At 45.9% G+C, this 144,179-nt stretch overlaps 4 protein-coding genes, 5 non-coding genes and 2 pseudogenes across 9 annotated transcripts in view; 2 read left to right on the top strand and 9 right to left on the bottom strand.

Moving 5' to 3' along the window:
• Positions 1-10,063: 10,063 nt before the first annotated feature.
• LOC136573106 (flavin reductase (NADPH)-like) lies at positions 10,064-20,440 on the bottom strand. Its single transcript, XM_066574291.1, has 4 exons — positions 20,291-20,440; positions 18,087-18,288; positions 12,437-12,604; positions 10,064-11,707 (listed from the first exon to the last, which is right to left on the bottom strand). Exons 1-4 carry the CDS (start codon positions 20,423-20,425, stop codon positions 11,550-11,552), a joined length of 663 nt encoding a protein of 220 aa, XP_066430388.1. The 5' UTR covers positions 20,426-20,440; the 3' UTR covers positions 10,064-11,549.
• Positions 20,441-35,195: 14,755 nt separating this feature from the next.
• On the top strand, positions 35,196-50,606 carry LOC136573588 (protein kinase C delta type-like). The gene is made up of 7 exons (XM_066574859.1): positions 35,196-35,414; positions 36,842-37,012; positions 39,315-39,406; positions 40,720-40,782; positions 41,020-41,302; positions 41,392-41,520; positions 50,445-50,606. Exons 2-7 carry the CDS (start codon positions 36,935-36,937, stop codon positions 50,604-50,606), a joined length of 807 nt encoding a protein of 268 aa, XP_066430956.1. The 5' UTR covers positions 35,196-35,414; positions 36,842-36,934.
• Positions 50,607-54,592: 3,986 nt separating this feature from the next.
• Positions 54,593-54,785, bottom strand: LOC136574109 (U2 spliceosomal RNA). Its single transcript, XR_010786237.1, has one exon. It is a non-coding gene; the product is annotated as a U2 spliceosomal RNA (small nuclear RNA).
• Positions 54,786-70,389: 15,604 nt separating this feature from the next.
• On the bottom strand, positions 70,390-70,579 carry LOC136573873 (U2 spliceosomal RNA). Its single transcript, XR_010786089.1, has one exon. It is a non-coding gene; the product is annotated as a U2 spliceosomal RNA (small nuclear RNA).
• Positions 70,580-78,731: 8,152 nt separating this feature from the next.
• LOC136573907 (U2 spliceosomal RNA) lies at positions 78,732-78,906 on the bottom strand (annotated as a pseudogene).
• Positions 78,907-86,661: 7,755 nt separating this feature from the next.
• Positions 86,662-86,851, bottom strand: LOC136574091 (U2 spliceosomal RNA). Its single transcript, XR_010786225.1, has one exon. It is a non-coding gene; the product is annotated as a U2 spliceosomal RNA (small nuclear RNA).
• Positions 86,852-94,569: 7,718 nt separating this feature from the next.
• LOC136574167 (U2 spliceosomal RNA) lies at positions 94,570-94,739 on the bottom strand (annotated as a pseudogene).
• A 7,939-nt stretch (positions 94,740-102,678) lies between these two features.
• On the bottom strand, positions 102,679-102,866 carry LOC136573846 (U2 spliceosomal RNA). The gene has a single exon (XR_010786064.1). It is a non-coding gene; the product is annotated as a U2 spliceosomal RNA (small nuclear RNA).
• An 8,803-nt stretch (positions 102,867-111,669) lies between these two features.
• Positions 111,670-111,856, bottom strand: LOC136573902 (U2 spliceosomal RNA). Its single transcript, XR_010786113.1, has one exon. It is a non-coding gene; the product is annotated as a U2 spliceosomal RNA (small nuclear RNA).
• An 8,546-nt stretch (positions 111,857-120,402) lies between these two features.
• LOC136573661 (flavin reductase (NADPH)-like) lies at positions 120,403-128,897 on the bottom strand. The gene is made up of 4 exons (XM_066574920.1): positions 128,751-128,897; positions 128,221-128,422; positions 123,371-123,538; positions 120,403-121,418 (listed from the first exon to the last, which is right to left on the bottom strand). Exons 1-4 carry the CDS (start codon positions 128,883-128,885, stop codon positions 121,261-121,263), a joined length of 663 nt encoding a protein of 220 aa, XP_066431017.1. The 5' UTR covers positions 128,886-128,897; the 3' UTR covers positions 120,403-121,260.
• A 10,986-nt stretch (positions 128,898-139,883) lies between these two features.
• The window catches only part of LOC136573587 (protein kinase C delta type-like), a 15,641-nt gene continuing 11,345 nt past the window's right edge, over positions 139,884-144,179 (top strand). The window contains exon 1 of the mRNA XM_066574858.1: positions 139,884-140,043. Within this exon, the coding sequence (XP_066430955.1) occupies positions 139,884-140,043 (160 nt within the window). The remainder of the gene's footprint in view (positions 140,044-144,179) is intronic.

Here is a 144,179-nt window from a genome sequence, read left to right as displayed (position 1 = left end):
GGGCGCTTTGGGAAACACTTGGTGGATTATTCGGTCTGGCCCTGCCTCTACCCCTGGCCACCGCACTGCCTCTTGCAACCTGCCCTGCTGATGCCCTTGACTCCCCCTCTGAAGACCTGTCCTCCTGAGTAAGCATTGCACACCAGGTGGGGTCAGTCACCTCATCGTCCTGCTGCTCTTCCTCCGAATCCTCTGTGCGCTGCTCCCTCAGACTTACTGCCCTTACTACTACCTCACTGCAAGACAACTGTGTCTGATCGTCATCGTCCTCCTCACCCACAGAAAGTTGTTGAGACAGTTGGCGGAAGTCCCCAGCCTCTTCCCCCGGACCCCGGGAACTTTCGAATGGTTGGGCATCAGTGACGATAAACTCCTCTGGTGGGAGAGGAACCGCTGCTGCCCAATCTAAGCAGGGGCCCGAGAACAGTTCCTGGGAGTGTTCCCGCTCCTGAGCAGGTGTCATTGTAGTGGAGTGAGGAGGCTGGGAGGAAGGAGGAGCAGCAGACAGAGGATTCGGATTTGCAGCAGTGGACGGCGCAGAACTGCGGGTTGACGATAGGTTGCTCGAAGCACTTTCTGCCATCCAGGACAGGACCTGCTCACACTGCTCATTTTCTAATAACCGTCTCCCGCGTGGACCCATTAATTGGGCGATGAATGTGGGGACGCCAGAAACGTGCCTCTCTCCTAATCGCGCAGCAGTCGGCTGCGACACACCTGGATCAGGAGCTCTGCCTGTGCCCACACCCTGACTTGGCCCTCCGCGTCCTCGGCCGCGTCCACGTCCTCTAGGCCTACCCCTACCCCTCAACATGCTGTATTACCAGTGATTTGATTTCACAGGCATCTAATAAATTGGCGCAAGACTGCAGGCCAAATATAATTTTTTCCCTTTTTTGAAAACGAAAGGCCCCACTGCCTCTAGTGAATGTATAATCTAAGTTTAATAACTGTGCTGTTTTCCTGCTAATGTGTCACAGAACCTGAGGGTAGCAGAGTTATTAACTCTGGCAGAGCAGGTATTTTTTTTCCCAATTAAAGGGGTGGTCTCGCGAAACCAAGTGGGGGTATACACTTCCGTATGGCCATATTAATGCACTTTGTAATGTACATTGTGCATTAAATATGAGCCATACAGAAGTTATTCCACTTACCTGCTCCGTTGCTAGCGTCCTCGTCTCCATGGTTCCGTCTAAATTCGCTGGCAGCTTGCTTTTTTAGACGCGCTTGCGCAGTCCGGTCTTCTCCATTCAGCACGAGCCGCTTCAGTGTGCTCCCCGCTACAGCTCTTCTGCGCATGCGCAGACGAGCTGTCACTGCTCGGGAGCGCGCTGAAGCGGCCATTCTGCACCATCCTCTGTTAGAGGAAGGTGCAGAAACTGGAGCTGCCCAGCGGAGAAGCCCAGCCCAGCCCAGCAGCCCCGAGAAGCCTCCCAGGTAAGTGATGGGTCGGGGGGCTGCCGCTGCGCCGGGGGGGGGCTGTCGCTGCGCCGGGGGGGGCTGTCGCTGCGCCGGGGGGGCTGTCGCTGCACCGGGGGGGCTGTCGCTAGGCCGGGGGGGGGGCTGCCGCTGTGATGGGGGGGCTGTCGCTAGGCCAGGGGGGGCCGCCGCTGCGCCGGGCTGCGCCGGGGGGGCTGTCGCTAGGCCGGGGGGGGCTGCCGCTAGGCCGGGGGGGGGCTGCCGCTGCGATGGGGGGGCTGTCGCTAGGCCGGGGGGGGGCTGCCGCTGCGCCGGGCTGCGCCGGGGGGGCTGTCGCTAGGACGGGGGGGGGGCTGCCGCTAGGCCGGGGGAACTAGCGCTGGGCTCCGGAACCTAGCGCTGGGCTCCGGGGCCTTCACCTGGGCTGAGGGTCTAGCGCTGGGGAGCCGGGGGCTAGCGCCGGTTACCTGCTGTCTGGTCGGCGGCTGCGGGGCGTCTGGTCGGCGGCTGCGATGCGTCCGGTTGCCATGGAGACACAGCTGGTGGCGTCTCGGGAGCGCGCACGTCGGGCTGCAGCGAGCGACGGGGAAAGAGCCGGCGGCCATCTTGAGGAAACTTTTATAAGTTGCTGAAACGCTGGAACGGTAAGTACGAACCAGCTAGAAATGTCATTTACAGGAGGGCTTTGTAATGTATGTTTAATGGGGGGGACTGGGCAAAAAAAAAAATTAACTGCTTCCTCGAGACATCTCCTTTAAGGAAAGCAAATGGCGAAGCCAGCAGTAAACCATAGCTGGGTGCGTCTGATTTTTAAAGGTTGCACACGCAGCCGACACGTGTCCACCGCCCTTAGGACGGACAGAGGCAGAACAAATAGAAATATTTTCCATTTTTTCCACCAAAAGGCAGCACTGCGTATATTCAATGAACATGAGAAGTTTAATAACTGTGCTGTGTCCCTGCTAATGTGTCACAGAACGTGAGGGTAGCAGAGTTATTAACTCTGGCAGAGCAGGTATTTTTTTTCCCAATTAAGGAAAGCAAATGGCGAAGCCAGCAGTAAACCGTAGCTGGGTGCGTCTGATTTTTAAAGGTTGCACACGCAGCCGACACGTGTCCACCGCCCTTAGGACGGACAGAGGCAGGACAAATAGAAATATTTTCCGTTTTTTTTCCACCAAAAGGCAGCACTGCGTATATTCAATGAATAATAACTGTGTTGTGGCCCTGCCTACACAATTATTTCCCTGCAGTATCAATGGAGGGTGCAATGCTCTGCAGAGGCGATTTTGAGAAGTAAAAAAAAATGCAGCACAGCTAACAGCAGCCTGGACAGTACTGCACACGGATAAATATGGCCCTAGAAAGGACCGTTGAGGTTCTTGAAGGCTAGACTCACTCCTAACACTCTCCCTGCCTATGCAGCACTTCTGTCCCTAATGCCGGGTGCAACGCTCTGCAGAGGCGATTTTGAGAAAAAAAAAATTGCCACTGCTAACAGCAGCCAACACACAGCTATCAGTGGCCCTAATAAGGACCTTTGGGGGGTCTTGAAGCCTACACTAACTACCAATTCTTTCCCTACAGCAGCTCTGGTACAAACAGCACTGTCCCTCATCTAACTCACACGGCATCTGAGGCGAGCCGCGGGAGGGGCCGACTTTTATATTCGGCGGACACCTGATCTTCCCAGCCACTCACTGCAGGGGGGTGGTATAGGGCTTGAACGTCACAGGGGGAAGTTGTAATGCCTTCCCTGTCTTTCAATTGGCCAGAAAAGCGCGCTAACGTCTCAGGGAAGGAAGTGAAAGTAACCCGAACACCGCATGGTGTTCGTTACGAATAACGAACATCACGAACACCCTAATATTTGCACGAATATCAAGCTCGGAAGAACACGTTCGCTCATCTCTACTATTGACCCTTAAATAGAAGACTAAAACCTATGCTTTGTAGTGCCGGTAACTAGGATTTTAAGATAAGAAGTCAACAGACAAATTAAATAAGGCTAAGATATGTTAACAGAGAAGATACACAGCTATTGCAGAACTATTGTCTAATGCAACAAGCAATATCCTGACTTAGGTAATTTCTATGTCTGAGACGGGCCTTAAGAGCTTTGAGAATATAATGTCAATATAGATGTCAATAAGTCTTATGATCAATAAATATTTTCACCTTTGTAACAGTAAACTACGTAACACTAATCTTTGTACCAGGCAACATTTGGATCCGCCCTCTTCTTTCTGTAGAAGAGTTGGCAATGTTGATAATAAAGTAGAATTCATTGAGATTCTCACTGGAGAAGTGTCTTGACATAACATGGAGTGATTTCATGCTATTGATAGATAATTGCTAGCAAATCTCCTCATCACGGGCTTCCATATCTACCAATTTGGCACCTGGCAGCGAGGTCATCAGATCGGTACCGGTGTGGTCCGATAACATGTATCTTGTCATGTGATCGTGGAATGTATATGTGATTGCAAGGTATGTGAGTTGGGGTCTTCTGTTCTAAACTTTATTTTTGGATCTGCAAGTGAGCCCCCAGATACCCTCTGTTCTGTATGGTCCGGAGTGGAAGAGGCCTAGAGGTATCCACCGGCCTACCCTGGGACTGCTGCACCTGGGAGACACCAGTGTCATCCATAAAACACTGTGAAGGAGAACGAGAGGAACGGCCATGCTGGCTGCGAGCTTCATTCTTCCAAATGTGAGTGTTGACCGGTAGAGAGCTGAAGAGAAGAGAGAGAGTAACCGGGAACAGAACCCCGCAGATAACCTAGGATTGTGGGTTCTTCTGATGTCCTGTGAATTCCTCCCTGTCGCACCACTTTGTGTTCATGCATCATTCCCTGCTGGCATGTATATTTCTACTGTTGGACTGTAAATAGTTTTCAAGTAAACGAGCACTGCCGACCGGTCCCGGCTTTGCTCCTAAACGTTTCCCTGTGTGTAGACCACTTATTTTATCATCTGGATTCACTGCGAAGGAAGGAGCGATGGCGTCATGTGTGACAGGACTGTGTAAGGTAAACCACGTTTTATGTTATCCCTGTTAAGTCCCCCCAGCGGCAACTTGAACAGGGGAGGGAGATGATAGAGCTTCGTGACAAGGCCCCAACTCTACCCCCCTGTCTCTTCGGCTGTGGGCCTGCTCCTCGGACGCTGCATGTGCATTTTGTCCTCTTCAGCAGGCAAATCTACGTTCAAAATCCCTGGCATAGATGCAGCATTGAATCGTCATCAAGGAGTGACCTGCCGCTAGTTTTTGTTTTCCGCACGAAGGCTTGAAACTTGCACTGTATAGATTACGATGCAGATTCCATGGCAGAGGTCCACTATATCAGTGTTCCCCAACTCCAGTCCTCAGGGACCGCCAACAGGCCATGTTTTCTGGATTTCCTCAATGTTACACAGGTGATGTAATTATTGTCGGTCCTCCGACATTGCCACATGTGTTCTTACAATAGGATATCCTGAAAACATGACCTGTTGGCTGTCCCTGAAGACTGGAGTTGGGGACCCCTGCACTATATCACAAAGCTTTACAGCAAAATGTTGCAAAACTACATGCCCCACATTATCTATTTTTGTAGCATACATATATATTTTTTTAGATTAGTAGTGTGGCTCTTCAAAGACACCCTGATTTAAAAAAAACAAAAAAAAACTACAAAAACAGGCTAATTTCACACGAGCGAGTGTGATATCCCAATGGATGCAGTGTTTTTTTTTATATCTAAAACGTCTCGCCTCGCACCGTGGGCACCTATCACACAGTGCGATACTGGCACATCTCACACTATTTTTTTCCCCCTTATGAAAACTGCCTTATAGTCCATTTAATAACTTCCTATTGCCTCATAGAATTGAAGTTAAGAAGCCATTTTTACCACCCTGTAAATGCTCTATAAACAATCCCCAAATATTGTTTTTTCCGTTTAGCCCCACCTATTTTTCAATATATTAGATGGTACATAGAATGGTATCCGTGAAGGTGTTTCACGGGTAGATGATTTGCTTTTGATTTTAGTGCATATTTGCACCAAGATCCTCTTGAAAACCCAAAACAAAGGGTGTGAATTTCTCGGTTGTGGAAAAAGCTGTATCAAAATCTGCCCCATGTGAATGCATCCTTAAAAAAAAATCCTCTCATATGGTTGTTTTAACAGAAATAAAAAAACGTTATTGCTCTTGGAATGTGAGGATGAAAAACAAAAAAATAAATAACTTAAGGCAGGGGCGGACCTACTGCCGGTTCAGCCGCACAGGTGCCCTGAGGGGTAGACGGGCCTGCTCTGGTGGCAGGCTCTGTGATACAGCACCAGGCTTCACCACAAACCAGCTTGTAAGTAAACCTCACAGTCCAAATGCTTATCTTCTGCTTTCTGAAGGCAACAACCTACAATCGTTGTCCCATTCCTATGGTTCTCACTGTGGCCGGTTTCCTTCTGACAAGTGGGTGATAAGGAGACTTGGCGTTAGAGAAGGGTTTTTGGGGCTTCATGTATACAAATATAAGGGTTCATTGCCTTATAACTGTTTTAGAGGCTAAATGATGTGGTAATGTGGAGAAGGTGGTGAATGCGTAAAATGAGACCTACCACACTTCAGCCATCCAAAGAGTAAAATTGCTCTTCATTTCCGTCATGTTAAAATTGCTACCCATTTTACATCTCCCAAGTAGATAGATGGTGGGTATTTCTCTACATGTCCATGCTTCAGGTCTATGAATGAATGGACTTTATAGCCTTCATTGTACATAACCGGTCCATTGATGGTGCGGTATGGATGTGTAGGTGAATTTCCACTGTCTGTGTGCAATGCCCGAGCAAAGCGTGCTAAAGAGAGGGAGACAATGAGAGTTGCAGAAAGGTTGTCACAGGTGGCTCTATAGTCCCTCCAGACAGTGGCGCCAAAGGTGCTGTGTTTGGGGATTGTGCAGCGACGCAAGGAACATACCGTAGTACACTTACGAGAAGACCTGTTTTGTCACTCGTGACACCAGTACTCCAACCGGGACTCTCAGGATGGAATGCCGATGAAATAAATGAGACGAGTCCGGTAGTTTGTGGTAGTAATCTGGGAGTACGCAGATTTACTGAGCTGAAGTTTGAAACAGTTGAACAGTGCAAAATCTCCAATACAGTACTTGATAGTGGTACAGAGATATACAGCAGAATGCAGACTGAACACGATGCAAAATACAGTAATATTTAATTGTGTAGAAACTGGCTTCAACGCTCTCTCCTTTCCTCTTCTATTTCTCTGATGCTTAATTGAAACAGATTCAGAAAGACGATTCCCCGCTAGTTGCTCTAACTGAAGGGATGAGTGGACTGATGAAAGTGGAGATGAAGCAGAGTGTAAAGTGGCTGCTAGACTAATCCTGGCTTTGAGTTCAGACTCGCTGTTTTGTTGGAAGACCGACCTCTGAAAGATTCTTCTCCTCTCTGCTGCAGATCACCAAGGGAGCGGAATGAATCCTCGCTCACCCTCAGGAAGGCTGTGAATATCACTGTATAATCTCTGGCACGAGTACCTCCTCCCCGACACGACCTGACTACAACCCCTCCTCTCTCACTCCTGGATGCATCTCTCTAACTGCTCACTGACTCCTCCTTTTATCCCCTCTTTTCCTTTCCACACTTTATCAACTCCTCCCCTATGCATAGAGACTTTTTTTTTTTTTTCCCGCCCTTGGACTCTGCACCAGTGACTTTGAAGCTGACTATCAGCCAATAGGACATCAGCTGACATCAAGGCTAAGCTCTAGGCTTAGAAGAGAGGGAGAAATGTCCAAGGACGGCCCGTAGACAGGTAGGACAGGACAAGTGTTGCTTTGAATGTTCTGTGGGACCTGCTGGCACCACAACTTTAAAGGAAAATATCCCACTTATCTCCAGCTAATCCCCACAGGCTCAGATGCACCACTAGCCCTTATAAAGCTAATTGATATCATCCACCAGCTCTGAGGGACTTCCCCCGTCAGAGCCACAAAGCGCCATGCCATACCTCACTTCTGCCAATAAGGGGAAAGGTGAGTTATCCTAATTCGACTCCCCCTAAACTAATTTAGAACCGACTGCAAGGACCCGCCAACCGCTGCCATGACATATTAAAATGCCCAACACACCCATTATCTGCCAACTCCTTTTCCCTACTCTTCTCATACCATCAACCACTCTCCGTTTATTAAACAACTTAAAGGCCGGAGGCTTGGTCTTCCCAGTTTTTTTTCTAACTGCCTTTCCCCGCTCTTAACCTTCCTTTTAGCAGTTCCTATATCACCCCTTCTCATACCCGCCTGTCTCCCAGTCATGTAGGCCCTAACCCACAGCCCTTGACCTCCGTTACGGCCCTTAGTTGATTTGCAGCAACTGTTAGTCAAACAATTCTTGACATCCTTCTCTGACCCCTTTCAGTGACAAGTTGTTTGTCCACAGAATCCACTTGTGGTGGATCTTAATATGTCTGTATATTGAACTGTGCATATCTTAACCCCTTAACGCACCATAACATAAGAGTTTTGGATTGCCTTACCTGGAGGCATCAAGACCTACATTTACTGAAGTATGAATGCACAGAAGCTGTGCCCAGGCCATTAGCAGTGGGTGTTGGCTGCAATATATAGCGGACATCCTGCTGAAATGGCCTGAATCATAGATAACTCTGATCCCAGCCTCGTAATCCCTTAGATGCAGTCTATAACAACCGCAACATCTAAACAGTTAGACAGAGATAAGGTACTCTCTGTCACCCAGTCTGTGCCCCTCAAATACAACTGTGTGGAGCATATGAGCTGTTATGGCAGGCAGTCAGCTAAGGAAGGATCCCAGGCCTTTCATTGCTATATGCCTTTTTGGTCATTGATAGGAGAGGGGTGGCCAGGCACTCTTTATTTGCCCCGCCTTAAGTGGTTAATAATGAAGCTCTAGTTTCCCTTTTACATAATTTTACAGAAGGAAACAAATAAAATGGAGTGATGTCAGAGAAGAGGCGTTAACAGTCCAATAATAAGCAACAGTAGTATTGCCAGTGCTGTTACATGTATGATGGATGTGTGTGGGGCTTGGAAAATATTCTGATCCTGACAAATAACGATTTAGATGTCATTTGGATGTCACGACAGCCTGGGGACTTCTGAAGGGCTGACAGTTTTACCTATTAAACCATGACTATGACAGGGCTTAATAGAATGCCTGCAAAAAGTAAAATATACTACAGTACTAATCTATTGCAGTATATTATAAAAAAGATCAAATGATCAATTGTCAAGTTCCCTAGGGGGACCAAAAAAGATTGCAAAAAATAAAATATTAAAGGGGTTGTCTCGCGAAATCAAGTGGGGTTATACACTTCTGTATGGCCATATTAATGCACTTTGTAATGTACATCGTGCATTAATTATGAGCCATACAGAAGTTATTCACTTACCTGCTCTGTTGCTAGCGTCCTCGTCTCCATGGTTCCGTCTAAATTCGCTGGCGGCTTGCTTTTTTAGACGCGCTTGCACAGTCCGGTCTTCTGCTCTGAGCACGAGCCGCTTCAGTGTGCTCGCCGCTACAGCTCTTCTGCGCATGCGCAGACGAGCTGTATCTTCTCGGGAGCGTGCTGGAGCAGCCATTCTGCTACCATCCTCTCTTAGAGGAAGGTGCAGAGCCGCCCAGCCGTGCCGAGAAGCCGCCCAGCCGAGCCGCCCAGCCCAGCTGCCCAGGTAAGTGATGGGTGACGGACTGACGGGGGTGACGCGTGACTGACTGCCGCTGTGGCCCCGGAGCCTGCCGCTGTGGCCCCGGAGCCTGCCGCTGTGGCCCCGGAGCCTGCCTCTGTGGCCCCGGAGCCTCCGCTGGGCCCCGGGGCCTACCGCTGGGGAGCCGGGGCCTACAGCTGGGGAGCCGGGGCGTAGCGCTGGGGAGCCAGGCCGTAGCGCTGGGGAGCCGGGCCGTAGCGCTGGGGAGCCGGGCCGTAGTGCTGGGGAGCCGGGGGCTAGCGCCGGTTACCTGCTGCCTGGCGGTGGGTGACTGGTCGGCCGCGTTCAATCCCGGGGTCCGGTCGGCGGCTGCGGGGCGTCTGATTGTCAGGGAGACACAGCTGGTAGCGTCTCGGGAGCACGCACGTCGGGCTACAGCAAGCGACGGGAAAAGAGCCGGCGGCCATCTTGGGGAAACTTTTTATAAGTTGCTGAAACGCTGGAACTGTAAGTACAAACCAGCTAGAAAAGTCATTTACAGGGGGGCTTAGTAATGTATGCTTAATAGGGGGACTGGGCAAAAAAAAAATTTCACTGCTTCCTCGAGACAACCCCTTTAAGTTTAAAAACTTCCTCTTTTCTAAGCTGTCACATCACAAGATTAAAAAGTTGAATAAAAAGTGATCAAAAAGTTATATGTATGCCAAAATGGTACGCACAAACTTGTAATACTTCTCTTTTGCTAATAAAGAGTTGTCTGCTGAATATATAGCAGTGCTTCTGTTTATGCTATCGATGCAACAGAAGAAATAGATTGTCACTCTTACTAACGCCCAGGAGAGACAGGGAAATGTTTTTTTGTGAGTTCTTAGTACTCTTTATATTTTTGAAATGACCAATTATAACATTCGATAAGTAGCCGTAAAGTATATATACCATCAGATACAATTTTAAAGATGTTCAACAATTTATTTTTATTAATATTTTCAAATATTGCCATTGATTGGTTCCTGGAAACGAGTGTTGATAGCCCTTACCCAATAAAGAGAACCTGTCAAGTTCCGTAACCCTCTATACCTATGGCCAGCATGGTTTGGTGACAGACACACTGATTTGAGTGGTCTGTCACTTATACCTACAGGCCGCACTCAAAAAGCAGTATTTGATGTGTCCAAAAACATTGAACCTACAAAGAAAAGTATAAGGCCTCGTTCACACGGGTGACACGGCATCTCTGGTCCGGGTGACATTGCTGCAACTTATCGCGGTGATACTGTGACTTTGTAGCACCACATGCAAGGTTTTTCGGGGGAGGCTTGAAATATAAGCCCTTCCCCGAAAATAAGCTGCAGCTGAAGAAGAAAAAAAACAAAACACACATACATCACCTGTCCCGCGCTGTCAGCCTGACCGCACCTTCTCCCCGGGTCCCCGGCAGTGATCTTCTCCTCTTCTGGCCAGGAATTCAGAAATCCCTGCCTCCTGGAAGCGCTGGCTGTGATTGGCTAACGCTTAGCCAATCACAGCCAGCGTTTCAAGGAGGCGAGGATTTTTGAATCCCCAGCCAGAAGAGGAGAAGATGTGGCTGGGCTGACAGCGCAGGACAGGTGATGAATGTGTATTTTTTTTCTGCAGCCAGGGCTTAAATTTTAGGTTTGACAGTAGGATTTCCTACTGTCAAAGTTGCATCGCATCAAACGAAAATCGCGTTTTCATGCGATGCAACAGAGAGGAAGGCTCCATAGGGAAATATGGACTATAAAACCTCACGAGCCGCATGCATATAGTGGGACCTGTGAGGTTTTTGTGTCGTTTTGTAGTATGCTACAAAACATCGCATGTGTGAAGGTACCCATAGGAAAGCATAGGCTTCTCATACATGCGATTTGTAGCATTGCAGCAATGCTACAAAATCGCATGACTTTGTCGCCCGTGTGAACGAGGTCTAATGGAAACATTTGCATCTCTTCTCTATTTTGGACCCACTTTTGGTTTTGGCTTACAATTACTGCTGTCTGAATGGAGCTATCGGTTAAGAGGCTGTAAAAATGGGACTTTTTAAGTTTTTCAGTGGCGGATCAGAGATGAGTCTGATGAAGGTCATGCATAATTGTATATGCCATCCCCACTCCCCCAACTGCCCTGCTCCCTCCAGGCGCTGATTGACAGGTCTCTCCATGTGTGCAGTAACATTACATTAGGTAAATTAAGGTTGGAATTATATATTTGAGCATTCCCAGGGACATATAATCATATGTGAAATCGTTTGTCAGTATTCGAACTCTATGCTTGTATTCCCATTTCTATTAGCGCGCCATGTGGTTAAGAAGCACATATCACCTGTAAAAATCCAAAACGCATTAAAAAATAGTTTTACTATAAAATGTTTGGTTGTGCCAATATAAATGAATATACCACCCCATATTCTTTCCAATTATTTACAACACATTGCAACTATCTTCCTAGTCCATTGGTTGTCATTAAGAGTAGAGAGCATAAAGCGTGAAACGTCTGCTCGCGATACTGTGTTGGTTATTGGGTAACCTCTTTCATCTGGGACAAAATATCCTTCGTGGGTCAATATTTCTTTGTCTGTAAGATAGAAAAAAGTATTTAGCTCTTAAGTTCTTGTGCCAAGACCCACATAGCATGTTAGACAGTAAAAAGACTTAAAGAGCTTGCTACCATTTTCTTTTCCGTTGAATACCATAAGGGAATTGACAAAAGCAGCCTTGTATGCCTCTGTATAAAATGAGAGGCAAAAGGAGACCTAGTAATGCTACATGCATGTCTATGGGAGCTGTATTATGGCTCTGTACAACTTGGAGGTAGTATGGTCTTGTGGTATGGCCATGTGCAGGATCCCTCAGACAGATCCTCACTTTAAACCCTTTAGGGCTCCTTCATACACGTCGATGCGAGGCTTTTTCACGTGGAAACAGCGGGGATGAAGGAATTCCCCACCACGGCTGACACAGCTGCAGCAGAGGATCGCAGAGTTCTCCCATTGAAAACGATGGGTGATATCGCAGAAAGTTAGAACATGCTGCGAATTTATTCCTGCATGGCACCAAGACTTCTGCAAGGACTCAATGAGTCTGTTAGGTACAGTTTGGTTCCATTATGATATGGATCCATTCATCAAGGGGATTCCCTTTTCCTGCTTCCATAATGGAACCAGAAAACAAAACTGCTAGCTCAGATATGGATTTCGCCTAAATCTCATCAATTGGTCACAGATACACTTAAAATTTTGGGTTTGGACTTGAGATCAGTTCGGTCTAGTCATTTTACAAATATATGTATAATACGAATACCTACCTGTTACTGGTGTATTTTGAAGTCCTGGTGGTCTTACGACAGTCCAGTTAAGATCAGAACATTCGTCTTCTAGATATTTTTCCATCTCAAGCATGTTTGTGAGGACACTTTTAATTAGTGGTAGAAGAAGGTTCCTCACGAAGAAGTTGGCATTCTGTCCCGAACTAGCTGTTGGCAAGAAAATAATTTACCTTAGTACATGTTCACACATGGTGGATTTGCTGTGGGTTTTCCTCAGCAGAAAGAATCTGCACCAAAATTCATGTTAAAAATCAGATTGTTTGGTGCAGATTTTACATGAATTTTCATGCAGATTTGCAGCACATGTCACCCATTCATACACCCTTAAACTCAAATATATAAAACACAGCCCACACTTTCTACATTTCTATGTACCAATTTCTGTACCACCCACTGGATATACAGTATATATCAGTGGTGGCGAAGCTATGGCATGCAGAGCCCTCCCTGCTGCAGGCGGTTGCTCACCACGGCAGTGAATACCAGCTGGGATGACGCGGCTTCCCTGACGGTTTTCACTCAGCGGTGCTGATCCCAGGTGCACACTATGATGTCAGTGTGCATCTGGGATCCTCCTCCCCTGACATCTCCTCCTTGGTTCCACGAGAGGAAGGTGGAGGAGGCATCCAGCAGCACAAACTGACATCAGTGTGCACCTGGGATCAGCACCAGCAACAGCGCTGAGCAGAGGAGCAGCGGTGCTTCAACAAGGAGGAGTAGGTAAGTTTAAGGGTCTCAGGGGGACACTATTTACTACTGAGTCATTGTGGGGGGTCACTATTACCACTAGGGCCGCTATGGGGGGTGACTATTACCACTAGGGCTGCTGTGAGGGGTCACTATTACCACTAGGGCTGCTGTGAGGGGTCACTATTACCACTGGTGCCGCTGTAAGGGGTCGCTATTACCACTGGGGCCGCTGTGAGGGGTCACTATTACCACTGGGGCCGCTGTGGGGGGTCACTATTACCACTGGGGCCACAGTGGGGGCTTCGCTATTACCACTGGGGCCACTGTGGGATGTCACTATTATTACTGGGGCCGCTGTGGGGGTCACTATTATTACTGAGGCCGCCGTGGAGGTCACTATTATTACTGGGGCCACTGTGGGGGTCACTATTACCGCTGGGGCCACTCTAGGGGAATCACTATTACTACTGGGGTATGTTTACACGTGGTGGAAATGCTGCAGAATGTCCTCAGTGGAAATTTCTGTGGGAAATTCAGCAGCATTTCCGCATCCAAAAAGCAGTCAAAATCTGCACCCTGTCTATTTTGAAACAGACCTTTGCTTTTTATAACAATGGAGGTAAAATCATACGTCGTAATAAGCCCCGCCCCCTGATGTGTTGGGACTTTGCAATAAATAAATAGATTTTGGGTTGCAGTTTGGGCACTCGGTCTCTAAAAGGTTCACCATCACTGGTATATTATCCAAAAAACACTGTCAAGCACTAAAGGTCTCCCTTCTTACTAATTTTCTGTCCACTGCATGTTGTCATGTCTGTAGTAACAGAGGCACCAAGTTGGATTACAGGAAGTGGGGTGAGTATTGTATCATGCTGCCCATACTGTCTTTGCAACAGGGAGGCGAGAGGACAAAGTTGCTACAGAGGGAGAGGGAAAAAGAGAGACTCACACAGATGTGGCTGCATCTAATCATAAATGTTTACTTTGTCACAGCTACTGAAATCACCTCTACACTGCTCAGTACTGCTGTACATTGTCCTCCATGATGCTGTTTTTATGTGTATATACTTATGGTACAGAGAGATCAAGAATATATCCTGATCTTCTATATGTGAAGTGCATGGTAGATATCATAACAGTTAGTATCCAACTACCTGCTCAGTGAAGACTGAGAATTAGTGATACAGCCTGTAGAGTGGAAAGCTGATGAAAAATGTAAAATGCAGGTTATGTAATGACCAGAAATAGTGTTATTCATTAATTGCACACACATGGTAGCTTATTCTGAAAAGTCCTGTGAAACAACAGGTGCACTTTGAAGGGGTATTATGTAAAGTAGCTGTTCTATGTAAGCTAATCAAATGTTATTAAAGTTTAAGTTTACTCTGGATTTTGTGTTTGTAGGTCTTTAAACCATAATCTTCTCCTAGCGCTTCAGATGTGTTTATTCACAGGTTGCCTCTGGATATGTCCTATAGTCATTCCAGCGTTACCGGTCGGGCTTGCTCAGTAGGAATGACCAGCGATGGCTCTTTTTTCTCTTTATCTCTTGAGATCAGATTGCTAACCAATAGCAGGGCAGCACTAAGAGGGAAGAGACAGAAGGAAGCACAGAGCAGGAAATTGTGGTAAATGTTGTTTTACCACAATTGGAAAATAATCTTGGAAATTAGTGATGTGAGGAAATGTCAGAAATGGAGGACGGGATAAGAAGGTAATGGCTGCGTGATGCTTACACTAACTTTTAGACAGTATTAGTAAATAAGCCCAATATCTGTTTGTGAGATGATCCAGATGATCAAGACAAAAAGGCCGAAAGGACACAAGCCGTTATAGTGACAGTTTTTGAGCCAAATGCAGGAGTATTATCAGTCTTTTAATGCTGTTTTTTAATGTCAGACCTTCTAACAAGCCTTGTAACAATAACTGGGAATTATGAGCCAAAGCCAGAATTTTCTCCAGAAGGAAAAGATAACCATTCACAGACAGCTGTTTAAATGTGATTGCTCCTCATCTGTGTGCACTAGTGAGAGACCTATAGACTTGGGTCGACTTTGACTTGCAGGAATGCCGCCTTCCAATAGGTGGCACTGTAGAGGCAATGTTTTATCTTCACATTTGCATATTTCCCAGAGTATTGTTTCTCTTAGGAGAAACAATACCATTCCTGACACACATCTATAGGTCTCACCCAGCCATGCCAGAAACCTGCTGCACCCTAATGAGGGGCGATCATTCTGAAACAGCTGTATGTGCATGGTTATCTTTTCCTTCTGGAGAAGATTCTGGCTTTGGCATATATTCCGCTTAATTGTTACAAGGCTTGTTAAAAGGCCTGACGTTGATTTGCTCCTCAATGCTTCCTTCCAATAGGTGGCACTGTAGAGGTGTTGTTCCATCTTTTTATTTGCATATTCCCCAGAGGAGCATGGATGGTCTTATAAGTCTCCTTACACCTTCTAGGTGCTCTCCCTAAGGAGAAATGTTACATTTGCTGACTCAGTCTTTCCTTTAAACTTAACCTATGTGGTTTTTATCCACTGCTGGCTGTTGCTCGAAAAAGTGCCTTGAAACCTGGCATGTGTGTTACTAACCAGATCTTAACATAAACAGTATGTTATTTATAGAGGTATTAGGACCCTATTACAGTGAAGATTATTGTTCAGATTATCTCTGGATCGTGAGAATCTAAACGTTAAACTTTAACCCTTTCCAATCCACTGTCTGACGTCTAAAGGCATTCTGATTGAAGGCTGTACAGTTTCCGATGTCAGAAGACGTCCAGCAGGGTATTCTTACTGTATATTACTGGCCGCTCTGTTGTCGGAGACCTCTCCAGCATGTCCAATACCACAGTACTGGCTCTAGCCAGCAGATGGCGTCATTGTATAATGGCACAAAAAGAAAAAAAACCCTAGGAAACCCTGAATTCAAAATTGGATTGCAAAGGGTTAAGTGTAAAAGCTGCCAGAAACTGAACGATGAACAATAATTTTTTTTGTTGTTCAGTTTCTGCAGGTATAAAAATCAAACTACGATCAGGGCTGCGTAAACAGACAGTTGTTCATAGATGAATGACTACCTGTCAGGTTGTGCTCCTGGGACCTGTTGTGCTATGGGTTTCTAGGAGCACAGTTCCACAGGTGTGGCATGTTTGTGCTGGCTGGGTGTGAGATTCTCCAGCCAGCCAATTACTGCAGGTCTGTTGCATATAAATGTTAGCCACGATGGCTAGAGGGAGCTGGTTTCCTCATTCCCCCTGGTGTTTGCATTCATGCATGTAGTTCTGTTGGTGTGAACAGTGATGCGGGATGTGTGCGCCTGCGCAGGGTGCCGGACATGTATGAATAGTCCTGTTCCTTTTTTAATGCATTCCAGGATGTGTTGGTATGACTGTGTCCTATTCTGCTTTGGATCGTTTACAATCTCTGGGCTAGTTAGGTCCTTAGGTTCCAGTGTGGAGCTGTCCCTATTGGGATGATCAAGCCGCTTGCAGGCAGGATTCATGGGGTAAATTGCTTTGTTAGAGTAGGGACCCACAAAACAACAAGGACCCTTGTCAGCAGGCTTGTTGGCTTTAGTATCATAGCAAAATACAAACCAATATCTTGTACCATATCTATTTCATCTGTTTATACGTGCAGGTATGCTAGGTGAGTGTTTTGAGCATTTGTCAGTAGGTGGTTTATGTCTATCCCATGATTCCCAAGTTCACGTATGAAGGAGACGTGACATTACCTGCTTACTATGAATGGAGGTTGGCAGGCAGAGGTAATCTCCCTTCCGCCTCTATGTACTAAGCAATTATCACGCCTGTGTGAGATAGCAGGAGCGATAGTTGCTGGGATGGCTGGGGAACAATAAAGTAAATATCAGGGCTTATTCACAGGAGTGATTTTCAAGCCTGTGTACTGTCCACGTTTGTAACTGACTACTCACAAACAAGATATTGAACCATTACAGTCAATGGTGCTATACAGACATTATTTTAACATGGACTGTAAATAATTGCAGCATGTCCCATTCTGGTTCAACATCTCTGAGGACAGTCACCCATTCAATTCAATGGGTGTGCAAAAAAAAAAAAAAGGAAGTGCACAAGGAGGACATCTGTGTGTGCTCCTTTTTCACTGATTATTGCTAAGCAACTCTAGAAAAAGGGTTTTGCGCAAGAGAAAAAAAATGAATGACACATGGATCAAGACATGGATGCAAAAAACAGACACACGCAAGGTATATGGATGTCATACCCTCATGTTAAAATTGGTCAGTTTTTCACACACTTAAACCTCTCATGTAAATAAGGCCTTACTGTTTTACTGTTTTTGTTATATTATGGCATTGTAAGTCAATTGCAAGAATAGAACTAATGTCCTCCAACCCATTTAATAAATAGAAGCATTCCTTGTTCAAGGTTTCCGTTTCTGCGTTAATATATTTTAACAATAAATGAATCGAATTTTGCAAAAAATGTTGCAGGTTTTCAGCGCAGAAATCCATAGTAATTAGAGATGAGCGAGCATATTCGCTAAGGGTAATTACTCGAGCGAGCATTGCCGTTAGCGAGTACCTGCCCGCTTGGAAGAAAAGATTCGGCTGCTGGCGCGGGGAAGCGGTGAGTTGCGGAAGTGAGCAGGAGGGAGTGGGGCAGAGAGAGGGAGATCTCCCCTCCGTTCCTCCCCGCTCTCCCCCGCCGCTCCCCGCCCCCCGCCGGCACCCGAATCTTTTCTTCCGAACGGGCAGGTACTCGCTAAGGGCAATGCTCGCTTGAGTAATTGCCCTTAGCGAGTATGCTCGCTCATCTCTAATAGTAATAATCCACAACCTTCCAGCACCGTCTGTTCTTGGTTCAACATAGGCCCTAAGAAGTTTTGTCGATAATTTACCTTGTTTGTAGAGCAACAACAGAGAAAAATAGGATTATGCTGTAGATACATACTGTCTGTGTACCAAGACGTCATGGTCACCATGCGGTTCACCCCGGTCTGTCGCATAGCACTCACAATGGCTGTCATGGAGTCCGTGTAACCACTTATTGATGAGAATATTTTATATGGGAATCCCAGACAAGATATAATTGCATCATGTCCTCCGAAATGTTCGGCTAATGAGTCTGCCAAAAATATATTGGCTTCTACTACCTAGAAAAGATGCAGATGTTAGTGGACTGATATACTTCACCAGAGAACAGCATTGTAATGCTCTATGTGAGGATTGCAGATTTTTATAATCCAGCCCTGCAAATGTCGTATATCTATCTATCTATCTATCTATCTATCTATCTATCTATCTATCTATCTATCTATCTATCTATCTATCTATCTATCTATCTATCTATAGCAAAAGCCCTCACTGGCTGACTGGTTACTAATTCTCTAACTTCCCGGTGTCGTACAAACTTGAAATTTGGCATGACCATTCTATAGGTCCTCAATAGGAAAAGTAAAGGGGTCGCAACTTGATTGTTCTATTGTAAGTGCAAAAGTAAGTGTACTTAATTGATTTCTCTAATTTCCCGGTGTCATACAAACTTTAAATTTGACACAACCATTCTTTAGGTCCTAAATAAGAAAAGTAAAGGTGGTCAGAACTTGATTATTCAATTCTAAGTGCAAAAGTAAGTGACTAATAACACACATCTGTACCGCATAATGTGAAATTTGCCATGACCATTCTATATGTCTTAAATCAGAAAAGTAAAGGGGTTACAACATCAATATTCAATTCTATGGGTGAAAAACTGTGCAAAAATCTGTGATACATGAGATCTTGTTTTCCCAGAAATCATAAATCCTAGGGTATGATTTGCATACTATGGAGAATCTAACACACCTCTATGTGTATATACTGAGGAGAATCTAACTGACCTCTATTGTATGTACAGAAGAGAATTTAACTGATCTCTATGTGTATATACTGAGGAGAATCTACCTCACCTCTGTGTATATACTAAAGAGAATCTACCTCGCCTCTATGTGTATGTACTGAGGAGAGTCTACCTCACCTCTATGTGTATATACTGAGGAGAATGTACCTGACCTCTGTGTATATACTGAGGAGAGTCTACCTCACCTCTATGTGTATATACTGAAAACAATCTAACTGACGTATGTGTGCATATACTAAAAGGCTGTAAGGTACATAAGGAAACGGCCATGGACTGTAGGGATGGAACATGCTTTTAGTGCTAAGAAGAAACTGCAACCTCCAGCCTGGGGGTAAATTTGAATAAAAAGGGGCGTTACCTTTAAAGTTAAAAAACGAGGAGAGTGGGAGGGGTGTCACATTCTGCAAAGTGACATCGGTACATGCAGTCTGAGGAGAATATAACACTCCTCTATGTATATACATATTTTGTTCTTCAGTTCCTCTGAAGTAACCACGACTTCATAAAACTTTCCGTGCGAACAATAAGTAAACACCAGTACCAAATTAACTCAGGTGAAGCCGGGTATATCAGCTAGTATAGAATAAAAAGAGATCAAAAAGTCACACACACCCAGAATAATGTAAATAACAATGCAGCTTATCCCACAAAAAACGGCTCCATAGGCGAAAAAATAAAACAGCTATGACTCTCTACTTATGGCTATGCAAAAATAAAACTTTTCTTATGCAAAAGTAGTCAAATCTTTTAAAAAAAACTATATAAACTCGGTATCACCGTAATTGTAATCACCTACAGAATAAGGATAATATATAATTTATACTGAACGGCATATAAAAAAAAAACAACGCCACAGTTGACTACCTTAGTCTCAAAATCGGAAATGAAAAGTGATCAAAAATTTTGTCTGCACCCCAGAATGCCACATGGCTTCCAAAAGTTATTCTAGCAAAATCTGCACTCCTTCGTTTTTGAGCCCTCCCTTGTGCCTAACCAGCACTTTCCATTCACACATGGGGCATTTTCATACTTGAGCTAAAATGGGTAACAAGTTGGGAGGACACATGATGATTGGGATGGAAATATTTCTAAAACGCCTGTGCTACTTACACATATAGATATCCTGTATATACGTGAAAGCAAGTTGGTGATTGTGGTGCATGCCCCCCTTGGAAGAGGCTGACATTTGTATGGTTCACCAGTAGTAATGGAATTCTACCTACTGTAGGTAATTGTGATTAGAGAGTATAAAGTACCTTAAGTTTCTCATGCTGGATGGTCACTTTGCTGACGTTTCTTACAAGAGCCGTTACTTCATGTCCATCCTGCAGGGCTTGGTTTACTAGTGGTACACCCGTCTGTCCGGTAGCTCCAAGGACTATTAGTTTCATTCTGAATCCCTGTTTCTGATGATAACATTCATATTTTATTGCTGTAACTTCTAAGTTGAATTTGTAAAATACTTGTAAATTTCAAACTTTAGCAGGATTATAATGCTTAAACTGCCAGTTCACCTCCCTGTAAACCTCTATTAGTGTGTGCTCATGCGCACTGAAATTTCACAACAAAGTACAGGGTGATTCAAAAGTTAAAATCAGCTGGAATGTCTTCTGAACAAAAAGAGATAAACCCAGGCCCAGGAGCCTTAGTGGGCCCATAAAGCCTCTCTTCTCCATATAGGGAGCCCAGTACTACCGCGTTTTCCCGAAAATAAGACACTGTCTTATATAAGTTTTTGCTCTAAAAGAGGCACAGTGTCTTATTTTCAGGGGGTGTCTTATAATACTCACTTAGTAGCCAGCGATCAGGTCCCTTGCGCTGGTCTCCAGCACCGCTGCAGGCTTCCGTGTACTTCTGAATGCCAACAGAGCATTTCTTCCTGGTAGCGGGGTTTAAATACCCAGTCTCCAGCAAGCAATTGCTCTGATTGGTTCATCGAGCGTGTGTCAGCCAATCAGAGCTGGCACTCGATTAACCAATCACAGCCATTCATTGAATGACATCATTGAATGGCTGTGATTGGTTAATCGAGCGCTGGTTCTGATTGGCTGACACGGCACTTGATGGACCAATCAGAGCAATCTCTTGCTGGAGGCGGAGTATTCAAGCCCCACTACCAGGAAGAAATGCTCTGTCAGCGTTCAGGACCACACAGAAGCCTGCAGCAGTGCTGCAGCCCAGCGTGAGGGACCTGAACGCTGGCTACTAGGTGAGTATTGCTTTTTTTTTCCTGTAGTGTAGCTAGGGCTTATTTTCAGGGAAGCACGGTATGAAAAAAAGCATTATAGTTGGGGGCTCTGTTACAGGTTTTGCATTGGGGCCCAGGAGCAACAAGTTATGCCTCTGCCTTTAAGGGTAGGATTTCACTGGAAAGTTAAAGGCGCAGTCATTTTTTTCAATACCTGCAAACATTATCAAGTTATGGATGATGTCATGTTGCGTATTAATAAAGTTCGTATGTAGTATTTTATGATCTAGAAAACACTAATTGCATACTTTTTCATAAGATCCTGTCAACAATTCAGGACAGAACTGAGATCATCCTGATAGTCTGTAACAGAAGTTCACGTGAGGTGGCTGAGGCTTTCAATGAAGAACAACCAGGAAGCCAGCTAGTGAGCACACAAACTGTCAGGAAACTGATTCAGAAGTTCAGGAAAACTGGTAATGCCCAGGACAAAGCAAGAACTAGAGAATGTGACACACATAATGTTCTAGGACGTCGAGCAGTGGGTGGGGTTAGTACAGTTAGAACTGGCAGAACAGCCAATAGTACCATTAGTAGCAAAATGAATTTAAAGAACAAAAACAACAGTATAAATTGTATGGTTACGAATGCAAGAAGTCTGATCGGCAAACTGGGTGAGCTTGAAGCGAGAATGACTGATGAAAACTACGATATAGTTGGAATAACGGAAACATGGCTTGATGATAAGTGCAATTGGGCGGTGAATTTACAAGGTTTCAATCTCTTCAGAAGAGATTGTGGAAACCAGAAATGGGGAGGGGTGTGTCTGTACATCAATTTTACTTAAAGGGGTTGTCCCGCGCCGAAACGGGTTTTTTTTTTTCAACCCCCCCCCCCGTTCGGCGCGAGACAACCCCGATGCAGGGACGTACAGAAAGCTTACCGGAGCGCTTACCTTAATCCCCGCGCTCCGGTGACTTCTATACTTACCTGTGAAGATGGCCGCCGGAATCCTCTTCCTCCGTGGACCGCAGCTCTTCTGTGCGGTCCATTGCCGATTCCAGTCTCCTGATTGGCTGGAATCGGCACGTGACGGGGCGGAGCTACACGGAGCCTGCATTCTGCACGAGCGGCTCCATTGAAGAGAGCAGAAGACCAGGACTGCGCAAGCGCGGCTAATTTGGCCATCGGAGGGCGAAAATTAGTCGGCACCATGGAGACGAGGACGCCATCAACGGAGCAGGTAAGTAAAAAACTTTTTATAACTTCTGTATGGCTCATAATTAATGCACAATGTACATTACAAAGTGCATTAATATGGCCATACAGAAGTGTATAGACCCACTTGCTGCCGCGGGACAACCCCTTTAATGCCGAGGCTACGGGAGGATATAGGGGCAGGAGATGAACATGTGGAATCTCTATGGGTAGAAATACAGCGAGAAAAAAAATAACAAAATCCTGATAGGGGTTTTCTATAGACCACCAAAAGCAACAGAAGAAACTGAAACCTTACTATTAAGACAGATAGAAGAGGTGTCAATCCACAATGAAGTAATTATCATGAGGACTTTAATTATCCAGATATAATATGGGAAGACGAAACCTGCAAATCTCACAGGGGGGATAAGTTCTTGAGAACAATTGTTCTCAAGGAGAACAACAGTATAACCCCTCACCAGTATGGGTTCATGAGGGGTCGATCATGTCAGACCAATCTGATCAGCTTCTACAATGAAGTAAGTTTTAGGCTGGACCTGGGAGAGCCTATTGATCTCATATATCTGGACTGATATATAAAATGAGACCGCTCGGACTGGGTGAAAACGTGTATCTGGGTAAAGAACTGGCTCAGAGATAGAAAGCAGAGGGTGGTAATAAACGGTCCATACTCTGATTGGGCCACTGTCGCTAGCGGGGTGCCACAGGGCTCAGTACTAGGTCCCATTCTGTTCAATATATTTATCAGCGACCTGATAGAGGGGCTGCACAGCAAAATATCAATATTTGCAGATGATACAAAATTATACAATATAATTAATACAACAGAGGACAATGTGCGGCTACGAACGGACCTAGATAAGCTGGGGGCTTGGGCAGGAAAATGGCAAATGAAGTTCAATGTTGATAAATGTAAGGTTCTGCATATGGGCAGGAGAAATGGATGTCACCAATATACACTTAATGGGGTACAGCTAGGGAAAAGTGATATGGAAAAAGACCTGGGGGTACTAGTGGACTGTAGATTTAACTGGAGCAATCAATGTCAGTCAGCTGCTGCAAAAGCTAATAAAGTCTTGGGGTGCATTAAAAAAGGTTTCTGGTCACCGGTGCTCAGGAAAGATGTTACAGTGCTGGAGGGGGTTCAAAGAAGGGCAACTAAACTAATACATGGAATGAAGGGACTGGAATACCCAGAGAGGCACCAAAACTGGGATTATTTACTCTAGAAAAAAGACAGCTAAGAGGCGACCAAATAACTATGTATAAATACATGAGGGGACAATACAAGGATCTCTCATATGATCTGTTTATACCAAGGACTGCGACGGTAACAAGAGGGCATCCGCTACGTCTAGAAGAAAGCAGGTTTCATCACCAACACAGAAAAGGGTTCTTTACTGTAAGAGCAGTGAGACTGTGGAACTCTCTGCCTGAGGACGTGGTGATGGCAAAATCCATAAAGGAGTTTAAGAGGGGACTAGACGTCTTTCTAGAGCGGAAGGATATATCAATTTTAGGTGACCAGCGGGTTGTTGAGCCGGGTCTAACAGACAGGTAGGAACTGTTAGGGATTGATCCAGGGAACAGTCTGAATGCCATTAGGGAGTCCGGAAGGAATTGTTTCACCGAAAGGGCAAATTGGCTTCTGCCCCTTGGGGTTTTTGCCTTGCTCTGGATCAACAAGGAGGTTGAAACAGGCTGAACTAGATGGACATTGTCTTCATTCTGCCTAACATACTATGTTACTATGTAGTCTCCGTCTTCTGTGGAAACATCTAGCAGTGCTGTCGACACCTGAATATCAGAAACTGCTCGGACGACCAGTTTTCAAGTTGTCCTGGACACTACTAGTTTTCTTAAACTTCTAAGGCCGCCTGCAGACGGCTGGGTCGGATCCTGCTGTGAGAATTCTCGCAGTGGGACCCGACCCGAGCCCCTGCAGGGACCAGCGCGGCACTCACCTGCTCCCGCGGCTCTGGCTCTGTATTATGTTATTATAGATATGGAAAAAGGAGGGTGATTTAAACTTTTATTACTTTTCTTTTTAAAAAATTGTGAAACTATTACAATTTGGTATTGGCATAATCGTACTGTCCTGTAGAATTACTTTAATATATCATTAATACTGCTCAGAGAATGCAGTGAAAAATAAAAATAAAAAACATGCCAGAATTACAGATTTAGTTAATTTTGCCACTAGAAAAAATGGAATAAAATACGATCAAAATTTTACATGTTCCTAAAAAATAGATAACTGAAGACTGGAGTTCATCCAAAAAAAACCCTCCTGGCAATGGAAAAAAAAATAATACGGCTCTTGGAATGTGGCGACACAAAAGGAAACCTTTAAAAAAGAAATGTTTTAAGTGTACAAAAATAGCAAAACATAAAAAACTGTATGAACTTGGTATTGCCGGAATCGTATTTATTCTGCACGTTGAACGAAGTAAAAATGAAATAAAAAAACTAATGGCAGAATTTCTTTTTTCCCCCCAATCTCCCTACAATTTATTTTACAAAAGTTATGCAATACATTATACCCCAAAATGATGTCTTGTCCCACAAAAAAAGAAGCCCTCACATGGCCGTGTCAATAGAAAAATGAAAAAGTTATGGCTCTTGGAATGCGACTGAAAAATGAGTGGAAACTAAAGGATTGGCCCATTTAAAAAACCTGACCTGGTGGTTCTGACAGGGTGGTAAGAAACCCGCCACTCAAGGGGTTAAAGGGGTTGTCCAAGAAATTTGAAAAATAAGGGTTCCTCCATGGCAGGAAATAATACATAAGCTTATACGATCAGAAAAGCATGCAAGTGAAAACTCCCCTGTCCATTTGTCAGCGTTTCCGGTCTGATAAGAACTTCCTGGATCGACTGGTCACCATGGATGAGACCTGGATTTATTTGTATGACCCTGAAACCAAGGAGCAGTCAAAAGAGTGGAGGCACAGTGGTTCTCCTCACCCAAAGAAGTTCAGCCACTAAGGTGATGGCGTCTGTGTTCTGGGATAAGGAGGGCGTGCTGCTAGTGGACGACCTTCACAATGGTTCCACCATTAATGTGAGGTATTACATTGAACTTTTGGACCAATTGAAGGCAGCTCTGAAGGCCAAAAGGTGCGGGAAGCTGTCCAAATGAATCTTGTTCCTACAAGACAACGCCTCCGCTCACAATGCACAAGCGACCACAGCAAACTTCTCTGTGGGGTTGCTATTACTACTGGGGCCACTGTGGGGGTCGCTATTATTACTGGGGCCACTGTGGAGGTCACTATTACTACTGGGGCAATTGTGGGGTCAGTATTACTACTGTGGCCACTTTGAAGGTCACTATTACTACTGGGCCCACTGTGCAATTCGCTATTACTACTAGGGCCACTGTGGGCATCACTATTACTACTGAGGCCACCCTGGGGGTCGCTATTACTACTGGGGCCACCCTGGGGGTCGCTATTACTACTGGGGCCACTGTGGGGTTCACTATTACTAATTGGGCCACTATGGCGTACCCTGTTACTACTGGGACCACTAGGGGGGGTCAATATTATTACTAGGAACACTATGAGAATCACTGTTACTACTGGGGCAATTGTAAGGGACAATATTACTACTGTGACCACAATAGGGATCTCTATTAGGGCTCATTCACACAGGCGTACTATGCGTATTTGCGCAATCAAAAATCGCTTATGCCAACGTATGTGGGTGCGCAAAAAAGACTGCAGATGGGCCCACTGAAATGGTGCACAAATATGCAGTGAATCAACAGGTTTCCGGCGCATTCACCATGTATTTGCGCAGCCCATTCACTTCAATGGCCTATTGCGGTGCGTAGAACGCAACAAAATAGGTCATGCTGTGTGACAATATACATCATGTGAATAAACTCATTGACATCAATGGCTTCTATTCACTGCATATTATGTACGCAAATACGCTTGTGTGAACAGGCCCTTACTGTACCGTCTTACAATTACTTTTGGCCCCTTGAAGGTCACCAGAAGGGCTTTTACCCACTAGCCTTTTGTTAACGCTGCGATATCGCTGCATTTTTTTTACTGCAAATGTCAAAGGGACTTTCTAATGTTAAAATCGCACAAAAAACGCAGAAGCGCAAAATAGCGATTTTTGTACGATGCGATTTAAACATTACAAAAGTCCCATTGACATGTGCACAAGTGTCCAATTGACACATCTAACGATTTTACCCATGTGGGGGTTTTATGACCCGATTTTTTTTTCTGGCCTACTTTTGAAGCATTTTTGTCATCCCATATAGAGCTATTTTTTATACCTTTTTTACTGAAATGTTTTTCATTTTGTTATCTTATCAGAGGTCAGTAATGTGGGCAGAAGAATGAACAACTCGTTTTGTCTCTGCTAATACTAGCTGATTTAATCAATAATCAAATAGAAATGAAGACCAAATGGATGGAGAAATACAAATGAAGACCATAAAGATGATATTAATACATGAAGACTGTTTATAATTCCTGTAGAGATGAAATGATGGCTCATGTATACAGTATATAGCACATATAAGTGAATGCTATTGGTCAGTTATCAGTCACATGACCAGCGGCATGCGGGCAGTTGGAATCTTGAGTGGCAGTTGGCAGTCCAGGTGACAGTTGTCAGAGACTGGATGCACAGCAGCTTTATGCAGCAGCGACTAAAAATGGAGGAGATTGTAAGAGGAGAGAAGCGGAGAAGAGACGTCATTGATTCATCGGAAGATGAGGAGACGTCTCTGAAGAAGAGCCATGGGAGGAAGAGGAGGATTGGCTCAGGACAGAACATCTGGCAGGAGAAACATCATGGAGACCAGAGAGGAGGAGGATGTGGAGAAGCGGAGGTGATCCTTATCTTGGACTCAAGTGAGGAGGAGAACCCTGCAATCAAGAAAGAAGAGGAAAAGAAAGAAGACCCCCGGGACTCAGGTAGAGGAATACAGATTGGGGGCATGGAGAGCCATAACACCTATAGATGCACATACACAGACACAACTAACTACAAGGGGAAGCTGCTTTACCACACTGTTACTTATAGACTGGCTTTTCTTATCTATAACCCTGTCAGTTTACTATTTGATACATTTGCCAGTTACAGGCTTTTGATACACAGTTGCACTTTTGGCATTTTTCAAAAGGGGAAAGCAAAAACGGGGCCTTGGTTTAGCAGTAGAGAATAATTTAATTTGCATTTCTGGTGCGCGAACAGTCAAAGATGGACCAAATTTATTAAGGCGCGTTCACTTACTAATAAATCTGGTACATCTTTTTACAGCTCACTGCTGCTAAAGATGGCATAAGATGGGCAGAAGATGCCAGTCTTCAGGAAATTCCACCAAAATGTTGTGCTTGTTCTCAGTATCAGTGAAGCCAGAAGATATTACATGGCTGATGAGTATGGGGTGAATATGTTCATGGCAATGGTCCCTAATGAAAACTCCACTCATATGAAGCCATGAAAAATCTTGTCAGCACTGGTTTTTTTTTATTATTTAGATTTTTATTGGAAAAATTAAAAAAGAGTTTTTTCTGAACCTTAACCTTTTTTTTTACTGTTTTAAAAATGTTATCAAACCTTTTTCTATATTTCATATAGCCCCACAGGGTACTCGAACTTATGATCACTTCAGTATTGCAGTATAGAGTAACAGTCTCCATGTTGCAATGCTAGCCCATTGGTACTAATGATTGCATTCCATGGGGTGGGGAGACGATAGGGTGGCCTTCTTTTGGTTGACTGTTTAGGTGCGTGGTCAACTTTGGTAATTAACTATTTAGATGCTGCAATCAAAGTTGAATGTGGGTCTAAACAGTTGGTGATGGTTGACAGCTGTCCAAAACAGCTGATAGCTGGCAGGTATGGCGCACACTTGGCTTCTGGTCCCGCTTTATACACCCTTCATGATTGCATGGCATATATTTAAGGATATTTAAGGGTTAAGGATTCATCAAATGTAAAAGAGAAAGACCTGTGGAACAAAGTATGTGTCCTCATCAGTAAAATGTATTATGTATTTTATCAAACATTTCTCAGTATAAACCTAAGGGAGTATTCAGACGTCCGTATATCGGCCAGGTTTTTACGCTCGAATTGATATACGCTGTCCCTCGCTGCAGGGGGAGGAGGCAGAGTGCACTGAGCTCCCGCCCCCTTTCCACCTGCTCTCCATCCCTCGCCACAGTTTGCAATGGAAGGGCTGGACGGGGAAGAGATAAGTTCCCCCCTGTCCCGCCCCCTCCCATTGCAAATAGTGGCGAGGGGTGGAAAGAGGGTGGAAAAGGGGTGAGAGTTCAGTGCATTGCTCCAGGCCCGCCTCCTACCCCTGGAGAAAGGGTCAGTGTATATCGGCCAGGCATGAAGACCCGGGCGATATACGGACATCTGAATAAGCCCTTGAACTGGCACTTTATCCCCAATAATCCGGGTTTACAATGCTTCTACATCAGTGATATTATTATTGTAGCTACCTGCAAATTTCCCCCCAAATTCTCCTCATCGTGACTCTTGTATAGCAGATTTTCCATTAATCTTAATGTGTCCCTTTTCTGTTCCTTGTAGGACACATCGGTGCTCGGCCACCCCACCCCGGCGGCACAACCTCGGATGACATCAGTAGACTCACTTTCCATCATGTGCTCGGCCGGGGTAGCTTCGGACAGGTTAGACATATTGTGCTGGACAAAAATATCAGCTACTGCTTCTGAGGGCTTAAACACACAGGCGCATGCAGAAATACGCTCGCCGCTACGGAGAGCCTTTACCCATGAACCAGTGGAAAGTTTTCTACTTTACCCTTTAAATTTCGTGCTATTGCGCATGGTTTAAAAAAAGCAGAAAGGTAGGTTCTGTCCTGTTTTCTATGTGAAAGATCAGGCAAGACCTATCTGTTCTCGTATGTAGTAATATCGGTGAGAATCACGCTAATTAAAGGTAAACTATTGAAATGAAGGTTTAGTTTCTTCTGGTTTTGCGGCCGTCACGCTCGTCTGTTTGAGCCCCAAGACTCTGCTGCCTACATTCACCCGTCTGGATATTTCGTATTATTTATTGATGACTATCCCCAGGATAGGTTATCAATATCAGATCAGTGGGATCTGTTGCTTGGACTCTCCACCGATCAGTTGATTGAAGAGGGCATGCACTCAGGTGAGCGCTGCATCCTCTTCCCCGGCCAGTGATATTATCTTTATCGGTCACATGGCCTGGGAACAAATCAGTCCCATTCAATGGAATGGGACTGAGCTGCAATACCAAGAAAAGCCAATAAACCAAGTATGGCACTGTGCTTGATATGGACTGAAATGACAGCGACGCTCACCCAAAACGAAATCCTCCTACACTTCCTCTGTCTGATTTGTCTTATTGTTCTTATATAGCTTTCTCAGTGCCGTGTATGATCAGTAAGTTAGTGTACCCTAGTGACGGGTCATACCTTCAGTACCTCTTTAAGGGTGTCTTCACTTACTCCATTTTTGCTGCAGGCTTTCTGATGCAGGTTTTTAATGCAGATTCTCTACTGGCCTTTATATTTGAAAGGTTGAAATCCGCCATCACAACCAGCAGCCTAGACGGACTTTGGATTTAGAGCCGGCATGTATTTCAAATCCTCTGCAGATTCTGTGCGGAAATTCTCTATTTCATATGGATGAGATTTTTGAATATCTTCCACATCATTTGCGCTGTAAAGGCGCCCCCACAGCTGCGGTTTTATAACACTGCGATATCGCTGCGTTTTCTAATGCGATTGTCAATGGGACTTTCTAATGTTAAAAACGCATCGCACAAAAATCACAAAGCACAAACCTGCGATGCGTTTTTAACATTAGAAAGTCCCACTGACCATCGCATTAGAAAACGCAGCGATATCGCAGCATTATAAAAACACAAGAGAGTAGGAGCCCTAAAGTAAAATATACCGCTGAGATTCTGCAGCCTCTATGGCATGACTGTGGGCACCCGTAGGGGGGACACCCACTTGCTATGCAATCGCCTTGCGATGTAAGAGAGAGTGAAAACGCATGATGATGAAACCAATGATTTTCAACGGTTTCATTCTCATTTACGATGTTTTCACTGTAATCTCGCATCGCAAAGAAGAATCTGCGATATCGCCCATTGTTTTCAATGGGGCCAGTGGCAGCAGCGCTAGCCCCATCGAAAACATAGGGAGAACATTCTGCTCGCCTGACACAGCTGTGACAGCTATGGCAGGGGATTCGTTCACCCCCGCGGGGACCGCAGTTCATGATGCTTTCCCATTTCTTTCAATGGGGCCAGCACTGCTGCGGCCGCATTGAAAGCAGTAGGTTTGCAGTGATGATTTTTGGGGGGAGGGGCTTGAAATATAAGCCCTTTCCTGATAATCATAGCAAGCTCTCGAAAAAAATAAAAAAAAGATTAACTCACCTAGAAGAGCCGCCTGGCTCTTCTCTCCAGTCCCAGCAGTCTTCTTCTCCCCGCCTCCAGAAAGTGCTGCCTCTGATTTGCTGAGCGCTCAGCCAATCAGAGGCAGTACTCAGCTGTCATTCAATAATAGCTGGGCACTGCCTCTGATTGGCCACGGACAGCTCTTCTAGGTGAGTTAACCTTCTTTTTTTAAACTTTTTTTGACAGTTTACTGTCAAAATGGGTCAATTCCTGCATGACACTACTATATATGCTAAAATTGCGGCAGTTTGCAGTCAGAAATATGTTTTGCTCCCAAAAATTTATTCTGTATCATTTACTAATATAAAATAATTAGTCAACAGTCCAAATAATGATAATAAAACAAGAAATGGGGGCAAAATAAAAAATATATATCCATGTAGTTGTATTTGTGCTACAAATGTTCCAAAACAATTGCATATGTATATATACAGATTCCAAGACCAACCCCCTAAGCAAATACAGACCACCTTAAATCCCTTAAATATACACCCCCTAAATAGATACAAATTCCTTGAGACCCCTAAACTAATTGAAACCACAGACCAGATCTCCTAAAAGAATATTCCCACATCAGCAATCCTATTTCAGCATGTTCTAAGGGCGATCATGGATTCCACAATTAGAATCCATCCATGTGCCACCCCCCCATACACCCCCCCACAGCCTTACTGTTGCTACATTCATAATGACCCATATAAAGGAGTATGAATCCAGGGGGATATTTCGGTTACAAATCGTTGGCCCATAAAGCACCCATGAAGATCTCTTATTTACAGGATTCCTTGTTTAATTGTTTGTTTGATACATTTGTTTTGACACTTCTGTATATTTTTTGTTATAGGTCTCCTCTCTGTGTTCTCCCTCAGGTTACCTATTTGGGGGCTGCCTCTTTGGGATCCCGTTGGTAATACTCCTTGACCGCTGGAGTTCTGGCTTCTTTCTGGCCCTACTTTCTCACGTCTTGGAATCATTGGTGGATTGTCCGTTGGACTGATGGAACTTCGTGATCTTGACCTTTATGGGCTCTGAAGAAAATTCCTTGGTCTAAATTGGACGGTTCAGATTTGCACTATGACTGTCCTCAGGACTTTTAGATCTTTTGCCTAAGATCATGTCTGGACTCTACTTTGCTCTGTGGGGCGAGGCGGGGGGGGGGGGGGGGGGGGATGTAGGGGGCGGGGTTTAAATTGTGAGTAAATATTTTTTTTCTCTGCTGTCTTGGCCTCCCATTTGTATTATCTTGTTTTGCGTGACTTTTCTTGTATTTAGTCATCTCTGGTCCCTCTTTAAATGTTTTGGCATGTTAGTTTTTTGGCGATGTGTATCTATGTAATTTGGACTGTGTGATGTAAGTGACTCCTAATGCTGACGCCGTGATCTTATAATGTGATCTCTCTTGAGGGTATGGTTTTGACATGATTACCTAGGGTCTTATAGAGTTTTATTAGCATCTTTGTGGTGTTCAAGCATATTTCATCTTTGCGGGTTGGATTTGAGAAGCACTATTAGGGCGGTTTCACACGGCCGTATGCGCAACTACGCTCGCCGCCATGGGGAAATGATCTTGTTTTTCCACTGTACAATAACTTAATATGACATGGTACCTTACCCATGTGATAATTATACTATATGCATGTTCAACTATCCTCATATTGAATGATTGGCACCCACATTTTGTATGCATTTAGTATGACACACATATTGCATATTGACTCGCACCAATAAGTAATACTCACAGGGATTTATTGAAAATGGCATTATGTTTGCACAATATAATGGTTTGACATATTGTGAAGAGCTTAAAAAAAAAGAAGAATTGCAGATTTTATTAATTACAATTCTAGAAAAAGCGTAAGAAAAAGTGATTATCTTTCCCAAAAATGAGATAAATGAAGACTGAGGGCTCAGTCAGACGGGCGTTTGATTGCTGCGCATTGTTTTGCGCAAAACCCAAATGCACAAATATTTGCGTGACCAAAGCGGGCATCACACTGAGAAAATGCACTTGGCTGCATTTATGCACACCTAAAGTGCGCTGCCCGCTATCCCCTGCTGCAGCTGTGACAGCTGCAGCAGGGGATTCCTTGGATGCTGTCACATCCAGGGGTTTCACATTGTGGTCAATGGGGTCAGCGGCAGCAGCAGCAGACCCAGCCCCATGACATACAGAGAAGATGGCAGTCCTGTGACAGCTGTGGCCGAGGATTTGTTCATCCTCGCAGGGAGTCCCCTCATCACTGAACACTGTGACGGCATTGGGATAGCATTGTGGTCCTCTGCCACAGCTGTCACAGTGTTCAGTGATGATGATGAAATCCTCAGCCACAGCTGTCACAGCTATAACAGAGGATCGCGATCTTCTCTGTATGTCAGTGGGGCCGCCGCTGGCCTCATTGGCCACAGGTGAAACCCCTGGATACATCATTCAAGAGTTTCACATCCAAAAAATCCTGAATACTGTAGTTATTTGCGTTTTAAGATCCGCTGCCCTAGATTTACCGCTGCACATTTTTGTGCGCTGGTAAAAATCAGACATGTGACCGCTGCCATTGAAAAGCATTGGTTCTAATAGATGCAGATCGCAAATGCAAATAAGATGTGCAGCAAAATACGCCGTCTGACTGAGCCCTAAAGATCCTCTGCAAAAGAATAAGCTCTCATAGAGCTCGGTTGGTGGTAAAATAAAAACACTATGGCTCTTGGGAGGTGACGACAGAAACGTGAAAGACTTTATACTGTACAAATATAGCAAAACACAAAAAATTCTGGTATCGCCAGAATCGTGCGGACCCAGAGAATAATGTATCACAATATTTATTCTGCATGCTTGACCTGACAAGTGAAATCCAAAAGACAATGGTGAAATGTCTGATTTTTTTCTCAACCCTCCCCCAAAAAATGTTAATAAAAGTTATATAATACATGTATGCAAAAAACAAGCCCTAGTACGGCTATGGGGATGGAGAAATTTGAATGTTATGGCTCTAGGAATGGGCAATGAAAAAAATTGGAAATGGTTTGTCATTATAGCTTTAAGGGGACTCGTCACTAAAGGGGTTTTCTGCACTTTTTAAACTGATGACCCATTCTATGGATAGTTCATCATAAGTTAAATGGTTGTAGGCCGAGCGCTGGCTTGAAATCAATGGCACCACGCTGCTCCTACATTTCATGTTCCGAGATCAGACTTCCTCCTCTGACCAGTGATCACAACATCCAGCCTACTATACCGGACAGTGGGCTGGACGATCAGCTGATGGACAGGGGTCCAGATCAGCAGATGCCCATCCATCAACTATGGTACTGATGTCCTATCTAGGGAAAAGGTCATCAGTCAAAAAAGAACAGAAAACCCCTTAGGGAATGAATACAAATATCAGATCAGACCCTACTTAGTACAAACCCTAGACCAGAACTGACTTAATACAGTCTATAGGACCCATTTAAAGAGTAATGATAAGGAAATATTACAATGGTAGACATGGACCATGTGGTCTTCTGTGTTTCTATACAGACCACCAGACTAGCCGTCACCCCTCCCCTGCTTTATTCTGACATCACACAGACCTTATACAGACCTGAATACAAGCCCCGGACCGGTCGTTATTTTCTTCTCTCCTTCTTTGCACTTCATTTCACTTGCCAGCAATGCCCAACAATGAAGAGGGGTGCAGAGGGAGAGAGGCGAGTGTAATTCATAGGTTCGGTGCCCGGGTGATTTGCCTTCTCTTCCTAGATTCTCCCGAACATTTCAGGCCAGTTGGTAAGTATTAATATACACCTACCACTGCAATGGTTCTATATGAATCACACTACAACATATCTATAAAGTGTGGTTGGCATTCCTGACATGAACATGCCAGTGTGATTTCTCTTGACTATTTCTGGTTTACCCATTTTTCCACTAATATTTATAACTAGAGATGAGCGGTTACGTCTGCGGACATCCCTTCCCCTTCACAAGTCTGGAACTTACATTCCTGCTGGTCTGGATCCTGATCCGTCAGTGTAGAAGCCGCCTTCTCCTCTCCACCTCCTTCCTGCACTCTACCTGAAGTGATGGGAGGCGTTTCCAAAGAAAAACGCCTCGGGTCCTTGGTTGAATCACACGCTGATAAGTGCGATATCAGTCTGGGTTTCATGACTTGATATCGCACTCAGCTGTGTATAAGAAGCCTGAGAGAGCAGCGCCCCCTACCAGCAGGTTACAAAGAGATTTATGCTGAACCTGCTAGTCGGACATTCAGGGGAAAGGGAAGACACAGAAGGGACATCAGTAGTTTGTTGCACTGCAGAGGGGACACCAGTAGTCTGTAGGGACACACTGAGGGCACAGCGGTACTTTCTGGGGCCACAGAGGAGACACCAATACTATGGAGAGATAGTGAGAGCTAGTGGTAGGATGGGGAATGTGCAGGGATGAATCTTGGCAAGAAGAAATCTTAGTGGAATTCTGGACCCAGACAAAGAACAAAAACCAAAGCAGAAGTCATCAATCAGAGGAGATGTCACATGTGATCACTGGAGGTAACAGCACTGTAATCACTATCACAGTGTAGAATCTAACGTCTCTATGATGTGATTGTATTAGAGGTATACTAGAGCTGAGCCGCTGTTATAGATATGCTGCCCCTAATTTAATTCTGAGTTCTGCTGTGGGGCCCTGTGAGTTCAATGTATGCCCCTCTTTACAAAAGTAGTAAAACATTAAGACTGTATAAATTTGGTATTGCTCTAATCATGCTGAGCCGGAGTATAATGTTCTCAAGGGATTTATGCTGCATAGTAAAGTCAGTAAAAACAAAACCCAAAAAACAATGCTGACATTTCTAGGTCTCACCCCCCAAAAATATATGAATAAAAAGTTATACAGACATAATATAAACCCCAAACTCCTGCTATGCAGTAAATATAGCTAATGACTTGGCCTGCTGGCAGTGCCGGAAGCAGACAGCGCTGTCCATAATACAGAGGCCTGGGTTGGTACTGCAGGCAAAGCTCCCATTGAATTCACTGTCTGCAGTACCAACCCAGGCTGCTACAATGTTCACAGCGCTATCTGCGCTTCTACTAATCGTAAAACTCTCCAACAACCCTTTTAAGGGGTTAACAAATATTTGTATCATAGCACACGTATTATATTGAGAATGCCACCACAAATGGGGCTGAAATATGGATTGGACTATTGGACGGACTGACTTTCACATGTATATATGGCATTAGGATGTGCCTGCACACGGCATATACAGTACCTGGAATGTGAAACAGGTTGTGCAGTGGAATCACAGGTGCATCCACACTGTATACAGCACATTAAGTGGGTGAAAACTGGAGAAAAGTCACAGATTTCTGAAACATGAGGATTGAAAATCCACAACATGCAAATTTTTCCATATGGATTTTTATCTGTGGATTGTTACAGTAATGACTTCATTTAGATGATATTCAAGGGGTATCATAGCCTTATCAATCAGGTATATCTAATCGTATATATAATGTGTACGATGCATCAGAGAAGAGCGCAAAACATTGAAGTGATGTGTTCAGGCTCTTCTGCTTTATTGTTCTGATGCAAGAGGTTCTACACTTTGGCTTCTCCAACGGTCCACAATGTAAAGTCCAGAGCGCGTGCGATACTTCTAATATAGTAGAATCCTACAAGAGGCTGATGATGACAAAGCTGCATGATCATTGTCTGAGACCCTGTTAGTAAGATGGAACTACAATGCGTCTTCTCCTCACATGTTTCTTGCTCTGCACACAGCATTAATATTACTACATAACATGTAATTCCCTACTGTTACACAGATCTCCATCCAGATGCATTGTACTGTAGATTGCTATGGAGCTGCGCTGAAGAATCTGCACTGCAAACCTGCAGTGTGAATCCAACCTTCAGATTAGTTTTGGATTTTCGCTTTATTTGTCCTCTTCATAAATGACTATTTTTCTAGGTGGTGCTGGCAGAAGACAACTCTACTCGGCAGAAGTTTGCTGTGAAAGTCATCGCCAAGAGAAGCCTGCTTACTGAAGGAGAGGACCGCGTGATGGTGGAGCGGCGGGTGCTACAACTTGCATCTGGCAGCCCCTTTCTTCTACATGGACAATTTGCTTTCCAGACAAAGGTACATTTATGACTACTTCCAAATGAACAAATACCAGTATATGTACCTGATGCTGTAGTGATACAAAGTATCTGTGAGCTGTGCCACAGTAAGACATTTCCATCCACCGAGATCTTGGGCTGACATAGCAATAGTCACAATGGGCCCCACTTTACACTGAGGGGGCCGTTAAATATACAATACCTTTATTATAATGAATGCCCGCTATTCAGTTTGTAGGTGTACAATGCTGTGCTTATTAATGTCCTAGTATATCTGTACAGGGATATGGGAGCCGTGAGTCTATGGATGTCGAGGTGAACAACAGTAACAAGCACAACCGAAAATACCAAAACTGGGTGCTACACATGTGCAAGAACTCTAATCAAAGTTCTAGAGACACAAATTGAACCACTTAAAACCTAATACAAACATAGAAGCAAACCACAGGGGTATGTGCAAACATCGGGGGTCAATCTGCTGATTTTCACTGCGGACGTCACTCATTGCCTTGAATGAAATCCACAATGAAGATCCATCCCTTTCCTGTGACCGATGACGCATGCTGCATGACTATCCTCCACTGCAGGTTGTTTCCATTGTTAGTGAATGGGGTTTGTTAAAAGCCCTCTCATTTACATTGTACTGCACATTGTTGGGGAATGTCGGTGCACATTCCGTAGCTGAAATTCCACAGCGTCTGAACTCACCAGCCGTCACGTTGGTTCAGCAAGTACGGCAGTGATTGGCTGACAGCAGTGCTCGCTGGCTAATCAGAGCCATCGCTTCCTGGAGGCGGGATTTATGAACGCTGCAAACAGGAAGTGACAGGATCTGTCAGCGGCCAAGGAGTGCAGGCAGCCTAGCGGAGCTACGGAACTTTGCAGACCATCGGGAGGAACCCGGACCATGGCAACTAGCTTAGTACTAATAAGACATCCCCCGAAAAGAAAACCCTGTGCCTCTTTTGGGGCAAACATTATTATAAGACAGGGTCTTATTTTCAGAGCATCATGGTATTGAATAGCTACTATTTGCAACCAGGCTCCTAAGCTGGGGGTCTTAGACCCCCCTTTCTACAATACAGGCTGCTCTCATTGGAATTAGTTTGTAACTGTCTCTCACATAGCATGCTGAATGGCAGCTTGTGTCACTTGAAATTAAAGGGGTTGCCCAGTTACTGAACAACTCCTCTTCAATAAGACCCCCTGTATTAAAACAATAAATTGTGATATACTTACCCCTCTGCAGCCCCTGGGATCCAGCCCTGGAGCCCGCTGCATTCCCGGTGATGGTTGTGACAGATGATGTCACAGGAAACCACATGACAACTGCAGCCAATGAAAGATCAGTACAGTTTGGTTGCCATAAAAGAAATTAAATTAATATCCCTCTGGTGCCAAGGATTTTGAAAAATTAATATTCCAGGTTAAAAGTAGTAAAACTTAATAAAAACTATATAAGCTTGTTAATCGCCATAATCGTACCGACCCACAGAATAACGTTATGTCACAGTGAGATCTGCAGGATAATGGCATCAGTGCGTTTTATCATTTCACCACACTTACTAATGTAAAAATGTTCCCATACATTATATAGTAGACTAAATGATACCATTAAAAACACAACTCGTATCGCAACATAAGAAGCCCTCATATGGCGAAAAAAATGTATGTAATGAGAATAGGGATGAAGAAGTGAGAATAAAAACATGAAAAGTGTCCGGTCCCTCAGGGGTTAAAGGGAAAAGGGTTTTGTGCAAAAAATATGTGAATGTAGGCAAACGGTTTGTAAATAGTCTATGGATGCCACCGTGACTGAGATGGCGTCTTCTCTATGATGCAAACATGAAAACCTTATATGTAGATTATTAGTGAAACTAGATGGAGAACGGCTGCTGTATGAGGTATAAGCTACACCTCTCCTGTGTCTGGGGCCGGGCTGCAGCCTTATTATCACCAGTACTGAGCTTACTGATCCATCATACATGTAACTGTCCCATCCCCCCGTCGTCATACAGTCTACATCTATGATGGAGAAATAACTGAGAATGGCCTCCGTATAACATAGTATGTGAGGCTGAAGGAAGACAATGTCCATCTAGGTCAGCCTTGTTGATCCAGAGGAAGGCAAATAACCCCAAGAGGCAGAAGCCAATTAGCCCTTTCGGGGGGAAAATCCCTTCCCGACTCCATAATGGCGGTCAGAATAATCCCTGGATCAACCTCTGATAGTTCCTGTCTGTATAGAATGAAGACGCTGCAATCATTTGGTAACTTGATCCTAGACATTCACATTCTTGTATCGCTCTTCTGTATGGCAGGACCTGGTGCTGCTCGGAATGGAATACATCAACTGCGGAGACTTCGATGAACTTCTACAGCGGAAGGGGTGTCTCGACAGCCCCTGTGCCCGGTAATGTAGTCGTAAGCTAATAAACATCTCCCTGTAGGTTATACATGAAGAGGACAGTACATGGGTGAAGTTACCCTTACATGGGGCAATTATCACTGGAAGCAGCAAATTCAGGCAATAGCCGTCCCGTGTACTGGGTATGGAGCGAGAAATCGATCAGTGGTCAGAGTCACTTAGCAGAACTAAAAACCCAGCGACTATCGGCCGTGTAAACAGGCAATCGTTCAACAATGCATGACTGCCTGTTTACTGTGAATGGAGGCGGCGGGTCAGCATGATCTTCAACCACTCAGCCTCCATTCACAGAACGACTATCACTGCTTGTGAAGCACAGGGGCGATAGTTGGGCGGCTCTTCATGGAATGGCTGTTGGGCGCTTATGTAACCTATAGTAGTCCTGTGTAAAGGAACCTTTAGATTGTTAGCCTTACTGCCCACATACAAGCTCCAATGATGGACTCCATTCATTAAGGGACTGTACATAGAATAGAGTGTTATACTCAGAAGCTGCAACTATACTCTCCATTTATAGGATGTTAGCAGGGGCGTAGCTAAAGGCTCATGGGCCCGGGTGCAAAAGTTAATCTTGGGGCCACCCAACTTCTCTTAACTCCCTAATGCAGAGGCGTAACTTAAAGCTCCTGGGCCCCAATGTAAAACCTGTAACAGGGCCCCCAAATATAATGCTTTATTCATAGTACTGGACTCCCTATATGGAGGAGAGAATATATAGTTACGTCAGTGGATGTTAGTACTGAAACACTTTGTTAAAAGACTTTTATCCAATTCTAGGCTTGTTACTCTCTATATGGTCTGAACCTGTAGATCATGGATCTCACATTGTAATAGCAGCATCTCTTATACATAACTCTAAGTCACACAGTGCTTGCATAGGACTGCACCTAAAGCAGGGAAATGGCTGTTCTTGTATATCGGCACTGTTTGGCGGCCATTAATCTGCAAAAAGAAAAAAAAAATAGTTCCATGCTCCACCGCATGTAACATTATATTGCATTGCTCCGGTGGATGATATATCTTGTCAAGGCTCTATAGGGTGTCGCACAGAGAGCCCACTGATCTATAACACAAACACATATGGCGCTGCCCTGTGCAGGAGTCCTTATCCCCATGTTTGTAGTATGTGGAATAAGATAGGATTAGAGAACATGTAGCATGAAGAATGAGATGTGTGATCCCTGCAGTCTATAGTAATAACCTCACATGGTGGATATTCTGCTCTTCTGTACTATGTGTTCTTCAGAGCTTTCTGTCAGCCTCCAGATACTAATTCTCTTCTCTCCCCTTCGTGCCAGTTTCTACGCAGCGGAACTTGTATGCGGTATCCAACACCTGCATGCGAAGGGCATCGTCCACCGGTAAATATATTCTTGCCTTTTTTAGGTGGAATGGACTCAGGCCGGGTCTGTAATCCCAGATTATATTATAGTAGATGGTTTGGAATCTGATATAAAACATACTTAGATATATTAATTCTGGATGTTTGTGCACATTAGGTAACATCTTCATATATTTATACAGTAAATCAGCTAATGGGACAGATTCTCTCTTAGCAGTATGAATGGGAATAAACCATTGTTTCCTCTACTTCACAGAGATCTCAAGCCGGATAACATCCTGGTGACTTCAGCGGGCCATCTAAAGATCGCCGACTTCGGGTTGGCCCTCGAGGACATCTATGGAGACCGCACAGCCTCCGGATATGCTGGAACACCGGGCTTCATGGCTCCTGAGATGCTGAGCGGGGAGGAGTACAATGCTGCCATCGACTGGTATGCCTTAGGTATCATTCTTAATATCATGGTTACCAGCAGGTCCAAGTACCATCGAGGACGATTTAATGCCTCCAACATCGAGGCGAAGAACATCATCAAGAAGGTGAATATATTCTCTATGTAATACATGTTATACTAGACCAGGACAGTAATAATAGTTCAAATTACTAGATTGTATTTTTTCATTTTTAGCTCCTCCGGGAAGATCCTACGACGCGCTTAGGGGTCCACGGTGACATCAGAGCCCAGAGGTTTTTCCAGCATATCAATTGGGACTTGGTAGAAGCCCTGCGGATGCGACCACCACACATCCCTGTACCAGTAAGTATAAGCAGAAATTGTATTGGTTCAGCTTGGTATGTTATAACGTCATAGTAGTACTAATGGGAGATGGCTAAGCCTCACTATGGTGCTAGACGTGGGCTGTAGCCCTAATATCACCTTTATGAGCTTCCTTGGTGTATATACTGTATATGTCTAAGCCTCACTATGGTGCTAGACGTGGGCTGTAGCCCTAATATCACCTTTATGAGCTTCCTTGGTGTATATACTGTATATGTCTAAGCCTCACTATGGTGCTAGACGTGGGCTGTAGCCCTAATATCACCTTTATGAGCTTCCTTGGTGTATATACTGTAAATGTCTATGCCTCACTATGGTGCTAGACATGGGCTGTAGCCCTAATATCACCTTTATGAGCTTCCTTGGTGTATATACTGTATATGTCTATGCCTCACTATGGTGCTAGGCGTGGGCTGTAGCCCTAATATCACCTTTATGAGCTTCCTTGGTGTATATACTGTATATGTCTAAGCCTCACTATGGTGCTAGACGTGGGCTGTAGCCCTAATATCACCTTTATGAGCTTCCTTGGTGTATATACTGTATATGTCTATGCCTCACTATGGTGCTAGACGTGGGCTGTAGCCCTAATATCACCTTTATGAGCTTCCTTGGTCTATATACTGTATATGTCTTGTATGTTTAGGTTGTAATATTGTTTAGGAAGAACACTTGAATTTCTGTGACTATCAGTGATAACTTACAGTAACCTGATTTAGGCCACTTTCATACGGGAGATTTTTCCATCTGACTTTCGAACCGAATTTTTTGGTTAGAAAATTGGACAAAAATGAAACGGATTCATTAGAACGGTTATATTTACGGGGGACTTTTTCTACTCGTATGAATAGTTCATGGAAAATAGAATTTACAGCATGCCCTATTCCTGTCTCATTTTTGAACAAGAATAGCACATGATAATGTGTGATGTCCGGCACATCGGACAGCGCATGGATGATGTGTCTGTGTGCCGGCTGATGTGAGTTCCATGTAAGAATCTTAGACAAGTTTAAGTTTGTCCGTGTGCGAGTAGTCTTAGGCCCAATGCCCACGGGCATAATTGCACTGCGGGATCTGGAGCAAATACTGCTCATAGGACATGCTAAGCAAAACACTTTTCCATGCCCACGAGTGGAAATAAACTGCGATTTTCTGCTGCCGGGGGAAAAAATCGCAGCATGTCCTATTCTAGTGTGAGGCTCGCACGGGCAAATTCCATTGTAGTCAATGGAAGCTGCCCATCCCGCAGCGAGTTGCCACACATCTGCATCATCGCCGGTGCAAGAGATCTGCACTGCGCATGTGTGGCGGCACACCAGCCGGCACATCTACAGCGAAGAAAGAAGACAGCAGACAGGTAAGCCAGGGGTCACCGCTGGGGAACAAGGTCTGATTCCATTACGAGATCTCACAGTCGGATTCCTCCCCGGCCGTCTGCATTTGGCCTTAGGGCTCAGTCAGACGAGCGTCCTTTTTGCGTAAAAAAAAGTGTTGCATGCATGTGCAAAATGCACCTGACTGTAGCTCCATGCCCATTGCTTTCAATGACGCTGCCTCTGATTGGCTGAACGCTGTGACCACTCACAGGCAGCACTCAGCTGTCATTCAATGAATGGCTGAGCGCTGCCTGTGATTGGCTGAGTGCTCAGCCAATCAGACACAGCTCTTTTAGGAGGCGGGGATTTTTAAATCCCTGGCCAGCTGAAAGTGCTTCAGAGCAGTGCCGGCAGTCAGCGAGAACATGCGCCAGAGCTGCACAGCAGCAGAGAGGTAATGTGTGTGTATATATATATATATATTAGAGATGAGCGAACGCGTTCGTCCGAGCTTGATATTCGTGCGAATATTAGGGTGTTCGGGATGTTCGTTATTCGTGACGAACACCATGCGGTGTTCTGGTTACTTTCACTTCCTTCCCTGAGACGTTAGCGCGCTTTTCTGGCCAATTGAAAGACAGGGAAGGCATTACAACTTCCCCCTGCAACGTTTAAGCCCTATACCACCCCCCTGCTGTGAGTGGCTGGCGAGATCAGGTGTTCGCCTAATATAAAAGTCGGCCCCTCCCGCGGCTCGCCTCAGATGCGGTGTGAGTTAGATGAGGGACAGTGCTGTTTATACCGGAGCTGCTGTAGGGAAAGAATTGGTAGTTAGTGTAGGCTTCAAGACCCCCCAAAGGTCCTTATTAGGGCCACTGATAGCTGTGTGTTGGCTGCTGTTAGCAGTGGGATTTTTTTTTTTTTCTCAAAATCGCCTCTGCAGACCGTTGCACCTGGCATTAGGGACAGAAGTGCTGCATAGGCAGGGAGAGTGTTAGGAGTGAGTGTAGCCTTCAAGAACCTCAACGGTCCTTTCTAGGGCCATATTTATCCGTGTGCAGTACTGTCCAGGCTGCTGTTGGCTGTGCTGCATTTTTTTTGGGCTTCTCAAAATCGCCTCTGCAGAGCATTGCACCCTCCATTGATACTGCAGGGAAAGAATTGTATAGGCAGGGCCACAACACAGTTATTATTCATAGAATATACGCAGTGCTGCCTGTTGGTGGGAAAAAACTGAAAACAAATCTATTTGTCCAGCCTGTGTCCGTCCTTACGCCTGTGTAGACGTGTGAGCTGCGTGAAAAACATTGCTAAATCATACGCAGCCAGCTACGCTTTACTGCTGGGTTCGCCATTTGCTTTCCTTAATTGGGAAAAAAAAATACCTGCTCTCCAAGAGTTATAATAACTCTGCTACCCTCACGTTCTGTGACACATAAGCAGGGACACAGCGCAGTTATTAAACTTCGCAGGTTCATTGAATATACGCAGTGCTGCCTGTTGGTGGGAAAAAACTGAAAACAAATCTATTTGTCCAGCCTGTGTCCGTCCTTACGCCTGTGGAGACGTGTGAGCTGCGTGAAAAACATTGCTAAATCATACGCACCCAGCTACGCTTTACTGCTGGGTTCGCCATTTGCTTTCCTTAATTGGGAAAAAAAAATACCTGCTCTCCAAGAGTTATAATAACTCTGCTACCCTCACGTTCTGTGACACATAAGCAGGGACACAGCACAGTTATTAAACTTAGATAATTCATTCACTAGAGGCAGTGGGGCCTTTCGTTTTCCAAAAAGGGCAAAAATTATATTTGGCCTGCAGTCTTGCGCCAATTTATTTCCTGCCTGGGAAATCTAATCACTGGTAATACAGCATGCTGAGGGGTAGGGGTAAGCCTAGAGGACGTGGACGTGGACGTGGCCGAGGACGCGGAGGGCCAAGTGAGGGTGTGGGCACAGGCCAAGCTCCTGATCCAGGTGTGTCGCAGCTGTCTGCTGCGCGATTAGGAGAGAGGCACGTTTCTGGCGTCCCCACATTCATCGCCCAATTAATGGGTCCACGCGGGAGACGGTTATTAGAAAATGAGCAGTGTGAGCAGGTCCTGTCCTGGATGGCAGAAAGTGCTTCGAGCAACCTATCGTCTACCCGCAGTTCTGCGCCGTCCACTGCTGCCAATCCGAATCCTCTGTCTGCTGCTCCTCCTTCCTCCCAGCCTCCTCAGTCCACTACAATGACACCTGCTCAGGAGCGGGAACACTCCCAGGAACTGTTCTCGGGCCCCTGCTTAGATTGGGCAGCAGCGGTTCCTCTCCCACCAGAGGAGTTTATCGTCACTGATGCCCAACCATTCGAAAGTTCCCGGGGTCCGGGGGAAGAGGCTGGGGACTTCCGCCAACTGTCTCAACAACTTTCTGTGGGTGAGGAGGACGATGACGATCAGACACAGTTGTCTTGCAGTGAGGTAGTAGTAAGGGCAGTAAGTCCCAGGGAGCAGCGCACAGAGGATTCGGAGGAAGAGCAGCAGGACGATGAGGTGACTGACCCCACCTGGTGTGCAACGCTTACTCAGGAGGACAGGTCTTCAGAGGGGGAGTCAAGGGCATCAGCAGGGCAGGTTGCAAGAGGCAGTGCGGTGGCCAGGGGTAGAGGCAGGGCCAGACCGAATAATCCACCAAGTGTTTCCCAAAGCGCCCCCTCGCGCCATGCCACCCTGCGTAGGCCGAGGTGCTCTAAGGTCTGGCAGTTTTTCACAGAGACGCCTGACGACCGACGAACAGTGGTGTGCAACCTTTGTCGCGCAAAGCTCAGCCGGGGAGCCAACACCAACAGCCTCACCACCACCACCATGCGCAGACATATGATGGCCAAGCACCCCGCAAGGTGGGACAAAGGCCGTTCACCGTCTCCGGTTTGCACCCCTGCCTCTCCCCCTGTGCCCCAACCTGCCACTGAGATGCAACCCCCCTCTCAGGACACAGGCACTACCGCCTCATGGCCTGCACCCACACCCTCATCTCCGCTGTCCTCGGCCCCATCCAGCAGTGTAGTTCAGCGCACCGTTCAGCCGTCGCTTGCGCAAGTGTTCGAGCGCAAGCGCAAGTACGCCGCCACGCACCCGCACGCTCAAACGTTAACCGTCCGCATCGCAAAATTCATCAGCCTTGAGATGCTGCCGTATAGGGTTGTGGAAACGGAGTCCTTCAAAAGTATCATGGAGGCGGCGGCCCCGCGCTACTCAGTTCCCAGTCGCCACTACTTTTCCCGATGTGCCGTCCCAGCCCTGCACGACCACGTCTCCCGCAACATTGTGCGCGCCCTCACCAACGCGGTTACTGCCACGGTCCACTTAACTACGGACACGTGGACAAGCACAGGCGGGCAGGGCCACTACATCTCCCTGACGGCACATTGGGTGAATTTAGTGGAGGCTGGGACAGAGTCAGAGCCTGGGACCGCTCACGTCCTACCCACCCCCAGAATTGCGGGCCCCAGCTCGGTGCTGGTATCTGCGGAGGTGTATGCTTCCTCCACTAAAGCACCCTCCTCCTCCTCCTCCTCCTCTGTCTCACAATCAAGATGTGTTAGCAGCAGCATGTCGCCAGCAGTCGGTGTCGCGCGGTGTGGCAGCACAGCGGTGGGCAAGCGTCAGCAGGCCGTGCTGAAACTACTCAGCTTAGGCGATAAGAGGCACACGGCCCACGAACTGCTGCAGGGTCTGACACAGCAGACCGACCGCTGGCTTGCGCCGCTGAGCCTCCAACCGGGCATGGTCGTGTGTGACAACGGCCGTAACCTGGTGGCGGCTCTGCAGCTTGGCAGCCTCACGCACGTGCCATGCCTGGCCCACGTCTTTAATTTGGTGGTTCAGCGGTTTCTGAAAAGCTACCCACGCTTGTCAGACCTGCTCGTAAAGGCGCGCCGGCTCTGCGCACATTTCCGCAAGTCCCACACGGACGCTGCCACCCTGCGCACCCTGCAACATCACTTTAAGCTGCCAGTGCACCGACTGCTGTGCGACGTGCCCACACGGTGGAACTCTACGCTCCACATGTTGGCCAGGCTCTATGAACAACGGAGAGCTATAGTCGAATACCAACTCCAACATGGGCGGCGCAGTGGGAGTCAGCCTCCTCAATTCCTTTCAGAAGAGTGGGCCTGGTTGGCAGACATCTGCCATGTCCTTGGTAATTTTGAGGAGTCTACCCAGGTGGTGAGCGGCGATGCTACAATCATTAGCGTCACCATTCCTCTGCTATGCATCTTGAGAAATTCCCTGCAAACCATAAAGGCAGCTGCTTTGCGCTCGGAAACGGGGGCGGGGGAAGACAGTATGCCGCTGGATAGTCAGGGCACCCTCCTGTCTATTTCTCAGCGCGTACAGGAGGAGGAGGAGGAGCATGAGGAGGATGAGGAGGAGGGGGAAGAGACAGCTTGGCCCGCTGCTGACGGTACACCGGCTGATTGCCTGTCATCCTTTCAGCGTGTATGGCCTGAGGAGGAGGAGGAGGAGGAGGAGGATCCTGAAAGTGATCTTCCTAGTGAAGACAGCCATGTGTTGCGTACAGGTACCCTGGCACACATGGCTGACTTCATGTTAGGATGCCTTTCTCGTGACCCTCGCGTTGCACGCATTCTGGCCACGACGGATTACTGGGTGTACACACTGCTCGATCCACGGTATAAGGAGAACCTGCCCACTCTGATTCCCGAAGAGGAAAGGGGTTCGAGAGTGTTGCTATACCACAGGACCCTTGCGGACAAGCTGATGGTAAAATTCCCAGCCGACAGCGCTAGTGGCAGAAGGCGCAGTTCCGAGGGCCATGTTGCAGGGGATGTGCGTAGATCGAGCAGCATGTACATCCCAGGCAGTGCAACAGTCTTTAAGGGCCTGGCCAGCTTTATGGCTCCCCACCAAGACTGTGTCACCGCTCCCCAGTCACGGCTGAGTCGGCGGGAGCACTGCAAAAGGATGGTGAGGGAGTACGTAGCGGATCGCACGACCATCCTTGGTGACGCCTCTGCCCCCTACAACTACTGGGTGTCGAAGCTGGACACGTGGCCTGAACTAGCCCTGTATGCCCTTGAGGTGCTTGCTTGTCCTGCGGCTAGCGTGTTGTCGGAGAGGGTGTTTAGTGCGGCTGGGGGAATCATCACAGATAAGCGTAGCCGCTTGTCAACCGACAGTGCCGACAGGCTAACACTCATCAAGATGAACAAAGGCTGGATTTCCCCAGACTTCTGTTCTCCACCAGCGGACAGCAGCGATACGTAAGCAATACGTAGGCTGCACCCGCGGATGGAAGCTACGTTCTCTCTCACCATCCAAAACGGGGACATTTCTGCTTCATCAATCTGTGTCTAATATTCCTCCTCCTCCTCCTCCTGCTCCACCTCCTGAAACCTCACGTAATCACGCTGAACGGGCAATTTTTCTTAGGGCCACAAGGCTCACTCAAATAATTTTTCAGAACAATTTTTATAAGTTTCAATGCGCTTAAAAGCATTGGAACTTTAACTTGAACCAATTTTTCGTTACACTGGGCTGCCTCCAGGCCTAGTTACCACTTAAGCCACATTAACCAAAGCGATTAATGGGTTTCACCTGCCCTCTTGGCTGGCCATGGCCAATTTTTGGGATGTACATTAGTACTGTTGATACAGCAATTTGTGTGGGCCCTCGCCTACAGTGTAATCAAATTAATTTTTAGCCCACCTGCATTACAGCTGACGTTACCTCAGCTGTGTTGGGCAATGCAATGGGATATTTTTGTGTACCGCCGGTGGCTTCCTGGCACCCACCCAGGCAGTGGGTCCACAGGGAGTTAAACCTACATGTGTCCACTTGTAAAGAATCCCAGTCTGACTGGGGCATGCAGTGTGGGCCGAAGCACACCTGTATTACGCACGACATTACTACCTCAGCTGTGTTGGGCAATGCAATGGGATATTTCTATGTACCGCCGGTGGCTTCCTGGCACCCACCCAGGCAGTGGGTCCACAGGGAGTTAAACCTACATGTGTCCACTTGTAAAGAATCCCAGTCTGACTGGGGCATGCAGTGTGGGCCGAAGCCCACCTGTATTACGCACGACATTACTACCTCAGCTGTGTTGGGCAATGCAATGGGATATTTTTGTGTACCGCCGGTGGGTTCCAGGGAGCCACCCATGCTGTGGGTCGACAGGGACTTCACAATAGGGAGTTGTACCTGCCTGTGTCTATGAATTAAAAAGCCCGGTCTGACTGGGGCATGCAGACACCTTGACAGAATGAATAGTGTGTGGCACATAGGTTCCCCATTGCTATGCCCACGTGTGCAGCTCCAGATGGCGGTGGCACAGGATTCTATTTCTCATTGCTTCTGTACAGCATTGTGGGCTATCGCTCCGCCACTTTTAAAGAGGGTCGCTGCCTAGCCGTGCCAACCTCTGCAGTGTATGCCTGCGGTCCCTCGTCATGGCAGACGCAATTCTAAATAGACATGAGCGTGGTGTGGCATGAGGGCAGCTGAAGGCTGCGCAGGGACACTTTGGTGTGCGCTGTGGGGGGGAGGGGGTGCGGTTGGGCAGCATGTAACTCAGGAGAAGTGGCAGTGGAGTGTCATGCAGGCAGTGATTGTGCTTTGTTGGAGGTAGTGTGGTGCTTAGCAAAGGTATGCCATGCTAATGAGCGCTTTTCAGAAGTAAAAGTTGTTGGGAGGGGGGGGGGGCCCACTCTTGCCGCTATTGTGGCTTAATAGTGGGACCTGTGAACTTAGGATGCAGCCCAACATGTAGCCCCTCGCCTGCCCTATCCGTCACTGTGTCATTCCCATCACTTTCCTGAATTGCCCAGATTTTCACACATGAAAACCTTAGCGAGCATCGGCAAAATACAAAAATGTTCTGGTCGCCCATTGACTTCAATGGGGTTCGTTGTTCGAAACGAACCCTCGAGCATCACGGGAAGTTCGTTACGAATAACGAACACCCGAACATTTTGGTGTTCGCTCATCTCTAATATATATATATATATATTTATTTAGATATATATAGATATATACATACACTTTTTTTTTACAGCAGCTTCTGTTTCAAGCCCTTCCCCAAAAGTCACTGTGGGGGTTGACTGCATCGCATTGCTTTCAATGGGGCCAGCGGCAGTAGCAACGGCCCCATTGAAAGCAATGGGATGGCATCATGGTTCTTTGCCACAGCTGTGACAGCTTCATCCCCACAGGGAGTCCCCTTGTCACTGAACACTGTGACAGTGCTCTCACAGTGTTCAGTGATAAGGGGACTCTCCGTGGGGAATCTTTCTGCATCGCACGGACCCACCCAGGGCACGGATGTCCTATCTTTTACAAGTATGAGTATTTTGCTCCTGTAAAAGACGGACATGTGAACAAATCATAGGGAGCCACTGGCTCTATCAGACATGCCTTTTTTTGTGCACATAGGCGCAAGCAAAAAAAAAACGCTCGTCTGACTTTGCCCTTAGGGTGATGAATTTTTATACAGGAATTAGTTTGTTTTTTTGAACTGTAATCCAGTGCTGTCATGAGAAGTTATCATACCAGCTAAATCCCTATGCTTCCTCTTCTTATAGTCAAACAACATCCGGCACGGCTCAAGACCATTTAATCTCGAGAGGATGGAGGCAGCAGAAGCCCACCACTCGGCCATATCGGCAGACCACCAGGCCTTATTCACAGGGTTTTCATTTGTCAGCACTAACTGGAAAACCCTGGACAGCACACCGGCTCTTTAAGATCATCAGAGCAAGATCTCATAAGCCCCAAGAAGACCATCCAGAGAAGAAGACCATCAAGAGAAGCAGAAGAACACCGATGATGTCATCAGGAGCAGCCCAGCAATTCCATCAGACCGAGCTGGATGATTACTGCCAGAATGTCTACATCTGGCATACAGGTGGTATACCTTTGTTTTTCTTTTAATATGTATGGTGTGAGGATGTGCCTGACCATGTCAGACGCACCGCATGCGCAGAGTGCGTTGATATTATGGTACTATATATATAGTGTTACACTTTATATATACTCCATAAATGACTAAAAATACAATTACATTTACCAGTGACTACTGGTGAGTGTAATTTTATATTTCCCCCTCCTCTATGACATCTATTAGTATTGTCATCGATGACGGGGAAATAAGGAGAGAGATGGCCGGCTATTAAGGGGTGGAGGAGGCCGGACCCTTTTTTTTTTCTTTCTATGTATGGTATTAGGATGTGCCTGACCATGTCAGACGCACCACATGCCCAATATAGGAAGATATTATGATACTCTATGTATAGTGTCACCGTATACATAGACTTCATAATATATTAATGCTACAATTACATTTACCGCTGACTACCGGTGAGTGTAATTTCATATTTCTCCCTCTTCTATGACATTGTTTAGTTTTGTCACCGGCGATGGGGAAATAAGGCGAGAGATGGCCGGCTATTAAGGGGTGGAGGAGGCCGGGCCTATTTTTTTTTTTTTAATTAATATAAAATTTGTTTCCAGGAATATAACTGTTTGGCATTAGGATGTGCCGGACCATAGCGGGCGCACCACATGCTCAGAATAAGATACTACGGTACTACATGTATAGTGTTACACTATATCTATACTCCATAAGGTATTAAGGATACAATTACATTTACTGGTGATTACCGCTCAGGGGAATTTTATACTTCTTCTCTCCTCTGACACCTCATGGTTTCGTCACCAGTGAAAGGGAAATAAGGCGAGAGATGGCCGGCTATTAAGGGGTGGAGGAGGCCGGACCTTTTATTACAATTGTTTCCTTTTATATTTGGGCCAATTATAGTAGTCAGTCATTGGTCCAGCTCTGTAGACAGAAAAACACAAATGTTCCGGATCTTTGAATGCAGTGACACCATTTTTAAATTGTTTTTATTGTGCAAAAGTAATAAAATGTTACAAAACTATATAAATTGGATACAAATGTAATCCTACTGAGCACAGGATGTAGTGAAGATGTCATTTATGCCGGCGTCATATAAGCCTATGTGCACCAGTGTAGTGTTCCTACAGAATTAAAGATGCTTTTTTCTGCCCGCGTTCCAGAGGTGCTCTTTTTCCTGCACAATTGCGCAGTGTTTCACGCATCTCCTAGCATATTTCGCGTACATTTATGTACCCTCTATTTCACTTCTATGAGACCTTTTGCTGTGCACATGTGCAGGAGAATAGAGCACGGTGCGCTGGTTTATTCTTCAACTAAAATCCTCAGGAAAAATACATGCATGTGAACAAACCCATTGAAATCAATAGCTTCTATAATCTGTGTATTGTGTGCAAATACACCCGTGTGCCACCGGCTTCACTGTATAAGGCCTCCTTCACATGACCAGTAAGAAATAGACCTTATTAAAAAGGGCAGGAGATGTTGTGTTGTATGTTAGGAAAACATTCATCTCTACAGAGATTCAAGCTTCAGAGTCTTGGAGTTCTGTAGAAACTGTTTGGGTAAGAATACAAGGAGAGAACAACAGAAAGGACACCATTGTAGGCATTTACTATAGGCCACCTGGACAAGCAGATGATATGGAGGAACTCTTTCTACATCAGATGGCCAAGCTCTCAAAAAAGCATGATATAGTGATCACAGGAGATTATAACTATCCGGACATTTGTTGGGAATCTCAGGTAAAAGTAATGGATCCAACACATTCTTATCCGCTCTTGCTGACAACTTTATCTTCCAAAGGTAGAAGAGAAAACAAGGGGATCAGTCTACCTTGGACCTAATTCTTACCAACAGGGAGGGAATGGTTGCGGAAGGAAGGTTGGCTGGGACCTTAGGAGGCAGCGATCATGTTATCATTGAATTTTGGATAAAAAGGGGATGAAGACCTGAGAAAACTCAGACCTCAAGGTTGGATTTTAGAAAGGCAGATTTTATTGAACTCAGAAAGAGGGTAGGAAGAATCCAATGGCTGGATGTTCTTAAGGAAAGAAATGACTAAGTAGGTTGGGAAATATTGTGAAATATGATTCTCAAAGCACAATCGTTAACAATCCCTAAAAGAAGGAAGAATGGGAAGCATTTAAAGAGACCAGGATGGATGAACACAGAACTTGTACACATGTTAAAAGGAAGAAAAATATGATCAAACGGAAAGAGGGGGAAATATAGTCAGACCTCTTCTGGAATACTGTGTCCAGTTCTGGGCAGCCCACTTTAAAAAAGACAGAAAAACTGGAGCAAGTTCAGAGAAGAGTTACCAAGATGGTGAACGGTCTGCAAATCATGTCCTATGAGGAATGGTTAAAGGATCTGGGAATGTTTAGCTTGCAGAAGAGAAGGCTGAGAGGAGACTTAATAGCTGTCTACAAATATCTGAAGGGCTGTCACAGTGCAGAGGGATCAGCCCTATTCTCATCTGCACAAGGAAAGACTAGAAGCAATGGGATGAAACTGAAAGGGAGGAGACACAGATTAGATATTAGACAGTGAGGGGGATCAATGAGTGGAACAGGTTGCCACGGGAGGTGGTGAGTTCTCCTTCAATGGAAGTCTTCAAACAGAGGCTGGACAAATATCTGCCTGGGATGATTTAGTGATCCTGCACTGAGCAGGGGGTTGGACCCGATGACCCTGGAGGTCCCTTCCAACTCTACCATTCTATGACTCTTTGACCGTATGCACTTTTACACTCACTGCATTGCTGCCAAAAATTGCATGAAAAGAAAATCGTTGCGATTAGAGATGAGCGAGCACCAAAATGCTCGGGTGCTCGTTACTCGAGACGAACTTTTTTCGCGATGCTCGAGGGTTCGTTTCGAATAACGAACCCCATTGAAGTCAATGGGCGACCCGAGCATTTTTGTATATCGCCGATGCTCGCTAAGGTTTTCGTTCGTGAAAATCTGGGCAATTCAAGAAAGTGATGGGAACGACACAGCAACGGCTAGGGCAGGCGAGGGGCTACATGTTGGGCTGCATCTCAAGTTCCCAGGTCCCACTATTAAGCCACAGTAGCGGCAAGAGTGGCCCCCCCCCACCAACTTTTACTTCTGAAAAGCCCTCATTAGCAATGCATACCTTAGCTAAGCACCACACTACCTCCAACAAAGCACAATCACTGCCTGCATGACACTCCGCTGCCACTTCTCCTGGGTTACATGCTGCCCAACCCCCCCCCACGACCCAGTGTCCACAGCGCACACCAAACTGTCCCTGCCCAGCCTTCAGCTGCCCTCATGCCACGCCACCCTCATGTCTATTTATAAGTGCGTCTGCCAGAGGAACTGCAGGCACACACTGCACAGGGTTGGCACGGCTAGGCAGCGACCCTCTTTAAAAGGGGCGGGACGATAGTCCACAATGCTGTACAGAAGCAATGAGAAATCCAATCCTGTGCCACCTCCATCTGGAGCTGCACACGTGGGCATAGCAATGGGGAACCTATGTGCCACACACTATTCATTCTGTCAAGGTGTCTGCATGCCCCAGTCAGACCGCGGTTTTTTATAAATAGTCACAGGCAAGTACAACTCCGCCATGGGAATTCCGTGTGCACCCACAGCATGGGTGGCTCCCTGGAACCCACCGGCTGTACATAAATGTATCCCATTGCAGTGCCTTGGACAGCAGAGCTAACGTCAGATTAAATGCAGGTGGGCTTCGGCCCACACTGCATGCCCCAACCTGACCGGGGTTTTTAATTCATAGACACAGGCAGGTACAACTCCCTATTGGAAACTGCTGTAGGAAAGGGGGTGCACCGGTCCTGGAGGTACTGCAATACCAGGTCAATGCGCGGAGTGGACAGAGCAAGCTCTTTTTCCAGCTCCCTGTTCTAAAAATCCATTTAATATATGGTCCCCAGATAGGGGACGTATCAGATATTAAACTGATAAGAACAGATTTTTTTTTTTTTTTACCCTCAGATTGGGTTGAAACTTACTTTACTTTACTTTCAAGTAAACTGTCATTGCATATTTACTGCAACGTTCATCCCTTTCATCATCAGGCTTTATTACTGTTCTTAATTTTCACAATAACAAAAACAAAATTACAAAGAAAAGCATTCTATTTACAATCCAACAAGTTGGATCCACTTCTTCACCTTCCATACGCCCTCCGCATCCACCCCCCTCCTCCTCTTATCCCATAGGTAGCATATGAATAACTTCCCTAGCACCATTCTTACACTCGCATTCACACTCAGCTCTTCTCTTTTATACACATACACGTTCCTCACATCCCACAGCACTTCTTTCACACATGACAAAAACAACCACAACAATCTTTCTTTCACTCCATCACTCGCACCTAAACCAAACATCAGTACCTCAAAGGATAGAAACTGAATACCTGTTAACTCTTTACAGAGTGGTCCTAATTTTTTCACCACTTTCTGGGCATAGGCACAATTCCAGAATAAGTGGACTATACTCTCGCTGCCTCCACACTGGACTCTGGGACAGGTCTCTCTCGCTATCAGACCTCTGCTCCTCTGAAATTCTCTCACAGGCAGTACGCCGTGCAAGCTCTGCCATACAATTTCTTTCTGTCTGCCAGTCATTCCATCCATTCTCACTTTCGCCCATACTCTCTGCACATTCCTTCCACCAACCAGATTTATCTCACTCACCCTTTCACTACTCTCAATCATTCTCACAAGCAGACGTTTATTTCGGAGCATACTCACTTCCACTTCACTCAACTCATACTTCTCTACAAACTTTACAATCCACTCATACCACTTTGGAACCACGAATGCAACAGGCTTACTCAAGTCATTCCTGCACCACTTTAACCTTACAAACAGTCGCCCAGCCAAATATCTCATCATACACGACACCTTTCTCTCTCTCTCAATCACAGCCAACAGAAAAACTAATCCATTCACTCCAAAATAAACTTCCAGGTTCGGGAAACTCATACCACCATTCCTCCAATTCTTCACCACAGTCTCTCTTTTCAAGCGCTCCATCTTAGATCCCCAGAAAAAAACAAATAGAATCCTATTTAAACTCCTGAGCCTCATATAGTCAGGCGGAAAGATCATTGCCACATACAAAAAAATGGGCAGGACAATACTTTTGATCACTACTATTTTTCCCAGGAGACTAAGATCTCTCATTCTCCAGAAGGTCAACCGTTTCTCCACTCTTTCCTTTGCTGCCTCCCAACTCTCTTTACCATCCACAGAGTCATTAAACATGATCCCCAAAATTTTGATTGGTCCAGACACTACATTCAAACCTAAATCTCTCACTCCGCCTACCTCCCCAAACACCTTACATTCACTCTGACCAATTCACTCTAAAAGCAGACGCACCACAAAAAATAGACGCTAACAACTTGACTCTACGCACAGCACTCTCTGACTCGCACACCACACACACATCATCCATATACGCACACACTTTTAACTCTTTCCCACCACTTCCTGGAATATGGATCCCTCTCACAACTTTATCTTTTCTCAACAGGCACAACAATGGCTCAATCACACAGATAAAAGCGACTGCGGACAGCGGGCAGCCCTGCCGCACCCCAGAACATCCACTCACCTTTCTCCCCACACACCCATTCACCAACACTCTGCTGTACATTCCATTATACAAACTCTGAACTCTCCACACAAAATCACTCGGGAAACCCATTCGCAACAACACTCTAAACAAAAAACTATGAGACAATCTATCATACGCCTTTTCAAAATCTATCGATACAACATACACACTCTTCTCTCTACTCTTACAATCCCACAACACATCTCTCAACAACACCAGACTCTCTTGCACTCTTCTACCAGGCACCGCACAGAATTGCTCTTCACTCACCACACATTCAACCACGTCTCTCATTCTGTTAGCCACTATCTTCGCATAAATCTTGTAATCACAATTAAGTAACGTGATGGGCCTCCAATTTTTCAGACTTTTCAAGCTTCCTTTTTTTGGTATTAACACAATCACACCCCCACGCATGCTCTCAGCCACTTCCACATTCTCCCACATATACTTACACACCGCACACACATCCACTCCCACCACCTTCCACAACAGACGATAGAATTCCACCGGCAACCCATCCTCACCAGGCGTCTTATTCACAGCCATTCCTTGTACCACTCTCTCCACCTCATCCATAGCTATGTCTCTCATCACAGACGCTCTCTCTCCCTCTCCAAGCTTACTCTCTAGCACACTCAGCACCTCACTCTCCAAACTCTCATCCCTCTCTTTCACCGCATACAGATTCTCATAGAACGCAGCCACTTCCTCACTCACACCATCCCCACTCACCTCACATCCATCCTCTTTCATCACCACCTCTATTGTTGGTTTCTTTGCAAAGACCTTTTTAAAGAAAAACCTAGAGCATTTCTCTCCATACTCCATCTTTTCCAGTTTGGCCCTGTATATGATGCTTCTGCCTTTTTCTGTCATATACCTATTGATTTCTCTCCTCACACTCACCAACTCATCCTGCACATCCACACCATTCTCTCTCATTCTCTCCAAAAAACTTAGACGTGTGTTTAGTTTTGTGTACTCCTCTCGCCTTCTTGCTGCCAGTTTATATCCCAAAGACTTGAAATATGCTTTTGTCTTCTTTTTTACCCAATCCCACCACTGCAAAATATTAGCAAACTTGTCTTTCCTCTCACACCACCTGTTATACAGACACTCATACTCCTTTCTCACATCCTCACTCTCCAGATGACTTATATTGAGTTTCCACAGCCCCCTCCCATGTACCCCTCTCACATTCACATCCACACCACACAGCAAACACTCATGATCCGAGAAAATAACTGGTTTTTGTTGGTAACTTAACGGTATGATGTTCTCTGAAACAAAACAATAGTCCAGCCGGGAATGAAGGCCGCCTCTATCAGCATGGTACGTACATAATTTGGGGTTAATGTTACATAAAATCTGCATATCTTGCAACCTATAATCAGAAACAATCTCTGACAAAACCTTCCCAGACAAATCAAAAGCCTTCTTGTCCAGGTCGCAGTTCACATCACCGACTATAATTACTGGCATTCTGCCCTGAATAAACAATTTAATTTTTTCAAATAAAAGTTTTCGCTCATTCTTACTGCTGGGAGCATAAATATTAACTAACAAAAACTTAGTGTTTTTATATATCAGTACCGCTGACAGACACCTCCCCACCTCAATTACTGTATAGCTGTCTAACTGCACCTCCCCCGACTTAAGCAATATGCCTACCCCATCATTTCTGTTTGTCTTACTACCAGACCATATACATGTCCCACAAGGCCATTCATCAGGTTTTATATCACCAGTAATCCCACATTCTTGCAGACAGTACACATCCGCATTCTCCTGTCTGAGAAAACTCAGTATGGCCGTCCTCCTGGCCCTACTGGTAAAAACCCGGACATTTTGTGAGCAAATGGTAAAACCCATATTACATCCTCATATACATCATGCTGCTTAAATACATCAGGGTGAGTACCCTATGCAAAGATTCATTTATAAGTCTTCACCACTATCAGTAGTAAGGACAAGGTCCTGCGCCACTTTTTCCAGCGGGTCGCCGGTTTCCATGGGCTTTTCTTTACTCCTCTCACACTTTCGTTTTTTAGCAGAGTCCCCCACCACTTTTGCGAACTCTTCATCACTTGAGCTTTCAGAATCCCCACCACCCTCCCTCTTACACAGGGAAGTCTCTGGTGAGGAGAAGCTTGCAATGTTCTCTGGGTCTGAGGGATGTAGTGGACTCTCCACCCCTTCAATTACTTCCTCCAGGTGTCTAATTATCTCAGACACCTGGGTCTCAGACACCTCCACAGCTTCAGGCATTTCTGCCGCCTCAGACACTTTAACAGCCTCAGGTGGTTTGGAAACTACAGGCATTTTACTTGCCACCGGCGCTTTAGTTGCTCTGGACATTTTAGTTGCTTTGGACACTTTAGCAACCACTGGCGCCCTAGCAGCTCCAGACACTCCAGCCTCCACAGGTGCCTTAGCAGCCACTGCAGCCCAAGATATTTTTGCAGTTTCAGTTTTTGTGGCCTCAGACAATTTTGCAGTCCCAGACGTTTTTGGAACCTCAGACACTTTTGGGACCCCTACGGCTTCAGATACCTCAGCAGGCCCTGCAGCTTCAGCCTGCACACTTTTGGGGTTTTCAACCTTCCGCTGTATGCCAGGAGACTTACCAGCTCTCTCCTGCTCTGGCTCCTCTTCCCTCTCTCCTCCCATTCTGGGCCTTATGCTCGCAGTGCAATCTTTAAACATATGATCGCTAGAGCCACAAAAGTCACACCGCTTTGGTTGCGGGCAATTACCAGCGTGATGACCTTCTTCCTGGCAGTTTCTGCATACTTGCCCTTTCGTGCATTCAGTTTTTACATGCCCAAATTCAAAGCAATTGCGGCAGTAAGTGGGTTGCCCCGGATAAGTCAAATAGCCTCTATGTCCAGCAATTGTGAAGTTGGCCGGTGGGTGCTTCACACCTCCAATGCTGTCTGCACTCTGTCTAAATCTGCAATAAAACTTGTACTTGCAGTTGAATATGCCTAAAATGTTCATCTGCTTGTCTCCACCCCTCACCTGGTCGCAATATCTTCTTAAAAAGCTTTTAATTAGTTCAACCTCAGTGAAGGGGTTGTAGACATGCACCAAGACTGGCTTTTCGTGGATGCCAAACAACGGAGTGATCCTAACTCCATCCAACAAGTCAATGTCCTTATGCTTTCTGAGCCATTCATAAACATTTAGGCAGATATGTTCCTCTGTAAAAGTCACATCGTACATACCCTGCCGTGGAAAGTCCTGCACACTGTAGATGGTTGCTTTAGGAACCTTCATCCTGTCCAAGAGAATATCTCTGACGATAAAGACGACCGTGTTCTTGTTGTAATCTCCTTGGGCAACTTCAAAGCGAATGGAATTCTTCATGCCAAACATTTTCAGGGGTCAGCTGTCGGTCCAAAAACCACAGGAAAAAGATGCCGCTCCAAGCAAAAAAACTGGGCGCACCCAGATCGCTCCTCCGGCACAGACCGAGCCTTACACTTGATCTGAGCCAAAAGGCCGAGAAGCGATAACCCGAAATAGGTTTCACCTGCAGCCCGGCCCGCCCAACTCCACTTCCAAGGCTTGAGGCAACACGCTCAGCCTGCACTCTGGGCGCACCCACAATGCACCCAGGGAGATGGAAGAGTTTTGCATAGCCCCGCCCCACGCCTTCTCAACCGCGCCCTCCCCCCCTCAGTCCTTCCTCTTGCACCGTGCTCACGCATCCTAGGCTTGTAGAGCCTGCTGCTGCTGCTGCTGCTGCAGGACTCGTCACCTCCCTACCCAGGATGGTTAAGCCGGCGATTACACTAGAAGCAAGCACTAGTTTGTCTCTGAAGGTGCGTCGGCCGGTCGGTTGGAGGGATCTCTTCGGCCGGCCGCATTTCGAGTGGGGACGGATGGAAACTTTTTACCTGAAATGAGGGAAATTGGCTTCGGCCCCATAGGGCTTTATTGCCTTTCCCTGGGCCGGCATTAGTAGACCCTAGTAAGGAGAGTAATAGAACGGCATGGTCATCCGAAGAACTTAAAAACATACAGCAGGCCTTTTTTTCCCGCCATACATACATAACTACAGATTTTATATTTTTTTTACATATATATATATATATATATATATATATATATATATCACACACACACACATAATCTTAAATCTATCTTTAATCTATATCTACAAAATCTATAATTCAGAAATAATCCATATCTATATTCTACGTAATTAATAAAGATAGATTAGATAGGATAGGATAGGATAGATAGACACATACATGCATACATACTGTATGCAAATGAGCCAGGTATTTGGAATGCTGATGATGTCACTCCCTTGTGATGTCATACATACATACTGTATGCAAATGAGCCAGGTGTTTGGAATGCTGATGATGTCACTCCCTTGTGATGTCATACATACATACTGTATGCAAATGAGCCAGCTGTTTGGAATGCTGATGATGTCACTCCCTTGTGATGTCATGAGCCAGGTGTATGGCAGGCTGATGTCACTCCATTGTGATGTCATCAATTTAGAAGCATAAATACCGGGCTTGGCAGCGATTTTAGTCAGTCTCTGCTGCAGCTGGGAGACGGGAGATGGTCTTTATCTCTACCAAGAAGCTGCAGAACTACCGGCAACTGCAAAACTACCGGTAACTGCAAAACTACCGGTAACTGCAGAACTACCGGTAACTGCAGAACTGCCGGTAACTGCAAAACTGCCGGTAACTGCAGAACTGCCGGTAACTGCAGAACTGCCGGTAACTGCAGAACTACCAGTAACTGCATCATTTTTATTTTATTCAATATAGGTTTTATTGGTTTCATGGAGGGGGGGGGGGGGGGAACTTTTGCCTTATCTCAAAGCAATGTAAAAATAACTTTGACAATGAAACTTAATAAATCAATTTCGAGTTGAACTATATCATGTTTGTCTGTGATATTTTATAAGGTCTACAAACAGGGGAATGAGGGGAGGGTAAGAGGGGGAGCGGTAAGGGAGGGTAGGTATCTATGACACAGGAGAAAGAGAAAATAAAACAAAAAGGGGGGGGGGGGGCAGGCTCCGGGATTGTTGTTTCTCTTTACGATTGTGGTTTAAACGTGTTACTCACATGTCCCTGTCTGTAACCACCTAGTAAATAGGGGTGAGCTCCGGGCATCTATCCATATCGCCCAGGTGTGATACAATTTATCATAGCCTGACGGCTCATCTAGAAGCCTCATTCTCTCCCTACGCTCTATTTCGTGGATCAGTTATTTTTAGCGGAGTGCATTTTTAATGCAGCACACAATGGGGAGACAGCGGCCTACCAAAATCTAGTTAGCTGCTGCTGTGGCTTTCTTTTTTTTAAAAAAAAGGTAGGTTCCGTTCTTCCACAGTGAGGAATAGGCAGGGAGGTTCCGTTTTTGCCAGCTGAGGAATGCTTATAGGCAAGGCCTTCTCCCTGCTGGTGCATGTAACGTCAGACCACGGTTCAGACATGCGGCAGCGGCGGCAGCAGCATTCATTCAGTCAGTGGCTCACAAACGAGCTCCGTGCAAGTTTACATTAAACAGACACATTTCTTTCTTTACTGTATTGACTGCGGTCTTTAGCGAGCGGTTGAACTGTTTCTGTGTCCATGCATTGAATAAAGCAATACATCCTTTCAAAGTAGACGTCCGTTCGTTGGAGTTCTTTGCTCCCTGGGTGTTGCTCCATCTGTAAGCGTTGGCCTGGATCCTCATGGACGGAATACTGCCCATCCCACGTGGAGCGTGTATCTCAGCCCGCGTGGAGCGCTGCAGTCCAATGAGGTATTCCGTGCTGCATAGCAAGCCTCGGGCCTTTACATCCCCATCTAGTGGGGTGACTTTATTAACACAAAAAGAGTTTTACAATTTGGTAACATATTAAGAACATTTTAAAACCTAAAATGTTCTAAAAAACAAAAACTCTTTAAAAATACAAATACATACATATAAAATGGGCACTTGGTGGCATCACAATATGGAACTCCATTCCCTTAAAAGCCATTTTCTGGATAAAATAAGGAAAGTTTTTCTTATCTATTATAAAATAATCGTACATCTCGCTAAGACAAATAGATAAAACATCCTGCACCGATAAAACGTCATGTTTGAATAATAAAATATTCCGGGCCTTCCACAGAGCTGCCTTCACGCAGTTGATGATCTTCCATGCCATTATCTTCTCGGTCCGCGTGGGGCACTCCAGACATCCATACAGCACGGTCTCCATCTTTATTCCTTTGTTCCGGGTGATTTTGTGTAGAAGAGGGTTTATTTTAGTCCATATGATTTTAGTAAAAAAACAAGTCCACATTAGATGTTGCACGGTCTCTTCTTCTTGGCATCCTGGTCTTGGGCAGGCGGCAGAGTTGGTCAGCCCTCTTCGATGCTGGAATGCCCGGCATGGAAGGCACTCGTGAACGCAGCTCCAGGCAAGGTCCTTCTGTGGGTTAAAAAGAGAGTTGTCATTTACCATTTTCCATATTTCTTTTGTTCTCTCTTCATTAAAATTACTTGCAGGCGCCATAAAACCACTTTCCTTAAAATCTTTGTATACTTTCTTACTATTTAAAAGGTATTGCACCGTCTTCCCGCTAAAATTATATAAAATCACAATTTTTCCTAAAATTCGATACTCATCCGGCAGGTTAAAAGAATAGGGGGAATTTAAGACTGTGGAAAACCACCCATTTCTGCGCATAAAATAACCTGTGTTGTAGCGGATAAAATATGACCAAAAGTGATTTTTAAAAACAGCGTTAAGACACATGCTAAAATACTTAGTTAAAAGAAAAGCTTTAAAATCAGGGAAATCCTTCCCCCCCATAGGTTTGGGTTTTAAAACTATCTCTCTCCTAAGCTTTTCCATTTTGGAGTTCCATAAGAAGGTGAAGCATGCCTTTGTGATCTTCTTTAGCAGCCGGTCTGGAGGGGGAAACACCAGACTAAGATACAATAAAATGGGTAAGATAATCATCTTTGTTATTAAAACCTTCCCCTCCAGCGTCAGCTGCCGCATGCTCCACATACATAACTTTTTGTTTATTTTTTGTGCCACCAAGTCCCAACTGGTAAAACCGTTGTTGGACTCATTAAAGGAGACCCCTAAAATCTGCACGGAATCAGAAACCGGTACAGGAATGTCCGTTAAAAGCATATCTCCAATGTTTAAAATGTTGCTTTTACTAAAATTCACTTTAAAACCGGAGGAGCAGCAAAAATACTGAATTTGTTTCATGGTTTTTTGAATTGAGAGGGTGTCCCTGCAGAGCACCGCGACATCATCCATGTACCCCACTACTTTAGCCTCAATACCCCCCCCACCCGGAAGGGGGGTTCATCTGATCTGCTTATCGGCTCGTATTGCACATAAAAGAGGCTCCAATGCACAGATAAAAAGTAGTGGGGACAAGGGACACCCCTGCTTCACCCCGGATTTTAAAAGGACATCCTGCGTCTTAAAACCGTTTACTAAAATCTTACTCGTGCAGTTTTCATAAAAGGCTCTTAGGGACAATAAAAAGCCTTCTGGTATACCCATCTTCTCTAAAACCTTAAAAAGATAAAAATGTGACACACTGTCAAAGGCCTTCTCAAAGTCTATGGATAAAATGGCAGTTTTACCATGCCTTGACTTGGTGTCGCTAATGCAGTCTTTTAAAAGGTTTAAATTATCGTGTATGGCCCTCCCAGGGACGCCACAGACTTGATTTGGATGTATGATCTTGTGTATTATATTTTTGAGTCTGTTGGCGCATATTTTAGCCATGATTTTGTAATCGGCGTTTAGAAGGGTGATGGGTCTCCAGTTTCTGATATCTGTCTTGTCGCCTTTCTTGTACAACAGAGACACCTCACCCTTCCGCCATGACCCTGGGAGGCTCTTGGAATTAAAAACTTCCGTAAAAAGAGAATAAAAATCCTCTTTTAAAATTCCATAAAACGTGACATAAAACTCGATGGGTATACCGTCCGGACCAGGCACCTTGCCTGGTTTAAAACTACGGATGGTATCTAAAATTTCCTGCTCCGAGATATCCCGCAATAAAAACCTCTGTGAGACAGGATCTAAAACATCAGTGATCTCCTTTAATGAGTCCTCCATAAAACTTATATCCACACTTTGTGTTAAAAAGATCCACGTAAAAACCATGTACCTTTCCTAAAAGACCCTGTACATCTGTGACTCCATCAAGGTTATTTAAAACGCATTTTTTGTCAGTAACTTTCTTAAAAAAATACCTGGAGCAGGTCTCGTTCTCCTGAAGGTGTTTAACTCGGGAACGGAAAATAATTTCTTTGCCCTTCTGCTCCAGGCATTTGGCGATATCTTTTTTTATATCTAAAACTTCTTTCGTCACATCAATATCATGCTCTCTCATTTTGTACAGGGTCTGCAGACGGGTGTTTAAATCGGAATAAAAGGCCCGTTTCTCCTTGGCTTTGGAGATCCCAACCTTGATAAAATAGTCCTTAATCTTAGTTTTCATTTTTTCCCACCACTGGCTGGTGGGAATGTTGGGATCTCTTACCCGTCTGCACTCTTTAAAAAAGGTAATAAAATCAGATAAAACCTGCGGATCTTGTAGAAGGGACACGTTCATCTTCCAGGCATTTCTGGTTCTCCTTCTTGCTCCAAGGTTCGCTTTGAAAAATAAAACCTTGTGGTCAGAGAATGTATTGGTAAAAGCATCAGATCTAAAAGGTTGTACCTGGTGAGAGCAGAAGATAAAATCAATCCTGGAGCTGTAGGTGGTGTTGCTCCAGGTCACGCCGGCCTCTTCAGGTAAAAGTGGATTACATTTCTTAAAAACATCCGTAAGCAGGTGATCTGTTATGATGTTCTTCAGCATGTTGGCAGTTTTGTCATAGTTCCTGCTTACGGAGTTAGAGAACCGGCGTTCCCCCCTTAAAACACAATTAAAATCACCAGCTAAAACAAGGGGATAAGAACTGTTAATAAAAAGGGGTAAAATCTCCAACATTTCTGCTCTCACCTTCTTTTCTGGAGAACCATAAAAATTTAAAAACTGACATTTAATACCGTTGATAAAAGCTCTGACCAATAAAATTCTGCCTGGTAAAATTTCATAAAAATTTTCAATAAAAACGTTCCCTTTAAAAAGAATGGCGACCCCTGCTGATCTGGACTCGTTAGATCCAGACCAGACTGATGGCCCATGTACCCAATCTTTTTCGTATTTTTTATATTGGGATTTGTGCGGGATGCCGCATTCCTGCAGGAAGAACACGGAAGCAGCAAAGATGGTGAGGTAGTTAAACAGGGCAGCCCGTCTCACTTTACTCTTGAGGCTTCTTACATTAAAAGTGAGACATGAAAGGTCCGCCATCATTGAGTGTGTGAAAGGATGGTGTCGTACACACCCGCGGTGTTCAACTTAAAACCCACACTCTCCGGCTACACCAGAGACCCCGCTGGAGCTCTCATACCCCCCCGCATCCGAATCCACGGTAAACAATGATGATGCTGGAGAGGAACTCCCATCACTCAGCTGACCCCCCAGGGCACCCGAGGCAGGAATGTCCGATAAGTCCCAGATGGACGACATGGGTAGCGTATCAACCCCAGGGGTCGGCAAGTCGGCCTCCTGCTGCTCTCGTTTCCCCTCTGCAGGGGTGGGTACTTGGCTCCTGGCCACCACCTCGGAGGTTGCCCTTGGATCCCCCACCTGGCAGGGAGGGGGAGGGGCACTGGTGGATGGCACCTTAGGGGGACCGTCCGGTTTCGCTGCATCAGCAGGTACTTCCTTAGGTCCCCCCCGTACCACCTCCGAGTACAGGGTGGCCTTGGAGCCTTTCCGCCTTTTTGTTGCCGCTGCGTCTCCCCCGGGGTCTTCTGCCTCGGGTACCTCCGCAGCCGGCGTCTCCTGCGGGCCAGGACCGGCTTCATTTGGACTCCTCTCTGACCCAGGCTCCTGGGGGTGGGAGTCCATCGGCCGCTCTGCAGCCCTCCTCTTGCTACGCCGCTGCTCTTTTGCTTTACCTTCATCGTTTTGGGGGGGTCTGCTGGTGGTATCCATGTCCTCCGGTTCCTCTCCTTGGGGGGGTGCGGTTTGGTCTGCTGGTTTCCTTGGCTGCCCTCGCTGCTCCGTATTTCGTGTCCTATGGCGACACTCAAAGGAAAGATGACCAACTCTGCCGCATATATCACATTTCTTTGCCATAGGACACTGGTTGGTCTCATGCTCTGAGCCACCACAATTCCTGCAGGTGACGCCGCAACTGTCTTTCTCATGGCCATATTTTCTACAGTTGCGGCAGTAGGCTGGCATTCCCGCAAAATAGAGGTCGCCACTCACGTTACCCAGTTTAAAACGAGCGGGCGGTAGTTTCAGACCCCCTGGGCACCCAGGGTCCTTAATACACGTGACCTGGAACCTCCATTTAGATGTCCAAATACCAAGCTCATTCATAATCTTTCCCATACACTTGACCGATTTGAAATAGCTACTGAGAAAGGCTTCCACTTCTTTTTGGTCAGCGTAGGGAGAATACATCTTAATCACTATGAGCTTGGTCACATCTAGGACGTGCTCAACCAACTGGACACCCTCAAGCCGTGGATCTTGTTTGGTAGGAATCGCATTGATCAAATCATGGAAAATACCTTTCTGGGTAAAGGTAACATCATAAGTCCTACGCTTGGGGTAGTCCTGTATCGCCAGAATCTCTCGCTTTTGTATATTGAATACACCCATGAGCACGTCCTCTACCACATAACGCAGGCCACGTGTACCCGCCGCTTCATCCGTAAAAACAACTCGAATTGTGTTCTGTATCCGGGCGTATGCCAGTATGGAGTCTGGGTCCGTACCCATGACTCCTTTTTCTCTGCGCTTTACAACACCGCTGTTGTAAGTTCTCCACACTTAGCACGAGGCTAAGAGGGCAAGGGGGATCACGACTCGTTATCTCTAGGACTAGGCCCTCTCCCCAATAGCAGCAGGCGGGTTTAGCCCACCGAAGTGGGCGATCCCGCCAGGCCGAGGAGAGGGGTACCTGAGATACCCTCTGGCTAAGCTCTCCTGCACAAGTGCACTTGAACTTAGCCAAAAGGCCGAGAAGCGATAACCCGAAATAAGTTTCACCTGCAGCCCGGCCCGCCCAACTCCACTTCCAAGGCTTGAGGCAACACGCTCAGCCTGCACTCTGGGCGCACCCACAATGCACCCAGGGAGATGGAAGAGTTTTGCATAGCCCCGCCCCACGCCTTCTCAACCGCGCCCTCCCCCCCTCAGTCCTTCCTCTTGCACCGTGCTCACGCATCCTAGGCTTGTAGAGCCTGCTGCTGCTGCTGCTGCTGCAGGACTCGTCACCTCCCTACCCAGGATGGTTAAGCCGGCGATGACACTAGAAGCAAGCACTAGTTTGTCTCTGAAGGTGCGTCGGCCGGTCGGTCGGAGGGATCTCTTCGGCCGGCCGCATTTCGAGTGGGGACGGATGGAAACTTTTTACCTGAAATGAGGGAAATTGGCTTCGGCCCCATAGGGCTTTATTGCCTTTCCCTGGGCCGGCATTAGTAGACCCTAGTAAGGAGAGTAATAGAACGGCATGGTCATCCGAAGAACTTAAAAACATACAGCAGGCCTTTTTTTCCCGCCATACATACATAACTACAGATTTTATATTTTTTTTACATTGATATATATATATATATATCACACACACACACACACACACACAATCTTAAATCTATCTTTAATCTATATCTACAAAATCTATAATTCAGAAATAATCCATATCTATATTCTACGTAATTAATAAAGATAGATTAGATAGGATAGGATAGGATAGATAGACACATACATGCATACATACTGTATGCAAATGAGCCAGGTATTTGGAATGCTGATGATGTCACTCCCTTGTGATGTCATACATACATACTGTATGCAAATGAGCCAGGTGTTTGGAATGCTGATGATGTCACTCCCTTGTGATGTCATACATACATACTGTATGCAAATGAGCCAGCTGTTTGGAATGCTGATGATGTCACTCCCTTGTGATGTCATGAGCCAGGTGTATGGCAGGCTGATGTCACTCCATTGTGATGTCATCAATTTAGAAGCATAAATACCGGGCTTGGCAGCGATTTTAGTCAGTCTCTGCTGCAGCTGGGAGACGGGAGATGGTCTTTATCTCTACCAAGAAGCTGCAGAACTACCGGCAACTGCAAAACTACCGGCAACTGCAAAACTACCGGCAACTGCAAAACTACCGGCAACTGCAAAACTACCGGCAACTGCAAAACTACCGGCAACTGCAAAACTACCGGCAACTGCAAAACTACCGGCAACTGCATCATTTTTATTTTATTCAATATAGGTTTTATTGGTTTCATGGAGGGGGGGGGGGGAAACTTTTGCCTTATCTCAAAGCAATGTAAAAATAACTTTGACAATGAAACTTAATAAATAAATTTCGAGTTGAACTATATCATGTTTGTCTGTGATATTTTATAAGGTCTACAAACAGGGGAATGAGGGGAGGGTAAGAGGGGGAGCGGTAAGGGAGGGTAGGTATCTATGACATGGGAGAAAGAGAAAATAAAACAAAAAGGGGGGGGGGGGGGCGGGCTCCGGGATTGTTGTTTCTCTTTACGATTGTGGTTTAAACGTGTTACTCACATGTCCCTGTCTGTAACCACCTAGTAAATAGGGGTGAGCTCCGGGCATCTATCCATATCGCCCAGGTGTGATACAATTTATCATAGCCTGACGGCTCATCTAGAAGCCTCATTCTCTCCCTACGCTCTATTTCGTGGATCAGTTATTTTTAGCGGAGTGCATTTTTAATGCAGCACACAAGGGGGAGACAGCGGCCTACCAAAATCTAGTTGGCTGCTGCTGTGGCTTTCTTTTTTTTAAAAAAAAGGTAGGTTCCGTTCTTCCACGGTGAGGAATAGGCAGGGAGGTTCCGTTTTTGCCAGCTGGGGAATGCTTATAGGCAAGGCCTTATCCCTGGTGGTGCATGTAACGTCAGACCACGTTTCAGACATGCAGCAGCGGCAGCAGCAGAATTCATTCAGTCAGTGGCTCACAAACGAGCTCCGTGCAAGTTTACATTAAACAGACACATTTCTTTCTTTACTGTATTGACTGCGGTCCGTAATCGAGCGGTTGAACTGTTTCTGTGTCCATGCATTGAATAAAGCAATACATCCTTTTAAAGTAGACGTCCGTTCGTTGGAGTTCTTTGCTCCCCGGGTGTTGCTCCATCTGTAAGCGTTGGCCTGGATCCTCATGGACGGAATACTGCCCATCCCACGTGGAGCGTGTATCTCAGCCCGCGTGGAGCGCTGCAGTCCAATGAGGTATTCCGTGCTGCATAGCAAGCCTCGGGCCTGTGTGATTGGGGGTCCGCTGCTGTCTGTCCACTCTGAAGCGCACATCCGGGGCCGGCCGCTTTTCGACTGCCAGCGACTGCAGGTCACACACACAGGCTGGTTGGAATGGCCTAGCATTATCCTGATCCGGAGGTGTAACTTGAAGCTGCGGGGCCCCAGTACAAAGTCTGGGACTGGGCCCCCAAACTATAAAGCTTCATTGATAGCATTGGTTTACAATGTGGGGAAGAGAGACTTTATGGGCCCCCTAGGGCTCCGGGCCCCAGGTGCGACCGCACCCCCAGCACATACACCCATGACCCGAATACGTGGAGCATACAGACGCAGGCTGCCAGGATACGCTGTGCCTGCCCGATGTTTCCAACTTGGCTATTAGCGCAGCGGTAGGTACGAACTATAGAGTGCGGCTGGCATATGAACTGGTGTGTGTTGTTTTGCTTCCAGTTGTACCTGTGCTGTGCACAGTGGATACAATGTTGCGAGCTCCACGGCAGCAGACGGGCTGAGTGTCAATCAAAGTGCTCGTTTGTTAGCAGCAGCAGCCGCCACAGCTGCGCTGCACCTCTTGCTCGCCAGTTTTGTTTTTCTGCTTTTGGAAACTGCTGTAGGAAAGGGGGTGCACCGGTCCTGGAGGTACTGCAATACCAGGTCAATGCGCGGAGTGGACAGAGCAAGCTCTTTTTCCAGCTCCCTGTTCTAAAAATCCATTTAATATATGGTCCCCAGATAGGGGACGTATCAGATATTAAACTGATAAGAACAGATTTTTTTTTTGTTTTTTTTTTAAACCTGAAAGGCTTTATTTACACAACACAAAAACACTTCATCACATCAAATACAACTTAAAGACATGTCAAACTCCTGACAAATTAACTAACTCAATCCATTTTTTGACTTTCCATATCCCCTCCGCATCCACCCCCCCTTTGCTTTTGTCCCACAAATAAATAAAATACAATTTCTCCAACACCATTCGCACGCTGTCCCTAACACTCAGATCCTTCCGCTTAAACACATACACATTCCTTACATCCCACAACACTTCCTTCACACACGCCATAAACAGCCACAACAACCTCTGCTTCACACAATCACTCACACCAAACCCGAACATAACCAACCCATAATTAATGAACGTGGCTCCTGTTATCTCCTTGCACAGAGGGCCGAGCCTCCGTAATACATTCTGTGCATAGCCGCAGTTCCAAAAAACGTGCATCACACTCTCACATCCACCGCACCCCTCTCTCGGACACCTTTCATCCCTCACCAAGCCTCTCACACGCTGAAACTCTCGTACCGGTAACACACCATGCAGACTCTGCCATACTACCTCACTCTGCTTATTACTCATCCCATCCATTCGCACCTTCTTCCACACGCTCTCCACATCCGCTCCTCGCACAGAATTGATATCACACACCACATCCTTACTCTCAATCATTCTCTGGACCATCCGCTTATTCTTCAACACGCTCGCCTCACACTCACTCAACTCAAACTTCACTACAAAACTCACAACCCATTCATACCACTTGGGACTTTCAAACGCCACTGGCTTACGTAAATCATACTCACACCACTTCATCCGCACACACAGTCTCCCAGCTAAGTACCTCATCATGCACGCACCTTTCGAATCTTTCTGGACCAGCACCAATAAGTAAACTATGATGTTACACCCAAAATAGACTTCTAGGTTGGGGAAGCCCACTCCCCCCTTCCTCCAGCTCTTTATAACCTCCTCTCTCCTCAGCCGCTCCATTCTAGACCTCCAGAAAAAGGTGAAAATAATCCTATTCAGACCCCTGAGGGTCATGTAGTCTGGTGGAAAAACCATGGCTATATATAGAAAAATTGGCAAAATCACGCTCTTTATTACCAGGGTCTTACCTATAAAGGTAAGACTCCGCAGCCTCCAAAAATTCAAGCGGCTTTCCACCTTTCGTTTTGCCTCCTGCCAGCTCTCTTTTCCATCCAGGTTGCTATCAAAGCTGATCCCCAAAATCTTAATGGCACCATTCACTCCATTTATACCTGCATCCGCACTCAGCACAGCCTCACCAAACACCTTACATTCACTCTTGTCCCAATTCACTCGGAAGGCAGACGCACCGCAAAACACGGACACCAACAGTCTCACCCTCCTCACAGCACACTCAGACTCACACATCACACACACATCATCCATATAAGCACTCACCTTCCATTCTCTCCCATTGCTGCCAGGAATATGGATCCCCCGCACCACCTTATCTTTTCTGATCATGCAGAGCAAAGGCTCCATGGCACAAATAAACGCCACTGGTGACAACGGACACCCCTGACGCACTCCAGACTTCACATTCACTCTCCTTCCAACCTTCCCATTCACCAACATTCTGCTAAAGATACTTTCATACAAACTCCTCACTCTGCACACAAACTCAGCCGGAAATCCCATTCGCAACAACACCCGAAACAAAAACCCATGCGACAACCTGTCATACGCCTTCTCAAAATCCACACTCACCACATACACATTCTTCTTTCGCTTCTTGCAGTCCCACAACACATCTCTCATCAGACACAAACTCTCATGCACACGTCTCCCAGGCACCGCACAATACTGGTCCTCACCCACCACACACTCCACCACGTCACGCATACGGTTGGCAATTAGCTTAGCATAGATTTTATAATCACTATTCAGTAGTGTAATAGGACGCCAGTTCTTTAGATGTTTCAGATCCCCCTTCTTTGGGATCAGCACAACCACACCCTCACGCATACTATCAGCCATCTCCGCATTCATCCACATGTACTTGCACACCTCACACAAATCCTTGCCCACCACATTCCACAACATTCGGTAGAACTCTACCGGTAGCCCATCTGCCCCAGGTGTCTTGTTTAATGCTAGGCTTTGCATCACCTCAAAAACTTCATTTGTGGTCACCTCCCGCATAATGGATGCCCGCTCCACCTCCCCGAGCCTACCCTCTACCTCACTCAGAACCTCACTCTCCAGACATTCATCCCTCCACTTATCCGCATACAACTCCTCATAAAACCCCGCAATCACCTCATGCACCCCCTCCCCCCTCACCTCACACTCATCCTCATTCACCACACACTCAAAAGTTGGTTTCTTGGCAAAAGCTTTCTTAAAAAAGAAACGTGTGCATTTTTCGTCATGCTCCATCTTGTCTGCTTTAGCTCTATATATAATGCTCCTGCCTTTCTGAGTCAGGTAGTTGTTGATATCCCTCTTAGTCTGTATTATGTCCTGCTGGACCTCCATACCGTTCTCACGGAGCTTTAAAAGGAAGCACTGACGGGCACTGAGCCTTATGTACTCCTTCCTTTTCTCTTTTGCTCTTTTGTAACCTGCAGACTTAAAGAAAACTTTTGTTTTTCTTTTAACCCATTCCCACCATGCCAAGATGTTAGGGAACTCCACCTTTCTCCTACTCCACTTTTTGTATTCACATTCATACTGCGCTCTCACATCCTCACACTCCAGATGACTCACATTTAACTTCCATACTCCCCTCCCACACACTGCACTCTCCCTAACCACAAGCTCACATAACACACTCTCATGATCAGAAAACAAAACCGGTTTTTGCTTGTAACTAATGGCGGTAAACTCATGTGATATAAAACAAAAATCCAGGCGGGAGTGAACCCCCCCCCTGTCTGCATGATAAGTAGGCATAAATGGTGATATGTTACATAAGGTCTGTATGTCCTGCAAATGAAAGTCCGTGATAATTTCAACCAAGGCTTTTCCAGATATGTCCAGGGGAGTCTTGTTTATGTCACAATTCATATCCCCAACTAAGATAACGGGCATCCTGCCCTGCATAAAGAATTTCAATTTGTCAAATAATATCTTGCGCTCATTCTTACCTGTGGGCGCATACACATTAATAACACGAAACTTTATATTTCTATACAATAATGTGGCCGAGACGCATCTCCCCACCTCTATTACCTCATAACTGAGTAGCTCTATGTCCCCAGTGTTTATGAGGATCGCTACCCCGTCGTTTTTGTTAGATCCACTCCCAGACCATATGGCTCCTCCGTGGGGCCACTCTCCAGGGCCAACCTCACCGCTAATACCACATTCTTGTAGGCATATTACGGATGCGCCTTCTTGCCTTAGTAGGCTCAATATGGCCGCTCTCCTGCTCTTATTTTGAAACACACGAACGTTCTGGGAGTGGATCAGTAGGGGCATGGCTTTATATAAGCATACACAAACAGAGTCAAGGCATAGGGTTCATGGCATCAAAGCGCCTAACATAGCCCCATATGGTCGCCTTCATCTGGCGCCAGCGCTTCAAAGGGGTTGCTGGTTTCCATCGCCTCACTTCCACTCTCCTCATTCCTTCTTTTTTTTGCAGCTTTGCTATCAGCCACCTCGGTGAAATTCTCCTCGCTGTCACTAATTTTGTACCCACCACCCTCCCTGTGACACAAAACCGTCTCTGGCGAGGAAAAGCTGCCAATGATGCCAGACGGACGGATGGGGCTGTCCACCTCCTCTATTATTTCCTCCAGATGGCGGATAACTTCAGACACCTGAGCGTCTGCTGCCGCACTCATATCCACACCCACAACTTTCTGGCTTTCAACTTTTCTTTTTATGTTCGGGCCAGTCACGCTCTTTGTGGTAGTAGGTGGTGCAGAAACAGCAGCAGCCGCAGCAGGCTGCACGGGAACAGGAGCAGCAATAGCAGCAGCAGACGATGCGGCAACAGCAACTGCAGCAGGCAGCACAACAGCAGCATACAGTACTTTAACAGTAGCTGCAACTGCAGCCGACGGCACAGAAACAGCAGTCGCGGCGGGTGGCCCAACAACAGGCCTGGTACTCACAGCAGGTGAATCAGGGGCAACAGCTGGTGGGTTAGAAGCGAGGGTACTTGCAGTAGGGGTCACAGACACAACATTAGCCTTTGCAGAGGCTGACTCAGGGGTAGCAGCAGCTCTCACAGCAGGTGAGTAACGAGCCTTAGCAGCACCTGCGGCCGCGCCTCCAGCAGCCACACCCGAGGCAGCAGTATCTCGTTTACCTGCAGCAGTCTCTGCATACGTCCTCCTCCAAAAGTCTCTAGGGCGTTCAGCCCCCGGGCAGTCCTTACAAACGTGCTCCTCAGACCCGCACAGGTCGCACCGTCTGGGTTTTGGGCAATCGCCTGCGTGGTGCCCCTCGCCCTGGCAGTTGCGGCAGACTTGCCCTTTGGTGCACTCGTCCTTTATATGTCCGAATTGGTTGCAGTTTCTGCAGTAGCGGGGCTGTCCAGGATACGTTAAATACCCACGATTTCCAGCAATAGAAAAGTTTGCTGGCGGGTGCATCACCCCTCCCAAGCGGTTTGGATCCATTCTGAATCGGACAAAGAACTTATACTTGCAATTAAATATGTCCAATATGTTTTTTTGTTTGTCCCCACCGCGCACATTATCGCAGTACCGCCTTAGGAAGCTTTCAATTAACGCTACGTCGGTGTACGGGTTGTACACGTGGACCAAGACAGGTTTTTCTTGTATCCCGAACAAGGGAGTTATCCTCACTCCCTTCAGGTCACTGTCTTTGTGAGCCCGCAGCCATTCATACACATTTAAGCACGCATATTCCTCACAGAATGTGACATCGTACTGGCCTTGTCTTGCAAAGTCCTGCACGCTGTAGATTTCCATTTTCTGCACACCGCACTTTTCCATAAGGACATCCCGCACAATGTACACCAAGCTATTCCTCGTCCTGTCGGTGAGATCCACATCAAAGCGGATGGTGTTCCGGATTCCAGCCATCTTCACAAGGTAAGTCTGTCGGTCTGTCAGGGACCACAGAAAAAATTCTGCTTTTGCAGTAGAGCCTGGGCCAAACCCAGCTCGCTCCCAACCCTCCGACCAGATCAGGTGCGACACTTGATCTTAGCCAAAAGGCCGAGAAGCGATAACCCGAAATAGGTTTCACCTGCAGCCCGGCCCGCCCAACTCCACTTCCAAGGCTTGAGGCAACACGCTCAGCCTGCACTCTGGGCGCACCCACAATGCACCCAGGGAGATGGAAGAGTTTTGCATAGCCCCGCCCCACGCCTTCTCAACCGCGCCCTCCCCCCCTCAGTCCTTCCTCTTGCACCGTGCTCACGCATCCTAGGCTTGTAGAGCCTGCTGCTGCTGCTGCTGCTGCAGGACTCGTCACCTCCCTACCCAGGATGGTTAAGCCGGCGATGACACTAGAAGCAAGCACTAGTTTGTCTCTGATGGTGCGTCGGCCGGTCGGTTGGAGGGATCTCTTCGGCCGGCCGCATTTCGAGTGGGGACGGATGGAAACTTTTTACCTGAAATGAGGGAAATTGGCTTCGGCCCCATAGGGCTTTATTGCCTTTCCCTGGGCCGGCATTAGTAGACCCTAGTAAGGAGAATAATAGAGCGGCATGGTCATCCGAAGAACTTAAAAACATACAGCAGGCCTTTTTTTCCCGCCATACATACATAACTACAGATTTTATATTTTTTTTACATATATATATATATATATATATATCACACACACACACACACACACACAATCTTAAATCTATCTTTAATCTATATCTACAAAATCTATAATTCAGAAATAATCCATATCTATATTCTATGTAATTAATAAAGATAGATTAGATAGGATAGGATAGGATAGATAGACACATACATGCATACATACTGTATGCAAATGAGCCAGGTATTTGGAATGCTGATGATGTCACTCCCTTGTGATGTCATACATACATACTGTATGCAAATGAGCCAGGTGTTTGGAATGCTGATGATGTCACTCCCTTGTGATGTCATACATGCATACTGTATGCAAATGAGCCAGCTGTTTGGAATGCTGATGATGTCACTCCCTTGTGATGTCATACATACATACTGTATGCAAATGAGCCAGCTGTTTGGAATGCTGATGATGTCACTCCCTTGTGATGTCATGAGCCAGGTGTATGGCAGGCTGATGTCACTCCATTGTGATGTCATCAATTTAGAAGCATAAATACCGGGCTTGGCAGCGATTTTAGTCAGTCTCTGCTGCAGCTGGGAGACGGGAGATGGTCTTTATCTCTACCAAGAAGCTGCAGAACTACCGGCAACTGCAAAACTACCGGCAACTGCAAAACTACCGGCAACTGCAAAACTACCGGTAACTGCAAAACTACCGGCAACTGCAAAACTACCGGTAACTGCAGAACTACCGGCAACTGCAGAACTACCGGTAACTGCAAAACTACCGGCAACTGCAGAACTACCGGTAACTGCATCATTTTTATTTTATTCAATATAGGTTTTATTGGTTTCATGGAGGGGGGAAAACTTTTGCCTTATCTCAAAGCAATGTAAAAAATAACTTTGACAATGAAACTTAATAAATAAATTTCGAGTTGAACTATATCATGTTTGTCTGTGATATTTTATAAGGTCTACAAACAGGGGAATGAGGGGAGGGTAAGGGGGGGAGTGGTAAGGGAGGGTAGGTATCTATGACATGGGAGAAAGAGAAAATAAAACAAAAAGGGGGGGGGGGGGGGCACTCCGGGATTGTTGTTTCTCTTTACGATTGTGGTTTAAACGTGTTACTCACATGTCCCGGTCTGTAACCACCTAGTAAATAGGGGTGAGCTCCGGGCATCTATCCATATCGCCCAGGTGTGATACAATTTATCATAGCCTGACGGCTCATCTAGAAGCCTCATTCTCTCCCTACGCTCTATTTCGTGGATCAGTTATTTTTAGCGGAGTGCATTTTTAATGCAGCACACAAGGGGGAGACAGCGGCCTACCAAAATCTAGTTGGCTGCTGCTGTGGCTTTCTTTTTTTTAAAAAAAAGGTAGGTTCCGTTCTTCCATGGTGAGGAATAGGCAGGGAGGTTCCGTTTTTGCCAGCTGAGGAATGCTTATAGGCAAGGCCTTCTCCCTGCTGGTGCATGTAACGTCAGACCACGTTGCAGACATGCAGCAGCGGCAGCGGCAGCAGCAGCATTCATTCAGTCAGTGGCTCACAAACGAGCTCCGTGCAAGTTTACATTAAACAGACACATTTCTTTCTTTACTGTATTGACTGCGGTCTTTAGCGAGCGGTTGAACTGTTTGTGTCTCCATGCATTGAATAAAGCAATACATCCTTGTAAAGTAGACGTCCGTTCGTTGGAGTTCTTTGCTCCCCGGGTGTTGCTCCATCTGTAAGCGTTGGCCTGGATCCTCATGGACGGAATACTGCCCATCCCACGTGGAGCGTGTATCTCAGCCCGCGTGGAGCGCTGCAGTCCAATGAGGTATTCCGTGCTGCATAGCAAGCCTCGGGCCTGTGTGATTGGGGGTCCACTGCTGTCTGTCCACTCTGAAGCGCACATCCGGGGCCGGCCGCTTTTCGACTGCCAGCGACTGCAGGTCACTCACACAGGCTGGTTGGAATGGCCTAGCATTATCCTGATCCGGAGGTGTAACTTGAAGCTGCGGGGCCCCAGTACAAAGTCTGGGACTGGGCCCCCAAACTATAAAGCTTCATTGATAGCATTGGTTTACAATGTGGGGAAGAGAGACTTTATGGGCCCCCTAGGGCTCCGGGCCCCAGGTGCGACCGCACCCCCAGCACATACACCCATGACCCGAATACGTGGAGCATACAGATGCAGGCTGCCAGGATACGCTGTGCCTGCCCGATGTTTCCAACTTGGCTATTAGCGCAGCGGTAGGTACGAACTATAGAGTGCGGCTGGCATATGAACTGGTGTGTGTTGTTTTGCTTCCAGTTGTACCTGTGCTGTGCACAGTGGATACAATGTTGCGAGCTCCACGGCAGCAGACGGGCTGAGTGTCAATCAAAGTGCTGGTTTGTTAGCAGCAGCAGCCGCCACAGCTGCGCTGCACCTCTTGCTCGCCAGTTTTGTTTTTCTGCTTTTGGAAACTGCTGTAGGAAAGGGGGTGCACCGGTCCTGGAGGTACTGCAATACCAGGTCAATGCGCGGAGTGGACAGAGCAAGCTCTTTTTCCAGCTCCCTGTTCTAAAAATCCATTTAATATATGGTCCCCAGATAGGGGACGTATCAGATATTAAACTGATAAGAACAGATTTTTTACATTTATATATTTATTACGTATCAAATCATTAACAACAAAAATCAAATAATTGCAATAGATAAGGTCAGAAAAAATGGACAAGCATTCAAAACAACATATTCCACAGGTGAATGTTCCACAAGCTGAGAGCTTTTCTTCTCCCCAGATTCTTCTTGTCCAGCAGGTAATACATATAAAGTTCACTTTTTGCTAGTTTCAAACAGTCTCTTACATTTATGCAGTCTCTTTTAAATAATAAAATGTTCCTCGTTTTCCATAGTGCGTTTTTTATGCAGCTTAAAGTGCACCACAGGACTCTTTCTTTTTCTGGTGTCATATTTGAAAATACACCGTAAAAAATAACTTCGTGGCTCAAAAAATCAATGCCAGCTAAAAACTTTAAAAAATGGCAACACTCCCTCCAGACCTCCTGTGCAAAAAAGCAGTTCCACATTATGTGCAAGACAGTCTCATCATCGCCACATTGTTGTCGGGGACATACCGCTGTGTTACTTAGCCTCCTTCTGTGCTGGAAGTCCCTTGTCGGCAGACACTCGTGGACCGTCATCCAGGCGATATCTTTGTGCTCGTTGGTTAGATAAGGTGCGTGCACTCTCCTCCAGATGGAAGCGCATCTGCTGTAAGAAAAACTTAAAACAGGTGTCATTATCTCTCGCCTTTTGACTTCTAAAACCAACTTTCTTGCGTCTTTTAAAATCTCTGAGCGGAGAGAATCCAGGCAGTACAGTCTTATTATCCTCTCTAAGACGACATACTGTTTAGGCGAGAATATTAAAACCGGAGAGGTCAGTGGAAATGACACCCATTTCCGCTTCCTAAAAACATGTCCGGCCGCGTACCTTAAAAAGTAGGACCAGGTGTTATCTAAGGACATGGTTTTAAAACAGAGGCTAAAAAATTTTGAGTGCAAAAATAACTTAATCTCTGGAACGTTCTTACCTCCGAGGCCATGCGACTTGTACATAATTTGCCTACTGAGCTTCTCAAACTTTGAGCTCCACACAAACTGGAATAGCATTCTCTGCAGCTTCTTTGTGGTGACTTCATTTGGAGGGAAAACAATACTCAGGTACAGCATGATGGGGAGCAGGAGGGCCTTAATAATTAATACTTTCCCTTCTAGGGTCAGCTTCCTGAGCTTCCAGAAGTCGATCTTTTTCTGTATCTTCTCTCTGACAGCTTCCCAGCTTTGGACTCCTTCGTTTTATTTGTCAAATACTACACCTAAGATCGTGATTCCATCTGACTGCATCTTCAGGTTGGGGATGACCACATCCGACCAGTCTCCAATGGTGAAGCAACTGCTCTTATTTACATTCAACTTGAAAGCTGAGGCTTCACAAAAAAACTCAGTTATTCTTATGGCTCGCCTCAAAGCCGCTGGTGTGGTACAACAAATAGAGATGTCATCCATGTATCCTAGGACTTTGACTTCTTTCCCCTGGCCGCCAGGGATTGGCACACCTTTAATCACTTTATCCCTTCGGATCATCGATAATAAGGGTTCTATTGCACAGATGAATAAAATCGGTGACAAGGGGCAGCCTTGCTTGACCCCTGAACGCAGCTGGATCTCTTCTGTTAATGAGCCATTTATTAAAATTTTGCTAAAAGAGTCCTTATATAAGAGTGCAATCTGTTTGATAAAATTTTCAGGAAAATGCATTGCTCTTAAAACTGCCCATAAAAACCTATGTGAGACACGGTCAAAAGCCTTCTGAAAATCAAGTGACAAAAAGGCTACACTTTGCTTCCTGTCTTGTTGGTACCAGATGATGTCTCGGATGAGATTCAGGTGCTCATGTATTCCTCTTCCTGGTACTCCGCACACTTGGTCCGCATTAATGACTTTATTTAAAACCCCTTTAAAACGGTTTACTAAAACTTTAGACATTAGCTTATAGTCCACATTCAGCAGTGTGATGGGTCTCCAGTTCTCCAAACGGGTTCGGTCTCCCTTCTTGAACAAAATAGAAACAACTCCACTCCTCCAAGACAGGGGCAACACCTCACGTTTAAAGGCTTCTTTAAAAACTGCATGCAGATCAACGCTAAAAAAGTCCCAAAATGTTCTGTAGAATTCAACCGGTAAACCGTCAATACCCGGGGTTTTCCCATACGAGAGACTCTTAATAGCAGCATCCAACTCTGGCAAAGTGACTTCTGTGCAAAGTGTCTCTTGGTCTTCTTTCTCTAATTTGCCCTGCAAGGCACCCAGAGCATCCTCAGTGAAAGACCAGTCTATGCGTTTTTCATCAAAAAGCTCTTGATAAAACTCTTTTGCTTTGGTGAGCATGCCTCCTGACGATGTCTCACCTTCTAGTTCGGTAATCATTTCTTTGGTGGAAACAACTTTCTTGAAAAAAAAATCTAGAACATTTCTCGTCGCTCTCCATAGTTTTAACTTTAGAGTTATAGATCAGTTCTTTACCTCTGGAGTGAATTTCTTTAGTGATCTCTCTCTTTGTGTTGGCAATAATATCTTCCATATCCACTCCATTGGCCTTCAATTTGTAGCAGGTCTGCAGCTTGGTGCAGAGCCTTCTATGCCAGCTGATTTTCTCTCTTGCCCTGGTGATACTGGCTTTTACAAAAAACTGCTTAATCTCCTTTTTGCTTTGCTCCCACCAGTCCAGCAGGGAGGTGTAGCGGTCTTGCCTGTTCTTCAGCTTCTTGTAGAAAGCAATAAACTCCTCTCTGATGCTGGGGTCTTCTAGCAGTTGTGTGTTCAGTCTCCACACACCTCTGTCTCTACAGAGGCCAGGCAGTTCTAGTTGCGCAAGTACTAACTTGTGATCTGAGAATATGTTGGAGACCAAGTCCATTGACCTGGCGATAACTTGTTCTGTCCCACAGATTAAGTCGATGCGAGATTTCGAAGTCACGCTCTCCCAGGTATATCCTGGATCGCTCTTGTGCAGTACTCTCCAAATGTCTTTAAGTCTGAAGTCATCCAACAGGTCCTTAAGTTGTTTCTCTGTCTTGTCTTTTCTGGGCGCCTCAGCACCCCACCTCTTCTCCCCAGGCAGGACACAATTAAAATCGCCACAGATTATCAAAGGCAAAGAGCCTGGCAGGTAGTACTGTAGATCCTCAAATAGCTGGGATCGCTCCTCCTTCAATGGTGAGGCATAGATAGATAGCAGCCTGAACTCTACTCCCCGGAAGCTTACATTTAAGAGAAGGGCTCTTCCAGGAACGACCTGTAAAAAGGAATGGACTTTAAATTCATGGGACTTAAACAGAACTCCGATGCCTGTCGCTCTGTTCTCATTGTCTCCAGACCATATGGATGGTCCCAAAGTCCAGCTTTCTCTCAAATCCACATAGTTTGGGCTGTAGTCAATCCCACACTCTTGTAGGCATATAATATCACAGTTCATGGTGGACAAAAAAGAAAACAAGGCAGCCCTTCTTGTAGGACTCCTCAGGCTTCTCACATTTAGTGAGGCGATTCCAATGTTGCGGGCCATTTAGGAGGTCAGGCACTACTGCTGTCCGAGTCCGTCATAATCCCAGCTGTTCCAGGGCTCGAGACGTTCTCTGACGAATCGGAAAACCTGATGTTAGATGGGTCAGAAGGGGGTGGTTCCGCAGGGGGCTCAGGTAGTTGCAGCCTAGAAGGAACCGGTTTATAGAGGCGAGTGTCTGAAGTCTCAGTGGATGTTTCCCCCGGTTGTAAAGAGCTGGATTTTACCAGCACCTTCTTTGCAGTGTCTTGTCTTTTGTCAGCTACCTTTTTCCTTTTCCGCTGTACCTCCCACTCCATCTCGCCCTCCGTATCTTCGGTGTTGGGGCCCTCGGCAGCAGCAGAGGGGCTTTCAGCGGCTTCAACCTCAGACCCCCCTGCCCCTGGCACATCCCCCTCTGGATCATCGGACACCTTGGACCAGTCAACCGGAATTTTGGTATCATCAGTTAGGTCCTTTACAGGCTGTTCTTCAGGGACAACGCTAGCTGGTGATGCTTGCGCTTTAGATGTGCCCTCCAACACAGGGTGTTTTTTGAGCACATCCGCATACGATCGGCTGCTTTTTTTCAATGGACAGTCTTTAAAAGTATGCCCAGACACTTTGCAAATGTTGCAGACGATTGTGTTCTTACAGCTCATGGTAGCATGCCCTTTCCTGTAGCATTTCTTACAAACCGCTACCTCCTCCTTGCAGGTTTCATACACATGCCCGAACTCCATGCACTTTCTGCAGAATAAAGGCATTCCAGGGTAAAAGAGACGACCCCGATCCCTTCCAATCATAAAGCTTGATGGGGGGTGCCTCAAACCCTCGATTCCCTCCGGGCTCTGCTGGAATTTGACAAAGAACTTATATTTGCCAGTCCATAACTGCTCTGAATTCAGCACCTTATGAGAGAAACGTACCTCAGAGCAGTAGGTCCACAGAAAGCGGGTGATATCATCAAAGTCCACATATGGGTTGCTCATATGGACTACCAGAGGCTTCTCACCTCCAGAATAAAGCACCACAAAAGATAGTCCTTTTAGGTTCTCCTCGTGCAGGTTCGCATTAATCTGACAAAAGCAGTTCTGGCAAGCTGCTTCAGACTCCAGGGTAAGAATAAACCGTCCAGGCGAGTCTTGCAGGGCCAGAATATCCTCCCTCTTGATCTTCAACGTTTCCAGCAGGATCCTCCGTACGAAGAAACTTAGGGAGACCTTATCCCACACTTCATCAGCAATTTCAATCTTGAAAGAATTCTTCAGACGTAGATCACCGGTTTCCGCATAACGGATGGTAGCCGCCACGTTCTCCGACATCTTCAAAGGAATATAGCGATCGCCTTCCCAAGTATCTTCGCAAGTCCGCCCCCAATAGCAGCGAAGGGCTTAAGATGCACGAAGCACCGATGCCCCAAGGCCGAGGGTACGACAGGCTCAGAAACCTCTGACCAGACCACGTAGATCTTAGCCAAAAGGCCGAGAAGTGATAACCCGAAATAGGTTTCACCTGCAGCCCGGCCCGCCCAACTCCACTTCCAAGGCTTGAGGCAAAACGCTCAGCCTGCACTCTGGGCGCACCCACAATGCACCCAGGGAGATGGAAGAGTTTTGCATAGCCCCGCCCCACGCTTTCTCAACCGCGCCCTCCCCCCCTCAGTCCTTCCTCTTGCACCGTGCTCACGCATCCTAGGCTTGTAGAGCCTGCTGCTGCTGCTGCTGCAGGACTCGTCAGCTCCCTACAAAGGATGGTTAAGCCGGCGATGACACTAGAAGCAAGCACTAGTTTGTCTCTGAAGGTGCGTCGGTCGGTCGGTTGGAGGGATCTCTTCGGCCGGCCGCATTTCGAGTGGGGACGGATGGAAACTTTTTACCTGAAATGAGGGAAATTGGCTTCGGCCCCATAGGGCTTTATTGCCTTTCCCTGGGCCGGCATTAGTAGACCCTAGTAAGGAGAGTAATAGAACGGCATGGTCATCCGAAGAACTTAAAAACATACAGCAGGCCTTTTTTTCCCGCCATACATACATAACTACAGATTTTATATTTTTTTTACATATATATATATATATATATATATATATATATATATATATATATATCACACACACACAATCTTAAATCTATCTTTAATCTATATCTACAAAATCTATAATTCAGAAATAATCCATATCTATATTCTATGTAATTAATAAAGATAGATTAGATAGGATAGGATAGGATAGATAGACACATACATGCATACATACTGTATGCAAATGAGCCAGGTATTTGGAATGCTGATGATGTCACTCCCTTGTGATGTCATACATACATACTGTATGCAAATGAGCCAGCTGTTTGGAATGCTGATGATGTCACTCCCTTGTGATGTCATGAGCCAGGTGTATGGCAGGCTGATGTCACTCCATTGTGATGTCATCAATTTAGAAGCATAAATACCGGGCTTGGCAGCGATTTTAGTCAGTCTCTGCTGCAGCTGGGAGACGGGAGATGGTCTTTATCTCTACCAAGAAGCTGCAGAACTACCGGCAACTGCAAAACTACCGGTAACTGCAAAACTACCGGCAACTGCAAAACTACCGGCAACTGCAAAACTACCGGTAAGTGCAGAACTACCGGCAACTGCAGAACTACCGGTAACTGCAAAACTACCGGCAACTGCAGCATTTTTATTTTATTCAATGTAGGTTTTATTGGTTTCATGGAGGGGGGGGGAAACTTTTGCCTTATCTCAAAGCAATGTAAAAATAACTTTGACAATGAAACTTAATAAATAAATTTCGAGTTGAACTATATCATGTTTGTCTGTGATATTTTATAAGGTCTACAAACAGGGGAATGAGGGGAGGGTAAGAGGGGGAGCGGTAAGGGAGGGTAGGTATCTATGACACGGGAGAAAGAGAAAATAAAACAAAAAGGGGGGGGGGGCACTCCGGGATTGTTGTTTCTCTTTACGATTGTGGTTTAAACGTGTTACTCACATGTCCCTGTCTGTAACCACCTAGTAAATAGGGGTGAGCTCCGGGCATCTATCCATATCGCCCAGGTGTGATACAATTTATTATAGCCTGACGGCTCATCTAGAAGCCTCATTCTCTCCCTACGCTCTATTTCGTGGATCAGTTATTTTTAGCGGAGTGCATTTTTAATGCAGCACACAAGGGGGAGACAGCGGCCTACCAAAATCCAGTTGGCTGCTGCTGTGGCTTTCTTTTTTTTTAAAAAAAAGGTAGGTTCCGTTCTTCCATGGTGAGGAATAGGCAGGGAGGTTCCGTTTTTGCCAGCTGGGGAATGCTTATAGGCAAGGCCTTCTCCCTGCTGGTGCATGTAACGTCAGACCACGTTTCAGACATGCAGCAGCGGCAGCAGCAGCATTCATTCAGTCAGTGGCTCACAAACGAGCTCCGTGCAAGTTTACATTAAACAGACACATTTCTTTCTTTACTGTATTGACTGCGGTCTGTAATCGAGCGGTTGAACTGTTTCTGTGTCCATGCATTGAATAAAGCAATACATCCTTTTAAAGTAGACGTCCGTTCGTTGGAGTTCTTTGCTCCCCGGGTGTTGCTCCATCTGTAAGCGTTGGCCTGGATCCTCATGGACGGAATACTGCCCATCCCACGTGGAGCGTGTATCTCAGCCCGCGTGGAGCGCTGCAGTCCAATGAGGTATTCCGTGCTGCATAGCAAGCCTCGGGCCTGTGTGATTGGGGGTCCACTGCTGTCTGTCCACTCTGAAGCGCACATCCGGGGCCGGCCGCTTTTCGACTGCCAGCGACTGCAGGTCACTCACACAGGCTGGTTGGAATGGCCTAGCATTATCCTGATCCGGAGGTGTAACTTGAAGCTGCGGGGCCCCAGTACAAAGTCTGGGACTGGGCCCCCAAACTATAAAGCTTCATTGATAGCATTGGTTTACAATGTGGGGAAGAGAGACTTTATGGGCCCCCTAGGGCTCCGGGCCCCAGGTGCGACCGCACCCCCAGCACATACACCCATGACTCGAATACGTGGAGCATACAGATGCAGGCTGCCAGGATACGCTGTGCCTGCCCGATGTTTCCAACTTGGCTATTAGCGCAGCGGTAGGTACGAACTATAGAGTGCGGCTGACATATGAACTGGTGTGTGTTGTTTTGCTTCCAGTTGTACCTGTGCTGTGCACAGTGGATACAATGTTGCGAGCTCCACGGCAGCAGACGGGCTGAGTGTCAATCAAAGTGCTCGTTTGTTAGCAGCAGCAGCCGCCACAGCTGCGCTGCACCTCTTGCTCGCCAGTTTTGTTTTTCTGCTTTTGGAAACTGCTGTAGGAAAGGGGGTGCACCGGTCCTGGAGGTACTGCAATACCAGGTCAATGCGCGGAGTGGACAGAGCAAGCTCTTTTTCCAGCTCCCTGTTCTAAAAATCCATTTAATATATGGTCCCCAGATAGGGGACGTACCAGATATTAAACTGATAAGAACAGATTTTTTTTTTTTTTTTTATTTGTAAAATAAACTTTATTTGCACAAACAGGTTATTCAATCATTGTAAAACTGCAAAATACACTCAGATCACACAATAAAGAAGAATACTTATAACTTTACAAGGTGTTTCCATTTTTTGAATTTCCAGATCCCTTCGGCATCAGCTACTCCTCGCTTCTTTTTATCATATAAATAACACAGGTAAAGACGACTCAGGATCAGTCTGACACAATCATCTTCCTCCCAGCATTCCCTTTTATACACATAGATGTTTCGTGCGTCCCAGAGTACCTCTTTAATACATAACATTAACAACCATAAAACATGACTTTTGTCTTTTTTTGTAGCTCCTATACCAAAAAGCACGAAGGCAAATGATAGATATGTGAGCCCTGTGAGCTCTTTTATCAGGGCTTTCAGCTTTCCCAACACTCGCTGTGCAAAGCCGCAGTTCCAGAAGACATGTAGGATACTCTCTATCCCTCCACAGCTCTGCCGTGGGCACGCTTCACTGCGCACCAGGTCCCTCTTCTTCTGGACCTCTCTCACTGGTAAGGCCCCTTGCATGCTTAACCACATGATGTCATTTTGTCTGTTTGTCCCTTCCTCCCGAGAGAGGTTACCCCAGACTTTTTCTGCCTCTACATGTGTAAGTAAATCAATGTCTTCTGCCTGTTCTCCTCTCTTACAGATTTGTAGCACCTTCTTTTTGTTTCGTAGCTCGTTTTTGTTCAGACCAGTCAAATCATTCTCTTTAACAAACTTTTCCATTCGCACATACCAGGCTGGACAAGTAAACGCCACCGGCTGTGTCAGCCTCCTCTCACACCATTGTAACCTGCAGAGCAGCCATCCCCCAATGTATTTGGTCATGAACGCCACTTTAGTATCCCCTTGGATGAGTCTGAGTACGGTCACCATAAAGTTAATGGCCAAAAACAGTTGGACATTCGGGAAGCCTAAGCCACCGTTTTGTCTGGACTTTACCACTGTGGTTCTTTTCACTCTCTCCATTTTAACTCCCCATAGAAAGAGGAACAGGACTCTATTTATTTTCCTGAGCTGCATGTAGCTTGGTGGGAAAATGTTAGCTATGTAGAGCAGCATTGGTAAGATGACACATTTGATGATGAGTGTTTTACCTGTGAAGGTTAGCTCTCGCAGTTTCCAGAAGTCTAATTTTCTGTTTATTTTGTCTCTTACTTCTTCCCAATTCTCATGGCCATTCAAGCGTTCTTCAAACTTTATGCCTAATACTTTTATACTGTTGACCACTTTCACTCCCACATCTGCCACTTCACACTTTCCTCCAAAGCACTTCACCTCACATTTGTCCCAATTCACACGGAAGGCTGATGCCCCGCAGAAGATGTTTGTGTGCAGTTTAGCTCTGCTCAACTCTGCTTTATGCTCAGTCACTATGCAGACGTCATCCATGTAACCAAGAGCCTTCACAGCCTTCCCTCCACTGCCCGGTACCATCATTCCTCTCATAAACTTATCTCTCCGCAACATACAGAACAAGGGTTCCATAGCACAGATAAACACTAACGGGGATAACGGGCAGCCTTGTCTGACTCCCGAACAGACTCTAATCCTGTTAGTTACAAAGCCACGGAGTAGAATTTGGCTTCCAATCCCATCATAGAGGCTTCTGATAGCTCTTAAGAAACTAGATGGGAACCCCATCCTATCTAACACATTAAACAGAAAGGCATGAGAAAGCCGATCAAAGGCTTTCTCAAAATCTAAGGAGAGAACCATCACACTCCTGTCCCTCTGCATCCCATCCCAGAGGACATCTCGGAGCAGGCTTAGGTTACCTGCAATGGAGCGCTCAGGCACACCGCATACCTGATCCTCCTGAACTACCTGTGCTATCACCCTACTCATGCGACTGGCAAGCAACTTGGCGTACCCCTTGTAGTCCACATTAAGCAGGGTGATAGGCCTCCAATTACGCAAGTCTGATTTATCTCCTTTTTTAAAGATTAATACCACTAATCCCTCTTTCATACTTAACCCTATGTTACCTTCCCTCCACATCCACTGGTACAACTGCAGTATATCACTACCAACAATAGGCCAGAAGAACAAATAAAATTCCATCGGTAATCCATCCATCCCTGGGGTTTTATTCCGGGTCATGCTCTCAAATACCTTTCTCACCTCATCCTCTGTTATATCCCTCACCAATGGTGGTATATCCTCCTCTGCGATCCTGTCCGTAAGGGATCCGATCACCTCCCTCTCTAGACTTGCATCTCTCATCTTTTCACTATACAAGTCTCTATAGAAATCCTCAATTGCCTCTGCTACCTCCTCTCCCTTCAGCTCCTTCCCATCCATGTCCCTCACCACACTCACATCCGTTTTACTTTTGACTAACTTTTTAAAGAAAAACCGTGAACAACATTCATCCTTCTCCATTGTGTCCAACTTGGCCTGGAACATGATTTGCTTCCCTCTCTCCCGCAGACACTCATTCACCTTCTTCCTGGCATCACACAGCTCCTCATCCACATTCCCACCGGCCTCTCTTAGTTTATGCAGGACATTCAGTTTAGCATTCACTCTCGCATACATCTCTCTCTTCTTCGCAGCCATCCTGTAGCCTCTCTTCCTGAAGAAGACCCCAATCTTTCCTTTCACCCACTCCCACCAGGCCATGACACTCCCAAAGTCATTCTTCATTCTCTGCCATTCCTCATACACCTTCCTGAAGTCCTCATACACACTCTCATCCTCCAGCAGGCTCACATTCATTTTCCATACCCCTCTCCCATACCGCACGACATCCTCTAACTCACACACACACTTCAGGCACTCATGGTCAGAAAAATTAACCCTCTCCTGGCTGTAACTTTTAACATTAACAGTTTTAGAAACAAAGATGTAGTCTAAACGAGCGTGCACCCCGCCCCTGTCCGCATGATACGTGTCAGGTACGGGCTTCACCTTTGCTAATGCTACTACATCTAATAACTGGAGGTCAGATGTCATCTGGTTGAGCTGTTTGGCTGTCACATCCATTTTTTCTCCTTGGAGGTGACAGTTCAAATCTCCCACCAAAAAAACTGGCAAACGGCCTGGTAGGAACAGCTTTAGTTTTTCAAACAGCTCCTTGCGCTCGTTCTTATCTGGAGGGGCGTACACATTTATGACCCTGAATCGCACATTTCGGAATGTGACATAAGCCAGAAGACATCTGCCCTCCTCTATGACAACATATTTATCTATAACATAACTGTTGTTTGTAAACAAAATCCCCACGCCATCATTTTTGTTTTTTGTGGATGTTGACCACAGCGACTGGCCGTGCGGCCATTCCGAAGCTTTAGGTATAGAGGTCAAACCGCACTCCTGCAGGCAGAGAATGTCAGCAGACCGTGTGGACAGGTGCTCTAAAATAGCCGCACGTCTAGCTCTGCTACATATAACCCTTACATTTAGGGATAAAACTGATGAAATGAATGGTTATGAGGATAAAAACAATAACAGGAAAACAACCAACATTACAATACTTTCAGACATTAGGCATTTGCAAGGCACCAACAAACTGCTCAATTGCGTCGGTGTCCAGAAATGGGGAGGATGCCCCACTGCTGGGTGACAGCATGTCCTCCTCTAAGTCTGCCAGCACCTCAAAAGCATTGGTGCTTAAACAAACAGGGGGGCTGGCTGGGCTTTGGGCACAAGGTATGGAGCCCTCAGAGGAGTTTGTAGCACTAGGTGCAGTTTTCATCCTTTTGGATTTGCTTCTTTGCACCAACGCCCAAGAGTCCTCCTCCCCCTCCTGCCTCTTAGGTGCAAGTCCTGGCATAATGCCAGCAGTAGGGGAGCACACAGTTCCTGGAATCACAGAGTTTGTAGAGGAAGGCAAAGACAGTTCCATACTCACAGTACCTGTGTCAGGGATGATGGTGGTGCAGTCATCTGTATCCTCATCATGCTGGGGTTGGGCAGCTGCAGACACTTGTAGCTGGGAGGCCGTGGCTGCCTGATGATCGGCTGTAGTAACTCCCAGGGGGGCAGCAGGGGGGGCACTCTGTGCAGCAGGCTCAGCGCTGGAGACCTCAGAGGGCAAACTCTGAGGTACAGGAACTCCCATCAGGTTTATCTCTGCTGTGGTTACTGTTGTAATCCCTGGCTGTTCTGGCTGGAGTCCTGAGGTGGACGCTTGATCTTGTGCAGTGGTCTGAAACAGCGGCGGCAAGCGACAGACGGCCTCATCCATAGGCATCAATTCTTCCGGTTCATTAACCCCAGTGTCCAGACCACTTTCAAAGAAAACAGGTCCTCTTCCAGTGCGAGCCGCATCAGCATAACTGCGGCTCGTCATTAGTCCCTTGGGGCAGTTCCTTGCCAGGTGTAAAATAGAGCCACACAGGTCACATTTGCGAGGCTTAGGGCACTGGCCAGCCTCATGGCCCTGTACTCCACAATTCCTGCAGCAGCGGCCATTAGGACAGAAGTCTTGTGTGTGTCCAAACTGCAAACACAGCCTGCAGTAGCGGGGCTGGCCTGGGTAGGTCAAGTATCCCCTGTTGCCTCCCAGGGAGAAGGAGGATGGTGGGTGCTTTACTCCTCCGATGCCATTAGGGTCTGTGCGAAAACGCACCCAGAAACGCAGCTTGCCATTAGGGATCCCAAAAGCATTCTTCAGCTTCACTCCTCCACGCACATTGCTGCAGTATCTCTGTAGGAACGCCACCACATGAGAGAGCTCAGTGAAGGGGTTAAATAGATGCAGAGTCACTGGCTTCTCATCCATCTGGAACAGTGGCAGCAGGATGAAGTCGCTCAGCTTCCCTTCTTCTTTCAGCAGCTTGCAGCGTTCAAAGATGTTCAGGCAGAAACTGTTTGTCTCAAAAGAGACATCAAACAGCCCTTTGCCGGTGTGGTCTTGCAGGCAGAAGATCTCAGCAGCTTTCAGCTTCAGTGCTTCAAAGAGGACTTCCTGGACGAAGGTTCCCAGCTCCACTCTTCTGCAGGAATCTGGCTTAACCAGAAAGCGGATGGTGTTCCGTATAGCCTGAGGCTCCATTTCACCACTCCAAGCGATCCTCTTCTCCGATCTTAGCCAAAAGGCCGAGAAGCGATAACCCGAAATAGGTTTCACCTGCAGCCCAGCCCGCCCAACTCCACTTCCAAGGCTTGAGGCAACACGCTCAGCCGGCATTCCGGGCGCACCCACAATGCACCCAGGGAGATGGAAGAGTTTTGCATAGCCCCGCCTCACGCCTTCTCAACCGCGCCCTCCCCCCCTCAGTCCTTCCTCTTGCACCGTGCTCACGCATCCTAGGCTTGTAGAGCCTGCTGCTGCTGCTGCTGCCGGACTCGTCACCTCCCTACCCAGGATGGTTAAGCCGGCGATGACACTAGAAGCAAGCACTAGTTTGTCTCTGAAGGTGCGTCGGCCGGTCGGTTGGAGGGATCTCTTCGGCTGGCCGCATTTCGAGTGGGGACGGATGGAAACTTTTTACCTAAAATGAGGGAAATTGGCTTCGGCCCCATAGGGCTTTATTGCCTTCCCCTGGGCCGGCATTAGTAGACCCTAGTAAGGAGAATAATAGAACGGCATGGTCATCCGAAGAACTTAAAAACATACAGCAGGCCTTTTTTTCCCGCCATACATACATAACTACAGATTTTATATTTTTTTTTACATATATATAAACAATCTTAAATCTATCTTTAATCTATATCTACAAAATCTATAATTCAGAAATAATCCATATCTATATTCTACATAATTAATAAAGATAGATTAGATAGGATAGATAGACACATACATGCATACATACTGTATGCAAATGAGCCAGGTATTTGGAAGGCTGATGATGTCACTCCATTGTGATGTCATGAGCCAGGTGTATGGCAGGCTGATGTCACTCCATTGTGATGTCATCAATTTAGAAGCATTAATACCGGGCTTGGCAGCCATTTTAGTCAGTCTCTGCTGCAGCTGGGAGACGGGAGATGGTCTTTATTTCCACCAAGAAGCTGCAAAACTACCGGCAACTGCAAAACTACCGGTAACTGCAGAACTACCGGTAACTGCATCATTTTTATTTTATTCAATATAGGTTTTATTGCCTTCATGGAGGGGGGGGGGGGGAAACTTTTGCCTTATCTCAAAGCAATGGAAAAATAACTTTGACAATGAAACTTAATAAATCAATTTCGAGTTGAACTATATCATGTTTGTCTGTGATATTTTATAAGGTCTACAAACAGGGGAATGAGGGGGGGGGTAAGAGGGGGAGCGGTAAGGGAGGGTAGGTATCTATGACACGGGAGAAAGAGAAAATAAAACAAAAAGGGGGGGGGGGGGCGCTCCGGGATTGTTGTTTCTCTTTACGATTGTGGTTTAAACATGTTACTCACATGTCCCTGTCTGTAACCACCTAGTAAATAGGGGAGAGCTCCGGGCATCTATCCATATCGCCCAGGTGTGATACAATTTATTATAGCCTGACGGCTCATCTAGAAGCCTCATTCTCTCCCTACGCTCTATTTCGTGGATCATTGTTATTTTTAGTGGAGTGCATTTTTAATGCAGCACACAAGGGGGAGACAGCGGCCTACCAAAATCTAGTTGGCTGCTGCTGTGGTTTTTTTTTTAAATTATTTTTCTACAAAAGGTAGGTTCCGTTCTTCCATGGTGAGGAATAGGCAGGGAGGTTCCGTTTTTGCCAGCTGGGGAATGCTTATAGGCAAGGCCTTATCCCTGCTGGTGCATGTAACGGCAGACCAAGTTTCAGACATGCAGCAGCGGCAGCATTCAGTCAGTCAGTGGCTCACAAACGAGATCCGTGCAAGTTTACAGTAAACAGACATTTCTTTCTTTACTGTATTGACTGCGGTCTTTAGCGAGCGGTTGAACTGTTTCTGTGTCCATGCATTGAATAAAGCAATACATCCTTTTAAAGTAGACGTCCGTTCGTTGGAGTTCTTTGCTCCCTGGGTGTTGCTCCATCTGTAAGCGTTGGCCTGGATCCTCATGGACGGAATACTGCCCATCCCACGTGGAGCGTGTATCTCAGCCCGCGTTGAGCGCTGCAGTCCAATGAGGTATTCCGTGCTGCATAGCAAGCCTCGGGCCTGTGTGATTGGGGGTCCGCTGCTGTCTGTCCACTCTGAAGCGCGCATCCGGGGCCGGCCGGGCGGACGCTTTTGACTACCAGCGACTGCATGCAGGTCACTCACACAGGCTGGTTGGAATGGCCTAGCATTATCCTGATCCGGAGGTGTAACTTGAAGCTGCGGGGCCCCAGTACAAAGTCTGGGACTGGGCCCCCAAACTATAAAGCTTCATTGATAGCATTGGTTTACAATGTGGGGAAGAGAGACTTTATGGGCCCCCTAGGGCTCCGGGCCCCAGGTGCGACCGCACCCCCTGCACATACACCCATGACCCGAATACGTGGAGCATACAGACGCAGGCTGCCAGGATACGCTGTGCCTGCCCGATGTTTCCAACTTGGCTATTAGCGCAGCGGTAGGTACGAACTATAGAGTGCGGCTGCCATATGAACTGGTGTGTGTGTGTTTTGCTTCCAGTTGTACCTGTGCTGTGCACACTCTGGCAGACGCAGCTGCTCAGTGGATACAATGTTGCGAGCTCCACGGCAGCAGACGGGCTGAGTGTCAATCAAAGTGCTCGTTTGTTAGCAGCAGAAGCAGCCACAGCTGCGCTGCACCTCTTGCTCGTCAGTGTTATTTTTCTGCTTTTGGAAACTGCTGTAGGAAAGGGGGTGCACCGGTCCTGGAGGTACTGCAATACCAGGTCAATGCGCGGAGTGGACAGAGCAAGCTCTTTTTCCAGCTCCCTGTTCTAAAAATCCATTTAATATATGGTCCCCAGATAGGGGACGTACCAGATATTAAACTGATAAAAAAAATAAAATAAAAAAATCTGTTCTTATTTGTAAAATAAACTTTATTTGCACAAACAGGTTATTCAATCATTGTAAATCTGCAAATTACACTCAAATCACACAAGAAAGAAGAATACTTATAACTTTAAAAGGTGTTTCCATTTTTTGAACTTCCAGATCCCTTCGGCATCAGCTACTCCTCGCTTCTTTTTATCATATAAATAACACAGGTAAAGACGACTCAGGATCAGTCTGACACAATCATCTTCCTCCCAGCATTCCCTTTTATACACATAGATGTTTCGTGCGTCCCAGAGTACCTCTTTAATACATAACATTAACAACCATAAAACATGACTTTTGTCTTTATTCGTGACTCCTATACCAAAAAGCACGAAGGCAAATGATAGATATGTAAGCCCTGTGAGCTCTTTTATCAGGGCTTTCAGCTTTCCCAACACTCGCTGTGCAAAGCCGCAGTTCCAGAAGACATGTAGGATGCTCTCTATCCCTCCACAGCTCTGTCGTGGGCATGTTTCACTGCGCACCAGGTCCCTCTTCTTCTGGACCTCTCTCACAGGTAAAGCCCCTTGCATGCTTAACCACATGATGTCATTTTGTCTGTTTGTCCCTTCCTCCCGAGAGAGGTTACCCCAGACTTTTTCTGCCTCTACATGTGTCAGTAAGTCAATGTCTTCTGCCTGTTCTCCTCTCTTACAGATTTGTAGCACCTTCTTTTTGTTTCGTAGCTCGTTTTTGTTCAGACCAGTCAAATCATTCTCTTTCACAAACTTTTCCATTCGCACATACCAGGCTGGACAAGTAAACGCCACCGGCTGTGTCAGCCTCCTCTCACACCATTGTAACCTGCAGAGCAGCCACCCCCCAATGTATTTGGTCATGAACGCCACTTTAGTATCCCCTTGGATGAGTCTGAGTACGGTCATCATAAAGTTAATCGCCAAATACAGTTGGACATCCGGGAAGCCTAAGCCACCGTTTTGTCTGGACTTTACCACTGTGGTTCTTTTCACTCTCTCCATTTTGACTCCCCATAAAAAGAGGAACAGGACTCTATTTATTTTCCTGAGCTCCATGTAGCTTGGTGGGAAAATGTTAGCTATGTAGAGCAGCATTGGTAAGATGACACATTTGATGATGAGTGTTTTACCTGTGAAGGTTAGCTCTCGCAGTTTCCAGAAGTCTAATTTTCTGTTTATTTTGTCTCTTACTTCTTCCCAATTCTCATGGCCATCCAAGCGTTCTTCAAACTTTATGCCTAATACTTTTATACTGTTGACCACTTTCACTCCCACATCTGCCACTTCACACTTTCCTCCAAAGCACTTCACCTCACATTTGTCCCAATTCACACGGAAGGCTGATGCCCCGCAGAAGATGTTTGTATGCAGTTTAGCTCTGGTCAGCTCTGCTTTATGCTCAGTCACTATGCAGACGTCATCCATGTAACCAAGAGCCTTCACAGCCTTCCCTCCACTGCCCGGTACCATCATTCCTCTCATAAACTTATCTCTCCGCAACATACAGAACAAGGGTTCCATAGCACAAATAAATACTAACGGGGATAACGGGCAGCCTTGTCTGACTCCCGAACAGACTCTAATCCTGTTAGTTACAAAGCCACGGAGTAGAATTTGGCTTCCAATCCCATCATAGAGGCTTCTGATAGCTCTTAAGAAACTAGATGGGAACCCCATCCTATCTGAGACATTAAACAGAAAGGCATGAGAAAGCCGATCAAAGGCTTTCTCAAAATCTAAGGAGAGAACCATCACACTCCTGTCCCTCTGCATCCCATCCCAGAGGACATCTCGGAGCAGGCTCAGGTTACCTGCAATGGAGCGCTCAGGCACACCACATACCTGATCCTCCTGAACTACCTGGGCTATCACCCTACTCATGCGACTGGCAAGCAACTTGGCGTACCCCTTGTAGTCCACATTAAGCAGGGTGATAGGCCTCCAATTACGCAAGTCTGATTTATCTCCTTTTTTAAAGATTAATACCACTAATCCCTCTTTCATACTTAACCCTATGTTACCTTCCCTCCACATCCACTGGTACAACTGCAGTATATCACTACCAACAATAGGCCAGAAGAACAAATAAAATTCCATCGGTAATCCATCCATTCCTGGGGTTTTATTCCGTGTCATGCTCTCAAATACCTTTCTCACCTCATCCTCTGTTATATCCATCACTAATGGTGGTATATCCTCCTCTGCGATCCTGTCCGTAAGGGATCCGATCACCTCCCTCTCTAGACTTGCATCTCTCATCTTTTCACTATACAAGTCTCTATAGAAATCCTCAATTGCCTCTGCTACCTCCTCTCCCTTCAGCTCCTTCCCATCCATGTCCCTCACCACACTCACATCCGTTTTACTTTTGACTAACTTTTTAAAGAAAAACCGTGAGCAACATTCATCCTTCTCCATTGTGTCCAACTTGGCCTGGAACATGATTTGCTTCCCTCTCTCCCGCAGACACTCATTCACCTTCTTCCTGGCATCACACAGCTCCTCATCCACATTCACACCGGCCTCCCTTAGTTTATGCAGCACATTCAGTTTAGCATTCACTCTCGCATACATCTCTCTCTTCTTCGCAGCCACCCTGTAGCCTCTTTTCCTGAAGAAGACCCCAATCTTTCCTTTCACCCACTCCCACCAGGCCATGACACTCCCAAAGTCATTCTTCATTCTCTGCCATTCCTCATACACCTTCCTGAAGTCCTCATACACACTCTCATCCTCCAGCAGGCTCACATTGATTTTCCATACACCTCTCCCATACCGCACGACATCCTCTAACTCACACACACACTTCAGGCACTCATGGTCTGAAAAATTAACCCTCTCCTGGCTGTAACTTTTAACATTAACAGTTTTAGAAACAAAGATGTAGTCTAAACGAGCGTGCACCCCGCCCCTGTCCGCATGATACGTGTCAGGTACGGGCTTCACCTTTGCTAATGCTACTACATCTAATAACTGGAGGTCAGATGTCATCTGGTTGAGCTGTTTGGCTGTCACATCCATTTTTTCTCCTTGGAGGTGACAGTTCAAATCTCCCACCAAAAAAACTGGCAAACGGCCTGGTAGGAACAACTTTAGTTTTTCAAACAGCTCCTTGCGCTCGTTCTTATCTGGAGGGGCGTACACATTTATGACCCTGAATCGCACATTTCGGAATGTGACATAAGCCAGAAGACATCTGCCCTCCTCTATGACAACATATTTATCTATAACATAACTGTTGTTTGTAAACAAAATCCCCACGCCATCATTTTTGTTTTTTGTGGATGTTGACCACAGCGACTGGCCGTGCGGCCATTCCGAAGCTTTAGGTATAGAGGTCAAACCACACTCCTGCAGGCAGAGAATGTCAGCAGACCGTGTAGACAGGTGCTCTAAAATAGCCGCACGTCTAGCTCTGCTACATATAACCCTTACATTTAGGGATAAAACTGATGAAATGAATGGTTATGAGGATAAAAACAATAACAGGAAAACAACCAACATTACAATACTTTCAGACATTAGGCATTTGCAAGGCACCAACAAACTGCTCAATTGCGTCGGTGTCCAGAAATGGGGAGGATGCCCCACTGCTGGGGGACAGCATGTCCTCCTCTAAGTCTGCCAGCACCTCAAAAGCATTGGTGCTTAAACAAACAGGGGGGCTGGCTGGGCTTTGAGCACAAGGTATGGAGCCCTCAGAGGAGTTTGTAGCACTAGGTGCAGTTTTCATCCTTTTAGATTTGCTTCTTTGCACCAAAGCCCAAGAGTCCTCCTCCCCCTCCTGCCTCTTAGGTGCAAGTCCTGGCATAATGCCAGCAGTGGGGGAGCACACAGTTCCTGGAATCACAGAGTTTGTAGAGGAAGGCAAAGACAGTTCCATACTCACAGTACCTGTGTCAGGGATGATGGTGGTGCTGTCATCTGTATCCTCATCATGCTGGGGTTGGGCAGCTGCAGACACTTGTAGCTGGGAGGCCATGGCTGCCTGATGATTGGCTGTAGTAACTCCCAGGGGGGGACTCTGTGCAGCAGGCTCAGCGCTGGAGACCTCAGAGGGCAAACTCTGAGGTACAGGAACTCCCATCGGGTTTACCTCTGCTGCGGTTGCTGTTGTAATCCCTGGCTGTTCTGGCTGGAGTCCTGAGGTGGACGCTTGATTTTGTGCAGTGGTCTGAAACAGCGGCGGCAAGCGACAGACGGCCTCATCCACAGGCATCAATTCTTCCGGTTCATTAACCCCAGTGTCCAGACCACTTTCAAAGAAAACAGGTCCTCTTCCAGAGCGAGCCGCATCAGCATAACTGCGGCTCGTCATTAGTCCCTTGGGGCAGTTCCTTGCCAAGTGTAAAATAGAGCCACACAGGTCACATTTGCGAGGCTTAGGGCACTGGCCAGCCTCATGGCCCTGTACTCCACAATTCCTGCAGCAGCGGCCATTAGGACAGAAGTCTTGTGTGTGTCCAAACTGCAAACACAGCCTGCAGTACCGGGGCTGGCCTGGGTAGGTCAAGTATCCCCTGTTGCCTCCCAGGGAGAAGGAGGATGGTGGGTGCTTTACTCCTCCGATGCCATTAGGGTCTGTGCGAAAACGCACCCAGAAACGCAGCTTGCCATTAGGGATCCAAAAAGCATTCTTCAGCTTCACTCCTCCACGCACATTGCTGCAGTATCTCTGTAGGAACGCCACCACATGAGAGAGCTCAGTGAAGGGGTTAAATAGATGCAGAGTCACTGGCTTCTCATCCATCTGGAACAGTGGCAGCAGGATGAAGTCGCTCAGCTTCCCTTCTTCTTTCAGCAGTTTGCAGCGTTCAAAGATGTTCAGGCAGAAACTGTTTGTCTCAAAAGAGACATCAAACAGCCCTTTGCCGGTGTGGTCTTGCAGGCAGAAGATCTCAGCAGCTTTCAGCTTCAGTGCTTCAAAGAGGACTTCCTGGACGAAGGTTCCCAGCTCCACTCTTCTGCAGGAATCTGGCTTAACCAGAAAGCGGATGGTGTTCCGTATAGCCTGAGGCTCCATTTCACCACTCCAAGCGATCCTCTTCTCCGATCTTAGCCAAAAGGCCGAGAAGCGATAACCCGAAATAGGTTTCACCTGCAGCCCCCGGCCCGCCCAACTCCACTTCCAAGGCTTGAGGCAACACGCTCAGCCTGCACTCTGGGCGCACCCACAATGCACCCAGGGAGATGGAAGAGTTTTGCATAGCCCCGCCCCACGCCTTCTCAACCGCGCCCTCCCCCCCTCAGTCCTTCCTCTTGCACCGTGCTCACGCATCCTAGACTTGTAGAGCCTGCTGCTGCTGCTGCAGGACTCGTCACCTCCCTACCCAGGATGGTTAAGCCGGCGATGACACTAGAAGCAAGCACTAGTTTGTCTCTGAAGGTGCGTCGGCCGGTCGGTTGGAGGGATCTCTTCGGCCGGCCGCATTTCGAGTGGGGACGGATGGAAACTTTTTACCTGAAATGAGGGAAATTGGCTTCGGCCCCATAGGGCTTTATTGCCTTTCCCTGGGCCGGCATTAGTAGACCCTAGTAAGGAGAGTAATAGAACGGCATGGTCATCCGAAGAACTTAAAAACATACAGCAGGCCTTTTTTTCCCGCCATACATACATAACTACAGATTATATATTTTTTTTACATATATATATATATCACACACACACAATCTTAAATCTATCTTTAATCTATATCTACAAAATCTATAATTCAGAAATAATCCATATCTATATTCTATGTAATTAATAAAGATAGATTAGATAGGATAGGATAGGATAGATAGACACATACATGCATACATACTGTATGCAAATGAGCCAGGTATTTGGAATGCTGATGATGTCACTCCCTTGTGATGTCATACATACATACTGTATGCAAATGAGCCAGGTGTTTGGAATGCTGATGATGTCACTCCCTTGTGATGTCATACATACATACTGTATGCAAATGAGCCAGCTGTTTGGAATGCTGATGATGTCACTCCCTTGTGATGTCATGAGCCAGGTGTATGGCAGGCTGATGTCACTCCATTGTGATGTCATCAATTTAGAAGCATAAATACCGGGCTTGGCAGCGATTTTAATCAGTCTCTGCTGCAGCTGGGAGACGGGAGATGGTCTTTATCTCTACCAAGAAGCTGCAGAACAACCGGCAACTGCAAAACTACCGGCAACTGCAAAACTACCGGCAACTGCAAAACTACCGGCAACTGCAAAACTACCGGTAAGTGCAGAACTACCGGCAACTGCAGAACTACCGGTAACTGCAAAACTACCGGCAACTGCAGCATTTTTATTTTATTCAATGTAGGTTTTATTGGTTTCATGGAGGGGGGGGGAAACTTTTGCCTTATCTCAAAGCAATGTAAAAATAACTTTGACAATGAAACTTAATAAATAAATTTCGAGTTGAACTATATCATGTTTGTCTGTGATATTTTATAAGGTCTACAAACAGGGGAATGAGGGGAGGGTAAGAGGGGGAGCGGTAAGGGAGGGTAGGTATCTATGACACGGGAGAAAGAGAAAATAAAACAAAAAGGGGGGGGGGGGGCACTCCGGGATTGTTGTTTCTCTTTACGATTGTGGTTTAAACGTGTTACTCACATGTCCCTGTCTGTAACCACCTAGTAAATAGGGGTGAGCTCCGGGCATCTATCCATATCGCCCAGGTGTGATACAATTTATCATAGCCTGACGGCTCATCTAGAAGCCTCATTCTCTCCCTACGCTCTATTTCGTGGATCAGTTATTTTTAGCGGAGTGCATTTTTAATGCAGCACACAAGGGGGAGACAGCGGCCTACCAAAATCTAGTTGGCTGCTGCTGTGGCTTTCTTTTTTTTAAAAAAAAGGTAGGTTCCGTTCTTCCACGGTGAGGAATAGGCAGGGAGGTTCCGTTTTTGCCAGCTGGGGAATGCTTATAGGCAAGGCCTTATCCCTGCTGGTGCATGTAACGTCAGACCACGTTTCAGACATGCAGCAGCGGCAGCAGCAGCATTCATTCAGTCAGTGGCTCACAAACGAGCTCCGTGCAAGTTTACATTAAACAGACACATTTCTTTCTTTACTGTATTGACTGCGGTCTTTAGCGAGCGGTTGAACTGTTTCTGTGTCCATGCATTGAATAAAGCAATACATCCTTTTAAAGTAGACGGCCGTTCGTTGGAGTTCTTTGCTCCCCGGGTGTTGCTCCATCTGTAAGCGTTGGCCTGGATCCTCATGGACGGAATACTTGCCCATCCCACGTGGAGCGTGTATCTCAGCCCGCGTGGAGCGCTGCAGTCCAATGAGGTATTCCGTGCTGCATAGCAAGCCTCGGGCCTGTGTGATTGGGGGTCCGCTGCTGTCTGTCCACTCTGAAGCGCGCATCCGGGGCCGGCCGCTTTTCGACTGCCAGCGACTGCAGGTCACTCACACAGGCTGGTTGGAATGGCCTAGCATTATCCTGATCCGGAGGTGTAACTTGAAGCTGCGGGGCCCCAGTACAAAGTCTGGGACTGGGCCCCCAAACTATAAAGCTTCATTGATAGCATTGGTTTACAATGTGGGGAAGAGAGACTTTATGGGCCCCCTAGGGCTCCGGGCCCCAGGTGCGACCGCACCCCCAGCACATACACCCATGACCCGAATACGTGGAGCATACAGATGCAGGCTGCCAGGATACGCTGTGCCTGCCCGATGTTTCCAACTTGGCTATTAGCGCAGCGGTAGGTACGAACTATAGAGTGCGGCTGGCATATGAACTGGTGTGTGTTGTTTTGCTTCCAGTTGTACCTGTGCTGTGCACAGTGGATACAATGTTGCGAGCTCCACGGCAGCAGACGGGCTGAGTGTCAATCAAAGTGCTTATATGTTAGCAGCAGCAGCCGCCACAGCTGCGCTGCACCTCTTGCTCGCCAGTTTTGTTTTTCTGCTTTTGGAAACTGCTGTAGGAAAGGGGGTGCACCGGTCCTGGAGGTACTGCAATACCAGGTCAATGCGCGGAGTGGACAGAGCAAGCTCTTTTTCCAGCTCCCTGTTCTAAAAATCCATTTAATATATGGTCCCCAGATAGGGGACGTATCAGATATTAAACTGATAAGAACAGATTTTTTTTTTTTTTAATTATAAATAAAACAGCTTTATTTACATACATAACAATACTTCATCACATTAATACATAAACTAATCATTAGAAGTTTAAAGGAAAAATCATGACAGGTTAACAATTTGTTTCCATTTCAGCACCTTCCACAACCCCTCCGCATCACCCCTGTTTTCTTTTTGTCCCACAAATAAATAATATACATTTTCCCCAACACCATTCGCACGCTGTCCCTCGCATTCAGATCCTTCCGCTTAAACACATATACGTTCCTCACATCCCACAACACTTCCTTCACGCACGCCAAGAACAGCCACAACAGTCTCTCCTTCACACTGTTACTCACTCCGAGACCAAACATGACTAATTCATAGCATATGAAATTTACACCCGTTATTTCACGGCATAACGTCCCTAACCTTCGCAGTACATTCTGCGCATAGTCGCAATTCCAAAAAACATGCATCACACTCTCACATCCACCGCACCCCTCTCTCGGACATCTCTCACTCCTCACCAAACCTCTCACACGCTGGAACTCTCGCACCGGTAACACACCATGCAGACTCTGCCATACAATCTCACTCTGCCTATTACTCATCCCTTCCATCCGCACCTTCTTCCACACGCTCTCCACATCCGCTCCTCGCACAGAATTAATGTCAGACACCACATCCTTGCTCTCAATGATCTTCCGCACCATCCGCTTGCTCTTCAGCACGCTCACCTCATATTCACTCAACTCAAACTTCACCACAAAGCTCACAACCCATTCATACCACTTTGGAATCTCAAAAGCTACCGGCATACGTAAATCACGCTTACACCACTTCATTCGCACAAAAAGTCTTCCAGCCAAGTACCTCGCCATACACGCCCCTTTCGCATCTTTCTGAATCAGACAACAAAAAAACTAACATGTTTAAACCAAAGTAAGTTTCCAAATTTGGGAAGCCCATTCCTCCCTGCCTCCAACTCTTCACCACAACCTCTCTCCTCAAACGCTCCATTTTTGACCCCCAAAAAAACACAAACAAAACTCTATTAAGTCTTCTGATGTTCATATAACTGGGTGGAAAAACCATCGCCAAATACAGAAAAATGGGCAGAATTACGCTTTTAATCACCAGGATCTTACCTATAGCTGTAAGACCTCTGAGCTTCCAAAAATTTAACCGATTTTCTACTTTCTGCTTCACATCCACCCAACTTTCCTTTCCATCCAGATTCTCATTAAAATTAACCCCTAACACTTTAATTGCACCAGTAACGTTTTTTAGGCCCACATCCGCATTCAACACAGCCTCACCAAACACCTTACATTCACTCTTGTCCCAATTCACCCTGAAAGCAGACGCACCACAGAAAATAGACACCAACAGCTTCACCCTCCTCACTGCACACTCAGACTCACACATCACACACACATCATCCATGTACGCACTCACCTTCAGCTCTCTTCCATTACTGCCAGGGATATGGATCCCCCGCACCACTTTATCCTGCCTAATCAAGCAGAGCAACGGCTCCATGGCGCAAATAAACGCCACCGGAGACAAAGGACATCCCTGACGCATTCCAGACCTCACATTCACTCTCCTTTCAACATTCCCATTCACCAACGTTCTACTATATATCCCATCATACAAACTCCTCACTCTACACACAAAATCAGCCGGAAACCCCATTCGCAGCAACACTCGGAACAAGAACTCATGCGACAACCTGTCATACGCCTTCTCAAAGTCCAGGCTCACCACATACACAGTCTTCTTCCTACCCTTACAGTCCCACAACACGTCTCTCATCAGACACAAACTCTCATGCACACGTCTCCCAGGCACCGCACAATACTGGTCCTCACTCACCACACACTCCACCACATCACGCATACGGTTGGCAATTATTTTAGCATAGATCTTATAGTCACAGTTCAGTAATGTAATTGGACGCCAGTTTTTTAAACTCTTTGAATCCCCTTTTTTTGGGATCAGGACAAAAATACCGCCACACATACTCTCTGCCATCTCCACGTTCTCCCACATATACTTACACACCTCACACACGTCCTTCCCCACCACATTCCACAACATACGATAAAACTCGACAGGTAACCCGTCCGCACCAGGTGTTTTATTTGTAGCCATTTTCTGTATTACCTCAAACACCTCTCTACTAGATATCTCCCGCATGACGGAAGTCTGCTCAATGTCAGGGAGCTTCCCCTCAAGCACCTTTAACACATCATTCTCCAAGCATTCATCCCTCCATTTCTCACCATACAAATCCTCATAGAACGCTGCAATCTCCTCATACACACCCTCACCACTCACCTCACATCCATCCTCTTTCACAATTGTGTCAAAAGTTGGTTTTTTTGCAAAAACTTTTTTAAAGAAGAATCGCGAGCATTTCTCATCATGTTCCATTTTTTCGATCTTTGCGCGATACATAATACTCCTCCCCTTCTCTATTAGGTAGCTGTTAATGTCCCTCTTTACTTGCACAATGTCCTCCTGCACCTCCATCCCGCTGTCACGGAGCTTCATCAGCAGGCTCAGCCGGGCGCTCAGCTTCTCGTACTCCTTTCTCTTGGCTGCAGCCATTTCATAGCCAAGAGATTTAAAGAACACCTGGGTTTTTTTCTTGACCCAATCCCACCAGAGCAAAATACTTGCAAACTCTTTCTTCCTGGCGCTCCACCTTTCATACTCACACGCATAGCGGGCCCTTATATCCTGGCTCTCCAGGTGTCTCACATTAAGCTTCCATAACCCCCTCCCACACACAACACTCTTACTGACATCCACCTCACACAACAGGGACTCGTGGTCCGAATATGGCGCAGGCTTCTGCCTATAGCTTATAGTGGTGACATTATCAGACACGAAGCAAAAATCCAATCTGGAGTGAATCCCCCCCCTGTCTGCGTGATACGTATTCAGAGGCGGGTTTATACCGCACGCTTGCTGCATATCCCTCATCCGAAAATCGGAAACCACCTCAAATAAAGCCTTCGCGGAAACATCAAAGGCCCTCTTAGCCACATCGCAGTTCATGTCTCCTACTAATATGGTCGGCATCCTGCCCGACAGAAACATTCTCATCTTTTCAAATAAAGCTTTTCTGTCATTTTTTGTACTGGGTGCATATACATTAATTAGCCGAAAAGTCACCCTCCTGTACTCCAGCAGCGCAGAGACGCACCTCCCCTCCTCGATCACCGTGTAACTCTGCAGCGTCAGCTCCCTGGAGTTTATCAGGATGCCCACCCCATCATTTTTATTGTGTATGCTCCCAGACCACACCATCCTGCCATGAGGCCACTCAGCTGGGCTGATGTCGCCATGAAGACCACACTCCTGTAAACAAAGAATGTCAGCTGGCTACTGCTGCAGCAAACTTAAAATGGCCGCCCTCCTGGCCTTGTTCTTAAAAGCACGAACGTTCTGGGAGCATACTGTAAACCCCATAGCCCTTAGTAATGCCCAGGGCACATAAACATTACATATATATCTGTATATAGGTGACAATACATAAACATAACCGTTCAGGCCTGGTTTCCTCAGAAAACATAAGCCCTATAAATGCCTATAGCACAATAATATTACATGTTTTATGCTGATCAGTCTCATATCTCCTCACCACTGTCCTCAAAATCCCTAGAGTCCTCCGCCAGCGTTTGGTAGGGATTGCTGACTTCCATGACAAGGTCCTTACTTTTTGTACATTTTCTTTTCTTTGCCGCTTTCTTGTCAGCGACCTCAACGAACTCCTCCTCGCTGGAGCCATCTTGTAACCCACCACCCTCCCTGTAACACAAACTGGTCCCTTGTGAGGAGAAAATGTCGCTGTTTCCGGGGTCAGAGGGGTGGACAGGACTCTCCACACTCTCAATGACCTCCTCCAGGTCCCGAATTACCTCAGACACCTCAGCTTCAGCAACAACCTCCGCAGGCCTCGGCCTGTCCACTTTCCTCTTCATACCTTCCTCTTTTCTTTCCTTTTTGCTGACTGACTTGGTAACTGCCGCCATTTTCACCACAGACGATTTATCCTTCACAGCCGCTGTGATAGACATGATGATTATTTAGTATAAAATGTCTATCGATATTTGTATATAACCCAAATGTATTTTGTTGTTGTAATGACTTTTAGCTCAAGAGTTTAAAGGACACACACACAATCTAATCATGGTATTTGCTAGCCAATGGATGGGTGATGTATTTGCTCTAAGTACATAGGGATTGCACAAGAGACCTCTAAGAGTTAAGGGCCATAGCGTCGTGTATATCCTGTGTTCAATACTGTGTGTTTACCTAGGCCCCTTCCACTCGTCAAACACAAGCTAGTTAAACACATCATTTGTCAACTACACAGAATTCCTTAAGGCTGTCTGCATGCTAAAGAATACAAAGTCCATACCTTGGCGGACGTGAGGACGGGAGGGTAGGGAGGCGGGAGACTCTGTATAATCTAGCGAATAAGAATATATATATGTTAGTGATGTAATCTGTTAAACGCCCATAAAGGGCAGGTGTTATCCTTTTTCAATAAAAAGGCCTGTCTGGACGTCTCTGCCAGGAGAGCCATTTTTAACATGAGATTCATACCTTGTGTTTGACTTGGTCAGTGTGCGCATACTGCTTCCACACAATTAGGAAAGCGACAAAATACCCCAAAGCCTGCTGGAGAAAACCGTAATCCAGCACACCGCAGAGGATTTTACCTCAGGAAACGCACGCATCGCAGCCGCAGATTTTACCTCAGGAAACGCATCCATCGCAGCTGCAGATTTTACCTCAGGAAACGCATCCATCGCAGCCGCAGATTTTACCTCAGGAAACGCATCCATCGCAGCCGCAGATTTTACCTCAGGAACTGCATCCATCGCAGCCGCAGATTTTACCTCAGGAGTTGCACGCATCGCAGCCGCAGATGATTTAGACTGTGCGGTTGGTACATTTCCTGTCACGACGGTCTCTGTCGGTCGCCTCCACACTCCCACATCTCTTGACAATACAGTTCCTGGACAGTCCTTGCAGATGTGACTCTCAGAGCCGCACAAGTCACAGCGTCTGGGCTTAGGGCAAGAGCCAGAATGGTGTCCGGTGCCCTGACAGTTCCTGCAAACCTGGCCCTTTGTACAGTCTGCTTTAACATGTCCGAACTGACCGCAGTTCCTGCAGTAGGTGGGCTGTCCCTGGTATGTCAAAAATCCTCTATTGCCAGCGATGGAAAAGCTGGCCGGCGGGTGCATGACTCCTCCAACCACGTTGGGATCCATTTTCAGTTTAACAATAAATTTGTACTTGCAATTAAAGATGCCGAGGATGTTTTTTTGCTTCTCCCCTCCACGCACTTGCTCACAGTAACGTCTGAGGAAACTGGCAATAAGGCTGACGTCTGTAAACGGATTATAGACGTGTACTGTAATAGTCCGTTCCTGCATCCCAAACAGCGGGGTGGCTTTAATGCCCTGAAGGGGGTCAGTGTCTCTATGCTCACGCAGCCACTCATACAGGGTCAGACACGCTCCCTCATCAAAGAAGGTCACATCATACTGGCCTTGGCGGGGAAAGTCTTGTACGCTGAATATCTCCTCCTTGGGTACTCCAGCCTTCTCCAGTATAATGTCTCTCACGATGTACACCATGTTGTTCTTGGTGCGGTCCATGACATCCACATCGAAACGGATGGTATTCTTTATCCCGAACATCCTGATATCACTGTCGGTACGAAACCACAGAAAAAGCACTGCCAAAGCAGCAAAAGGAGTCGCTGAGTAAACCCAGCACTCTCACGCTTCCTATCCAGGCAGAGACTACACTGGATCTTAGCCAAAAGGCCGAGAAGCGATAACCTGAAATAGGTTTCACCTGCAGCCCGGCCCGCCCCACTCCACTTCCAAGGCTTGAGGCAACACGCTCAGCCTGCACTCTGGGCGCACCCACAATGCACCCAGGGAGATGGAAGAGTTTTGCATAGCCCCGCCCCACGCCTTCTCAACCGCGCCCTCCCCCCCTCAGTCCTTCCTCTTGCACCGTGCTCACGCATCCTAGGCTTGTAGAGCCTGCTGCTGCTGCTGCAGGACTCGTCACCTCCCTACCCAGGATGGTTAAGCAGGCGATGACACTAGAAGCAAGCACTAGTTTGTCTCTGAAGGTGCGTCGGCCGGTCGGTTGGAGGGATCTCTTCGGCCGCATTTCGAGTGGGGACGGATGGAAACTTTTTACCTGAAATGAGGGAAATTGGCTTCGGCCCCATAGGGCTTTATTGCCTTTCCCTGGGCCGGCATTAGTAGACCCTAGTAAGGAGAGTAATAGAACGGCATGGTCATCCGAAGAACTTAAAAACATACAGCAGGCCTTTTTTTCCCGCCATACATACATAACTACAGATTTTATATTTTTTTTTACATATATATATATATATATATATATATATATATCACACACACACACACAATCTTAAATCTATCTTTAATCTATATCTACAAAATCTATAATTCAGAAATAATCCATATCTATATTCTACGTAATTAATAAAGATAGATTAGATAGGATAGGATAGATAGACACATACATGCATACATACTGTATGCAAATGAGCCAGGTATTTGGAATGCTGATGATGTCACTCCCTTGTGATGTCATACATACATACTGTATGCAAATGAGCCAGCTGTTTGGAATGCTGATGATGTCACTCCCTTGTGATGTCATGAGCCAGGTGTATGGCAGGCTGATGTCACTCCATTGTGATGTCATCAATTTAGAAGCATAAATACCGGGCTTGGCAGCGATTTTAGTCAGTCTCTGCTGCAACTGGGAGACGGGAGATGGTCTTTATCTCTACCAAGAAGCTGCAGAACTACCGGCAACTGCAAAACTACCGGCAACTGCAAAACTACCGGCAACTGCAAAACTACCGGCAACTGCAAAACTACCGGCAACTGCAAAACTACCGGCAACTGCAAAACTACCGGCAACTGCAAAACTACCGGCAACTGCAAAACTACCGGTAACTGCAAAACTACCGGTAACTGCAAAACTACCGGTAACTGCAAAACTACCGGTAACTGCAAAACTACCGGCAACTGCAAAACTACCGGCAACTGCAAAACTACCGGCAACTGCAAAACTACCGGCAACTGCAGAACTACCGGCAACTGCAGAACTACCGGCAACTGCAGAACTACCGGTAACTGCAGAACTACCGGTAACTGCAGAACTGCCGGTAACTGCATCATTTTTATTTTATTCAATGTAGGTTTTATTGGTTTCATGGAGGGGGGGGAAACTTTTGCCTTATCTCAAAGCAATGTAAAAATAACTTTGACAATGAAACTTAATAAATAAAATTTCGAGTTGAACTATATCATGTTTGTCTGTGATATTTTATAAGGTCTACAAACAGGGGAATGAGGGGAGGGTAAGAGGGGGAGCGGTAAGGGAGGGTAGGTATCTATGACACGGGAGAAAGAGAAAATAAAACAAAAAGGGGGGGGGGGCTCCGGGATTGTTGTTTCTCTTTACGATTGTGGTTTAAACGTGTTACTCACATGTCCCTGTCTGTAACCACCTAGTAAATAGGGGTGAGCTCCGGGCATCTATCCATATCGCCCAGGTGTGATACAATTTATCATAGCCTGACGGCTCATCTCGAAGCCTCATTTCGTGGATCAGTTATTTTTAGCGGAGTGCATTTTTAATGCAGCACACAAGGGGGAGACAGCGGCCTACCAAAATCTAGTTGGCTGCTGCTGTGGCTTTCTTTTTTTTAAAAAAAAGGTAGGTTCCGTTCTTCCACGGTGAGGAATAGGCAGGGAGGTTCCGTTTTTGCCAGCTGGGGAATGCTTATAGGCAAGGCCTTCTCCCTGCTGGTGCATGTAACGTCAGACCACGTTTCAGACATGCAGCAGCGGCAGCGGCAGCAGCAGCATTCGTTCAGTCAGTGGCTCACAAACGAGCTCCGTGCAAGTTTACATTAAACAGACACATTTCTTTCTTTACTGTATTGACTGCGGTCTGTAATCGAGCGGTTGAACTGTTTCTGTGTCCATGCATTGAATAAAGCAATACATCCTTGTAAAGTAGACGTCCATTCGTTGGAGTTCTTTGCTCCCCGGGTGTTGCTCCATCTGTAAGCGTTGGCCTGGATCCTCATGGACGGAATACTGCCCATCCCACGTGGAGCGTGTATCTCAGCCCGCGTGGAGCGCTGCAGTCCAATGAGGTATTCCGTGCTGCATAGCAAGCCTCGGGCCTGTGTGATTGGGGGTCCACTGCTGTCTGTCCACTCTGAAGCGCACATCCGGGGCCGGCCGCTTTTCGACTGCCAGCGACTGCAGGTCACTCACACAGGCTGGTTGGAATGGCCTAGCATTATCCTGATCCGGAGGTGTAACTTGAAGCTGCGGGGCCCCAGTACAAAGTCTGGGACTGGGCCCCCAAACTATAAAGCTTCATTGATAGCATTGGTTTACAATGTGGGGAAGAGAAACTTTATGGGCCCCCTAGGGCTCCGGGCCCCAGGTGCGACCGCACCCCCAGCACATACACCCATGACCCGAATACGTGGAGCATACAAATGCAGGCTGCCAGGATACGCTGTGCCTGCCCGATGTTTCCAACTTGGCTATTAGCGCAGCGGTAGGTACGAACTATAGAGTGCGGCTGGCATATGAACTGGTGTGTGTTGTTTTGCTTCCAGTCCACGGCAGCAGACGGGCTGAGTGTCAATCAAAGTGCTCGTTTGTTAGCAGCAGCAGCCGCCACAGCTGCGCTGCACCTCTTGCTCGCCAGTTTTGTTTTTCTGCTTTTGGAAACTGCTGTAGGAAAGGGGGTGCACCGGTCCTGGAGGTACTGCAATACCAGGTCAATGCGCGGAGTGGATAGAGCAAGCTCTTTTTCCAGCTCCCTGTTCTAAAAATCCATTTAATATATGGTCCCCAGATAGGGGACGTATCAGATATTAAACTGATAAGAACAGATTTTTTTTTTTTTTTTTTAAACCTGAAAGGCTTTATTTACACAACACAAAAACACTTCATCACATCAAATACAACCTAAAGACATGTCAAACTCCTGACAAATTAACTAATTCAATCCATTTTTTGACTTTCCATATCCCCTCCGCATCCACCCCCCTTTGCTTTTGTCCCACAAATAAATAAAATACAATTTCCCCAACACCATTCGCACGCTGTCCCTAACACTCAGATCCTTCCGCTTAAACACATACACATTCCTTACATCCCACAACACTTCCTTCACACACGCCATAAACAGCCACAACAACCTCTGCCTCACACAATCACTCACACCAAACCCGAACATAACCAACCCATAATTAATGAACGTGGCTCCTGTTATCTCCTTGCACAGAGGGCCGAGCCTCCGTAATACATTCTGTGCATAGCCGCAGTTCCAAAAAACGTGCATCACACTCTCACATCCACCGCACCCCTCTCTCGGACACCTTTCATCCCTCACCAAGCCTCTCACACGCTGAAACTCTCGTACCGGTAACACACCATGCAGACTCTGCCATACTACCTCACTCTGCTTATTACTCATCCCATCCATTCGCACCTTCTTCCACACGCTCTCCACATCCGCTCCTCGCACAGAATTGATATCACACACCACATCCTTACTCTCAATCATTCTCTGGACCATCCGCTTATTCTTCAACACGCTCGCCTCACACTCACTCAACTCAAACTTCACTACAAAACTCACAACCCATTCATACCACTTGGGACTCTCAAACGCCACTGGCTTACGTAAATCATACTCACACCACTTCATCCGCACACACAGTCTCCCAGCTAAGTACCTCATCATGCACGCACCTTTCGAATCTTTCTGGACCAGCACCAATAAGTAAACTATGATGTTACACCCAAAATAGACTTCTAGGTTGGGGAAGTCCACTCCCCCCTTCCTCCAGCTCTTTATAACCTCCTCTCTCCTCTGCCGCTCCATTCTAGACCTCCAGAAAAAGGTGAAAATAATCCTATTCAGACCCCTGAGGGTCATGTAGTCTGGTGGAAAAACCATGGCTATATATAGAAAAATTGGCAAAATCACGCTCTTTATTACCAGGGTCTTACCTATAAAGGTAAGACTCCGCAGCCTCCAAAAATTCAAGCGGCTTTCCACCTTTCGTTTTGCCTCCTGCCAGCTCTCTTTTCCATCCAGGTTGCTATCAAAGCTGATCCCCAAAATCTTAATGGCACCATTCACTCCATTTATACCTGCATCCGCACTCAGCACAGCCTCACCAAACACCTTACATTCACTCTTGTCCCAATTCACTCGGAAGGCAGACGCACCGCAAAACACGGACACCAACAGTCTCACCCTCCTCACAGCACACTCAGACTCACACATCACACACACGTCATCCATATATGCACTCACCTTCCATTCTCTCCCATTGCTGCCAGGAATATGGATCCCCCGCACCACCTTATCTTTTCTAAGCATACAGAGTAGTGGCTCCATGGCACAAATAAATACAACCGGAGACAACGGACATCCCTGACGCACACCAGACATCACATTCACTCTCCTTCCAACCTTCCCATTCACCAACATTCTACTGAAGATACTTTCATACAAACTCCTCACTCTGCACACAAACTCAGCCGGAAATCCCATACGTAACAACACACTAAACAGAAACCCATGCGACAACCTATCATACGCTTTCTCAAAATCCACACTCACCACATACACACTCTTCTTCCTCTTCTTGCAATCCCACAACACATCCCTCATCAGACACAAACTCTCATGCACATGTCTCCCAGGCACCGCACAATACTGATCTTCATTCACAACACACTCAATCACATCACGCATACGGTTGGCGATCAACTTAGCGTAGATTTTATAATCACAATTTAGTAATGTGATGGGACGCCAGTTCTTTAACCTCTTCAGGTCCCCTTTCTTTGGGATCGGCACAACCACACCCTCACGCATACTATCAGCCATCTCCGCATTCACCCACATATACTTACATACCTCACACACATCCTTCCCCACCACATTCGATAAAATTCTGCAGGCAACCCATCCGCACCCGGTGTCTTGTTCAGAGCCAGGCTCTGTATCACATAGAAGACTTCTGTTGTAGACACCTCTCTCATAATAGACACTCGCTCCACATCCCCAAGCTTACTCTCAACCTCACTCAAAACCTCATGCTCCAAACATTCATCCCTCCATTTATCCACATACAACTCCTCATAGAACCCCGCAATCACCTCATGCACCCCCTCCCCCCTCACCTCACACTCATCCTCATTCACCACACACTCAAAGGTAGGTCTCTTAGCGAAGGCTTTTTTTTAAAAAGAACCGCGTACACTTTTCATCCTGCTCCAGCTTTTCTACCTTCGCTCTATACACAATACTCTTGCCTTTCTGTATTAGATAGTTGTTAATCTCTCTTTTAACTTGTATTATGTCCTGCTGGACCTCCATGCCGCTTTCACGCAGCTTTGCGAGGAAGCATAACCGAGCATTAAGTCTTGCATACTCCTTTCTTCTTTCGCTCGCTTTTTTATATCCTATGGACTTGAAAAAGGATTTAGTTTTTTTCCTTACCCACTCCCACCAGTCCAGGATATTATCAAACTCCGCCTTCCTCCTACTCCATCTTTTGTACTCACATTCATACTGCACTCTCACATCCTCACACCCCAGGTGGCTCACATTCAGCTTCCATACACCCCTCCCACACACTGCACTCTCCCTAACAGCTTTCTCACACAACACGCCCTCATGGTCAGAAAATAACACCGGTTTTTGTGTATAACTAATAGCAGAAAACTCATATGAAATAAAACAATAGTCCAGACAGGAGTGAACCCCTCCCCTGTCTGCGTGGTAGGTATTCAAACGAGGGGATATGCCGCACGCTTGTTGCATATCCGTCAAATGAAAGTCACTGACCATTTCATGTAACAGCTTAGCGGACACGTCAAATGCTCTCTTTGACATATCGCAATTCATGTCACCCACCAGAATAGTAGGTGACCTGCCCTGTAAAAAAAACATTATTTTTTCAAACAAAGCGCACCTTTCTTGTTTCTCCACCGGTGCATATATATTAATAACCCGGAGCAGTATATCTCTATATAATACTACTGCGGAGATACATCTCCCCGCTTCTATCACTTCACTACTATGTAGTGTTAACTCTTTGGAGTTCATTAAGATACCGACCCCATCATTTTTGTTTTGCGTGCTCCCGGACCATACCGCGTCACCGTAAGGCGATTCAGAAGCATTAATATCAGCATCTGTGCCGCACTCCTGCAAACAAAATATATCGGCCTTTTCTTGCCATAATAAACTAAAAATCGCTGTTCTCCTGGCCTTCGATTTAAGAACACGTACGTTCTGGGAACACACCAAAATCATAATATAAAAGGACGCCTATAGCAACATTATCATCATATTATGCAAACAGGACATATAAAGAACCATTATGCATTATATACCTCTCCACTTAAGGTGGCTAAACCACATGATTCTTAGGTAAGATGCAATCTCATGGTGGCTCACTCTCAGTCCACGCCACTTTCCGCAGAAACCTCCAAGTCCTGCGCCAGGATCTCAAAGGGATTACTTACATCCATGGGAGTCTCTTTACTTTTTATGCATTTTCTTTTCTTTGCAACATTTTTTCCCTCAACAGTCACAAAGTCCTCCTCGCTGGAGTCAATGATATCACTGGCCCCCTCCCTCTTACCTGGGGCTGTGTCTGGGGAGGAAAACTCTTCAATATTCTCAGAGGGGTTAATGGGACTGTCCACCTCCCCAATGATTTCCTCCATTGCTCTAATCACCCCACACACCTGCTCCTCAGGCGTGCCACTCCCACTCTGTGGCTTCTGGCTTCCAATCCTCCTCCTGATGCCGTCCTCCACCTCTTTGGTTTCCACCTCTGCTGTCTTGGTTTTTTTAAGCATATCAGACTTATCCTTCTCAGAAGTTTGAGAAGGTTTTTCAGAGTTCTTTGCTGCAGTCACCACAGGTTTGGTGGCGGTAGTAACCTCACTCGCAGCACCAGACGTACTACCACTGGTAGAGGCTGCACTGACACTAGGAATCGCACGGCTAGCAACAGTCTCACCCGCAGCAACAGCTGTAATGCCGCTAGTAGAGGCCATATTGTCCGCAGACGCCACACGCCTGACTATAGTCTCACGGCCGGCAGGAGCCGCACCAACCTTGGTTTTCCATGCACCTCTGGATGGTAGGTTTAACGGGCAATCCTTACACATGTGGTCGGTCTCTCCACAGAGGTCACAACTTTTTGATCTGGGGCAACTGCCAGCGTGGTGTCCCGACTCCTGGCAGTTCCTGCACACCAGGCCACCAGCACAGTCCTCCTTAGTGTGTCCAAAACTATTACAATTTCGGCAAAATGTGGGTTGCCCCGGATAATACAGGTATCCCCTGTTCCCTGCAATTGTAAAGTTTGCAGGGGGGTGTGTCACGCCGCCCAGCTTAGTTGCGTCCATTCTGAGTCGGACCCAAAACTTGTATTTTGAATTGAAAATCCCCAGAATATTTGTCATTCTTTCTCCGCCTTTTACGACATCGCAATAGCGCTTGAGAAAATTAACAATCATGTCTCTGTCTGTATATGGGTTATACACATGCAGTATGAGTGGCTTCTCTTGAATGCCAAAAAGAGGTAATACCTTGACTCCATCTAGTAGTGGAATGTCTTTATGGCTCCTCAACCACTCGTAGACATTCAGGCAGACGCCTTCTCCGCAGAAAGTGACATCATATTGTCCGATTCTTGGGAAGTCTTGGACACAGAAGATCTCGTCTTTTGGTACACCGATCTCCACCATAATAATGTCCCGGACGACGTAGACGATGGTATTCTTTGTTCCACTTCTCGGGTCCACCATAAATCGAATTCTATTCTGTAAGCCAGCCATCTTCAATAAACCTGTCGATCTCACGAATCACAGGAACGTATACTGCCAAGCAGTAGGCGATCACCAAGCCCTCAGCTAGATCACTACGCGTGATCTTTGCCAAAAGGCCGAGAAGCGATAACCCGAAATAGGTTTCACCTGCAGCCCGGCCCGCCCAACTCCACTTCCAAGGCTTGAGGCAACACGCTCAGCCTGCACTCTGGGCGCACCCACAATGCACCCAGGGAGATGGAAGAGTTTTGCATAGCCCCGCTCCACGCCTTTTCAACCGCGCCCTCCCCCCCTCAGTCCTTCCTCTTGCACCGTGCTCACGCATCCTAGGCTTGTAGAGCCTGCTGCTGCTGCTGCAGGACTCGTCACCTCCCTACGCAGGATGGTTAAGCCGGCGATGACACTAGAAGCAAGCACTAGTTTGTCTCTGAAGGTGCGTCGGCCGGTCGGTTGGAGGGATCTCTTCGGCCGGCCGCATTTCGAGTGGGGACGGATGGAAACTTTTTACCTGAAATGAGGGAAATTGGCTTCGGCCCCATAGGGCTTTATTGCCTTCCCCTGGGCCGGCATTAGTAGACCCTAGTAAGGAGAGTAATAGAACGGCATGGTCATCCGAAGAACTTAAAAACATACAGCAGGCCTTTTTTTCCCGCCATACATACATAACTACAGATTTTATATTTTTTTACATATATATATATATATATATATATATCACACACACACAATCTTAAATCTATCTTTAATCTATATCTACAAAATCTATAATTCAGAAATAGTCCATATCTATATTCTACGTAATTAATAAAGATAGATTAGATAGGATAGGATAGGATAGATAGACACATACATGCATACATACTGTATGCAAATGAGCCAGGTATTTGGAATGCTGATGATGTCACTCCCTTGTGATGTCATACATACATACTGTATGCAAATGAGCCAGGTGTTTGGAATGCTGATGATGTCACTCCCTTGTGATGTCATGAGCCATTTTATTACGAACATTTGGCATATATAATTCTTTTAAGAAAACATTCATAACATTCCATGCTGTGAGGGGAGGTCTTTGGGGCCCAAAATCTGGCACTACAAGTTTAAAGGAAAGTATCCCACTTACCTCCAGCTAATCAGAACAGGCTCAGATGCACCACTAGCCCTTATAAGGTTAATTGATATCATCCACCAGCTCTGAGGGACTTCCCCCGTCAGAGCCACAACGCGCCAGACCATACCACACTTCTGCCAATAAGGGAAAAGGTGAGCTATCCTAACCCGACTCCAAGGACCCACCAAATGCTGCCATGACATATTAAAGTGCCCAACACACCCATTATCTGCCAACTCCTTTTTCCTACTCTTCTCATACCATCAAACACTCTCTGTTTATTAAACAACTTAAAGTCAGAAGGACTGGTCTTCTCAGTTTTTCTCCTAACTGCCTTTCCTGCTCTTTACCTTCCTTTTATCACTTCCTACATCACCCTCCCCTCACCCCTACTCATACCTCCTTTATCCCCCTGTCTCCCAGTCATGTGGGCCCTAACCCACAGCCCTTGACCTCCATTACGGCCCTTAGTTGACCTGCAGCAACTGTTAGTCAAAACAATTCTTGACATCCTTCTCTGACCCCTTTCAGAGACAAATTGTTTGTCCACAGAATCCACTTGTGGTGGATCTTAATATGTGTGTATTTACTGAACTGTGCATATCTTAACCCCTTAACACACCATAACATAAGAGTTTTGGATTGCCTTACCTAGAGGCATCAAGACATACATTTACTGAGGTATGAATGCACAGAAGCTGTGCCCAGGCCATTAGCAGTGGGTGTTGGCTGCAATATATAGTTGACATCCTGCTGAAATGGCCTGGATCATAGATAACTCTGATACCAGCCTTGCAATCCCTTAGATGCAGTCTATAACAACCGCAACATCTAAGCAGTTAGACAGAGATAAGGTACTCTCTGTCACCCAGTCTGTGCCCCTCAAATACAACTGTGTGGAGCATATGAGCTGTTATGGCAGGCAGTCAGCTAAGGAAGGATCCCAAGCCTTTCATTGCTATATGCCTTTTTGTCATTGGTAGAAGAGGGGTGGCCAGGCACTCTTTATCTGCCCCGCCTTAAGTGGTTAATAATGAAGTTTAGTTTCCCTTCTACATAATTCTACAGAAGGAAACAAATAAAATGGAGTGAAGTCACAGAAGAGGCGTTAACAACAGTCCAATAATAAGCAACATTGTATTATTGTTAGTGCTGTTAACCCCTTGACATGTATGTTGGATGTGTGTGGGGCTTGGAAAATATTCTGATCCTGACAAATAACCATTTAGATGCCACTGCTAATTCTGACAGTGGCATTTAAGTGGCCTGATAGAGGGAGGGGGCTCCCTCTGTCTTTCTGCAACAATATAAGAAGGTGCCATTTGGATGTCACGGCAGCCTGGGGACTTCTGAAGGGCGACATGGATTTTTACCTATTAAACCATGACTATGACAGGGCTTAATAGAATGCCTGCAAAAAGTACAATATACTGCAGTACTAATCTATTGCAGTATATTCTATAAGAGATCAAATGATCAATTGTTAGTTCAAGTTCCCTAGGGGGACCAAAAAAGATTGCAAAAAATAAAATATTAAGTTTAAAAACTTCCTCTCTTCTAAGGTTTCACATCAAAAGATTAAAAAGTTGAATAGAAAGTGATCAAAAAGTTATATGTATGCCAAAATGGTACACACAAACTTGTAATACTTCTCTTTTACTAATGAAGAGTTGTCTGCTGAATATATAGCAGTGCTTCTGTTTATGCTATCGATGCAACAGAAGAAATAGATTGTCACTCTTACTAACGCCCAGGAGAGACAGGGAAACGTTTTTTTGTGAGTTCTTGGCACTCTTTATATTTTTGAAATGACCCAATATACCATTCAGTAAGTGTCCGTTAAGTATATATACCATCAGATACAATTTTAAAAACGTTCAACAATTTATTTTATTAATATTTTCAAATATTGCCATTGATTGGTTCCTGGAAACGAGTGTTGATAGCCCTTACCCTATAAAGAGAACCTGTCAAGTTCCGTAACCCTCTATACCTATGGCCAGCGTGTTTTAGTGACAGACACACTAATTTGAGCGGTGTGTCACTTACACCTACAGGCTGCATTCAAAAATCAGTATTTGATGGGTCCAAAAACATCGAACCTACAAAGAAAAGTATAAGGCCTCGTTCACACGGGTGACACGGCATCTCTGGTCCGGGTGACATTGCTGCAACATATCGCGGTGATACTGTGACTTTGTACCAACACATGCAAGGTTTTTCGGGGGAGGCTTGAAATATAAGCCCTTCCCCGAAAATAAGCTGCAGCTGAAGAAGAAAAAAAACAAAACACACATACATCACCTGTCCCGCGCTGTCAGCCTGACCGCACCTTCTCCCCGGGTCCCCGGCAGTGATCTTCTCCTCTTCTGGCCAGGAATTCAGAAATCCCTGCCTCCTGGAAGCGCTGGCTGTGATTGGCTAACGCTTAGCCAATCACAGCCAGCGTTTCAAGGAGGCGAGGATTTTTGAATCCCCAGCCAGAGGAGGAGAAGATGTGGCTGGGCTGACAGCGCAGGACAGGTGATGAATGTGTATTTTTTTTCTGCAGCCAGGGCTTAAATTTTAGGTTTGACAGTAGGATTTCCTACTGTCAAAGTTGCATCGCATCACACGAAAATTGCATTTTCATGCGATGCAACAGAGAGGAAGGCTCCATAGGGAAATATGGACTACAAAACCTCACGAGCCGCGTGCATATAGTGGGACCTGTGAGATTTTTGTGTCGTTTTGTAATATGCTACAAAATATCGCATGTGTGGAGGAACCCATAGGAAAACATGGGCTTCTCATACATGCGATCTGTAGCATTGTAGCAATGCTACAAAATCGCATGACTTTGTCGCCTGTGTGAAGGAGGCCTAATGGAAACATTTGCATCTCTTCTCTATTTTTGACCCACTTTTGGTTTTGGCTTACAATTACTGCTGTCTGAATGGAGCTATCGGTTAAGAGGCTGTAAAAATGGGACTTTTTAAGTTTTTCAGTGGCGGATCAGAGATGAGTCTGATGAAGGTCATGCATAATTGTATATGCCATCCCCACTCCCCCAACTGCCCTGCTCCCTCCAGGCGCTGATTGACAGGTCTCTCCATGTGTGCAGTAACATTACATTAGGTAAATTAAGGTTGGAATTATATATTTGAGCATTCCCAGGGACATATAATCATATGTGAAATAGTTTGTCAGTGTTCGAACTCTATGCTTGTATTCCCATTTCTATTAGCGCGCCATGTGGTTAAGTGGCACATATCACCTGTAAAAATCCAAAACGCATTAAAAAATAGTTTTACTCTAAAATGTTTGGTTGTGCCAATATAAATGAATATACCACCCCATATTCTTTCCAATTATTTACAACACATGGCAACTATCTTCCTAGTCCATTGGTTGTCATTAAGAGTAGAGAGCATAAAGCGCGAAACGTCTGCTCGCGATACTGTGTTGGTTATTGGGTAACCTCTTTCATCTGGGACAAAATATCCTTCGTGGGTCAATATTTCTTTGTCTGTAAGATAGAAAAAAGTATTTAGCTCTTAAGTTCTTGTGCCAAGACCCACATAGCATGTTAGACAGTAAAAGACTTGTGTCCGTCCAGTTCAGCCTATTAACCTGCAATGTTGATCCAGAAGAAGGTAAAAAAAAACCAATAAGGTAGAAGCCAATTTTCCTCATTTAAGGGAAAAAAATTCCAATCTAACAATCGGAATAATCCCCGGATCACCGACCCTTCTGAAGTAGTCAGTGACTATAACATGTAATATTGTATCGCTCAAGAAAGGCGTCCAGGCCGATGTTAAATGCTTTCATCGAATTCGCCATTACCACATCAAAATTACGTGTCACCTCTCCTGATATGTCTAATTTAGTAAATACTTGTATTACCAAAGAAAAGGTCTTCGGACCATCTTTTGTTGGTAGTCAAACGAAATACAGATAGTCCCCTACTTGTGAACGTTCAAGTTACGAACTTCGCAAGATACGAACAATCTGTCCTGCACAGTATGATGTCATGCTATGGCATGACATCATACTGTGCAGGGACCGGGCAGGCTGCTATCAAACCTGTCCGGTCAGATCGCTGGACTCTGTGTGGTTGCTAGGCAGCCGGGGCCTTCTGAAAAGCCCTAGGGCTGCCTATGCAGAGTGCGTTTGATAGGCGCTCTGCATAGGCAGCCCTGGGGCCTTTCAGAAGGCCCCCGGCTGCCTAGCAACTGCACAGCGTCCCGCAATCTTATCGTGGAATGCCGTACGGGACCCCCAAATGTCGGGTGCCGGCTGTTCTTACAACGGGTACCCGGCGGCAGCAGTTCCGACGAGCCGCGCTGCTCCTCTGATCTGTTAACGCTTTAAATACCGCTGTCTATTCCGACAGCGGCATTTAAAGTGTTAACATTTCTGACAAGTGGCACGACTTGCCGGAACTGCTGACGCTGGGTGCCCGCTGAAAGAACAGCCGGCACCCGACGTTGTATGGAGCGAGATCCACCCGCAATCCCCTCCATAAAACCATTTGTTCGGATATACGAACAAATGTACTTGCGAACCGGCGCCTGGAACGAAAGCTGTTCGCAAGTAAGGGGCTATATGTACGGTAATTTTTGCTTCGCTTTTTTTGTTGCGCAAGCTGTTTTGTGCTTTTTTTATGGTAATTTTTCTTAGTAGATATTTTTTTAATTTGGGACTTTTTCTATGTTTACTACTTTATTTTTTTTCTAATTTTGCTTATGTTCACATGACTCGGGCAGCAGCGACGCCTCTGCTAATATTTGCTATATAACTCAAGAATGCTTCCATAAGCATGCCAGCTTAAAGAGCTTGCTACCATTTTCTTTTCCGTTGAACACCATAGGGGAATTGACAAAAGCAGCCTTGTATGCCTTGTATAAAATGAGAGGCAAAAGGAGACCTAGTAATGCTACATGCATGTCTATGGGAGCTGTATTATGGCTCTGTACAACTTGGAGGTAGTATGGTCTTGTGGTATGGCCATGTGCAGGATCCCTCAGACAGATCCTCACTTTAAACCCTTTAGGGCTCCTTCATACACGTGGATGCGAGGCTTTTTCACGTGGAAACAGCGGGGATGAAGGAATTCCCCACCACGGCTGTCACAGCTGCAGCAGAGGAACGCGGAGTTCTCCCATTGAAAACGATGGGCGATATCGCAGAAAGTTAGGACATGCTGCGAATTTATTCCTGTATGGCACCAAGACTTCTGCAAGGACTCAATGAGTCTGTTAGGTACAGTTTGGTTCCATTATGATATGGATCCATTCATCACGGGGATTCCCTTTTCCTGCTTCCATAATGGAACCAGAAAACAAAACTGCTAGCTCAGATATGGATTTCGCCTAAACCTCATCAATTGGTCACAGATACACTTAAACTTTTGGGTTTGGACTTGAGATCAGTTCAGTCTAGTCATTTTACAAATATATGTATAATACGAATACCTACCTGTTACTGGTGTATTTTGAAGTCCTGGTGGTCTTACGACAGTCCAGTTAAGATCAGAACATTCGTCTTCTAGATATTTTTCCATCTCAAGCATGTTTGTGAGGACACTTTTAATTAGTGGTAGAAGAAGGTTCCTCACGAAGAAGTTGGCATTCTGTCCCGAACTAGCTGTTGGCAAGAAAATAATTTACCTTAGTACATGTTCACACATGGTGGATCTGCTGTGGGTTTTCCTCAGCAGAAAGAATCTGCACCAAAATTCATGTTGAAAATCACATTGTTTGGTGCAGATTTTACATGGATTTTCATGCAGATTTGCAGCACATTTCACCCATTCATGCACCCTTAAACTGAAAGATACAAAACACAGCCCACACTTTCTACATTTCTACGTACCAATTTCTGTACCACCCACTGGATATGCAGTATATATCAGTGGTGGCGAAGCTATGGCACGCAGAGCCCTCCCTGCTGGCACGCGCACAGGCGGTTGCTCACCACGGCAGTGAATACCAGCTGGGGTGACGCGGCTTCCCTGCCGGTTTTCACTCAGCGGTGCTGATCCCAGGTGCACACTATGATGTCAGTGTGCATCTGGGATCCTCCTCCCCTGACATCTCCTCCTTGGCTCCACGAGAGGAAGGTGGAGGAGGCATCCAGCAGCACAATCTGACATCACAGTGTGCACCTGGGATCAGCACCAGCAACAGCGCTAAGCAGAGGAGCAGTGGTGCTTCAACAAGGAGGAGTAGGTAAGTTTAACGGTCTCAGGGGGACATTATTTACTACTGGGTCGTTGTGGGGGGTCACTATTACCACTAGGGCCGCTATGGGGGGTGACTATTACCACTAGGGCTGCTGTGAGGGGTCACTATTACCACTAGGGCTGCTGTGAGGGGTCACTATTACCACTGGGGCCGCTGTAAGGGGTCGCTATTACCACTGGGGCCGCTGTGAGGGGTCGCTATTACCACTGGGGCCGCTGTGAGGGGTCGCTATTACCACTGGGGCCGCTGTAAGGGGTCGCTATTACCACTGGGGCCGCTGTGAGGGGTCACTATTACCACTGGGGCCGCTGTGAGGGGTCACTATTACCACTGGGGCCACTGTGGGGGGTCACTATTACCACTGGGGCCACGGTGGGGGCTTCGCTATTACCACTGGGGCCACTGTGGGATGTCACTATTATTACTTGGGCCGCTGTGGGGGTCACTATTATTACTGAGGCCGCCGTGGAGGTCACTATTATTACTGGGGCCACTGTGGGGGTCACTATTACCGCTGGGGCCACTCTAGGGGAATCACTATTACTACTGGGGTATGTTTACATGTGGTGGAAATGCTGCAGAATGTCCTCAGTGGAAATTTCCGTGGGAAATTCTGCAGCATTTCCGCATCCAAAAAGCAGTCAAAATCTGCACCCTGTCTATTTTGAAACAGACCTTTGCTTTTTATAACAATGGAGGTAAAATCATACGCCGTAATAAGCCCCGCCCCCTGATGTGTTGGGACTTTTCAATAAATAAATAGATTTTGGGTTGCAGTTTGGGCACTCGGTCTCTAAAAGGTTCACCCTCACTGGTATATATATTATCCAAAAAAACACTGTCAAGCACTAAAGGTCTCCCTTCTTACTAATTTTCTGTCCACTGCATGTTGTCATGTCTGTAGTAACAGAGGCACCAAGTTGGATTACAGGAAGTGGGGTGAGTATTGTATCATGCTGCCCATACTGTCTTTGCAACAGGGAGGCGAGAGGATAAAGTTGCTACAGAGGGAGAGGGAAAAAGAGAGACTCACACAGATGTGGCTGCATCTAATCATAAATGTTTACTTTGTCATAGCTACTGAAATCACCTCTACACTGCTCAGTACTGCTGTACATTGTCCTCCATGATGCTGTTACTTATGTGTATATACTTATGGTACAGAGAGATCGAGAATATATCCTGATCTTCTATGTGTGAAGTGCATGGGAGATATCATAACAGTTAATATCCAACTACCTGCTCAGTGAAGACTGAGAATTAGTGGAAAACTGATGAAAAATGTAAAATACAGGTTATGTAATGACCAGAAATAGTATTATTCATTAATTGCACACACATGGTAGCTTATTCTGAAAAGTCCTGTGAAACAACAGGTGCACTTTGAAGGGGTATTATGTAAAGTAGCTGTTCTATGAAAGCTAATCAAATGTTATTAAAGTTTAAGTTTACTCTGGATTTTGTGTCTGTAGGTCTTTAAACCATAATCTTCTCCTAGCGCTTCAGATGTGTTTATTCACAGGTTGCCTATGGATGCGTCCTATAGTCATTCCAGCGCTACCGGTCGGGCTTGCTCAGTAGGAATGACCAGCGATGGCTCTTTTTTCTCTTTATCTCTTGAGATCAGATTGCTGACCAATAGCAGGGCAGCACTAAGAGGGAAGAGACAGAAGGAAGCACAGAGCAGGAAATTGTGGTAAATGTTTTATTACAATTGGAAAATAATCTTGGAAATTAGTGATGTGAGGAAATGTCAGAAATGGAGGACGGAATAAGAAGGTAATGGCTGTGTGATGCTTACACTAACTTTTAGACAGTATTAGTAAATAAGCCCAATATCTGTTTGTGAGACAATCCAGATGATCAAGACAAAAAAGCCGAAAGGACACAAGCCAAACATTAAAAAAAAGTATTATCAGTCTTTTAATACTGTTTTTTAATGTTAGACCTTCTAACAAGCCTTGTAACAATAACTGGGAATTATGAGCCAAAGCCAGAATCTTCTCCAGAAGGAAAAGATAACCATTCACAGACAGCTGTTTCAATGTGATTGCCCCTCATCAGTGTGCAGTAGATTTCTGGCTTGGCTAGTGAGAGACCTATAGACTTGGGTCGACTTTGACTTGCAGGAATGCCGCCTTCCAATAGGTGGCACTGCAGAGGCAATGTTTTATCTTCACATTTGCATATTTCCCAGAGTATTCTTTTTCTAAGAAGAAACAATACCATTCCTAACACACCTCTATAGGTCTCACCCAGCCATGCCAGAAACCTGCTGCACCCTAATGAGGGGCGATCATTCTGAAACAGCTGTCTGTGCATGGTTATCTTTTCCTTTTGGAGAAGATTTTGGCTTTGGCTTATATTCCCAGTTATTGTTACAAGGCTTGTTAAAAGGCCTGACATTGACTTGCTCCTCTATGCTTCCTTCCAATAGGTGGCACTGTAGAGGTGTTGTTCCATCTTTTTATTTGCATATTCCCCAGAGGAGCATGGATGGTCTTATAAGTCTCCTTACACCTTCCAGGTGCTCTCCCTAAGGAGAAACGTTACATTTCCTGACTCAGTCTTTCCTTTAAACTTAACCTATGTGTTTTTTATCCACTGCTGGCTGTTGCTCGAAAAAGTGCCTTGAAACCTGCCATGTGTGTTACTAACCAGATCTTAACATAAACAGTATGTTATTTATAGAGGTATTAGGACCCTATTACAGTGAAGATTATTGTTCAGATTATCTCTGGATCGTGAGAATCTAAACGTTAAACTTTAACCCTTTCCAATCCACTGTCTGACGTCTAAAGGCATTCTGATTGAAGGCTATACAGACGTTATTTTAACATGGACTGTAAATAATTGCAGCATGTCCCATTCTGGTTCAACATCTCTGAGGACAGTCACCCATTCAATTGAATGGGTGTGCAAAAAAAGAAAGAAAAGGAAGTGCACAAGGAGGACATCTGTGTGTGCTCCATTTTCACTGATTATTGCTAAGCAACTCTACAAAAAGGGTTTTGCGCAAGAGAAAAAAAATGAATGACACATGGATCAAGACATGGATGCAAAAAACAGACACACGCAAGGTATATGGATGTCATATGGATGTCATACCCTCGTGTTAAAATTGGTCAGTTTTTCACACACTTAGGGCGAGCACCCACTGGCGTTTTTTTACCTGCGTTTTGCGTTTTGCGTTTTGCGTTTTTTCCTGCACAGGCATAGAGATAACATGTGTTCCTGTCCACTGGCGTTTTTTTTGCGTTGCGTTTGCGTTTTTAACATAGGAGCTGTCAGTTGCATATGTGTCCTTATTTTTCTCCATGGAAATTAATAGAAAAGCCGCGAAAACGCAGCGAAAACGCCGCGAAAAACGCCGCGGAAAACGGGCGGAAAAAACGCGGGAAACGCCAGTGGGTGCTCGCCCTTAAACCTCTCATGTAAATAAGGCCTTACTGTTTTACTGTTTTTGTTATATTATGGCATTGTAAGTCAATTGCAAGAATAGAACTAATGTCCTCCAACCCATTTAATAAATAGAAGCATTCCTTGTTCAAGGTTTCCGTTTCTGCATTAATATATTTTTACAATAAATGAATCGAATTTTGCAAAAAATGTTGCAGGTTTTCAGCGCAGAAATCCATAGTAATTAGAGATGAGCGAGCATATTCGCTAAGGGCAATTACTCGAGCGAGCATTGCCGTTAGCGAGTACCTGCCCGCTCGGAAGAAAAGATTCGGCTGCTGGCGCGGGGAAGCAGTGAGTTGCGGAAGTGAGCAGGAGGGAGCGGGGCAGAGAGAGGGAGAGAGAGATCTCCCCTCCTTTCCTCCCCGCTCTCCCCCGCCGCACCCCGCCCCCCGCCGGCACCCGAATCTTTTCTTCCGAACGGGCAGGTACTCGCTAAGGGCAATGCTCGCTTGAGTAATTGCCCTTAGCGAGTATGCTCGCTCATCTCTAATAGTAATAATCCACAACCTTCCAGGACCGTCTGTTCTTGGTCCAACATAGGCCCTAAGAAGTTTTGTCGATAATTTACCTTGTTTGTAGAGCAACAACAGAGAAAAATAGGATTATGCTGTAGATACATACTGTCTGTGTACCAAGACGTCATGGTCACCATCCGGTTCACCCCGGTCTGTCGGATAGCACTCACAATGGCTGTCATGGAGTCCGTGTAACCACTTATTGATGAGAATATTTTATATGGGAATCCCAGACAAGATATAATTGCATCATGTCCTCCGAAATGTTCGGCTAATGAGTCTGCCAAAAATATATTGGCTTCTACTACCTAGAAAAGATGCAGATGTTAGTGGACTGATATACTTCACCAGAGAACAGCATTGTAATGCTCTATGTGAGGATTGCAGATTTTTATAATCCAGCCCTGCAAATGTCCTATATCTATCTATCTATCTATCTATCTATCTATCTATCTATCTATCTATCTATCTATCTATCTATCTATCTATCTATCTATCTATCTATCTATCTATCTATCTATCTATCTATCTATCTATCTATCTATCTATCTATCTATCTATCTATCTATCTATCTTCACCAGTAATAATGGAATTCTACCTACTGTAGGTAATTGTGATTAGAGAGTATAAAGTACCTTAAGTTTCTCATGCTGGATGGTCACTTTGCTGACGTTTCTTACAAGAGCCGTTACTTCATGTCCATCCTGCAGGGCTTGGTTTACTAGCGGTACACCCGTCTGTCCGGTAGCTCCAAGGACTATTAGTTTCATTCTGAATCCCTGTTTCTGATGATAACATTCATATTTTATTGCTGTAACTTCTAAGTTGAATTTGTAAAATACTTGTAAATTTCAAACTTTAGCAGGATTATAATGCCTAAACTGCCAGTTCACCTTCCTGTAGACCTCTGAAATTTCAAACAAAGTACATGGTGATTCAAAAGTTAGAAGCAGCTGGAATATCTTCTGAACAAAAAGAGATACACCCGGGCCCAGGAGCCTTAGTGGGCCCATAAGGCCTCTCTTCTCCATATAGGGAGCCCAGTACTATCGCGGTTTCCCGAAAATAAGACACTGTCTTATATAAGTCTTTGCTCCATAAGAGGCACAGTGTCTTATTTTTGGGGGGTGTCTTATAATACTCACACAGTAGCCAGTGATCGGGTCCCTTGCGCTGATCTCCAGGCTTCGGTGCACTTCTGAATGGCAACAAAGCATTTTTTTCCTGGTAGCGGGGCTTAAATACCCAGTCTGCAGCAAGCAATTGCTCTGATTGGTTCATCGAGCGTGTGTCAGCCAATCAGAGCTGGCGCTCAATTAACCAATCACAGCCATTCATTGAATGACATCATTGAATGGCTGTGATTGGTCAATCGAGCGATGGTTCTGACTGGCTGACATGGCACTTGATGAACCATCAGAGCAATCTCTTGCTGGAGGCGGGGTATTCAAGCCCCGCTACCAGGAAGAAATGCTCTGTCAGCGTTCAGGACCACACAGCAGCCTGCAGCAGTGCTGCAGCCCAGCGTGAGGGACCTGAACGCTGGCTACTAGATGAGTATTGCTTTTTTTCCCCTGTAGTGTAGCTAGGGCTTATTTTCAGGGAAGCACGGTATGAAAAAAGCATTATAGTTGGGGGCTCTGTTACAGGTTTTGCATTGGGGCCCAGGAGCAACAACTTATGCCTCTGCCTTTAAGGGTAGGATTTCACTGGAAAGTTAAAGGCGCATTCATTTTTTTCAATACCTGCAAACATTTTCAAGTTATGGATGATGTCATGTTGCGTATTAATAAAGTTCGTATGTTGTATTTTATGATCTAGAAAACACTAATTGCATACTTTTTCATAAGATCCTGTCAACAATTCAGGACAGAACTGAGATCATCCTGATAGTCTGTAACAGACGTTCACGTGAGGTGGCTGAGGCTTTCAATGAAGAATACCCAGGAAGCTAGCTAGTGAGCACACAAACTGTCAGGAAACTGATTCAGATGTTCAGGAAAACTGGTAATGCCCAGGACAAAGTGAGAACTAGAGAACGTGACACACATAATGTTCTAGGACGTCGAGCAGTGAGTGGGGTTAGTACAGTTAGAACTGGCAGAACAGCCAATAGTACCATTAGTAGCAAAATGAATTTAAAGAACAAAAACAACAGTATAAATTGTATGGTTACGAATGCAAGAAGTCTGATCGGCAAAGTGGGTGAGCTTGAAGCGAGAATGACTGATGAAAACTACGATATAGTTGGAATAACGGAAACATGGCTTGATGATAAGTGCAATTGTGCGTTGAATTTACAAGGTTACAATCTCTTCAGAAGAGACTGTGGAAACCAGAAATGGGGAGGCGTATGTCTGTACATCAATTGTACTTAATGCCGAGGCTACGGGAGGATATAGGGGCAGGAGATGAACACGTGGAATCTCTATGGGTAGAAATACAGCGAGAAAAAAAATAACAAAATACTGATGGGGGTTTTCTATAGACCACCAAAAGCAACAGAAGAAACTGAAACCTTACTATTAAGACAGATAGAAGAGGTGTCAAACCGCAACGAAGTAATTATCATGAGGACTTTAATTATCCAGATATAATATGGGAAGACGAAACCTGCAAATCTCACAGGGGGGATAAGTTCTTGAGAACAATTGTTGTTCTCAAGGAGAACAACAGTATAACCCCTCACCAGTATGGGTTCATGAGGGGTCGATCATGTCAGACCAATCTGATCAGCTTCTACAATGAAGTAACTTTTAGGCTGGACCTGGGAGAGCCTATTGATCTCGTATATCTGGACTGATATATAAAATGAGACCGCTCGGACTGGGTGAAAACGTGTATCTGGGTAAAGAACTGGCTCAGAGATAGAAAGCAGAGGGTAGTAATAAACGGTCCATACTCTGATTGGGCCACTGTCGCTAGCGGGGTGCCACAGGGCTCAGTACTAGGTCCCATTCTGTTCAATATATTTATCAACGACCTGATAGAGGGGCTGCACAGCAAAATATCAATATTTGCAGATGACACAAAAATATACAAGATAATTAATACAACAGAGGACAATGTGCGGCTACAAACAGACCGAGATAAGCTGGGGGCTTGGGCAGAAAAATGGTAAATGAAGTTCAATGTTGATAAATGTAAGGTTCTGCATATGGGCAGGAGAAATGGATGTCACCAATATACACTAAATGGGGTACTGCTAAGGAAAATTGATATGGAGAAAGACCTGGGGGTACTAGTGGACTGCAGACTTACCTGGAGCAATCAATGTCAGTCAGCTGCTGCAAAAGCTAAAAAAGTCTTGGGGTGCATTAAAAGAGGTGTAGGGGCGAGGGACGAGAACATTATCCTCCCACTATATGAGGCACTTGTCAGGCCCCACATGGAATACTGCGTACAGTTCTGGTCACCGGTGCTCAGGAAAGATGTTACAGTGCTGGAGGGGGTTCAAAGAAGGGCAACTAAACTAATACATGGAATGAAGGGACTGGAATACCCAGAGAGGCATCAAAACTGGGATTATTTACTCTGGAAAAAAGACAGCTAAGGGGCAATCAAATAACTATGTATAAATACATGAGGGGACAATACAAGGATCTCTCCCATGATCTGTTTATACCAAGGACTGCGACGGTAACAAGAGGGCATCTGCTACGTCTAGAAGAAAGCAGGTTTCATCACCAACACAGAAAAGGGTTCTTTACTGTAAGAGCAGTGAGACTGTGGAACTCTCTGCCTGAGGACGTGGTGATGGCAAAATCCATTGAGGAGTTAAGAGGGGACCAAATGTCTTTCTAGAGCGGAAGGATATATCAATTTTAGGTGACCAGCGGGTTGTTGAGCTGGGTCTTACAGACAGGTAGGAACTGTTAGGGATTGATCCAGGGAACAGTCTGAATGCCATTAGGGAGTCGGGAAGGAATTTTTTCCTCGAAAGGGCTAATTGGCTTCTGCCCCTTGGGGTTTTTGCCTTGCTCTGGATCAACAAGGAGGTTGAAACAGGCTGAACTAGATGGACATTGTCTTCATTCTGCCTAACATACTATGTTACTATGTAGTCTCCGTCTTCTGTGGAAACATCTAGCAGTGCTGTCGACACCTGAATATCAGAAACTGCTCGGACGACCAGTTTTCAAGTTGTCCTGGACACTACTAGTTTTCTTAAACTTCTAAGGCCGCCTGCAGACGGCCGGGTCGGATCCTGCTGTGAGAATTCTCACAGCGGGACCCGACCCGAGCCCCTGCAGGGACCAGCGCGGCACTCACCTGCTCCCGCGGCTCCGGCTCTGTATTATGTTATTATAGATATGGAAAAAGGAGGGTGATTTAAACTTTTATTACTTTTCTTTTTAAAAAATTGTGAAACTATTACAATTTGGTATTGGCATAATCGTACTGTCCTGTAGAATTACTTTAATATATCATTAATACTGCTCAGAGAATGCAGTGAAAAATAAAAATAAAAAACATGCCAGAATTACAGATTTAGTTAATTTTGCCACTAGAAAAAATGGAATAAAATACGAGCAAAATTTTACATGTTCCTAAAAAATAGATAACTGAAGACTGGAGTTCATCCAAAAAAAACCTCCTGGCAATGGAAAAAAAAATAATACGGCTCTTGGAATGTGGCGACACAAAAGGAAACCTTTAAAAAAGAAATGTTTTAAGTGTACAAAAATAGCAAAACATAAAAAACTGTATGAACTTGGTATTGCCGGAATCGTATTTATTCTGCACGTTGAACGAAGTAAAAATGAAATTAAAAAAACTAATGGCAGAATTTCTTTTTTTCCCCAATCTCCCTACAATTTATTTTACAAAAGTTATGCAATACATTATACCCCAAAATGATGTCTTGTCCCACAAAAAAAGAAGCCCTCACATGGCCGTGTCAATAGAAAAATGAAAAAGTTATGGCTCTTGGAATGCGACTGAAAAATTAGTGGAAACTAAAGTATTGGCCCATTTAAAAAACCTGACCTGGTGGTTCTGACAGGGTGGTAAGAAACCCGCCACTCAAGGGGTTAAAGGGGTTGTCCAAGAAATTTGAAAAATAAGGGTTCCTCCATGGCAGGAAATAATACATAAGCTTATACGATCAGAAAAGCATGCAAGTGAAAACTCCCCTGTCCATTTGTCAGCGTTTCCGGTCTGATAAGAATTTCCTGGATCGACTGGTCACCATGGATGAGACCTGGATTTATTTGTATGACCCTGAAACCAAGGAGCAGTCAAAAGAGTGGAGGCACAGTGGTTCTCCTCACCCAAAGAAGTTCAGCCACTAAGGTGATGGAGTCTGTGATCTGGGATAAGGAGAGCGTGCTGCTAGTGGACGACCTTCACAATGGTTCCACCATTAATGCGAGGTATTACATTGAACTTTTGGACCAATTGAAGGCAGCTCTGAAGGCCAAAAGGCGCGGGAAGCTGTCCAAATGAATCTTGTTCCTACAAGACAACGCCTCCGCTCACAATGCACAAGCGACCACAGCAAACTTCTCTGTGGGGTTGCTATTACTACTGGGGCCACTGTGGGGGTCGCTATTATTACTGGGGCCACTGTGGAGGTCACTATTACTACTGGGGCAATTGTGGGGTCAGTATTACTACTTTGGCCACTTTGAAGGTCACTATTACTACTGGGCCCACTGTGCAATTCGCTATTACTACTAGGACCACTGTGGGCATCACTATTACTACTGAGGCCACCCTGGGGGTCGCTATTACTACTGGGGTCACCCTGGGGGTCGCTATTACTACTGGGACCACTGTGGGGTTCACTATTACTAATTGGGCCACTATGGCGTACCCTGTTACTACTGGGACCACTAGGGGGGTCAATATTATTACTAGGAACACTATGAGAATCACTGTTACTACTGGGGCCATTGTAAGGGACACTATTACTACTGTGACCACAATAGGGATCTCTATTAGGGCTCATTCACACAGGCGTACTATGCGTATTTGCGCAATCAAAAATCGCTTATGCCAACGTATGTGGGTGTGCAAAAAAGACTGCAGATGGGCCCACTGAAATGGTGCACAAATATGCAGTGAATCAACAGGTTTCCGGCGCATTCACCATGTATTTGCGCAGCCCATTCACTTCAATGGCCTATTGCGGTGCGTAGTACGCAACAAAATAGGTCATGCTGTGTGACAATATACATCATGTGAATAAACTCATTGACATCAATGGCTTCTATTCACTGCATATTATGTACGCAAATACGCTTGTGTGAACAGGCCCTTACTGTACCGTCTTAGGCCTTAGTCAGACGGGCGATTTTTCGCGTGATTTGCGGATCGCATGACGGATGCGCATCCGCAAATCGCGTGACCGCTGCGCGCAAGTCGCCCGCAAATCGCCCGAAAATCTGTTCCTAGCCGCGTTTCATTAGAAACGGGCCGGAGCTGTCCAGCGCATTGCATTCAATGGAGACGGCAATACAGCCGTCTCCATTGAAAGCAATGCGCTGCGGGCGAGCCCGGGATGAATTGTCGGTAAGGGCTTAAATATATAAGCCCTTCCCTGCAATCCATCCTAAAATGTGTTAAAATAAAAACAAATTGTATACTCACCTTCTCCCGGCAGCCAGAGCGCCGCGTGGCCGTCCTGCAGTGGGTGTGAAGGGGGTGTGAGTCAGACCTGCCCCCTGATTGGCTCAGCGCTGAGCCAATCAGAGGCATGCCTCACTCACACCCATTCATGAATGGATGTGAGTCAGACCTGCCCCTGATTGGCTCAGCGCTTAGAGGCAGCAGTCACTCACCCATTCATGAATTCATGAATGGGTGTGTGAGTGTTTTCAGCCTCTGATTGGTCAGGGCTGTGACCAATCAGAGGCAGATCATTCAGCAGGCGGGGATTTTAAAGCCCCGCCGGCTGAATAGTGCCAAGAAGCAGTTCAGGAGAACTGACAGCGGCCGCGGCTGGACTCCGGCTGCAGCGGAAAGGTAAGTATACAATTTTTTTAAATTTAACACATTTTAGAATGAATTGCAGGGAAGGGTTTATATATTTAACCCCTTCCCGATAATTCACCCCGCGCACGCCGGCAGCCCATTGCTTTCAATGGAGCGGCTGTATTGCCGGCTCCATTGAATTCAATGGACAAACATCGTTCTTCTCTGCCACAGCTGTTCCAGCTGTGGCAGAGAAGAATGATTTGTCTTCTATATGTTCTCAATGGGGTCGGCGCTGCTGCCGCCGGCCCCATTGAGCGCATATAGAGAAGAGAACAGGAATCGCAGATCGCAGATAGGTGCGATCTGCGATTTTTTTGTTCTATAATTTATCGGACGAGCGCATAAAAAGCGCTCATGTGTCCGATACCATTGCAAAGCAATGGTTTTATAAAATCGCCGGACGCATGCGCATGCGCAAATCGCGCGAAAAATCGCCCGTCTGACTAAGGCCTCACAATTACTATTGGCCCCTTGAAGGTCACCAGAAGGGCTTTTACCCACTAGCGTTTTGTTAACGCTGCGATATCGCTGCATTTTTTTTACTGCAAATGTCAATGGGACTTTCTAATGTTAAAATCGCACAAAAAACGCAGAAGCGCAAAATAGCGATTTTTGTACGATGCGATTTAAACATTACAAAAGTCCCATTGACATGTGCACAAGTGTCCAATTGACACATCTAACGATTTTACCCATGTGGCGGTTTTATGACCCGATTTTTTTTTCTGGCCTACTTTTGAAGCATTTTTGTCATCCCATATAGAGCTATTTTTTATACCTTTTTTACTGAAATGTTTTTCATTTTGTTATCTTATCAGAGGTCAGTAATGTGGGCATAAAAATGAACAACTCGTTTTGTCTCTGCTAATACTAGCTGATTTAATCAATAATCAAATAGAAATGAAGACCAAATGGATGGAGAAATACAAATGAAGACCATAAAGTTTATATTAATACATGAAGACTGTTTATAATTCCTGTAGAGCAGAAATGATGGCTCATGTATACAGTATATAGCACATATAAGTGAATGCTATTGGTCAGTTATCAGTCACATGACCAGCGGCATGCGGGCAGTTTGAATCTTGAGTGGCAGTTGGCAGTCCAGGTGACAGTTGTCAGAGACTGGATGCACAGCAGCTTTATGCAGCAGCGACTAAAAATGGAGGAGATTGTAAGAGGAGAGAAGCGGAGAAGAGACGTCATTGATTCATCGGAAGATGAGGAGACGTCTCTGAAGAAGAGCCATGGGAGGAAGAGGAGGATTGGCTCAGGACAGAACATCTGGCAGGAGAAACATCATGGAGACCAGAGAGGAGGAGGATGTGGAGAAGCGGAGGTGATCCTTATCTTGGACTCAAGTGAGGAGGAGAACCCTGCAATCAAGAAAGAAGAGGAAAAGAAAGAAGACCCCCGGGACTCAGGTAGAGGAATACAGATTGGGGGGCATGGAGAGCCATAACACCTATAGATGCACATACACAGACACAACTAACTACAAGGGGAAGCTGCTTTACCACACTGTTACTTATAGACTGGCTTTTCTTCTCTATAACCCTGTCAGTTTACTATTTGATACATTTGCCAGTTACAGGCTTTTGATACACAGTTGCACTTTTGGCATTTTTCAAAAGGGGAAAGCAAAAACGGGGCCTTGGTTTAGCAGTAGAGAATAATTTAATTTGCATTTCTGGTGCGCGAACAGTCAAAGATGGACCAAATTTATTAAGGCGCGTTCACTTACTAATAAATCTGGTACATCTTTTTACAGCTCACTGCTGCTAAAGATGGCATAAGATGGGCAGAAGATGCCAGTCTTCAGGAAATTCCACCAAAATGTTGTGCTTGTTCTCAGTATCAGTGAAGCCAGAAGATATTACATGGCTGATGAGTATGGGGTGAATATGTTCATGGCAATGGTCCCTAATGAGAACTCCACTCATATGAAGCCATGAAAAATCTTGTCAGCACAGTTTTTTTTTTATTATTTAGATTTTTATTGGAAAAATTAAAAAAGAGTTTTTTCTGAACCTTAACCTTTTTTTTACTGTTTTAAAAATGTTATCAAACCTTTTTCTATATTTCATATAGCCCCACAGGGTACTCGAACTTATGATCACTTCAGTATTGCAGTATAGAGTAACAGTCTCCATGTTGCAATGCTAGCCCATTGGTACTAATGATTGCATTCCATGGGGTGGGGAGACGATAGGGTGGCCTTCTTTTGGTTGACTGTTTAGGTGCGTGGTCAACTTTGGTAATTAACTATTTAGATGCTGCAATCAAAGTTGAATGTGGGTCTAAACAGTTGGTGATGGTTGACAGCTGTCCAAAACAGCTGATAGCTGGCAGGTATGGCGCACACTTGGCTTCTGGTCCCGCTTTATACACCCTTCATGATTGCATGGCATATATTTAAGGATATTTAAGGGTTAAGGATTCATCAAATGTAAAAGAGAAAGACCTGTGGAACAAAGTACGTGTCCTCATCAGTAAAATGTATTATGTATTTTATCCAACATTTCTCAGTATAAACCTAAGGGAGTATTCAGACGTCCGTATATCGGCCAGGTTTTTACGCTCGAATCGATATACGCTGTCTCTTGCTGCAGGGGGAGGAGGCAGAGTGCACTGAGCTCCCGCCCCCTTTCCACCTGCTCTCCACCCCTCGCCACAGTTTGCAATGGAAGGGCTGGACGGGGCAGAGATAATGGAAAGAGGGTGGAAAAGGGGTGAGAGTTCAGTGCATTGCTCCAGGCCCGCCTCCTACCCCTGGAGAAAGGGTCAGTGTATATCGGCCAGGCATGAAGACCCGGGCGATATACGGACATCTGAATAAGCCCTTGAACTGGCACTTTATCCCCAATAATCCGGGTTTACAATGCTGCTACATCAGTGATATTATTATTGTAGCTACCTGCAAATTTCCCCCCAAATTCTCCTCATCGTGACTCTTGTATAGCAGATTTTCCATTAGGCCTTAGTCAGACGGGCGTTTTTTGCCGCGATTTGCGCATGCGCATGCGTCCGGCGATTTTTTAAAACCATTGCTTCGCAATGGTATCGGACACATGAGCGCTTTTTATGCGCTCGTTCCGAAAAATTATAGAACAAAAAATCGCAGATCGCACCTATCTGCGATCAGCGATTCCTGTTCGCTTCTGTATATGCGCTCAATGGGGCCGGCGGCAGCAGCGCCGACCCCATTGAGAACATATAGAAGACAAATCATTCTTCTCTGCCACAGCTGTAACAGCTGTGGCAGAGAAGAACGATGTTTGCCCATTGAATTCAATGGAGCGGCAATACAGCCGCTCCATTGAAAGCAATGGGCTGCCGGCGTGCGCAGGGTTAATTGTCGGGAAGGGGTTAAATATATAAACCCTTCCCTGCAATTCATGCTAAAATGTGTTAAAATAAAAAAAAATTGTATACTCACCTTTCCGCTGCAGACGGAGTCCAGCCGCGGCCGCTGTCAGTTCTCCTGAACTGCTTCTCGGCACTATTCAGCCGGCGGGGCTTTAAAATCCCCGCCTGCTGAATGATCTGCTCTGATTGGTCACAGCCTGACCAATCAGAGGCCAGTTTCACTCACACACCCATTCATGAATTCATGAATGGGTGAGTGACTGCTGCCTCTCAGCGCTGAGCCAATCAGGGGCAGGTCTGACTCACATCCATTCATGAATTCATGAATGGGTGTGAGTGAGGCATGCCTCTGATTGGCTCAGCGCTGAGCCAATCAGGGGGCAGGTCTGACTCACACCCCATTCACACCCACTGCAGGACGGCTGCCCGGAGCTGCAGGCAGAAGGTGAGAATGCAATTTTTTTTTATTTTAACACATTTTAGGATGGATTGCAGGTAAGGGCTTATATATTTAAGCCCTTACCGACAATTCATCCCGGGCTCGCCCGCAGCGCATTGCTTTCAATGGAGACGGCTGTATTGCCGTCTCCATTGAATGCAATGCGCTGGACAGCTCCGGCCCGTTTCTAATGAAACGCGGCTAGGAGCAGATTTTCGGGCGATTTGCGGGCGACTTGCGCGCACCGGTCACGCGATTTGCGGATGCGCATCCGTCATGCGATCCGCAAATCGCGGCAAAAAACGCCCGTCTGACTAAGGCCTTAATCTTAATGTGTTCCTTTTCTGTTCCTTGTAGGACACATCGGTGCTCGGCCACCCCACCCCGGCGGCACAACCTCGGATGACATCAGTAGACTCACCTTCCATCATGTGCTCGGCCGGGGTAGCTTCGGACAGGTTAGACATATTGTGCTGGACAAAAATATCAGCTACTGCTTCTGAGGGCTTAAACACACAGGCGCATGCAGAAATACGCTCGCCGCTACGGAGAGCCTTTACCCATGAACCAGTGGAAAGTTTTCTACTTTACCCTTTAAATTTCGTGCTATTGCGCATGGTTTAAAAAAAGCTGAAAGGTAGGTTCTGTCCTGTTTTCTATGTGAAAGATCAGGCAAGACCTATCTGTTCTCGTATGTAGTAATATCGGCGAGAATCACGCTAATTAAAGGTAAACTATTGAAATGAAGGTTACGTTTCTTCTGGTTTTGCGGCCGTCACGCTCGTCTGTTTGAGCCCCAAGACTCTGCTGCCTACATTCACCCGTCTGGATATTTCGTATGTAGAACCTTTCTGCGCCAATGGCCAGCTGATACTGCCGGAGGATGCTTATTACAGCCACTCATGTGTCCATGCAGAGATGATGTTGTAGTGCCTGGCACCCAGGCAAACTCAAGAACAGCGATGTTGATTGAGTCATGATGATTGAGGCATTTTCCAAATGGGGCAACATATTTAAACTGCTTTTCCAGGACTACAATATTGATGACTATCCCCAGGATAGGTTATCAATATCAGATCAGTGGGGTCTGTTGCTTGGACTCTCCACCGATCAGTTGATTGAAGAGGGCATGCACTCGGGTGAGCACTGCAGCCTCTTTCCCGGCCAGTGATATTATCTTTATCGGTCACATGGCCTGGGAACAAATCAGTCCCATTCAATGGAATGGGACTGAGCTGCAATACCAGGAAAAGCCAATAAACCAAGTATGGCACTGTGCTTGATATGGACTGAAATGACAGCCACGCTCACCCAAAACGAAATCCTCCTACACTTCCTCTGTCTGATTTGTCTTATTGTTCTTATATAGCTTTCTCAGTGCCGTGTATGATCAGTAAGTTAGTGTACCCTAGTGACGGGTCATACCTTCAGTACCTCTTTAAGGGTGTCTTCACTTACTCCATTTTTGCTGCAGGCTTTCTGATCCAGGTTTTTAATGCAGATTCTCTACTGGCCTTTATATTTGAAAGGTTGAAATCCGCCATCACAATCAGCAGCCTAGACGGACTTTGGATTTAGAGCCGGCATGTATTTCAAATACTCTGCAGATTCTGTGCGGAAATTCTCTATTTCATATGGATGAGATTTTTGAATATCTTCCACATCATTTGCGCTGTAAAGGCGCCCACACAGCTGCGGTTTTATAACACTGCGATATCGCTGCGTTTTCTAATGCGATTGTCAATGGGACTTTCTAATGTTAAAAACGCATCGCACAAAAATCACAAAGCACAAACCTGCGATGCGTTTTTAACATTAGAAAGTCCCACTGACAATCGCATTAGAAAACGCAGCGATATCGCAGCATTATAAAAACACAAGAGAGTAGGAGCCCTAAAGTAAAATATACCGCTGAGATTCTGCAGCCTCTATGGCATGACTGTTGGCACCCGTAGGGGGGGCACCCACTTGCTATGCAATCGCCTTGCGATGTAAGAGAGAGTGAAAACGCATGATGATGAAACCAATGATTTTCAACGGTTTCATTCTCATTTACGATGTTTTCACTGTAATCTCGCATTGCAAAGAAGAATCTGCGATATCGCCCATTGTTTTCAATGGGGCCAGTGGCAGCAGCGCTAGCCCCATCGAAAACATAGGGAGAACATTCTGCTCCCCTGACACAGCTGTGACAGCTATGGCAGGGGATTCCTTCGCCCCCGCGGGGACCGCAGTTCATGATGCTTTCCCATTTCTTTCAATGGGGCCAGCACTGCTGCGGCCGCATTGAAAGCAGTAGGTTTGCAGTGATGATTTTTGGGGGAGGGGCTTGAAATATAAGCCCTTTCCTGATAATCATAGCAAGCTCTCGAAAAAAATAAAAAAAAGATTAACTCACCTAGAAGAGCCGCCTGGCTCTTCTCTCCAGTCCCAGCAGTCTTCTTCTCCCCGCCTCCAGAAAGTGCTGCCTCTGATTTGCTGAGCGCTCAGCCAATCAGAGGCAGTACTCAGCTGTCATTCAATAATAGCTGGGCACTGCCTCTGATTGGCCACGGACAGCTCTTCTAGGTGAGTTAACCTTTGTTTTTAACTTTTTTTGACAGTTTACTGTCAAAATGGGTCAATTCCTGCATGACACTACTATATATGCTAAAATTGCGGCAGTTTGCAGTCAGAAATATGTTTTGCTCCCAAAAATGTATTCTGTATCATTTACTAATATAAAATAATTAGTCAACAGTCCAAATATTGATAATAAAACAAAAAATGGGGGCAAAATAAAAAATATATCCATGTAGTTGTATTTGTGCTACAAATGTTCCAAAACAATTGCATATGTATATATACAGATTCCAAGACCAACCCCCTAAGCAAATACAGACCACCTTAAATCCCTTAAATATACACCCCCTAAATAGATACAAATTCCTTGAGACTCCTAAACTAATTGAAACCACAGACCAGATCTCCTAAAAGAATATTCCCACATCAGCAATCCCATTTCAGCATGTTCTAAGGGCGATCATGGATTCCACAATTAGAATCCATCCATGTGCCACCCCCCCATACACCCCCCCCCCCACACCCTTACTGTTGCTACATTCATAATGACCCATATAAAGGGGATATTTCGGTTACAAATCGTTGGCCCATAAAGCATCCATGAAGATCTCTTATTTACAGGATTCCTTGTTTAATTGTTTCTTTGATACATTTGTTTTGACACTTCTGTATATTTTTTGTTATAGGTCTCCTCTCTGTGTTCTCCCTCGGGTTACCTATTTGGGGGCTGCCTCTTTGGGATCCCGTTGGTAATACTCCTTGACCGCTGGAGTTCTGGCTTCTTTCTGGCCCTACTTTCTCACGTCTTGGAATCATTGGTGGATTGTCCGTTGGACTGATGGAACTTCGTGATCTTGACCTTTATGGGCTCTGAAGAAAATTCCTTGGTCTAAATTGGACTGTTCAGATTTGCACTATGACTGTCCCCAGGACTTTTAGATCTTTTGCCTAAGATCATGTCTGGACTCTACTTTGCTCTGTGGGGCGGGGCGGGGGGGGGGGGGGGTGATGGAGGGGGCGGGGTTTAAATTGTGAGTAAATATTTTTTTTATCTGCTGTCTTGGCCTCCCATTTGTATTATCTTGTTTTGCATGACTTTTCTTGTATTTAGTCATCTCTGGTCCCTCTTTAAATGTTTTGGCATGTTAGTTTTTTGGCGATGTGTATCTATGTAATTTGGACTGTGTGATGTAAGTGACTCCTAATGCCGACGCCGTGCTCTTATAATGTAATCTCTCTTGAGGGTATGGTTTTGACATGATTACCTAGGGTCTTATAGAGTTTTATTAGCATCTTTGTGGTGTTCAAGCATATTTCATCTTTGCGGGTTGGATTTGAGAAGCACTATTAGGGCGGTTTCACACGGCCGTATGCGCAACTACGCTCGCCGCCATGGGGAAATGATCTTGTTTTTCCACTGTACAATAACTTAATATGACATGGTACCTTACCCATGTGATAATTATACTATATGCATGTTCAACTATCCTCATATTGAATGATTGGCACCCACATTTTGTATGCATTTAGTATGACACACATATTGCATATTGACTCGCACCAATAAGTAATACACACAGGGATTTATTGAAAATGGCATTATTTTTGCACAATATAATGGTTTGACATATTGTGAAGAGCTTAAAAAAAAAAGAAGAATTGCAGATTTTAGTAATTAAAATTCTAGAAAAAGCGTAATAAAAAGTGATTATCTTTCCCAAAAATGAGATAAATGAAGACTGAGGGCTCAGTCAGACGGGCGTTTGATTGCCGCGCATTGTTTTGCGCAAAACCCAAATGCACAAATATTTGCGTGACCAAAGCGGGCATCACACTGAGAAAATGCACTTGGCTGCATTTATGCACACCTAAAGTGCGCTGCCCGCTATCCCCTGCTGCGGCTGTGACAGCTGCAGCAGGGGATTCCTTGGATGCTGTCACATCCAGGGGTTTCACATTGTGGTCAATGGGGTCAGCGGCAGCAGCAGCCCCAGCCCCATGACATACAGAGAAGATGGCAGTCCTGTGACAGCTGTGGCCGAGGATTTGTTCATCCTCGCAGGGAGTCCCCTCATCACTGAACACTGTGACGGCATTGGGATAGCATTGTGGTCCTCTGCCACAGCTGTCACAGTGTTCAGTGATGATGATGAAATCCTCAGCCACAGCTGTCACGGTTATAAGAGGATCGCGATCTTCTCTGTATGTCAGTGGGGCCGCCGCTGGCCTCATTGGCCACAGGTGAAACCCCTGGATACATCATTCAAGAGTTTCACATCCAAAAAACCCTGAATACCGTAGTTATTTGCGTTTTAAGATCCGCTGCCCTAGATTTACCGCTGCACATTTTTGTGCGCTGGTAAAAACCAGACATGTGACCGCTGCCATTGAAAAGCATTGGTTCTAATAGATGCAGATCGCAAATGCAAATAAGATGTGCAGCAAAATACGCCGTCTGACTGAGCCCTAAAGATCCTCTGCAAAAGAATAAGCTCTCATAGAGCTCGGTTGGTGTAAAATAAAAACACTATGGCTCTTGGGAGGTGCCAACAGAAACGTGAAAGACTTTATACTGTACAAATATAGCAAAACACAAAACATTCTGGTATCGCCAGAATCGTGCGGACCCAGAGAATAATGTATCACAATATTTATTCTGCATGCTTGACCTGAAAAGTGAAATCCAAAAGACAATGGTGAAATGTCTGATTTT

This window comes from Eleutherodactylus coqui, chromosome 7 (assembly GCF_035609145.1).
Source record: "Eleutherodactylus coqui strain aEleCoq1 chromosome 7, aEleCoq1.hap1, whole genome shotgun sequence".
In the NCBI taxonomy this organism is placed as follows: Eukaryota; Metazoa; Chordata; class Amphibia; order Anura; family Eleutherodactylidae; genus Eleutherodactylus; species Eleutherodactylus coqui.
Note: the sequence above shows the minus strand (reverse complement) of the source record. Positions and strands in the feature narration are given on the sequence as shown.

Excerpts from the sequence above, each read along its gene's own strand:
- LOC136573106 (XM_066574291.1), bottom strand. The coding sequence starts at position 20,425 with ATGAAACTAATAGTCCTTGGAGCTACCGGACAGACGGGTGTACCACTA. Across the intron at positions 12,605-18,086 it reads GACGTCTTGGTACACAGACA|CTAGTTCGGGACAGAATGCC; the intron begins GTATGTATCTAC and ends TCTTGCCAACAG. Across the intron at positions 11,708-12,436 it reads TCAAAATACACCAGTAACAG|ACAAAGAAATATTGACCCAC; the intron begins GTAGGTATTCGT and ends TCTATCTTACAG.
- LOC136573588 (XM_066574859.1), top strand. The coding sequence starts at position 36,935 with ATGGTGGAGCGGCGGGTGCTACAACTTGCATCTGGCAGCCCCTTTCTT. Across the intron at positions 39,407-40,719 it reads CTCGACAGCCCCTGTGCCCG|TTTCTACGCAGCGGAACTTG; the intron begins GTAATGTAGTCG and ends CCTTCGTGCCAG. Across the intron at positions 40,783-41,019 it reads GCGAAGGGCATCGTCCACCG|AGATCTCAAGCCGGATAACA; the intron begins GTAAATATATTC and ends TCTACTTCACAG.
- LOC136573661 (XM_066574920.1), bottom strand. The coding sequence starts at position 128,885 with ATGAAACTAATAGTCCTTGGAGCTACCGGACAGACGGGTGTACCGCTA. Across the intron at positions 128,423-128,750 it reads TCCAGCATGAGAAACTTAAG|GTAGTAGAAGCCAATATATT; the intron begins GTACTTTATACT and ends CATCTTTTCTAG. Across the intron at positions 123,539-128,220 it reads GACGTCTTGGTACACAGACA|CTAGTTCGGGACAGAATGCC; the intron begins GTATGTATCTAC and ends TCTTGCCAACAG.